Source organism: Aulonocara sp. 'chitande type north' Nkhata Bay, linkage group LG4 (assembly GCF_057382095.1).
Source record: "Aulonocara sp. 'chitande type north' Nkhata Bay isolate Kocher_YH1m ecotype deep benthic linkage group LG4, A_spYH_male_GT1.1, whole genome shotgun sequence".
In the NCBI taxonomy this organism is placed as follows: Eukaryota; Metazoa; Chordata; class Actinopteri; order Cichliformes; family Cichlidae; genus Aulonocara; species Aulonocara sp. 'chitande type north' Nkhata Bay.
The window spans coordinates 20,813,035-20,954,797 of NC_141347.1; the positions used below are offsets into that span (position 1 = coordinate 20,813,035).

General features: G+C 41.4%; 9 protein-coding genes across 19 annotated transcripts; 3 read left to right on the forward strand and 6 right to left on the reverse strand.

Moving 5' to 3' along the window:
• Positions 1-4,801: 4,801 nt before the first annotated feature.
• LOC147332473 (uncharacterized) lies at positions 4,802-7,183 on the reverse strand. 3 transcript variants are annotated; one of them, XM_086290605.1, is made up of 4 exons: positions 7,053-7,183; positions 6,096-6,416; positions 5,667-5,803; positions 4,802-5,296 (listed from the first exon to the last, which is right to left on the reverse strand). In XM_086290605.1, the coding sequence occupies exons 1-4, from the start codon at positions 7,117-7,119 to the stop codon at positions 5,246-5,248; spliced, it is 576 nt and encodes a 191-aa protein (XP_086146731.1). In that variant the 5' UTR covers positions 7,120-7,183; the 3' UTR covers positions 4,802-5,245. The 3 variants fall into 3 exon arrangements, with proteins under 3 accessions (XP_086146731.1, XP_086146732.1, XP_086146730.1); XM_086290606.1 differs by lacking the exon at positions 7,053-7,183 and adding an exon at positions 6,529-6,669; XM_086290604.1 differs by lacking the exon at positions 7,053-7,183 and adding an exon at positions 6,514-6,627.
• A 5,577-nt stretch (positions 7,184-12,760) lies between these two features.
• On the reverse strand, positions 12,761-22,139 carry LOC147332474 (jupiter microtubule associated homolog 1-like). The gene is made up of 5 exons (XM_086289052.1): positions 21,929-22,139; positions 19,324-19,466; positions 16,086-16,234; positions 15,164-15,194; positions 12,761-13,347 (listed from the first exon to the last, which is right to left on the reverse strand). The coding sequence occupies exons 1-5, from the start codon at positions 21,982-21,984 to the stop codon at positions 13,196-13,198; spliced, it is 531 nt and encodes a 176-aa protein (XP_086145178.1). The 5' UTR covers positions 21,985-22,139; the 3' UTR covers positions 12,761-13,195.
• Positions 22,140-23,237: 1,098 nt separating this feature from the next.
• Positions 23,238-30,222, reverse strand: LOC147332475 (small ubiquitin-related modifier 2). The gene is made up of 4 exons (XM_086289067.1): positions 29,897-30,222; positions 27,550-27,681; positions 24,975-25,046; positions 23,238-23,952 (listed from the first exon to the last, which is right to left on the reverse strand). The coding sequence occupies exons 1-4, from the start codon at positions 29,915-29,917 to the stop codon at positions 23,890-23,892; spliced, it is 288 nt and encodes a 95-aa protein (XP_086145193.1). The 5' UTR covers positions 29,918-30,222; the 3' UTR covers positions 23,238-23,889.
• Positions 30,223-30,695: 473 nt separating this feature from the next.
• nup85 (nucleoporin 85) lies at positions 30,696-39,256 on the forward strand. Its single transcript, XM_086289058.1, has 19 exons — positions 30,696-30,861; positions 31,246-31,336; positions 32,625-32,781; positions 32,924-32,994; positions 33,158-33,201; positions 33,451-33,520; positions 33,610-33,731; positions 33,880-34,014; positions 34,534-34,656; positions 34,760-34,891; positions 35,167-35,273; positions 35,398-35,481; positions 35,614-35,679; positions 35,889-36,040; positions 36,147-36,264; positions 36,524-36,624; positions 37,003-37,154; positions 38,760-38,861; positions 39,063-39,256. Exons 1-19 carry the CDS (start codon positions 30,829-30,831, stop codon positions 39,159-39,161), a joined length of 1,959 nt encoding a protein of 652 aa, XP_086145184.1. The 5' UTR covers positions 30,696-30,828; the 3' UTR covers positions 39,162-39,256.
• Positions 39,257-39,321: 65 nt separating this feature from the next.
• gga3b (golgi associated, gamma adaptin ear containing, ARF binding protein 3b) lies at positions 39,322-50,385 on the reverse strand. 4 transcript variants are annotated; one of them, XM_086289053.1, is made up of 17 exons: positions 50,147-50,352; positions 48,200-48,284; positions 48,029-48,104; positions 47,845-47,943; positions 47,643-47,766; positions 47,454-47,557; positions 47,270-47,350; positions 47,011-47,148; positions 45,773-45,854; positions 45,557-45,682; positions 45,206-45,448; positions 44,934-45,016; positions 44,715-44,851; positions 44,241-44,527; positions 43,988-44,157; positions 42,127-42,237; positions 39,322-41,572 (listed from the first exon to the last, which is right to left on the reverse strand). In XM_086289053.1, the coding sequence occupies exons 1-17, from the start codon at positions 50,184-50,186 to the stop codon at positions 41,462-41,464; spliced, it is 2,097 nt and encodes a 698-aa protein (XP_086145179.1). In that variant the 5' UTR covers positions 50,187-50,352; the 3' UTR covers positions 39,322-41,461. The 4 variants fall into 4 exon arrangements, with proteins under 4 accessions (XP_086145179.1, XP_086145180.1, XP_086145182.1 ...); XM_086289054.1 differs by having other exon boundaries at positions 45,206-45,445; positions 50,147-50,347; XM_086289056.1 differs by lacking the exon at positions 50,147-50,352 and adding an exon at positions 49,700-50,108.
• On the forward strand, positions 50,345-53,607 carry mrps7 (mitochondrial ribosomal protein S7). The gene is made up of 5 exons (XM_086289062.1): positions 50,345-50,465; positions 52,099-52,290; positions 52,380-52,443; positions 52,534-52,701; positions 53,128-53,607. Exons 1-5 carry the CDS (start codon positions 50,422-50,424, stop codon positions 53,347-53,349), a joined length of 690 nt encoding a protein of 229 aa, XP_086145188.1. The 5' UTR covers positions 50,345-50,421; the 3' UTR covers positions 53,350-53,607.
• mif4gdb (MIF4G domain containing b) lies at positions 53,594-58,133 on the reverse strand. 4 transcript variants are annotated; one of them, XM_086289066.1, is made up of 6 exons: positions 58,110-58,133; positions 57,013-57,131; positions 56,815-56,924; positions 56,562-56,717; positions 55,768-55,860; positions 53,594-55,154 (listed from the first exon to the last, which is right to left on the reverse strand). In XM_086289066.1, exons 2-6 carry the CDS (start codon positions 57,089-57,091, stop codon positions 54,927-54,929), a joined length of 666 nt encoding a protein of 221 aa, XP_086145192.1. In that variant the 5' UTR covers positions 57,092-57,131; positions 58,110-58,133; the 3' UTR covers positions 53,594-54,926. The 4 variants fall into 4 exon arrangements, with proteins under 4 accessions (XP_086145192.1, XP_086145191.1, XP_086145189.1 ...); XM_086289065.1 differs by lacking the exon at positions 58,110-58,133 and adding an exon at positions 57,961-58,072; XM_086289063.1 differs by lacking the exon at positions 58,110-58,133 and adding an exon at positions 57,700-57,932.
• On the forward strand, positions 57,326-63,392 carry slc25a19 (solute carrier family 25 member 19). 3 transcript variants are annotated; one of them, XM_086289061.1, is made up of 7 exons: positions 57,326-57,426; positions 59,426-59,586; positions 59,863-60,018; positions 60,118-60,288; positions 62,107-62,287; positions 62,368-62,498; positions 62,583-63,392. In XM_086289061.1, exons 2-7 carry the CDS (start codon positions 59,455-59,457, stop codon positions 62,796-62,798), a joined length of 987 nt encoding a protein of 328 aa, XP_086145187.1. In that variant the 5' UTR covers positions 57,326-57,426; positions 59,426-59,454; the 3' UTR covers positions 62,799-63,392. The 3 variants fall into 3 exon arrangements, with proteins under 3 accessions (XP_086145187.1, XP_086145186.1, XP_086145185.1); XM_086289060.1 differs by lacking the exon at positions 57,326-57,426 and adding an exon at positions 57,490-57,618; XM_086289059.1 differs by lacking the exon at positions 57,326-57,426 and adding an exon at positions 57,640-58,151.
• Positions 63,393-64,647: 1,255 nt separating this feature from the next.
• pitpnc1a (phosphatidylinositol transfer protein cytoplasmic 1a) lies at positions 64,648-117,974 on the reverse strand. Its single transcript, XM_086289069.1, has 9 exons — positions 117,385-117,974; positions 82,236-82,384; positions 77,373-77,461; positions 75,987-75,994; positions 72,038-72,109; positions 70,182-70,277; positions 68,111-68,266; positions 67,452-67,515; positions 64,648-65,911 (listed from the first exon to the last, which is right to left on the reverse strand). The coding sequence occupies exons 1-9, from the start codon at positions 117,430-117,432 to the stop codon at positions 65,601-65,603; spliced, it is 993 nt and encodes a 330-aa protein (XP_086145195.1). The 5' UTR covers positions 117,433-117,974; the 3' UTR covers positions 64,648-65,600.
• Positions 117,975-141,763: the final 23,789 nt, after the last annotated feature.

The following is a 141,763-nucleotide window of genomic DNA, read 5'->3' on the forward strand; positions in this document are numbered from 1 at the left end:
AGTAAAATAAAGAAAATACATTGAATGAGAAAGTGTATCTAAAGTTGGTTTGGTTTCTGGATTATTTAAGATCTCAGACGTTTTCAGCGCATCATGACACGAGTGGTGCACACGGGGACTGACACAACCAAGTGGTTTCTTGAGTAATGATTTCAACATGTGGCAAACCCCTGACTTTCTCTGTCTATGTGTGGTTTGGATCACATAATCATTATCACTGGTTTTCGTTTCTACTAGACATGGACCAGCGAACTTGGCTTGCAAGCTGGATCCTACCATAGATAACAACACCAACACTTTCTCTCCAGGCTGGACACTTCTGTTACAGTTTTTTTTGTTTTCATCATAATGAGCCTTTATCTTAGTCTGTGCATGCGTCATATTTTCCTGTGCTAACTGACATGCAAAGTGGAGTCTCTCGCGAAGACTGCTAACCTAATCGAGAGGAAGTTAAGGAAAGTTATTCCTTGGTCAGAATTTTGGGAGCCCAAAGGTAGAAAACAACTTAATCAGGTCCTTTATAACAGTTTTGGCTTGTAGTGTACATAATGGGACAGCTTTTGGGAATCTTTTCACTGAGCACCTAGCCATAAATGTTTGAACAATATCAACAACATCATCAAATTTACACGATCGCTCAAGAGTAACCACACAAATAGGGAACACACTTGACACAGGGAAAACTCTCCCACCAGCCGAGTCATTTCCCAGAATAAATGAGACTCCTTTAATCAGTAACTGGTAGGTCACGATGACCTTCACGCTATTGCTATGGGTGAATCTCATACCAATACGTCTGAGTTACAAGCAGTTTTATCCAACAATGGCAGGACAGTGTGCAACATAAATGACTGATGCACACCTGTCAGACCTGTTGAATAGAGAAATCACCTAAACAAAAGCTGTCTGACAAAGTGAGATAGGCTCAAAGATTGAAAAAATCAACACATCATGCCACAATCTAAAGAAACAAATGAGACACAAAGAGACTAATGTCTATCAACATGGAACGGGTTCCAAAGCCATTTCTAAGGTTCTGGACTCCAGAGAACTACGGTGAGAGCCATTATGCACAAATGGGAAAGACCTGGAACAGCAGTGCATCGTCCCAGGAGTGGTCAACCTACTAAGATTATTCCTCACTGGGCTCAGTTAGGTCAGAGTTCACAATTCAACAATAAGAAAGAGACTGGGCAAAAATGGCATCTACTGGAGGATTCCAAAGAGAGAACCACCGCTGAGCAAAAACATCAAAGGTTCGTCTCATATTTGCCAAAAAACCATCTTGTTGATCCCCAAGACTTTTGGATATTCTGTGGACTGACGCTATTTGAACGTTTTGCATCTTGTTACATCCGGTGTCAAATTAACAGCATTTCATAAAAGGAACATCTTGCCACCAGTCAAACATGGTGGTGGTAGTGTGATGGTCTGACGCTGCTTTGCTGCTTCAGGATCTCAGTAAGTTGCTGTAATTGATGAAACCATAAATTCTGCTCTCTGCCTGAAAAGATTATTTCTGGCTATCAGTTTTAAAAAGAACAAAACAAAAAGGTTTTGGAATGGCTTAATCAAAATCTGGACTTAAATTAGATTGAGATGTTTTGGCATGATCAGCCAGGACCTTCATAACCAAAAATCATTTCAACGTGGCTGAATTAAAACAATTCCTGCACAATACGGTTACTGTCACATATTTCAGGTTGGTTTGGATGGATTTTTTCCTTTAATTAAATAGATCATCATTGAAAAACTGCATTAAGTGTTTGTCTTTGTCTATTACTAAAATTTATTTGAGGATCTTAAATAACATACGTGTGAGAAATATGCATAAACCTAAGAAACCAGGAAGTGGGCATACATTTTCACAGTATTGCAGACCACAAAAAACCAAAAAAAACCCAGAGGTCCTCATTCTTTTTAACGCTGGTCTGTTTAATGCTTGCAGACTTGCTGAAATGAAACTCATTAGATGAAACACAGTGACATCCTCTACAATACTTATATTTTCTTGTAAGCCCCTGTGTTGAAATCCTACTTGGTTTTTGGACAAAGAAAAGGTCTGGGGGAATATGTTCAGCTCAAAAGGTCTCTCTAGAAGAATAAATGAACGAATGAGGCTCCCCTGTCACCACGAGGAGCACAGACCCTGAGCTTCTTGTGGTTTTAACTGCATAGTTCCTCTCAGTTATTTTGTACACGCACCTGCACAGTCCTGTATCTTTTAGGGTCATCTTTTTTTATATTCTATTCCTTCCTAGTTAAATTTACCCTTTTTAATTTTTCATATTTATTTCCTATCTTATTCATAGCCTTTTCCTTTTTTGTTTTCTTTAGGTCACGAGCAGTTGTCCAAGCATTTCACTACATATCGTACTGTGTATGACTGTGTACGTGACAAATAAAATTTGAATTTGAATTTGAATTTGAACTTCCAGGTCAGACACTTCAAATTACAAATGTATGTGATGCACATGGACACAGATTATGTCTCATTACACCTCTAAAATATTATCATTGGGTTATTCAGACCATGTTTAGAAAGTCTACAAATCATGCTGGTAGGATGACAGTAGTTCAGTGTCTGAGTCTCCATTTGGGTCAGGTTTGATTTCTTGGTTTAAAAAAAAGCAACCAAATTACATTTTATTCAATTAAATATTTATTTTCCATAAACCACAATTATTCAACTTACATAGTTTCCCCTCATTATTTCCCCCCACTCACAGTTGCTCTGAGCCCAACAGAGGGACCCAGGCCACAATCTGAAAACCGCTGATTTACAAAATTAATTATCCACAATCATTTATATGTAAAAAAAAAACATGAAATTCAAACCGTGAAAGTGACATGAATTTAAACATGTTCATGTCAGTTCAATAATTAAAAAAAGAAAACAATATTTGAGCTTAACTGTGATGGAGTTATATATCATCTATTTTCATACAAAGCATTTCTAAATATTCTGCAGCGTCAGTGCCAGTGGTTCTTTTGTTGTACTTTTACGTTCTAATTCACTGTTACCCATCTTTCTCTGAGACACATACAAGCACCGAGGAGTGAAAATAGACTGAGTTACCACAAAGCTTGATCTTCAGCACTCTGGTGCAGAGTTTACATGGTCTCATCTCGTCTTCTTCTTGCTTTGTTGTGCAAGCGGTTGTTCTGGAAGAAAAACATGTAGTGAATTGTGGGGCTGTTGTACATTATTTTGATGGGGAATTTCCCATGAAGCTGGAGTCTTTCAGTAAATTTTTGGTTAATTGCAGATTTTTGTGTAAATCAGTGAAAAAATGTCCTCTTCCTCATTGAAGCCTCTCTGTGAAGGCTCTGCGCTGGCAGACCTTCACAGAGAGGAGGAGGGACCAAACGCAGACACTTAGAACAAATTATAATTTAACAAGAGGTGAGCCTTTATTTGTGGCTGGGGAAAAGGTACAAAACAAAAGGCAGATGGAAAAATGTGGATTCATTGTAACTTTCTGTCAAGTAGTCACACTGTTCTGATGGCAAAGGCAATAATGGAGGAGCTACTCATTACTGAGTTCAGATCTCAGATATGTAAAGTCCACAGAAAATCGAATTCCTCAAAGAAAAACCACTTTTGGTTTCACTGCTTTTTTCACAAAGCACATCACGTTGCAAAACCAGACACTGAACTTTTAGCTGTAGTCAAAATATACGCAAGTGACAATAAATATCTTTAACTCCAAGGTGCTCAGGAACTTTTACTCGTGCACCATAGAGAGCATCCTGGCGGGAAACATCTTAACCTGGTTCGGGAACAGCACCATGCAGGACAGACGAGCTCTACAGAGGGTTGTGCGGTCAGCTGAGCGCACCATCCACTCCGAGCTCCCTGACCTGCACTCAATCTACAGCAGGCGGTGCTGGACCAAGGCCAGGAAGATCGTGAAGGACCTCAGCCATCCCAACAACAGACTGTTCTCTCTGTTGAGGTCAGGAAAGCGATTCCGCTCCCTGAAGACCAACACAGAGAGACTGAGGAGGAGCTTCTTCCCGCAGGCGATACGGTCTCTCAATCACACCACCACACAGTACTGACCCACACATACAGTTCTTACACACACACTGGACTTTCTGGACTTTGGTTTTGCACAACACTGGTCACTATATTCTTCATTTCCGGTTAATACTTGTACAGCTGCTGTTATTGTGTATATATTTATTTATATTTAGATTTCTTCATACATTCTTATATAGTTCTATATTGTGTATTGTGTATTTTGTTGTACAGTTATTTTATTTTCGACTTTAATTTATATATTTATCTTTATCTTATTCTTCCCAGTTAAATTTACCCTTCATTCTAATTTGTGTTGTACAGTTATTTCATTTTTAACCTTAATTTATATTCTATTCCTTCCTAGTTAAATTTACCCTTTTTAATTTTTCATATTTATTTCCTATCTTATTCATAGCCTTTTCCTTTTTTGTTTTCTTTAGGTCACGAGCAGTTGTCCAAGCATTTCACTACATATCGTACTGTGTATGACTGTGTACGTGACAAATAAAATTTGAATTTGAATTTGAATTTGAACTTCCAGGTCAGACACTTCAAATTACAAATGTATGTGATGCACATGGACACAGATTATGTCTCATTACACCTCTAAAATATTATCATTGGGTTATTCAGACCATGTTTAGAAAGTCTACAAATCATGCTGGTAGGATGACAGTAGTTCAGTGTCTGAGTCTCCATTTGGGTCAGGTTTGATTTCTTGGTTTAAAAAAAAGCAACCAAATTACATTTTATTCAATTAAATATTTATTTTCCATAAACCACAATTATTCAACTTACATAGTTTCCCCTCATTATTTCCCCCCACTCACAGTTGCTCTGAGCCCAACAGAGGGACCCAGGCCACAATCTGAAAACCGCTGATTTACAAAATTAATTATCCACAATCATTTATATGTAAAAAAAAAAACATGAAATTCAAACCGTGAAAGTGACATGAATTTAAACATGTTCATGTCAGTTCAATAATTAAAAAAAGAAAACAATATTTGAGCTTAACTGTGATGGAGTTATATATCATCTATTTTCATACAAAGCATTTCTAAATATTCTGCAGCGTCAGTGCCAGTGGTTCTTTTGTTGTACTTTTACGTTCTAATTCACTGTTACCCATCTTTCTCTGAGACACATACAAGCACCGAGGAGTGAAAATAGACTGAGTTACCACAAAGCTTGATCTTCAGCACTCTGGTGCAGAGTTTACATGGTCTCATCTCGTCTTCTTCTTGCTTTGTTGTGCAAGCGGTTGTTCTGGAAGAAAAACATGTAGTGAATTGTGGGGCTGTTGTACATTATTATACTATGATTATTAATATAGCCACCAATGGTCTGTGCAAGCTCTGTTTGCTGAGGTTCTCTCTTTTCCTCTTTTTTTGTCATTAGTCTATCTTCCTAAAAGATAATGTCTGGCCAGCAAATTTTTATACATTTGGTGGTCAGACATGTTGTAAAATTGGGCAATGCAAAAAAAGAAAAGAAAAGAAAGAAAAAAATCAGCTTTAATATGAAATTTGTTTCTGGCATGTTGCTGGTCCAGCTGTACAGTCATTTATTGTAATACGTTATTATTCTATTACAGTGATGTGTGGTTCTACTTCTGTGGTTTTAGACATGCTTATACCTTGATGACGATCCAGATGAGAGAGGCGATGAGGATGACAATCAGCACACCAGCACAGATCACCACATAGACCAGGACCATGGGCGTGTCACCCTGTGATTGGTCACACTTAGGCACTGTAGGTGAAGGTCTGTTTTCTAGAAAATATATTTAGATATTACTTCAGTGTTTTTATTGTGAAGTTGCAATTAAGTCTGTCTGTAAAATATCTGTCCACTTCTATTTTTATGTTCCTACGAATACAGCAAATACATTTTGACAGCACTGCCGGCCACACAAAAGAAGAAGTGCTCAGTTTCTGTAAAACAATTTAAGAACATGTGTGAACTTACTGACTCACTCACTTGGTGGATTGTTGCACATATTGTACTCCTGCACAGCTTTTGAATAAAACAAACAAACAAACAAACAAAAAACACTCAGACTCACCTGTCACCACCAGCAGCACAGACCCATTGCCTCTTGAGGTTTTGAGCTCATAGTTGCCGCTCACTATGTACACGCACCAGTACGGTCCTGTATCATCCAGGGTCAAGTTTTTGAGGAGAATATCCACATTGGGGAGTTGCCCATGAAACTGAAGTCTGTCAGTAAATTTTTGGTTAATAGTAGATTTTGAATCTGTCAAATAAAAAATGTCCTCCTCCTCATTGAGGCCTCTCTTCAAATACAGCATCTCCTGATTGGAAGCACTTCTGCACTGGATGGTGACTTGCTTTCCAACTTTTATCCGTATCACCTCATAACCATCTGCATAAAAAAAGACAACACTTACAATCATATCTCACAATACAGTTTGGTCAACATGAATGAACTCTTCCTCCTTACATCATTAACTGTAACACACCTGTCTCAGCCTTACCTGCAGCAGTCCTAGCTGTGCCATAGAGGCAAAGGATGAGAATGAAGAGGCAGACAGCAGACATGCTGACAGTCAGTGTCACTGAAGGCTCAGTCAAAGTCTAACTATTCAACAGGAAATGTGTGCATGTTTTACCCACACCACCTGACATCATTTCTAAAAATACTTTTCATACACAATAGTGTTTGTGGGTAGATTTGTTACATATGTTGTCAGTGGCAGGTCATTAAAATAAGACTGAAGATCCGATTGGTTACACTAGAAGTGAAAGTGGATGTTAGGCTGTCTGTGCTTTTCTTTTGTGCTTTTTACTTGTTAATTTTTTAGAGATTTGGGACATTTTTTAGAGTTTGGAGTAAAGCAAAAGGCCAAAAAAGGAGAAACAGTGTCATGTAGTGATAGAAGCACAAAACAGGTTTCATGCCATTCTTTCAGTTTTCACACAAGGAAAGCAGTTCACTGGCTCAACACAGCTCTACCCAAAGAAAGGCATTAGGCAACTCTTGAGTAAAAGTCAGTCTTACCTGCTCTGCTTGGGGCTCCAAAAGAGAGACAGAGGAGGGTTATCAGCTGTAACCAAACGACAGACATGTTGACACTGATAGTTATGTTTCACACAAAATCTAATTCCTTAAAGAAAAACTGCTTTTGGTTTCACTGCACGTGACATTGTGAATCAGATATTAACTGGTTTCGCAAGTAAGCAAGAAAAAACAGACCAACTGATGGTTTTTTTCAATGTGTTAAATTGTGTTATACTGAATTGCTCATACCTCATATTTGACATACATGAACACAGACCATGTTTCATTAAAGCTCTGAAAAATATCATCATTGAGTTATTTATGGGGGTTTTATTTCTATAAATCATGCTGGAAGGAGTTTAGTGCCCACAGAGGAGCTTGTGCATCGCCCTCTAGTGGCACAAAAACTAACTTTGTTAACTTTGGCACAAGCAGTAATGCTGAATTAGAAGTCTTGCTTTCAAAATCTGAAAGTATTGTGCTAGCAAAGACCTGTTGATTCATCTGCTGTTCACTGAAATGGTCTCAGAGGATGGGTCGTTGTTAAGAAGTCATTTTTAAGAAAGTGAAACAGGGAGAAAAGGGTGACGTATGCCAAATTGCACAACAACTGGGCTGAAAATCTGCTTGAACAGGTCTTATGGATTAATGACTCCAAATTTGAGTGTACTGAGGTCAGGAGAGAAGTGCAACAGTGAGTGTTTTACAGTTATCTGTAAAAAAACGTCGAGGTTCTGTCTGGGCTGCATTTCAGCCAATGATGTTAGGGATTGATTGATCCAATCATGAACACATGAGATTTGTTTCATCATGCAGTACCACCTGGAAAGCATCTGATTGGCCTTCATTTTTCAGTATTCAAACTTGTTAGAATTATACAGTCTTGCCTGTTTGCCTTATTCATTCTATTTCAGTGTATGTTTGCACAGGTTTCAATGAATCACCGATTTCCCATTGTCCAAGCAAAATATAAAGAAATTAGTTTTCTATTAGCATTTTAGGTGAAATGTTGATAAGATCCTTTATTCTGGATTTATACGCACCAAATGTATGTTTTACAAATCATTCATTTAAAGAAAAAACAGACAAACATTACTCAGTCATAATTTGAAGACATGCTTGTAGTAGGTTTAATATTTTTGAAGTTGGTTAAATGTTTATTGTCACACGCAACAACAAAAATGATTTAAAAAGAATGTTTTGAACATCCTGACTGTCTTTGAAGTAACCGTGTCACGCTCACACTGTCAAACCTTTTTCAAAGGAACAGCAGATTATGTTCACTTTAATTCAGAAAATCGACAATGGCAAATTAATTATTTAAAAAGTGCTTTAAAGCCGACGTTTTTAACAAGCAACAAACAAGATCCTGCCGTTAAAATCCCCACAGGGGCCTCAGTGCAAACCACAACCACACTGGGAAAAAAATGGTTGTGCGTATGGGAGCTCGCCCATAGACCGTTAAATCACAGGGACCGGAGTATGAAGCAGCAAAAAGCGTTAAAAGAAAAAAATCTAACATAGATATTAAAACAGACATATCCAGCCACGTTTTTCAAGGACAGATGGAGAATCATCATTAAGTCCTGCTGCCAAGCCTGTCAGCCATCCCAGGGAGAGTGTAAGATATAAAAAGATGACCTCAAAAAGCACTGACCTGAGAGAACTGTAGGCTCAACCAGTCAATCAATAACTACAGAAAACAGTCCCTCCCCTTTTTGCTCTGTCTGTTTCTCCTCAGGGACGGGATAAAAAAAAAAGGTTCCTGTCCACCCCATCACTCTTTTCTCCATCAGTTCCCTTCCTCCAGTCTCATCCAGTTAAGCAGGTTCAATCTGATTGGAAGCAGATGCTGCGAGCAGGGCTTTTATGTGGCCTTTGTGCCTGCGGAAACAGCCCTGCCCCATTTGCCTACCAGTGCTTCCTGTTTGTGCTCCTGGTGAGTGGGAGGTTTTTTGAATTTGCAAGATAATCAGGATGATTTATTTCTGTTCACAGCGACTGCACAAAGGCAGCTCAGCACCTTTAATCGGCTCTTCCATGTATAGTTTTGTGATAATCGCACAATCTTCCTTTAAGCAGCCTAGAAAGGTTGCTGAGTCAGGCCAGTATGACTGCACGGAGGTATTGATTGCCTGATTGTCACTCAGAGATGACTCACCTCATTTTCCCAATCTGCTTCCGTGCTCACGCAGCCTTTCGGATCCTCCCGAGACACAGGAAGGCCTCATCTGGACTGCACATGCTTTAATGGTCCTGTCAATACACTTAAGTTGCAAATGAGCAAGGATGCTGAAACATTCATCGCAGGCATCAGTTAAATAAGTTGGCATATGGCTGTGGGGGAGGAAAATGTAATCTCTCGTCTTTCTATAAAGATTAGTAGGATGATCGGGGGGGATAGAAAGGGGAGTCTGTTTCCAAAGCAGTTTTACTGATTAGCCGCTGACCAGGAGAAAAAAAGGGTGAACCACAACGCTGCAGTTTTTCTTTGCTATGACTCAAATAACGCAAACTCCAAATGAGTGTATTTCTAAAGGGTCTATGAAGTATGAGCACCTCTTGTTTGTAGAAGCAGGAATGTACAGGTAAGAAAATGCAGGAATCCTACATGAGAAAATCTGATAGAAGTATTAGTAAATATTATAATCTCAAAGCACCTGAAGAATTATTATTACATGTGTTGTTTTATCATTAGTATTTATGCACTAACACACTGCATTGTCACAATCTAACCCTCTGCAGCATGACTCAGTTTTATAAACTGTTAAACGTCACTGTCTATGCTTCAAAAGTCATTAGAAATATGTGGTGGAAGAAATATCTAAATGAGTGCACAGCACATTGAAAGACAGTGCTTGAATTGTGTCTTGTTACTTCCCACCGGTGGTCATATGTGCATCAGAAGTAAACTGTGGAAAACACCAAGGATCTGGGCTGATTCTGTGTGATAGGCTGTAATAAAAAGCACAGGACTTTCCCTGTGGATGTAGCACTTAGAGAAAACAAGCCTTCATTGAGTGCACTCCGGCATCCTGGCATTTCTCCAGGGCAGGAAGTTCTTTTCCTGATCTTGAGTGACCCGTGCATGCCTTTCTTGGCAGATGAGGGCTGAAACATACCTCTGTGCCACAGAACTCTACGAACAGCTCACAGTTTGGCTCTGAAGGAGCCAGCATTGTCAGAAATGCTCGAAATAATCTTGATAACTTGTATTCGGGTCGTAGACCTGCGTAGATACGAGCGATTCACTAAAATGTTGTAGTCTGGTTAATCAGGTGGGCCCAGCAAACACACTAGCCTCAAATACTCTGGTGTGGTCGCCATAAACTTTAAAATGACCCATTTTTGTTGTCTGTTATGGCTGAAGCGTGCTCTGAAAGCCAGAAACTTCAAGTCAGTGAGTAAAGATCAGATTAATCGTGTCTGATCTGTACAGAAGGATCTGCCTTCTAGACCCCCACGGATTCATAGTAAGAGGCTTAGAAAGAGTCATCGAGTCCACAACAGACCACCATTCAATCAAGGCGGGCTGCTGTAATGTATCCTCCCGTATGTTTAGAAGGGATCATTACAGGTAGTGATGTTTCTAGCACCTCATGGCTCAGAATCATGGGTTCTATGTATGTGTGATTATAAATTCCCCTCTTGCACTGAGTGCTCCGATTACCACTGGGCTCACTGTTGCCTTCACCATCCACATCTCCTTGAGCTCTTCTCTCAGCTCTTGGTACTTTTCGAGCTTCTAATCGTCCTTTTTCTCTGATGTTGCTATCACTTGGTATCACCACATATACCATGACAGCTGTCTTCCTCGGCTTGTCTTCCACTTCTATGTCCAGGTGGTTAGCCATCACCACTTTGTCCATCTGGCTCTGTCATTCTTAACCACCCTAGGGCGCGTCTCCCATTTTGACCTCGGGACTTCCAGGCCATACGCAGTACAGATGTTTCTGTATACTATGCCGGCCTTTGCCTGCTAGCATCTTGCACCCTGCTGTGTTGTGCTGAATTGTCTCAGGGGCATCTTTACACAGCCTGCACCTGGGGTCTTGCTTGGTGTGATAGACCCCAGCCTCTATGGATCTTGTGCTCAGAGCTTGTTTCTGTGCTGCCGTGATTATTGCCTCTGTGCTGTCTTTCAGTCCAGCTTTGTCCAGCCATTGGAACGATTTCTGGATCTCAGTCACTGATGTATTTGACAGCACATACCGTGCATGGACGTGTCCTTACATGATGGTCCTTCTCCTTGCTCCGCTTCGGTCTCAGGTTTCTGCTGCCTTATCTATTCACTGAAAAAGTGGTCATCTTCCTCATGTCCTCATGGATGTTCGTTGTCTCGTCCTGGATGGTAGTTCTGACACTCACCAGTCCTCTGCCTCCTTTCCGCTTATCGTACAGTCACGGGCTGCTAGACTTTCATTAGTAGGCTGTGGTGTCTACAGCAGCCTGAACCGTTGATCAAAGGCAGGATGTATCCATGGATTCAACCTCTTAATGCCGATTTCTGCCCCTACCATTCAAATGCAGCAGACTCATCAGACCAGGCAACATTTTTGTGATCTTGTCCAAATATTATTGATATCATGCGAATTGTATCCTCAGTGGCACATAGAGTGATCTTCTGCTGCTGTAGCCTGCCTGCTTCAAGGTTGAGCTGCGTACTTTGGTCGTAATGAGTTGGGACCTTTTTTGGAGTTATTTCTTCCTTCTGGTCATCCTGAAACAGTCTGACATCTGGTACAAACAGTATTTTCACCCAGTGAACGGCTTTTAGATATTTGCATTAAAGCGCAGCTAAACAGGTTTTCCTGTATTCCAGGAGAGGACTTCTAATCACTGAAAAAGCAACTGTACTTGCATAGTTGCTGTTAATAACACTTTGAAGCCAGTTCTATTACATTGCATGTATATTTTTACTGTATACCACAAACATCTTCTCAAATACAACAGAACTATAAATTTCAAACCACTTAATGCGTAAAGCTACCTCTAATTGAGTTGAAGGCAACTTTATTTTCCAAAAAAAGCATTCCAGCAAATCTAAATCCCTGTGGGTGCAATTCACCAGAACACAATAGGCGAGGTATTTAATTCAGGAGTAAAAGAGCGGAGCTGATATTTTACAAGTCTGATGTGTTTAACAAAACCCCCAAGTGCTTTTTAAGAGAATTACTTCTGTGCTTTGTGTATTACTAATGATGCTTAAGTTAAAGTGCTCAGGTTAAGACCAAATAAAGCCATCTCTGAGCAGTGCTGGTAATGGCCGGGTTCTAAAAGTAACATTACGTCTTGTATGAATCACTTTTCACCTTTCGGGAAAAAAGACTTTTGCTTTAAAAAGTCGGAGTCAGAGCAAAAACACCTCTCCTAAATCAAGCACACTGTAACCACAGCCAAATATCCAGTGTATGATGTCATGAAGAGATAGTGCAGTTTCTCTTTTGACATAACTGGCAGCAGCCATAGTCATTTTTTTCCCTTTTTTCGGCTGGGCAGATTTCCAGACCCAGAGCCTTTCTTTGCTCTCTGTGGCTGCTGCCTTCAGGCTCCATTACAATGAGTATAAATAATACTCAGCGCCTTGCTTTCAGACATCTATGCACTGAAATGGAGACTTAGCAGATCCTTTCATGTCTACATTTTCTATATCTTATCCTAGACTACTATTACAAGATAACAATAAAGAAAAAACAAAACAAGCCACAGCAAATTAATATGAATCTTTATTGTATTTAGAAATCCACGCATCAAATCTTTTTTTTTTTAATCTTTTTTTTACCATTTACACCAGGGGAGAGAATGAGGGACAAGCTAAACGTCATGCCTTTCCCAGCAGGCGAAATGCGCTACAGGATGGGCTGAAATGGAAAGGGGAGATACATAAAGTGCTTTTGTCAACAGTTTTCTTTTTTAATAGAAAAAAGGATCAAAACAAAAGGTTTGCAGGTGGAGGGAGAGGACACGGGGGTCCATGGACGTGACGGCATGAGTGCATGTGAAGGAGGTGGAGAAGGTGGTGGTGTTGGAGGAGGGGGGGAGAAGCAGAGATGTTGATGAGGAGGAAGAGAATGGTGGTTGGGGGTATTTGTCATCAAAAAAACCAAAACAAAAAAACCCAAAGAAAAACAAACTGACTGGTCTCAACCCAGGATGAGGCTGGACTTGCCACCAGGGGGGTTTCTTCGGCCGCCTGAAGCAGCGCTGGCACCTCCCGACGGGTCGGAGGGCTGTGGCACCTCCTTCTGCTGCTGATCTTGCTCCTCTTGCTGATCTTGCACATCTTCAGGATACTCTACAGCAAAAAAAAGAGGGGGGATAATGTGTTATTGTGCAGACCACAACAATGGGTGATGTGGCTCTTATTTTGTTCTGCAGTTTTTCCAGATGTTGCAGTTTGGAGTGGACCTCAAGCTCACAGCGGCTCTCCAGAGCAAAATATGGACTACTGTCAGCAATCTTAGACAGACTATGGAGCAATAACTGGCTCAAGGTGACCCCACTAATATACGAGTGAGGGGACTCTCCAGTAGTAAATGATTATTTTGGATGACTGAAAAACAAACAAACAAACAAACAAACAAAAAAAAACCAAACCCAACAAAAGCAAACAAACAAAACCCATCCTTCTATCACTGGAAAAACTGGGCCCTATGACAGGAAATCGACATCTATCAAAATTTGACAAAGCAGGCAAAATGGTAACAATAAAAATAATAAGGATAATAATGAATTCATACATCTGTGTTAAATCTACACTGCAGACATGAAATGTGCAAAGAAACATAACTACACACTGGTGATGACACAGGCACAGGTATAACTGCTGCCAATGGCTTGAACTAGATTCACTGCAGAAACATAATTCTTCTGTCCTTTTACTTTTAATGTTGGCTAAGATTTCAAACTGTGTCGCTTCTTTTAAGTATTGCACTTAAGCAATTATGCAAACACATAAATATGATCCTCCTGGTTGGAGCCAGAGCAAGCTTATCAGCTAGCTGGATCTATCAGCACTGAACACTGCTGAGATGGAAAGGGTTAAAGCTGGTTTTATGCAAATTCTGGCTAAAAACAGTCTCCACACTTCAGCTCTGTGGGCTCAGCGGAGTAGTTGAGGGCAGCCCTCTTTAAATGAGTAAAATCACAGCATTAAAGCATCGCCGTCTTTTTATCCATTACCGCCTGAATTGGTGCAAAAACATTAGCACATTGCATGGAGACCTTTCATTTAAATCTTAGAAATGAGGGCAACATGTTCCTTTTTGGAACATTTTGAAATCTTTTTTTTTTTTAGAGGTATAATACACACTCAACTGCTGAATGTGCTCTGTTTGAACCCTCAGTGTGGAGGGCCTGTAGCGTTAACTCGGGACAACATCAAAGACATTAGGTGTGCTGAATGTCGATCAGAAGCTGATATATTTAATCTCTGTTCGCCCTTGTCTTATCAAAAATGTGCACTACTGGCTCGTCTGCTGGGAGAAGAAACTAACTTAGAGGGCAGTAATGAACTGGCTTAAGTGCTTGAAAAGTTTTTGATGGCATGTAATTGCGAATATTTATACACAACACACTTCAAAGTGCGCACACACAAACGCACGTGCATTCCAGTCATTCAAAGGCCGTGCAGAAAGTGAGCTTTGATTTAATTTTCATTATGGTATGCGGTCGAACCTTCCCATTAGCTGTGGAGCCAGGAATTCTGCTGCAAACATGCACCTGGAGGTTAATAAAAAGCTTTTCATACTCAGTGGAGCTTGCTATCAAACAACAGCTGCTCGACTACACACCGACATACCATCATGACAAGGAAAAACCACATCAAAGAGCCCACGTTGTGTTGACTCAGAAAGGGAGAACATGTGTACTCCATGCTTAAAAAAAACAAAAACAAAACAAAACTGTATGCCAGCAGCAGCATACCAGACCAGATCAGTCGCCATAATCTGATCTTTGCAGAGGGGAGAGTGAAATTAACGGATCTGTTCTAGAGCTATACCGAGGAGCTTCTCACGACCAAGTCATGCAGTTCTGTTTAGACATAGTCAGACTGTGACAGAAACCTGAAAGCCTTTTTATAAAAACACCCAAGTGCTCAAGACACTTACCATCATTTCCTTGTTCTTGGCCGTTCTCAACCTGCAATGAAAACACAAGACAGGAATGTCACATCTCTCCCCGACCTGGCTCCTCTGCTAACGTTTCTTCGTTTGAGAAGAAGCGTTTTATATACAACCACAAACCCAAAAAAGAAAAGGAATGCTGCCAGGAAAATAATACTGAACATCCACAAGGCAGTTGCATATACAGGAACTTTTGTGCAAGCACTTGTAATTGCGAATGATTAATGACAGCACTGCTGTGATTTTTGACCCTAGTGATATGTTTCTAGGTTGGCAGGTGGAGTCGGCCGTTGTGTTTTCTCTGCCTGTCTTTATTTGGATTCTACCCATGTCGACAAAACGAGGGCCGCCTCATTCACACATTAAAAGGGATTACAAATGTCAGTGGAGGATATCTACCCAACAACATATCCTGGGTCTGTTTCAAACAGACGATAAACACCAGGGTTTCCACCAATGTATGAACAGCTCGGCAGCGCGCTGGGGACAAGCTGGCTCAATGCCAGTCCTAACCACTGGAAACTGGTTTTTTGGACCCAAGTTACACTGATCGAGTTAATGCAATCTTACCATTTCTGTTAATTACACATAAAAACAGCTTGAAAGAAATAAAGTTACAAAAATGAATAAAGAATGAGAGCAGATCTTGTGACTTTTTAGATAAAGTGAAGCGAATGATTCGCGGCTCTCATCTCTCGCTCTCTGGGATGCCGTGCTTCGTTGTTCTCTGTCACAGACTTAACAAAACTCTCTTGGCAGCAGTTGTGAACTCATCTTTCCCCCCAATGACTTTTTCCACTGAACTGTTTAGAATTAAAGTTAATCTATGACAGTGTTTTTTTCAGCCTGGTACTTGGCTGCGGCTCTGTTTTGGAAACAAAGTCTTGAAAGGGTGAACGGCTGGTACCTCTCGTCTCTGATTCCAGACCAAGGCGGCCCCAGAGTTGTGGATGGTGGTCAGCTCCGGCTCAGGGTTCTTGGGGAAGAGGAGAGGCTGCTGTACTCGCCTCAGCGGGGCCGACGGCTCGCCGCACAGGGTTCCTGTAGGCGCCCCGCCTAGGCAGATAAGGGACAGACAAGAAAAATATGCTTTCAAACTATTTAGAAAATAAGCTAACACTCTAACACTCATGGCCCTTTAATTGTTTGGGGTTTTTTCGCTCCTCTTTTTTGGTCAGAAGATTACACTGAAGCTTAACAGGAAACCCAAATGGCAAAACATGAGTAAGGCTCCAGAGCAGCACAGTCATACCATATGGACACTAATCCAATTAGTGACAAAGCCACCCCAGACCCAAATCTCTCTAGCCCCACCAATCTACCATGCTCATCACAATACTCATTTTCTCAGATTCACTGATAAAACATCAGCTTGATTAGAGGCTCAAATAACACAAGACAAGAAAAAAAAATCATTGGGAACTAAACAGGAAACATCACTAAATCCGTTTGAGCGTCTGCAACAGACCCAGAAACGAAGTGGAACGCTTCCAGGCAGACAACCTGAATGCCAAAACTCACAAAACCCTGCAGCGCCTGCACTCTCCTTTAGCAGAAAGAGCTTTAAAAATCCTGTGTTGGCCCACTGTGGGGAGGCAGGCTGTGCTAGCTCAAGCCACATAAGGTAACAGCTATAAACCCCGAGGGCCAGGGAGGGGACAGACCGTCTTTGTCATGAGGAGAACAACGGAAAGCAAAGAAGAAGAGGAGTGGCCATTGTTGTTAATAGAGTGAAGTGATTCAGCACTCAACAAGCGCGTCTTCATTACCGGCTCCACATTAAGGAGTCTGATAAATTCTCTGGACAATCAAGAAATATGAAACGGAAGAGGATTTAAGTAGATTGATGGACCAGAGAGATGCATTATGTTGTCATTGCTATAGGCTTCTACTTAACCTTATAGATCTCCTGGGTCTATGGCATAAATATATTATAACGCTGAGCCTACTGAGCTTTGAGACAGCAACAGCAATCATGCGGCTGATGGTAGTTTCGTTTTCCCCCTCTTATTTCATGTAAGCACTCATGTGGTCAGAAGCTGAGGTTACTTGCACATACCCACAGCTTTGGTATCTTTAAACCTTAAATTAAATTTTACTTGCCATACATTTTCTTATTTTCTCACATAAACATGACCATAATGAGGTCAGTAGTTTTTTGTTTTTTTTTCTTCAACTCTTGGCTCTTTATGACTTCAAAGAAAGCCAACATACCTAATATGGTCATCTCAGACACATGGCTCTGGCTGTGGGCCAAGAAGCCTCACCTGCCATTTGTAAGTTCCAACCAATCAGAACAAAGGCAGCTTAAAGGAAACGAGGAAGGAACTAACAGAACTTTCAGACAGTGGATGACCCCAGAGGCTTCAACGAACCCCAATACAAGTTAAATAATGATCATTTCTCTTGTATAACCCCAATAATAATAAGAATTAGAATAATGAATATTGCTGAATGTTAGAAAAATAGGTCCCCTTTAAAATCCTAGGGAACATCCTGGCTGAACAACAACCTGCTTCTATGTCAGTAAAACAGAATACAAGACAAATCTTTAAAAGAAAACCATCAAAGTATAGTTAAAACAAAAATAAGTTACATTTAAAAAAAAAAAAAAAACAAGTTTAATTTTTTTTCTTACATTTGCCACTTAGTAAAAAGACACACCATGAAAGTGAGGAATCAGATTCAGGCATTAAAGGACTACCTTGGGAAAACCCCCACCGCCCTCCCACCTCCTAGTTTTAGCCATGAGGACAGCGCTCCATTTATTTTGTTTTCTGAAAACTGTGGCGCCACCATCTCTTGTTTAAAGTAACGCTTATAGCAGCTAATCCATGCTTGTTTTCTGTGCTCTTATTTTGTCAAATGTTTCTAAGGTCGTTTGAGACTGTGCTATCATAGCTAAACTTATAAATTGCCCAAAGGCAAAAAATACTTTACAAAGTGGCTCTTGATGGTTGAGACATGAAAAGGTGTATTTGATCTTAACAAAACAAAAAAAACAAAAAAAATGTACACAGGGCTGCACGCCAAAGCAAACAATGAAACCCGTTCATCTGCAGCATGGGTTCAAACACAGGCCACATAATAGATCGCACAATGCTTATAAGGCTTTAGATTGTTATTAACCTTGGTCATTCAAGCAGAACTTTATATCCTCCTCATCCAGTTGCATCCGTTAAAGTGGGACAGCTGTGGTAGGCTCTCCTCAACTTGACCCAGAGTGAAACAATGCAAGCAGGAAAAGGCTTTGCTGTAAGCAGCTGCTGGCTGCAGAGGTCAGAGGCTGATGTAACGATTTTAGGCCAAATTCTTCATCGTCCACACTCACCCAGAAAATCTGATACGCCATGTAAACAGTTTTCCACAAAGTGCCCAGTGTGAAAACATGTGATCTCAGGCTTGTGAGGCCCTGAGCTAAAAAGCAAATCTGCAGAAATGCCACAGAGCTCGAATTTTTTCCCCCTTTATGCAATGTATTAAATCACTGACTAACTGGACCATCTTTAATTACAATCAGTGAAGCCAATCCATAATAAAAGATCCAAACCTTGCCTGGCACTGTCAGGCCACATTAATATTTCACCTACTTCCTCTACTACTCACAGTGCCACTCACAGGTCTCGTGGCCCCGGCTGCATTTTTCTGCGTCTTCTTGCACACTCAAAATAAGATGTCCTCTGTGGCTGCAGAGGGCCGCTAATTTCACCCACTGACACATTTTTAACTGACGCATTTCTTTCCATAGAGGACTGATCCTCAGCCCCATTTAACAAACCCTCACTTTGAATTACCCTTACGTAGTACTCTGGGGATTTTTCTCTTTTTCTGTGCTATTACTCTTGTGGGATGCTCTTTCTGACAACCCAAACGGAAAAATTTGGGATCTCTATCTGTTCCTAGCTTAAGTTAGAACAATTACTTCCATGGTGTGTGGGGTTTTTTGGTTTTTTTTGCTTACTTAAGGCTTCTGGTAGATCTGTCTGCTTTTGCAAGATAGAACTTGCTCTTCGTGTGTGTTTATACAAGCTCCCTGATGTAAAACCACAGTTTCGTGTAAATCAAACCTGTAAACCTTGATTTCAGCTCTGATACAGTCACATGGAAATTCCATCAATCAAGAAATAAATGTTAGAGTGAATTACTAGGTGGATTGTTCCTCCGATGAGCGTGAGGGTCATCAGGTTCTGCAAAGATGCTGGAGGCCATCTTGTTCTTGCGCTGGGGCGTTGTGTTGTCATCTGTGCCAAAGGAGAAGCTGGAGTCCCCACCCGGCGGTCGTAGTACCCTTAGAAGCAACAAAATGACAATTTTGACGTCAGCTGGAATGACACCCCGTCTACCATGCTCCTATCTCCCTCCCCCCGCCGCTCCATAACCTCTCGCTTCAAACTGCAACACAAGGCCTTCACGTCACACACCACTGATCAGATGCACAGCGCAAAAATAGGAAAAAAAAAGAAAAAAGAAGATAAAATCAATAGTGAAATAAAACATGAGGTAGCCCCAAGCTACATGCAACCTTCTCTCTACTCCACCCTAAATCTTTTATAAACATACCACACAAGAAAGAAAGGAAAAAAAAAACAAAAAAACATGAGATACCAGCAAGGTCCCCCCCACTCTCTAAGCCCCGGCTGTCAGCCTGTCAGACAGACAGTCCCAATCTCTGCCCTGCAGCTGACTCCAGTCGCATATAATCACAGAGTTAGCTGGCTAGCTGCTGCCTCTCTTCAGCGCAGATTCCTTTGCAGTGACATATGAGGGCTTGTGTCTGCTTCTAGGGGGAATAATTACACAATTATCGCATTTATTCATCAAATCTGACGTTTATTTTGGTCACAATCGCACAATGGAAGTGAAAGGTCTGAGGTTTACGCTAAATATAGGTCATGTAATATTGGGACTGTTCTAGAACAGCACAGAAAGCCAGGATCCAGATACACAGATGACAAACAAAGCCTACTTTCCACAGACTTTCTTCCACCATGAACCAAACAAAAGGAATTCAACAGCGAGTAGGGAAACCCTTTTTCTCCTCGCTGTGCTCAAGGGCAGCTGGGGTGGACGACAGACACCGAGGTGCTTGCAGAGCCACTGCTGGACCCCTCCCTCTTTTTTTTCTTCTTTTCTTTCCACCATCAAACTCTCCTCTCCTGGAGCCCCCTAAAGTCACCAGCTGACACACCGAGCAGCTGTCCGAGGGCCAGGCAGGCAGATGGGAGTAAAAAAAAACAAAACAACTCTGCTCTTGAAGCACAGCTACAAAGAAAGCAACCAAGACGAGGGGGAAAAAAAAAAAACATCTCACACAGCCCAATATGCAACAACGTGAATTTGCACATTTAATTCTTGGCTGTGACAACATATAATGCCTAAACCAGACTTCACCTCCCGGCCAGAGAGGATGAGCTCATGCTTTCCACATACACACACAGATTGCGACGGTGGGGGAAAGCTTTGAGCTGGCTGGCAGCAGACCCCACCCTAGAATGAACCTGCAAATAACATGAGTGAAATGGCAGTCATGTTTGGAAGCCTTAGGCCACTTTAAGACAGGTGAAGCTGGGTAGGATACTGCTAAGGTCCAGAGCCAAAGATGGCATGTCTGATAAGGCAGGATAGGAGGCCTTTGATTTTAGCCTAATTCAAGCTGCTGCTCTACTGATCTACTTGGTCGTCCAGAAGCAGAAATGACCAGCAGCTCGCTAAAGGGGGCTTTAAGGGGGAAAAGGCAGAAGAGCTAAGGAAAGATTTACAGGCTTAGCTAGCTCAGAGCCCCCACCCAAGCCCCCTGCATCATCCGAAAGCAGCATGCGGACTGACCGACATTTGACATGCTCACTCAGACTCAGCAAGGGCTAACAGTGGCAGTATAAAAATCTCTAGCACGCCCTGAAATCATGCCTCGTTATAAAGGCGGCCATAATTTTAAGGTTTGCACTCTTCCCTGTAAGAAAAAAGAGAAAAAGGAAAAAAGGGAGGAATGCACGAAGCCGACATATCATCACTTACAGGAAAAGACTCAGCGCATGCTTGGAGGATGACTCTTAAACTGAGTGTAAAACCGGGCATCAGGCTCGCGACCCCGCTTAATGAGTTTCCCTAAAACTTCCTTGAACCAAAATTCAAGAGATGATGACATAAGCAGACCGCGGTCTAGTCTGGGACCTTTCCTGTAAGCAATCAAATGGACTCTATCGTTTCTTTTCTTTCTTTCTTTTTGTTTTGTTAGATAAAATGCAACAAAATAGAACAAGTTAACAAGACGTTAACTCCAAGAGCAGCACACTCACAGATCTTTCCTTCCATAGAAGGAAAGAAAGAAAAAAAGTGGTGACTTGAACTATTAAAAAAAGTTATTTCGCAGTCTAGAGCAGCCAGCGGGGAGCTGACGTTAGGCTTAGGCAGCTTTGTCCACTTCTCCTTAAACAGAAATGTGGAAAAGATCCTGTCGAGCAGTTTGTTTCCGAAACCCAGGCATGCTAACCTCACTAACTTCGTGTAGCTAAAGGGTATGGTGCATCAGACACCCAATAAGATTATCTTAATTAGCTAGATTATGTGACAGTTTAGCTAAATCCAGAAAAATCCCTCGCCAACCACCACCGGGCTAACACAGCCTGTGATATTCTGTAGCAAGCTGTCTTTGAGCAAAAACGAATAAAAGAGGCGTTTGCTAGCTGAGAGGCTTTGCCCGCATCCTACTTCTTTTGTTCCTCCGTGAAAAGGCTTTCGGCTCCTTTTTACCTGGAACTACTTTTAGCACCAGGCTCCACTCCTTGAAAGGTGGTTGTCGTCGTCATCTTTTTTGGAGTATTTCGATGTCTGGCAGTAAGAAACAGTCAATTAAAAAAGTAATGGTGGGGGGGATAAATCCTCCTCCTTGCCCGCAGGGATGCGACGGGATGTAGACTCCACCCGACACTGAAAAACATAACGAAGAACAGATCCGCTGGTTCTGCGGTGCCAGCCCACCAGACCCAACCCACCAGTATTAGACACGTTGTGATTGGACAGAACGGTACAGAACTCGCCTCTCATTGGACAGAACTTTAGCAGTCGGATATCTTGTTGGTGGCAGGTCTCGGGTTCCTGTGAGGGATCGGACAGAAAAGACCACAACCCCGAGGGCTCTTTCCCCCCCGTTTTCATTTAATAGCGCTGATTGCGGCAATCTGCAAAATTATTTTAAAGAATAAAGTTAGAAAATTGGTATACTTTAAAACTTCTTTCTTAACTTCCAAGCCACAAAGGCTCCTCTCACATTTGCCAAAAACATCTCAAGATTTGAGAACATATCCTCTGGACTGATGGAGGTTTTTGAAGATAAAACTAACACGTTTTTGTTTTTTGTTTTTTAAAATAACATCTACCAACAATGGTGGCTGCTTTGCTGCTTTAACCCTTTCACGCATAGTGGTCACCACAGTGAACAGGTATTCAAAGGCTGTTTTCTTGTATTTTTGTCAGTGTTGATGGTATGTTTGCACATAAACCACCTCATTGCGCACTGATGTGTCACTCCATACCAAACTCATAAGTCAAAACCTGTTGTCCACCTAAGTGGACGTGTAACAAACTCTTTGAAAAGTACATGTTTAAAAAATGAAGTTCAAAAAACTTTTTTTTTCATGCCTAAAGATGAATAAAAATCCTTATGAAAAAAAATCTGCTCTACCAGAAAATCCTGCAAAACCATCAGTTTGTGCCATGAAACTCGTTTTGTTTTGGACAATGTAAACGCACCAGCAAGTCCTCCTCTGAATAGCTTAAAAACACAAAATGAAGGTTTTGGTGTGGGCTAGTCAAAGTCGATCGCTACTTTATGCAAACATTTGATTGCAGTTCTTGTCGTCACTGGTGGCTCAACCGTTTATTAGGTGTAGGGGTCAATTACTTCTTCACACAGGGCAGTAAAGGTTTGGATAACTTTGTTCTCATAATGAAAGAAATAATTTTTAAAAAATCTGAATGATTTGAAACATTTAAGTGCAACAAACATGCAGAACACACACACACAATTATATTGTTAAATAATAGAAAAATATGATGAAAGTTTGGAAAAAGACAATAGCTTTATTTCAACAAGCATCTTAATAGACAATACAGATGTTTATTTTGCTGGAACATCTCTTAGGGCTTCCCAAAATTTGAAGTGGCCTAGCAAAAACGATTTCTCAGAACATTCCTCTACACATCCAGTACTATTTTTAAAAAATGTAAAAAATCAAATATGTTTTGTGAATATGACAGAACCCAAATGTCAGCATATCCCGTGATCCCCATACTTGGCATATGGTTCACTAAGTGACAGCCAGTTCCAAAAATTGTACACTTTAAGAACAGATTTGCTGGCCACCGACCAAGATCAGCTGAGCAGATTTTGATCAATAAAGTCAGTTTTACTTAATGCTCACTCTATCACCAGTCCTAACAGTCTGGAAGGGAAGTCCTTAACACTTATCACAATACAGCATGGAAAAACAAAATCTGAACTCAGGGTGACGTGGATGTGGCTTATGTACAAAGACAGAAAAGTAAAAGGGGCGCGAATGAAAATATACAGCAGTTATGTGTAGCAGAGAAACGGGAAACTTCTTCTGCGTGGAATTCTGTTGAGACGAGCTGCGAAGAAGCAGGCGCTGTGTGCCTCAGAGGCCAGGAAAGTTGGTGGTGTCCAGGAAGAAAGTGGTGATGCACGTGGCCGATTAAATCCGTCCGCCCGTCTGTTGTTGAAACACATCGATCGTATCTTCATCTTCCATTTCCAACTGTTAAGGGGGAAAAAAACAAAAAAAAAACAAAAACATATAAGCCCATGAATTTCATAACGTTTGAGTAATTTATGCAAAAAGTGATATGAGGGAAAATATCTGTACTGCAAAGAGGAAAAGGAGGATGCTAATTTGTTGACCTAGAGGGTGACAGTATGCCCTGTACAAATGAAAAACTTCCCATTTGCATACACAAAATAGCACCACTGTGACAATAAAATGACACACTGTATTTGGCTTTGAAGGCTGCACTGTGGACAAGGTTGGATGGCACTGCAATAACATGCAAGTTGTGGTTACTCCAGCCACAAACTGCAGTGAATACAACTGGCATCTGCACAGCGACATATTCAAAAACAACTTAAAATTAGCTTGTTGTGACAACCCGAGGCTCCTCACGGCAGCACTGTGACTTTGAACGAACATCTTTCAGCCTGGAGAACCCCTTAATGCCCAGTTATTAAGAAATACTGTTATCACAAGCACTAATCATTCAAATTTCAAATTCAAATTTTTATTTGTCACGTACACAGTCATACACAGTACGATATGCAGTGAAATGCTTAGACAACTGCTCGTGACCTAAAGAAAAAAAAAAGGAAAGGGCTATGAATAAGATAGGAAATAAATATGAAAAATTAAAAAGTGTAAATTTAACTAGGAAGGAATAAAATATAAGAATATAAAATATAAAAAATGAAATAACTGTACAACACAAATTAGAATGAAGGGTAAATTTAACTGGGAAAGAATAAGATAAAATATATAAATTAAAGTTGAAAATAAAATAACTACAACAAAATACACAATACACAGTATAGAACTATATAAGAATGTATGAAGAAATATAAATAAATAAATATAAATAAATAAATATATATAAATAAATATATATATATACACATACATATATATATATATATATATATATATATACATACATACATACATACATACACACACACAATATCATCATGGGAAGTGCATGAAGTATGTTTAACTTATTGACACGGCCTCACCTGTGCTGGTGTGTCTGTCTCGTTTATTGGCTGCCCGTCAAATCTGAACCTGATTTGCCTCATTGACAGTCCCTGAAAAGAGAAACGTGTAAAATCTTGTTGTTAATCTCATGTGAAGCTCTGTATAGGCTAACGTGTACAAAATAAAAATGCAGACAATAATATACTCATGCTACAGATAAGGCAGCTGAGGTTTGAGAGACATAGAAAAAAAAACATGTCTTGCTGTGAAGCAGAAATGAAGAAATAATGATAACCATCTGGTTCTGGCTGTACTTTAGAAAAAAAGAGCTGTATGACAAACATCTCTTTTACCCCGATGGGAGTCCAAGGAACAGATAACACCGTGATTGGGTTTCCATTCTTCCACAGAGTTGAACCCTTATTTGACTTTCAAATAAAAAGGATCTCAGACCTCGTGTTCTATTACATATTTCTTTTACTTTTGTGCACAGCTCTTTTAGAAAACCTTGGGAATTGCTTTTGTAGCAATGCAAACACAGCTGCAATTAATAGAGAACCAGAGTGATGCTCAGTGCAGTGCTAATTCATACAAAAGTCAAAATTCCTGCATTCCATTACAGCAAGTAGCTTGGCAGAGAACAGCTTAAAATCTGAGCTAATCCATAACAGCAGGAGGAAAAGATTAGATGTCTTCTGCGATTACTGTGAAATCACAGATGACGATAAGGGAGGTTCATTTAAAGGATGCAAGAACCACGTAAAACGTTAAAGCTATGCTATCAAGTAGGTATTTGCATTAAAGCTGTAGACCCTAACTGCATTTGAGGAGGAAGAGAAGAACTGCAACGGAAACTTTTTCAAGGAAAAGTGAAACAACAGCCGTGATGAGTTACTGTCTGATGGATGGATGGACGGATCGTTTAGCACGTGATGTGTCTGTTAAATGTGATTAAAGTATTTGAGACTCGAGGACAGCTAAGTATGTTCTCTGTCCAACACACATACATTTGGCCTAACAGTAAATTTCTACAAACAAGTGGAATATTCGATTTAACTAATAAGAACACCCCATGATTCAAGCTTGTAGAACCAACTAAATCATATTCTGTATAACTTTTATCAGTATTTACCAGGTGACTGAGGCTTGCAAGCATTTGTTTATCCTGCCACAGCATTTAAACCAGGCTGAGGTCTGGACTTTGAGTGGGTCATTGCAACACCTTGAGTCTTTTCTTTTTCAGTCATTCTGTTGTACAGTTGCTGACGTGCTTGGGATCACTGTCCTGTTGCGGGATTTAATTTTGGCCAAGCTTTAGCTGTCAGACAAACGGCCTGTGGCTCTGTGGCTTAAAAACAAACCCAAATCATGACCCCTCCACCTCCGTGCTTAATAGTTGGTATGAGGTGTTTGTACCGATATGCTGTGTTCGGTTCTCACCAAACGTCTCTGTTCATTACGGCCAAAAACCTCTTCTTTGCTCTCCTCTGTCCAAAGGACATTGTTCTACATGTGTTGTTGTTTGTGCAGAAGCAACTTTGCAAATTGAAGCTGTGCTGCGTTGTTCTTTTTAGAACCTGGTAACCCTTCCAAACAAGTCACACTTGTTCAGTCTTTTTCTAACATTTAACATCCTAACTGAGGCTCTTGGGTCATTTTGCTATTTCTCTCAGGACTGCAAGGTTTGACCTTGACCTGAACTTGCCTGTAGATCCACTTCTGGGATTGTGGCATTGTGTTACCACACAGCTGAATACTCCAGATCTACAACCTACAAATTTCTGCTTGTATAGAGGTGCTCACACGCGCTGATAATCAGTTAATCAAATACAAGTTGATTAGTAACACCTGGCTGCTACTTGTCCCCTTGATCCCTATTGAAGTAGTAAAGGTGTACTTAGTTTTCCAGAGGATCGCACAGAGTCCTATGAAAACCTTTTTAAAATGCCTGCATATATTTTATGGTAAATGGGATTTTTAAGATGCCCTGGCATAACTGCTTGTTTTGGCATCTAGAATACAAACATATAATCTGCAGTCATTACATGCATGTGTGAAAAGTGTCAAAGAATTGAAAGTAAATGGTTTAATTGTATCCTATTCGGTTGTAAAACACGATCAACTGTGTGCAAACTTCAAAGTCTGGCCTCTAAAACATTAAGTAACTCCAGTAATGATTTCCTTATGATGTTAAAACAGCATAACCTGTAAGCACTTGCAAGCCTTGCTCCACAGAGGGTAGGCAACTCTCCCAGTAGATGTAATTTTATACACCCGTGTCTTTTTGTAAATGGTGTGCAGCGATGCAGGGAAAAGGTCAATTAAAAGAAAGCAGGATTATTGTTAATAACATCTAAACATGTTATTTAGAATACAATCCAACAGCTAACTATCAATTACATCAAGTGTATATATGATTAGCAGCAGAGGTGTACAGAGGAACACTCGACAGATATTTCTGGGGAAATAATACTTAAAGTCGAGTTCCCCTCATGTGGTGAGAACAGAAAATAACAAGAAGTCTATTTAACTGTAGCTACACTCTGCTTATAAAGATCTATGCCCACTCAGGAAATGATCAGTGTTAGTGTAATGCCTCAGGGCCATAATCACCTGTCTCTCGCAGTAGGCCTTCATGAGTTTGATGAGCGGTGTGTGTCTTTTGATCTTGAACTGCACTACAGATCCATCCTGACCCGCTACCTTCAGGTTTATGTGTTCATTGTTTTCTGTCTTCACTGATTCCTGAGGGATAGAAGCACAGATAGAAACACAGTGAAGGAACAAAAGAAATGACTTTGACTAACCAGAACAACACAGTAGTTACAGGTTTGCAGGGGGAAAGCTCTGCACGGTATTTTCTGTTATTATTACATGCGTAATTTCAGTCCCTTTAGTGCCTCCGGTGGCCTTTTAATTTTGCAGTAGCGTGATGAAATAATGAATTCAGACTTAAACAGCTCACCAGGTGGCTAGGGAAGGATATTGGCAAGAGCTTATTAATATCCATGACATTATCAGTTGTGCTAATTCTTTATTGATTCTTGATCAATTTTCTTTGGGAGGAAAAAAGCAGGCAAATGTCAGTATCAACCCAGCCGTGTCATTATCGCCAAAACAGAGTAGGAAAAGACTGAGCAGCACAAAAGCAGCACTGCTATGAGTTTGACTTCACTTTCGCAATGTGTAACTGCCAGAAAGATATGTCAGCATCCATAAAAGGAAGGTTGATGAGCCCAAAGGTGTAAAATTCCCAGGACTTTTGCGAATTTGCATATTTTGAAATTGTTTAGATATACAGTGCTGTGCAAAAGTGTTGAACCACCACTCATTTCTTAGATTTTGTTAGGATAATGGCAAATAGTTGCAGCAATTTATTGAAACATGCAAACATACTTGAGAATACAGTATGAGCTTGAAAATTAATGTTTGATATGACCAGACTTTATTGTTCCAACACAGCCTGAACTCTCCAAGGAGAGCCTTCTTGTAATTTCTTTAAGTAGTCTGAGCAGTTCTCCAAGGTTCTTGAAGGACATTCAAAGCTCGTCTTTGGATGTTGACTGCTTTTTGGTCTTATCTCCTTCAACATGATGCAACACTATTTCAATAATGGTGAGGTCCAGGTTCTGGGGAGACCAATCCATCACTGACATTGTGTCCCACTGTTTTTTTTTGGTTTTTTTTAATCCAAGGTGTGCTTTTACTGCACTGGCAGTGTAGTAAAAGCACTTACTGTGCTCGAAAATGAGCCTTTTGCCAATCAGATGCTTGCCAGATGATATTACACGATGGATCAAAATCGGTACTTTTCTGTGTTTCCATCAGCTGTGACAAGATCCCCAACACCATTGGCTGAAATGCAGACCGAAACCATGACAGAGCCTCCACTGTGTTTGACAGATGGATGTAGACACTCACTGCTGTATCGCTCTCTTGACTTCCTCTGTACATATAGATAATTTAAACCCAAAAAATTATAAATCTCAACTCATCACTCCAGTTCTTGTCTAATTTTGATACCTCAGCTTTTTCTCCTCATGTTCCTCTTCCTTGAAAATGGCTTCTTGACAGCCATTTCTGATGAGGCTTCAGAGGACAGTACATGGATCATCTGAACGTCCAGGTGCATGCCTCAGGTCCTGTGTCAGGTCTTTGCCGAATTTTTCCCATTTCTTATGGGCATGAATTTCAGATGCTGATCATCTGTTCATCTTAAAGTCTATAATCTTTTTTGTCCTCCACTTGTCCAATTTCCTAAAATTTAAGGACACACTGCACACAGTCCTGAGATATGCTAGGTCTCTCTTTGGGAATCACTTTGTTGGTGCAAAAATACAATTTAAGCCTTTTGTGGCATAAAAAAGTCAGTTAAAGAAATGTGTTTTCTAAATAGACAAAAACACGAAAGACCTGGAAAACTTGCTTATAACCACTGAGTAGGCAAAACAGAGAGTACTGAGGGATGGCTCAAGACTTTTGCACAATACTGTATACAAACTATTTCTCAGATTTAAACAAAATTTAAATCTTAAGTCCCCCCTTTTCGCTTCGCCTGCAGACCGAGATCACCACAGTGATGATTCATAGAGTTTCAGTGGCACCAACAGATTTTCACCGGTACACTCTCCCACAGTGGCACAAGCCATTCACACATGGAAGCACGCAAAAAAACACACACACACACACACACACAGGCGAAATGAGGCATGCAGTGGGGATGACACCAGCTGGTTGGCTGTGTGTTATCAAGCAGAAAGAGGTCCGCGCGCCATTGGATGCGCGTTCACAAACCTTCCGGTCTATCAAAGTAGGTACAGCTAGTAGTTGAATTTCAGCTTGTAACTTTGCAAAAAGGCACAGCGGAACATGCGGAAATGACCGTATTTTTACACACGCATGTGTCAAAAAAAATCAAGCGGAGTAAACTGGCATTTCAATCCACTGTGAAGACACTCACCTTTGGTTTTTCATCAGCCATGGTCACTCTTTTGGCGCTTCTCTACACTGCCACACAAAGAACACGAGTACGCGCACGTACACGTGCCCGTTTAGTCTATTGCAACTGAACGTGCGCGGCCACGCGCCCGTGCGCGTCCACCTGAACGAGCGTTGAGTGGACAGCGAGTAGTCACGAGGTTGAAAGCGCAGTCTGGGCAAGGGCGGGAGAGTCACAATGCGCGTTAAAGAGGCAGGCAGATGCACGTGCACGCGCACAGCGATGTTTTCCCTTTTGTTTTTAGGTTTAGAAAAGCGGTTATCTCATTAAATGCTCCTTATCGCCCTGCTGACCTCGCATGGGTGCAGCATAGTTCAGTCAGCATCACCACACATGATCCTCACTGCATGGGGAGAGCGATATGTGCACTTTTCCATTTCCTTTTTCGTTTTAACCCTTTAAATACCAGTGGCCATCTTGTTTTTTTGTTTTGCCTGATGGTGATGTGTAGGTGTACTGAACCAATGGTGGCCTTTACGAACTCAAACTGTAAGAGTACAGGGCAAAGCTGCACTGATTCTTCACAGATTCAAGTGGAGACATTAGTGGGGGTAGCATGTTCGTGGATAGCAAAAGACAAACCCAGCTTCTTAATGCTGGTAATGACCTTTCGTAGGTGAGTCCGGGCAGGCAGTTATAAGGTTAGTGATAAGCTGTGTTATCTGCATTTGTCGCGATAAATCCAAAATCCCGAGTCAAGCTCAGCCGACGGAAAAACAGGCAGGTAGACGGGCACCCCTTTCGGTGACATCTTAACGCATGCGCAGCAGGTACTTTCGACTGAAAGAGCGAGGCGCGTAAGCAGTACCGGTCCACATTTGCAGTTCATGGCGTGTTTATAGCCAAAAAAGTTCCCATTGTTGTCTTTTCTGTGTCGATGATATTGTTCACATATGGAGGAGGTAGACGTTGAGCCCACTATTACTGTAAGTAGCCATTGTAGCTTAGTGTTTTTAATTCCTTATTGCCACTAAATGGCTTTGCTAACAGGCTAACTTTCGCAAACACCTATTTCAACGACCCGTTTGAATATTTATATTGTACGTTGTCAAGAAATGTTAAGGGGCACACACTCAGCCATGTCACAAGTGTAAAAGTGGCAAGATTATAAGAAGATGAGTTAGAATTACTAGCAGCATTAATTACAGTTTGAGTTAGTAATATAGCTAGACCATGTCCCACTCAACCTTCTCACATAATATTAGAATTAAATATGAAACGGAATCATTTAATTTTAACCCTCGTCATGTTATTCACATTATTTTCAGTGTAGTAACAGTGTTTGTATTTTTTATTTTTTTTAATCGCAGAATATCCCTGCAATCAGTGATGGAAAGCACATGGGATTTGCATGGGGTCCTGGTGATATTCTTGTATATGAGACACGATACAAAGCATCAGGTATGCTTCAAAATTAGTACAAGGCACCATGTATACTTTCCCAGTTTTCCTCTATCTCTTTTTCTTTTTAAGAGAATGAATGGTTTAGTGAATGCCTGTAAAATGCTGTCTTAATTTTTGTGTGTTTGTCACACTTTAATGTTTCATATTATCAAAAACATTTGGATTTTTGATGAACAAAGATGACCAGATTAAATATAAAAGGCAATTTTTAAATGACGGTTGCATTTATTAACAGAAAAAATGTATTCAGCGCTATCTGGCCCTGTGCTTTTGTTTGTTTGTTTTTTAAAAAAGATAATTGCCCCCCAAACTTAATAACTGGCTGTGCCACCGTTGGCAGCAAGTAATGCAATCAAGCGTTTGTGATAACTGGCAGCAAGTCTTTTACATCGCTGTGACCCACTCATCTTGGCAGACTTTATTTAATTCAGCCACATTGTAGGGTTTTCAAGTGTGAACGACTTGTTTAAGGTTTTTCCAATTCATCACAATTGGATTTAAGTCTAGAATTGCACTCCAAAACCTTACATTTGGGTTTTTGTGAGACATTCAGAGGTGGACCTCCTTGTTCAAATTCAAATTCAAATTTTATTTGTCACGTACACAGTCATACACAGTACGATATGTAGTGAAATGCTTGGACAACTGCTCGTGACCTAAAGAAAACAAAAAAAGGAAAGGCTATGAATAAGATAGGAAATAAATATGAAAAATTAAAAAGGGTAAATTTAACTAGGAAGGAATAAAATATAAATTAAGGTTGTGTGTTTCGAATCATCATAGAGTGATTAGAATTCATGGTTTCACCTAGCAGCTCCACACCATCACATTACCACCACCATGTATGACTGCTTATATGATGTTCTTTTATGAAATGCTATGTTAGATTTACACAAGAGGTAACGGGATTAAAAACATGCTTAGCCCTGGGACAATTAGGTTTGGATAACCTTTTTTTTCCTTCCTAATAAATGAAATCATTTAAAAACAGCATTGTCTTTGTCTAGTATTAAAATTTATCTATTTATCTGATCATGTAAGTGTGACATGATCAGATAAATAGACAAAAATAAGCAATCAGGAAGGGGGGGGGATTATTTTCCATAGCACTGTATGATGTGTTTTACTATATTTTTTTATGGTTACTTTTAGAGATGTGCAAATATATGTTTTCAGTAAACATATTTTGAGCCGTCTTTTTCAGACATTTAAATTTTGTTGCATATGTGCAATGACAATAACTATAATATTGCTGTTGTTCTTTCACCTCCTGCCTTTGTTTCAGGTGCTTCAGGATCAGGTTGCTCGTTCATCCATGAGATCAGGAAAGATGAGGACATATATTCCCCCATTTTACGCAAGCTTTTTAACGAGTCTCACCACATCTTCGTTGGCCTGCAGACAATTAGAGAGGACCTCCCTAGCAAGAGTAAAAAACCCCAGTAAGGGCGCGTGATGCAATCCCACCTCTGTTTGTTCAAATTGTTGGATTGCATATCAGTGGCATAACAATAGTTGCAAAAGTCACACAAAGCAGCACCCACATTGTATGTTTTACAATTTTACCTCTGCCTTACTCCTTAGATTTGTTAGTATCAGCAAAAATTATCGATCCGTGATCCGTGCTTGTATGGAGGAACTTCAGCAAGTTGCAGGTAATACTTTTGAAAATATGCTTCTTTTGGCAAAAATTTTGAGTTGATGTAACCATAAAAGTTTTGGCAGTTTTTTCAGATTTCTATTTTATAGTCTTGTTTATACAATAAAAACACAGGAAAGGTGTGTGATTACTCAGAAAAGAACTTTTCTTTTTTGCAGTTTCTACCAAAAATACAGAGTTGGCCACGCAGTGTGGAAATCAGGTAAGTACTAATGTTTGTGTGGCAATAACTTTCCCTGGACTAGTTCACATACAGAGCATGTATGATTTAATTGAGTAGCATGTCACATCTCTGTGGGTTTTATGACCACAATCAAACAGCCTGTATTTAAAAGGGGACGTTAATGCTCAGTTAGTGAGGAAGAATCCACATTCAGTTTTTTACTCGGATATACATTTCATTACATTGTTTAGTGGCACTATCCTGACCCTGATCTGCTTTTTGTTAAAGGTGTCCATTCTTTTGGCCATAGAACTGATCTGGAATCTGTGTGAAGTGCTGTTCATCGATGCTGCTCCAGGTTAGAATCTGCATCTTATGACTGGATTTTGGGGTTGGAGAAACACCCAAACAAATGTATGTGCAACATGGGTGTGTCTGTATTTTCAGCGGGCTCCCTGTTGCTCCACCTGCTGGACTGGGTAAGGTTACATAAGGCTGACGTGGACGAGAAGGCCAGGGAGGTGCTCCAAAGTGAGAGCCCTGCCGAGCACCGCGACTATTGGGACGTGGTAGGTGCAGCATGTGCGCACAGTTACATCTTTAAAGTGACATGTGCACTGTTGGTGTTCTGCATTTGCTTCTTCATCTGTGTTTTGTCTGATATGAATTCTCTGGAGAGATGTGAGTGATCACATGGCCGTGTGTGTGTGTGCTCAGGTGGTGAGTTATGTGCTGCAGGGCAGGTTGGAAGAAGTCAGACAGATGCTGGTGAAACAGGCCAACCTACAGCCTGCTGCCAGGAGCATGTACAAGCAGATGGATACCTTGCTCAGCAAGATGCCCTTCTACAATGTAAGATAAAAATGCAGTGGTTTATTTCCTTTGAACGATAGCTGAAATTATTTTAATCATGCTTCTAAATGGGATTATTGTGAAAGTGTGCACTGTTAATTTTACAATCAGAAATTAATCACACAGGTTCTTGATGTTTTCTTAATGGGCTGTGGATGTGACATTAGAGGAAATTATCTCTAGGCTGCAAATACACAGTATGATGATATAAAATGATAATAAATGGTCTCCTATAAGTTAAAGTGTATCAAACATCAAATGTGCTGCTGTGGACTAAAATGAATTTAAGCCTCTTTATTTTGCTGGTGGTGAAATGAAAATCTACAAATCTGTTCAAAACTTCTTTGCTAAAGTTTCTGTTGCTTTCACATACATCATTCAGACAGTAAAGGGATTAAGTACAACATGTTTGTGTTCATTCAGTGCAGCGATTTCTCTAACGCAGCCTAAACACAAGATGAGCGCATGAGCCGACCCGTGCTGACTCACACCTCTGAATTTTCTGTAATGTTCCCTCAGCCTGGTGGCACTCAGACGCTCACAGAGTTTGATGTAAAGTGGAGGCACTGGCACGAGGAGGTGGACCGCTGCCTGCAGGACAACTCGTTCGCCAGCAACCGACATCTGGAGCTCATCTGCAAGGTGAGTGAGGAAGTTCATTATTGAAGGGTCAGTGCAAACATCCAGCAACAGTTAGGCTATTTTTTTTTTTTTTTTTAAATGTCCCCACCCCATTTCACCTTAGATCCTTCTGGGAGATGAAGACACTTTGCTGGATCACAAGGAGCTGCTGGGTACCTGGTATCACTTTCTGGTCACGAGACTTCTCTTCTGCCACCCCACAGTGAAACTCACAGAGTTGCATTATTATGCTCAGGTATACCATATTCTCACATCATTCAGCATTTTAGAATCACTGCTGGTTTAGTCTTAAAAAGTATTGCATTTTTTTTAAAAACCTTGTCAGATATCCTGTAAATACTGTGGTAGAATAATTTTTTTTTAAAATATTTGCGTGTTACATCGTCTGTCGCAAATTTCAACCAGTTCATGTGGCTCTATGATTTACAGTTTGAAATTTGATTGTAAAAAATGTACAGCAGCCCCTGATTTATTGTTTGTGTATCTTGTTTGTATGTGTGCGCACTGCAGTCGTGCATGACGATGTTTCTGGACTCGAGGAGCGTCCCAGAGCCCCTGGACAACATCTTACTTGCTGCCTTTGAGTTTGACATCCATCAAGTCATCAAGGAGTGCAGGTAAGACAACTTTTTTTTTTTTTTTTTTTTTTTTTTTTGCATCCTGCCATATGTGTGTGTGTGTGTTACATGCAGCATACGAATGTGGGGTGGTTCATAAACTACCTTAATTGTTTCCTTTTAGCATTGCTCTCAACAACTGGTGGTTCGTGGCCCATTTGACAGATTTGTTGGATCATTGCAAACTCCTGCAGTCTCATAATCTCCAGTAAGGATGCCGATTGTCTGTTTTTGAACTTGTTTACCTTTTAATTTGGTTGTACACTTCATTAGCCAATATTTACCAAACCGTGTGTGTGTGTGTGTGTGTGTGTGTGTGTGTGTGTGTGTGTGTGTTTAGCTTTGGCTCCAACTTGAGAGAGTTTCTCCTTCTAGAATATGCTTCTGGTCTCTTCACTCATCACAGGTACGCTCATCCCAAGGTTCAGTGTAATGATGTATAATATATTTGCTTTTGTTTAGATTTACACAGGGTGTGACTAACGTGGCTCCCAGAACAGTTATTTTTATCCTGTTAATCTAGTTAAACAATCATTTCCTCTAATTGACCTAGTACAGGGTAAGCTGAAGTGTAGGTTATCACTGTCATGATTGAGCATGTTTTTCTGTGTTTAGCCTTTGGCAGTTGGCTGTGGATTACTTTGATCACTGTCCAGAGTTTGGTCGTGTCTACCTGGAGCTTCAGATAGAGCGCGTCCCTTTAGAGACGGAGCGTAAAGCTCTCAAGGTGCTGAGGGTTTGTGAGCAGAGGCAAATGTCAGAACAAGGTAACATGTTGCTTCTTAACTCTTAGAAACAAAGATGGGGCTGTTTTTGTTTTTCCAGTGCAGGAGAGACCTAAAACATTTTTTTTTTGTGTGTGTGTTTATGCAGTACGGAGTATTTGTAAGATCATGGCTATGCGGGCTCTGAGGAACAATAGGCTGGGCTCTGCTCTCTCATGGAGTATAAGAGCCAAAGATGCTGCATTTGCCACCCTGATTTCAGAGAGGTTAGTTTCTTTCATTATAATTGTAAAGATCCCAGATACTGTTACTTCACACCCCCCCCCCCCCCCCCCCCCTCTCTCTCTCTCTCCCTCTCTCCCTCTCTCCCTATTGGCCTTAGCAGGAAGTGTGGTCTCTTCCTGTTTAGTACTGCTTCCACTGTGAACATGTTCCTATACCATCAAACAGCAACCAACCCTTCTGCCCTCTGAATGTTTGTGTTATGGGTTCTGTGGTGTGTTTATGTGTATACTTGTGTTTTAGGTTCCTACAGGATTACTGTGCCAAAGGGACCTTCTCTGATCTGGACCTGATTGATAACTTGGGCCCGGCGATGCTCCTCAGCGACAGGCTGACTTTTCTCGGTATGCTCGGGGAATACACAGTTACTGGAGGACTAGTAGCACCGCCCCACTTGTGACTCAGCCACTGCGTCATTCTCACAAGTTCAGTCAACACATGAAGTGACGGGACATTCAGTCAGACCAGCTTCAGTTCACATGAGTCTCAGACACATAAATGTGCACACAGATGTCTAAATAAAGCTAGCCTGTTGTTTAGTGCAACAGCATGCCATGGTGCGTTTTACTACTGAAAAATCAGTAAAAATATGAGATAAACACAGATAAAATACGTTCCTATAGATTATTGCTGTTTGTGAACTGAGGAGGAACATGCACAAAACCTCCTGGATAATTTGAGCACATCTGAGTGTGAAAACTCTGCTTTATGTTCTTTCTCAGGAAAGTACCGCGAGTTCCACAAGCTGTACGGAGAGAAGCGTTTCAGGGAGGCGGCAAAGCTGCTCCTCTCCCTGATGACTGCAAAGATTGCTCCACAAAGCTTCTGGATGACTCTGCTGACCGATGCTCTGCCACTGCTTGAGCAGAAAGAGGTTAGTCACCAGCAACAAGTCCAGTTTTGGACAAAATTAGTGTGATAATTACAAGAAATCTAGGGCTGCTCAATTAATCGAATTTTAATCACGATTACGATCTGGGCTTTCAACGATCATTAAAAATGACTGAGCCGATTATTAGCCCCTCCCTCATTTATCCGCGACACCTTAAAGGCCGGTCCGTGAAAATATTGTCGGGCATAAACCGTCCGTGGCGCAAAAAAGGTTGGAGACCGCTGATTAAGAGGACCCGAGGGAAGCTCGGAAAGCTAAGCAGAAGTTATTTGGAGAGGAGAGTGACTGCCGTTGGTTGAAAAGAGAAGTAAAAAAAACTTCAGTGGTGTTGCACACTATTTTATATTATTTTTAAAAGTCATTATTCAATACATTGTTATTGTTAACCCTTTAAAGCCGGTCAGAGCAGCACGCTCCGTTTTGTGTAACTATTTTTAAATCCCTGTAGAACCTGAACCGTGTAAGCTAGCGCAATAATTTGTTTTGCATATGAAACCGGAGGAGTTGTACTTACATCTTATGCCATCAGCTTGTCCTCGGTCACGGTTTCCTTCCACATATAGCTTTGCAAAAATTGCATAAAAAGCGCTTGCAGGAACAAAAACATAATATTCCAGAAACACCCTTTGCTGATCCGATCAGCTGTTCGTAACACTTCCCACAGTGAAACAGACGTCAGCGCGAACTATCGCATGTCTGCCATTTCCTGCCCGAAACCGGAAGTGACGTCATTTTCGCGGAAAATGTAGTTTTTTACTTGTAGGCCTTAAAAGCTTATACTGGTGTTTTTATAAGTCATGTTTGACTCTATACTTTTCTGAATAGTTTCTGGGATGCTTAGAACTCGAATTGCACTGCTGGAAATAGTTTATTTTGATGCACATGCTGTTTTCTTTGCAAATTTGCATCATAGGATTGCTTTTTCGTTTTTCCTCTAGTATATAAAAATTGGTGTATCTCCAAAATAAAACTATGAAGACACTCAAAATAAATTTCCTGTGGTGGGAAACTATTTTTTGCAACTTTTTTGTATTTAAAGTTTTGAGGGATAAGCCTCTTAAATTTCTCCAAGTAGAAATATATGTAAAAAACAAAAACGATTTTCAATTTTTTTGTAGTTTATTGCACTTTTTTGCAATTAATGTAGTTACTATGGACTTAATGCATACATATTATTAAAATATGGGCTATAACAGTTGTATAGCAACTTGAAATGCTCCCACAAATGGCACTACAACATGTAAAAAAATAATATAAGCTCTGGCGGACTTGGTTCTATAGTAGGTCTTAAAGGGTTAAATAAATATCGTCAAATAATCGAGATCTCAATTTCAGCGAAAATAATCGTGATTATCATTTTTGCCATAATCGAGCAGCCCTAAAGAAATCTGATACTGAAATGTACGACCGAGATATTTTCTACTGCAGTCTGCATGATACCACCACAATAAACTGCAGTGTCCCCCAAACTGGTGCGGATTTAAACTGAACAACATAAACTTTGATGTCCTAATTATGGTGTAACCAGAGTTGTACGTCTGAATCAGTTGTTGCTGCCCTACAACAACAGTGATTTCTTCTTCTCAGGTGATCTTCACAGCAGATCAAACCTATGAGCTGATGTTCTGTTTAGAGGAGCTCACCTCCTCCCTGAACATTACTGCATCCAGCACAGACAGGCCTATGCAGGTATGCATGTCCTCACATGGCCTTATTCCCTTCCACACAATCAGACTAAAAGCTCTCTAATAGCTGCTTCTAACCGCATGTTTAATATTTGGTGCTGCTATCACCACTGTTTTAATTTTAAGATGACATGTAGGCAGATGTCACTCTGGAAGTCTTACTAGATTGCTTCATCTTTTTATTTGAGTGTTTTTGTCGTTGCAGGAGGAAGACGTAGAGGTGACCAAAGTGGAGCTCCTGAGACTCGCTCTGGCCAGGAATCTGGCTCAAGCGATAGTCAAAGAGGGAACGGTGGAAATATAAAAGTTTGACTTTGCATTTTTGTACTGTATATATTAAAGAATCATTAATCACAATGTGCTCTTTGATAATAAAACACTTCATGATACTCATTGAAATCTGACCTTTTTAGAGATGGTTTGTCAAGCAAAATGACTTCAGAACATCAAACATCCATGAAGACTCTTTATTTTTTTCATGCAGCAAAGAAATGACACATCATCCCTTTGTATATACAGTCCTAACACTCTCCCCAAATCTACAAGTCACATTTTCACAGAAGTTGTCATACACCAAACAGCAGGTACATTACATTAGATGCTATGTACAGTAAACACACTTCTGTACATCCAGTATGATGAATAGAGGACTATCAGAGATGGGGCGCAGTGAAGTCAAAGCGTTCAGACCCCTGAATGTTCTGAGTTCATTTTAAATGAATAAAATCATGAACTCAAGTATTCAGCGCCTTCAGTGTAGCGCTTTAAATTGTAGGTTGGTTGGTCCTTTTTATGTTGAGATGTGGGAATATGAATGGATCAAACATTGTCTAAATGTGTTTTAGAGCGCATGTAAGGTCCGAAAAAAAAGCTGAAGTCTTTGATAAAACATAATTCTTAGTCTGGGTATAAAAATATTTAAAGCTTTGAGATGTCCCTGGATAATACTGGCCTGGGTTACTGTAAAACAAGAAAAACTGAAACAACCTGGATTCTGTTTTTAAATAGCTCCGCCCACGTGACAATTTGGGAAGGAAGATGGCCGTGAACCCAAAGACCACTAACAGAACCTGGTAATACCTCAGCCCAGATTAGTGAACCTGTCATATGGACGACCATCTATCAAACATGTTACAGCAGCAACACGAATGTCACTCTTCACTATCAACACTTGACAGACTGTTTGTAGTTGCCAAATTGCATTTGGTAAATCACTCTATGCACAGGTTATAGTCCACAGAGCAAGATTATCTGCTCTACCCTCTGTGAAGCAGGCCTGAAAGAAAAGTGACTTCATCCAAATATTACAGAAGTTTGTTTAAATTTCAGCAGTTTGAGTTATTACGTTGAAATTTTGAGATAACTTAAAAAATGTAAACTTATCGATTGCAAAACAGGCTGAGGTGGCTGCAGGACCTTTTTTGTAGCAAAGTCCAAGTTTTAAAGCCGGCAGATCTGCCAAGAGGTCTGTAGATGACAGTTCACAGATTCTTCCTATTGAATCTGATGACGGCTTAACGGGATCTCAGCGTGGATCACTAAACAAATATAAATGTATCCACATCTTCGGTGTGCAGAAAGTGAAAGGGGTCGGAGAGGACCGAGTACAGTTTCCCTCCATCCCACTGCTGCATACTGGATAATAATCTGCTTCGTTCTGGATTCAGATTCAGGTTGGTTCAGTTCACATTTGTTGGGTTTAGCGATCCACTGTCGTACCAGGAACAGAAAATAACTACGACAGAAATACTCCCAATACTGAGCCTGGTAGGAGGAGCGTAAACATGTTTAATAATACAAAACCAAACTATGGACAACCACTAACTGAGAATCATTTATCTTAAAAATGAAAACATGAAATAAAACCAGTGTTGGACTCCTAACTGCATTTCTGCAATTACACATTACCATCTAAGTCCTGCTGCACAACGTTTCCTTCATAACCTAGCAGAGGGCTACATTAGCAACACAATTTACTCACACATATCCAAAATCCATCCATAGAATAATCCAAAACACACGCCCCTCTTCTCTTTCTGCAGCAATGATATCTGACTGAATCCTTCATGTCAGCCTAATCTTCAACTCTCAGGATATATTCAAGTATAAATGTTCAGCAACACGAATAAATAGAAGCACATCTGCAGCGCAGGCTCTGCTAACTTCAAGGTTATTTTCTTTTAAAATATTTTTGTGATCAACCCAACATTTTAAGTCTCTAATGCATTATTCATTGCAGTTTCAAACCATTTCCCCTAGGGGAAAATGCATTAAAATATCTGTCAATAGCCTATAAGCACCAAGGCCTTACATACCAGTGTCTATCTTTGCTATGTTAGCTATCTGCAAGCGCTGCATCAATCATCAATAAAACTTTTAGTGATTGCTGTTGTTATTGCTGAGATGGACGTTGTCATCTCAGCAATAACAACGTCCAAAACATGAACTATTGTAAGGAATGTAAAGCTGAAGTGAAGAATATAACAAACGTTCCCCCTCCGGTCTCTCTGGGATGGATATGAACACACACACATGCGCACACTCACACCCCTTCATGGAGTATGAACCAGCCTGTCCCTGCTGAGCAGCCGGTCTCCACCGCTGCTATAGATGACCCCACATCTCTGGAGGGGGAAACTGGTCAACCTCTCCGACCTCGTTGCATGGGCGGTCTCCGAGAGTAAAAGCCAGCTTGTAGCGCAGACGCACCTTATCCTGCGAGGACAAGCAAAGAACATGCAAATTATACACACTCCCGCAGAAGGATTGGCAGCTCTGAAAATGCACTATTTGGACAAAAGTGTTGGGCTACCTATACGTTAGAGGTACAGGAGCTTTTATGGCATCCCATTCCAAATCCATAGGCATAGATTTGCAGTTATAACAGCTTCCACTCTTAGGGGAAGACTTTGTACAGGATTTTGGAGTATCTGTGATGTGAGACAATGATGTTGTCTGGCAATCTTTGCTCTAGTTCATCCCAAAGGTGTTCAGGGGGCAGGATTCTCCGCTGGCCAATCACCAAACAGATCCTGTATGCACTTTGTTTTGTACACTGGGGCATAGTCATGCTGGAACAGAAACTGACTTGTTGCAGTGGTCACACCCATCACAGCACCACACTGAAATTTAGAATAACCAACTTGTAAAAAAAACTGCTTAAAACACCTAAATTCAAAGATAAAACGGCGTAGTCCAACACTTTTGTCCACATAGTTTATGTATTGTTTGTATATTGTTGCCGCTGGAAGTGTTATTATGTAATCTACCTTTGCTGGATTGGCCAGCAGCATGATCTGAGTAATGGAGGCTGGAGGTAGAATGGGGTTAAAGGGTGCCAGCTCTGTTCCCGACGGGGGCTGCAGCTTCAGCTTCATCGACTGGTGGAAGACAAAAGGAAGAGTCAACGCTGTTCGTTTACGCCTTTATTAAAGGATTCACAGTTCTTCTTTTTGTTGCTGTAAGTGGCAAAGGGACATTTTACACTATGAAGACTGTTGAAGCCTCATATCAGCTTTGCATGAACTTAGATAAAGAGGAATGGAACTGATTATCCATCGTGAAAGATGACTTAAGGAAAGAGACTGAGCAACAGATATCACAAGTGAAAGATGAACTTAAGACATTGTGGATTAGTGAACAATTAAAGTTTCTTTCAGTTAAAATAGTCCATCCATCCATCACTTTTGCAGGGAAGCAGCAGCCTAAGCAGTGCTCATCCAGCGGAACACCAAGGCATTCCCAGGACACCAGAGAGGTGTAATCTCTTCATCATGTGCATCAAGGTCTCCAGTGCTTCCCAGTCAGACATGCCCAGAACACCTCAGCCAGGAGGTGCCCAGGAGCATCCTCGTCAAATGCTCAAACCGCCTCAATTGTCTCCTTTTGAAGCAGAAGACTAGCAGCTCTACTTTCAGTCCCTTCAGAATCATTGTACTCCTCACTCTGTCTCCAAGGGAGAGGCCAGTCACCCTTCACCCAGTCACAGAAATGAGAGAAAGCTCATTTCTGCTGCTTGTATCTGCATAATTTATTCTTTCTGTCAACATCCAAAGCTTGTGACTACAGGTGAGGGTAGAGACTAATCTGTAAATCAGCTCAGTGTCCCCAAACAGTCTATTTGGGCGACCGTGGCTCAGGGGGTTGGGAAGCGTATCTGTAACTGGAAGGTCGCCGGTTCGATCCCCGGGCTCTCTGTCCTGGTCGTTGTGTCCTTGGGCAAGACACTTTACCCTACCGCCTACTGGTGTTGGCCAGAGGGGCCGATGGCGCGATATGGCAGCCTCGCTTCTGTCAGTCTGCCCCAGGGCAGCTGTGGCTACAACTGTAGCTGCCTCCACCAGTGTGTGAATGCGAGAGTGAATGAATAGTGGCATTGTAAAGTGCTTTGGGTGCCTTGAAAAGCGCTATATAAATCCAATCCATTATTATTATCAATCTGCAATAATGCAATACTCTGCAGTGAAGCTTGAGAAACAGACCGAGAACGCCCCTCTATGGCAAAGACATTCCCTCCATCAGCGTTCCCCCCCAGCTGGACAATGCACCCTGACACAGTGCAAAAACTGCCACGAACAAAGAGCTAAAGGCACTGACCTGTTGCTAGTTGAGGAACTGTCTATGCACCAGTGGGTCAGAGCTATTTTAACGGCAGAAGGAAGACATTCACAACATTAGGTAGTTAGTTTTAAGATTATTGGCTGACTGGGGTGTGTTCTTGGAAAGGTTTTAAAGCTGTGTTAAACATTTTTAGAAGGTGTTATTGGACAAGAAACATCCAATCATCCAATAACATTTCAGCATATGAAAAATGAAGTAATCTGATAGAGCTAAACTGCCACTTTGGATTTCAATCAAACCTCTACTCATCACAAATATCTTGAATAGTACAAAAATAATAGAAGGAATGAAAACATCCATAAAAAGTACTTTAAAGCCAAAATCAGCACTGACTTACATATGAATCCTGTGGTTGGAGGATAAGACAAAACATTTCAAGAGATCTAAAGAGAGACTTTTCCAGTCATCGCTCAGGAAATGAGTAGGTGATAGGTCACAATGTAGGAGCCAATCAAAAGCAAACACTAGGTGATGCCCACAATGAAAGAACAGATGTGTTAATGTCTTTACCTTGGGCACAGCAGCTTGTAGGACCACATTGTGAACAGGCAGAGGTGCTGTATTAAGCATCGACACCACCATTACCAACACGTCAGGCCGCCCAGGGGGACAGTCAGAAGCAAAGTTGAGCAGCATGCGAACGCCATCCTTGTCATATGCAGTCACAGGTAAGACTTTACCTGAAGACACAGAGAATAGCCAGTCAAGCAGAGGCAGCCATTAACTACCCTCTCAGGTGCTGAGCCCTGTCTTTGTCTCTTACTCGGTCTGATGGCCTCCAGAGGGACGTGTACGTTGCTCAGGGAGATTTCATTGGCTCTAGCCGGGCTGCCCTGGAGTGGAGGGTGGCAAGGGGACAGAGAGCGAAACAGCGGACTTCCTGGGGCTGAGTCAAAGCTGTGAGCCTTCACATGGGACAAGGCTGGGGAGCCAGGCAAGGGTCCTTGGAGAAGAGCCGCTGAAGAGGGCGAGCCCTGCACAGGTACGAGGGGCGGTGCTGCTGCAGGCACTCCAAAGCTGGTTCCTCTGGCCGTCGTCTGGTTGGATAAACTGAAAATCCCATTTAATAAATGCCAATAAGACCTCACAATGCTGTTCTTGGAAAGTATCGGATATTTATGCCAAAATATCCTCAGATTAGTGCTTTACGAGACAGAATTGCAGAAACCTTGCTACTTTGAGAATTTAAAATACAGGTTTCAAATAAACAGTGGACGGAAAAACATGAATAGATCACCTCTTGTGATCTGAAAAGCCCATCATGGCCAGATCCTGCAGGTTCTGTAGACTGTGGGTGACAGCTGGCTCAGCTGGTGGCACCACTGGACCTGAACAAGCTATGCTGCCAAACATACCAACACTTGTTGCTGGGGCCTGTGGAGGACAGGAGGAGGAAAGATAATTTACACACTGTTACACACTGACTACATATCTGCAGTTAGTTATCCTAGAGTACCTGCAAGGAACTCCACTGGTTGGAGATTTCATCCAGCTTTGGTTTTGATTGGCTGCTCTGAGAGGTAGGCGGGTCATTCAGTCCTGGGAGATGATGCAGGCATTTGTCATCATACAAGACTTTTTTTTCTTTATCTCTCATAAGATACAACAAAAACATGACTCGTTAGATGGTTTTCTCATTTAGCGCTTCACTAAAACACAATAAAAGCACATTTCCAAAACTGTCAAACTGCTCCTTTAATTCAATGAGACACGTTGGGGATGCTCTACCAAGAGACAGTAGCTCATCATCCAGGAGAGAGAGTGCAGTGGAGGCCTTGCTGGCAGGGGGATGACTCGGGCTGCTGCCCTGACTGCCAGCGAGGTGTTTGGGGGGAGGAGGCAGGACGGGGATGGGGATCACTGTGAGATCAGCAGCGACAGGATGTGAGGGCTGGGGTGGTGGAGCAGCAGGCTGTGGAGGGCTCGGAACATCAAGGCCGGCGAGGTCGATCAGTGTATCTGTGGTTTCTGCTGAGCGACACAGACATGAAAAGAGAATGCAGCAGATGTATTAGATACAAAAGGGCAATCAAGTTTTTAGCAAAAAACCCCCCAAAAAACCCCCCCAAAAAAACTGACCGCTCTCGCTGTGACCAGCTGTCGATAGAGGTTCTTCACTGTCGCCGTTGATTGGTTGCCCCTCAACAATCTTCTTATAGGCGTTGATGACTCTGGAGAGGTCATCGCTGGCCTGGAGGATGTCACCTGAGGAGTCGAAGGTCAGTGGTTATAGATTTTACGCACAAAAAGTGAAGACAGGGCTCGCTCAGTCAAACCAAGACCAATGTGACAAACCTAAACTGGTGTCATTGTCCTCCGTCTCAGTGGCCATTTTGAAAGCAGCTCGTCTCAGCTTGTCACAGCGCTCGTAGAGCTCCTGAGAGGTGACACAAAGGACGTGCTGTACGGTTAGCGTGCAGATGTGACACCAGCTGCTGTGTACTGCTGCTGTTAGAAACTTGGCAGACATTAAAGAATTTGAAAATATCAAATGAAAACATCAGGTTCAAACTATATTTGTTAAAAAACGCGGTGCATTCAACCCACAATGAAATGATAAAACAAATTACTGGAGTGCAAAATATGAATTACTTTATCTGTGCCTTTAAATACTGAATTGAAAATATCTGTTCCAACTTTTTCCATTTTCTGATTGTTGAGTAAAGAATAAAGAAGATGATCCTGTTGAATTGTATGTGTGCTTTTTTCCCCTGCAGGGACCAACCAGCAATTTCCACACAAAGTGCCAAAAACTGCAGTTCCTTAAATGGCCACTTGAGGCTGGTTCCAAATATGAGGTTAAAATTTCAAATTTTTCAGTAGAAAAAAAACGTGCATGGGTCCTGTAGGTCATTTTCCCCCTTCACAACAACTTTAGACATTGTTGTTGTACATGTGCTGCTGTGCTTGGGGTCATTGTTCTACTGCATGACCCAATTTAAGCCAAGCTTCAGCTGTCAGACGGATGGCCTCCCAACTGTGTCCAGAATACTTCGGTAAACAGAAAGGTTCATGGGCAAAATGACTGCAAGGTGCCTTGTGGCTGCAAAACAAGCCCGAATCATCACCCATCCACCATCATTTGAATGACAGGTGGGTCATCAACACAGCAGGCTTTAGTTGTTAGCTCCTTGCTGAGCTAAATCACATGACTGAACTGGAAGTGTCTGCTGTGTTTATGGTGTTTGTGCGTTTTTGAGCATTTTAATTCAGTATAGCATTGCATAGCTATCCATTCGGTTAAATGTACTCATACAGTCCAACAAGAATGTGCTTCCATTTTTTAAATGAAGATATTATTTCATTTGCAATAATTAGCACGTGACTGTGTCTGTGCGATTCATCTCGCAGTCTATCGATGTAGTTTCCGAACAAACCTAGCTAGCTGATAACTCAAAGCTGCACCATCTTGTCCAGTTATGGCCACTTTTGGTGACTAAAATCAATCTCAAAAAGGCAGCTCACAAGCCAGTGGGTTACATCGCAGTGGTCACCTCCATCTGTTATATACAGTCTATGGCATGGACGCACACCTTAATAATCTCCTTGTCTGAGTCAGTGGAACTGTCTTTATTGTAGTGGGACAGCATCTCGGTCAGTAGCTTGACGTTGATGTTCACCTCCTCCAGTGTGTGAATTCGCTTTGTAACCTTCTGCACCCGTGCCTCATCCTGGCAAAATATAAAACCCAATAAAGGGTTTTACATCAGAAAAATAGTGCAAAGTGCATTTGAAAAAGAACTCAATGGCTGCGGTAAATAGTCTCATTCACAAGGGTCTGACATGTCTCACCTCTTTCACCATGTTTTTGATTAATCTGTTGGCTTCCTGAAGATCTTCTGGGTTTTTACTCCGGAGAAGCTCAGCAAGCAGCTACACAGACACAGACATCAGTCTGCTTGTTGTAATAATATAAGTATACGGAGTATATTTACACTAAAACAAATGATTTCAATAGGATGAGGCAATCTCTCACCTTGCCCATGTCCTCGTTGTCAAACACAGGATGTTTAGGTCGCGTTGGAGGAGAAGGGATCAGAGTCCTATCCAGCGGTAACTCTGGGTCATGTGCCACAAGGCCTGTCAAAGAGAGCAAGGACAGGACTGAGGAAGATGTGTCTTTATATCCTTTATGCTAATCTGACTGATCCACATCCACACATACCCTGTCTCTTCAGCGTCTGGTAGGCTTCACCGATCTTGGTTTCACTGGGAAAAGCGACGGTCCAGCTGTACAGCATTTCAACAATCTTCAATTTCACCTTCTCAGGTGCACTGTCGCCCATGTACTGGAAATACAAAGCAATGACTCATTAGCCACTCAGCACGTGTTTTATCAGCACGAAACCTACCTGAAGACGACCCACCTTTGGAGAAACAACTTTAATCAGCTCATTCAAAAATCTATATTTTCCGACTTCATTGTGAAACCGTCTGCCGCAGTTCTTCATACACGCCTCCAGCACCTGCCCACACGACATTTATGTGAATGGTTGGTTTAGCAGTTCGTAAAAAATGTGCTTGCTGACGGTTCTGTGCAGCATTTCTTACTGTCAGAGCTTGAAGTGCTTCCCATTCTTGTGGAGAGTGGATTTTGTGTACGAGCAGCGTTACGGCTATCTGGGGACTGCAAAAAAAAAAAAGAGAGACCGGAAAGAAAAAATAAATCCATAAATATATTCCTGTGCTAGTTGAAAAAAATAAAAATGCATTAGACGTTACCCTTCCAGTTCCTTGTTGATCTGATCACAGAAGCCAATGATGTACTCCCAATCCTCTTGCCGGTTTGTTGGATGGGTGGCTTTATCTGTAAGAGAAAGACCATTGCACCAACTAAACATATGCCTTTAAGTAGCATCTTCTTCAGTGAATCTGATGGGTTCCTTCCTGTGAAAAGGGAGTTTTTCCTTCCCACTGTCACCATGTGCCTGCTCAAAGGGGATTGCCTGATTGTTGGGGTTTTCTTTGTATTATTGTACGCCTGGAGGCCACTGTAGTTGTGATTTTGCGTTATATTAATAAAACAGAAATTGGATCAGAAAACTGCATATAACATAAAGCTTGACATTTACTCACTCCAAGTAAAAAAATCCTGCTTACAAAGTCAGAACAAGCAGGCTAAAAAGGAGTTCTGCATTAATTATCCTCTCTGACCAATATTTCTAAAGAATCTGATATTATCGGACTGTTGATAGTGGGCATCAGTGATGTATTATTATTAAGACTAATCAGCTGAATAATTTGTATACACAGAGTTTAGTCTGACCCATTGTGATGATGAGGGAAAAAAGAAAAGCTCTGAACCAAAAAAAACAAAACAAATAATAACATAAAACAAAAAAAAATCAACATAAATATCAGGATTTGTTATTGGCCAAAATGTTCATTTAAACATCAGTATCAACACAGAATTCACAACCACTGCGTCCCTAGTTTTATATTTGATGTATTTAATATTAATCTGTTTTTATTTGGTAATATGCGAGACACATAAACACAACACTTGAAGTCAACAGACTCACAGACATCCCACAAGCATCTACACCATCGCCTCCTTATTCTTTCTCTACAACCAAGTTTTTAAAGACTGAAACTAAAAACACAGACCTGTACATAAACAGCCCCAAACACTCCCCTCCTGGTCATGCGTCTATAAATAACTACTTGCGCCACACACCTGTTTGCCCTTGTTATCCTGCCCCACCCCACCCTTAACCAGTCTAAAGGTATCTGGCATCAATCCACAGTGAAAGCCTCCCCCAGTCCAAGCCTGAGGCCTTGCTCACTGCTTCATTATCAATAAATATTTATCATTCACATTTGGGGTTGGGGGTCCTTAAGTTTCTGTGGCTAATTACTAAGAGAAATCTGAAATGTGATAAGCTTTGAGGGCTCAAACCCCTTGCTTCCTTCTCTGCAATGTTTACTCTGCAGATTGTCAAAAGACGTGGCTGATCCTTTTAGTTTTTTAGTTTATTCAGTCCTTTATCCACCACCTCAGATTTCCAGTCATCCACATACAGCACACACTGACTCAACCCTGTCTTGGGTAAACAAACTTATTGAGTAACCTGGGTTACCTGGTTTAATCTTCACAATACATTCTATTTAAATGTTTGCAGAATCCAAATCTCAAAAGCCAAAAAACCCCAAAACAAAACAATATTTCTTACATATATATATACACACACATGTATGTATATACATTAACTATATACACACATGTGAGTCCCGTGTGCTGACCCCGACAATGCAGTGACTGTTACAACTCCTCCCCTGTGTAATAACAGATGCATTGTCCACAGTTTCCAGTGTTGTGCATTCATCTCCCACACCCATCTGTTTCTGCCATGAAAGCTGCGCTCAAGCTGTACAGCGAGGGGTAACTATCCGCGGAGCTCCGCGCCTCTGCACAATCACTGCACGCACTGATCTGTCACTGGCAAAGACTTGTGTTTATTACAGCTCTCCACCCATTCAGCTAAACATGCAGACAGTGATTGGACTGGGCTGGCAGCCTGGATCTCTGCTCAAACTGCAGGAAAGACGCTTTCGGCAAGGCGCTGACAGCTTCTGCACACGCTGATTTTCTCCTCCATCACAGCGGAGCAACACGTCTAGCTAATCAGCCATGCTATTTAATTAATAAAAATAGGATTAATAACTCACTGAGCCAAGATTCAAGCGACTCCCCTTCCTGGTACGCCATAGCACTACAAACATCGCGTGATGTCACCGGCGTGTGCGCGAGAGTCCGAAGAAAAAAAATATTGTCGGAATTAATTTCACAAAAAGACAAAATCTAATTTTAAAATATATAGTTCTTCAATTTTGGCACTAAAAATGTAAAATGAGAATTTTCAGAAAGGAGCTTTTTTTTTTTATTCCAAAGGCACCTGCGAGACTACTAACCCGGGGTCCTAACAGACGCTCACACTTTCAAGATGGCTGCTTCCATCTCAGGATTATTAAAACCTTGGACGCCGAGGTAAAAGAAAAACAACCCTTTTACTAACACGCACACATTAGCAGGCGGTTTCGAGTTGTACGTTATTTATACATTAATATAATTTGAGTGACTACAAATTAAACTAACTAGCTGTGGTATTACATTTAAACCAGTCCCCCAAAGAGGTGAAGGGTGTAATGTTTAGCACATTTTATTTTTATTAAGACAGAATTGACAGTTTTCTTCTTTATCAACAGATTATCTTATCGTTTTGAAAATAATGATAAATGGATCCCACATGTAATTAATATCTGCATGTTTTCACTTATTATTTTATATTATTTATAAAACAAATCAGCAAATATACGTCGGCCGGTTGTTTTTAGGTACACCTGTTCAGCTGCTCGTTAACAAAATATCTATTCAGCCAATTACATGGCACCAACTGAGTTCATTTAGACATGGTCAAGACGACCGGCTCAAGTTCAAACTGACCATCAGAATGAGGAAGAGAGGTGAAGCAGATGAGCTCCAGCTGCAGAAGTCCACACCGGCTGCCATCTCTGTCAGCTAAGAACAGGAAAATTAGGCTACAATTTACACAGACTCAACAAAATTCGATAAAAAGATTGGAAATACGTTACCTGGTGTAATGAGTCTTGATTTCTGCTGCGACGTTTGGATGGTGGGGTCAGCATTGGTGTAGTGGATATTTTTCCTTGAGTACCTTAGCACCAACTTTCATTTAAACACCACAGCCTACCTGAGTGTTTTTGCTGATCACGTCTCTTTATGACCAGAGTTAATCATCTTCGGTTTGCTGCTTCCTGAATGCTCCAAGTCACAAAGCTCACATGATCTCAAACTTGCCACAGTCACCAGATCTCATCTCCAATAAACCATCGTTAGTTTGTGATAGAACAAGAGATTCACATAATGGATGTGTGACAAATCTGCAGCAACTGTGTGTGCTGTCATGCCAATATGGACCCAAATCTCTGAGGAATGTTTCCAGCACCTTTTTGACTTTATGCTAAAATAATTGAAAATTAATGCAAAAGGCAACCCAGTACTAGCAAGGTGTGTCAAATGAAGTGGGTGGTGACTGTGGACATCTTTTAGAGTATCTTGCTTTGTTTGACCAGCAGCCTGTAATCCAGATATTTAGTTCACAGCTATATAATTCTGGGAAGAAGCTGAGAGTGCCTAAATTTAAAAAAAAAGAAAAAGAAAGAAGAAGAAATACTAGAATATCTGGTGATTGACTGACAAATAATGAAGAAATTCCTGATTCACAGAGACATTTCTGATGTGTATTGACAGTCTGTTATTGGATTTATTTAGTGGTGCTGTTTACTGTGTACTTGGGTTTTAGCCTTGTGCTTTACAGTAGGGTTTTCAAGGATACGTGACCATAGGAAAGTGAAAAATATTTGAACAGTTTTAATGTGATAGATTACTTGTAAATGGTCCAATTGATTAACTCTGAGTTATAATTGGTGATGACTTCAATCATAACCATTTGCTTTAGCGAAACGAAAAAAGTTTTTTTTTTTTTTTGATAGATTAGGATTAGTTTAATTTTTTTTTCTTCAGCTGACAGTGAGACACTGTCAGCAGACAAAAACTACCCAGTAACTTTGTGAAACTCAGTTCTGTCATTTGTTTGCAGAGTGTTCCTGGTGAGATGGAGCAGATACAACCCTTATTATCTGGAACCTGAAGTCAGCAAGGAGGCCTACAGCCGACCAGCGACGGAGCTGAGTGCAGAGGAGAAGGAACAGCGCGAGCTCAAGACCCTCAGTCCCATCAAGGCAGCCACCAGCGGAGTCTCAAGCTCTGTTTTTGATGACCCAGTCATCAGGTAGACTCACATCTCAGCTCACAACAACAGGAAAGATGTGTGCATAGGAATGTTCATGTCAGGTGATGATTTTTGTCTTTGTTTTTCAGTAAATTCATCAACATGATGATGGAACATGGAAACAAGGTTTTGGCTAGAGAGATAATGACACAGGTAAAAAAAAACATGTTAATAATAAATAGAGGTGTCAACAGCAGTCTAAATAAACGGTAAATAGATAACTACTGCTTGTCTTGTGTTTAGACGCTGGAGAACATAAAGAAGAAGCAGGTGGAGAAGTATCACAAAGCTTCTGAGGGGGAGAGGGAAGCGATCGAGTGTAACCCCTACACCATCTTTCACCAGGCTCTGGAGAACTGCAAGCCTGTGGTTGGGCTAGCCAGCATACAGAAAGGTGGAAAATACTACCAGGTCAGTAATGAGACACACCACTGCCTGCACAGAAAACACAGAAAAATAAGATTCAATTCAGTTTTATTTATATAGAGCCAAGTCACAAGTTGCCTCAAGGCAACATAAAGACTCTACAATAATATAGAGAGAAGCCCAACAGTCACATGACCCTTCTGAGAAAGTATTTGGTGACAGTGGGAAGGGAAAACTCCCCTTTAACGGGAAGAAATCTCCAGCTGAATTGGCACCGGGGAGGGGCATCTATCTGCCATAACTGATGAGAGGGAGACAGGACAAATGATGCTTTTCGACAGCTTCCACACTTTAAAAATGGGACACACAGTTTGTCTTTGTGGTTTGGTTTTTAGACACATCTGCTGATCTTATATCTGCGAAGCATAAAGGCAAGTAATTGCATTCCTCTTGGCCTCTGACCCCACCCAGGTGCCCATTCCACTCACGGACAACAGGCGGCGCTTCCTCGCCATGAAGTGGATGATCACAGAGTGCCGGGACAACAAACACAGACGCACGCACATGTATGAAAAACTCTCCCAGGAGCTGCTGGCGGCCTTTGGCAAAGAGGGCAACGTGATGAAGAAGAAGTACGAGCTGCACAAGATGGCTGAAGCCAACAGAGCCTATGCTCACTACCGCTGGTGGTAGAAAGCAGCGAAACGGCGTCGACTGAAATCTGATGACTAACAGACTGGAATGAAGTCAGGTCAGCCGCACAGAGCCGCAGCAGCTCAAAGTGCTGAGACATAAAAATCATTTGGACTGTAAAATGCTGTCAGAGGGATGAAGCGTGTATAAAGAAGAACTGAACATGGCTTACTGTCACTGTTGTATTAAGGAAGCTGTACTGTGTACAAGTGTGTTGTATTTGCAATAATAAATGCAAATAATACAAACTTACAAAGATTTATTAGAACAAACTTTCATTTAATGCACAACCCAATCATAAAAAAGAAAAAATGGAACGTGTAGTAAAAAATAGATTCATGTTACAGTCAGGTCTGTGGAGTCATTTAGGGATTTGGTTAAGTCCTTCTTTGACTCATTGCAGTTTAACACACAAATGCATTTTTTTCTTGGTTTTGTTCATTTGACCCAAGAATCTGCAAGAAAAAAACCCTGCAACGGCTGAAATTTAAATCTCCCTACACTAACAAAGAAAATGATTTCAGGAGACAAAATACTTCAGTGCATCTATGAGCGGCTTTTAAGTAACTTCTTTGTTTTTATCATTGTCAGACTGCCTTAAAGTCAAATTTCAACATACATTCTACAGATCGTGGTTACGAAAACAACCACATTTGAAAGATGTAATATTTTAACAGCACGGCACCTGTGCCTGAGCAAACTCCTGAAAGCCATGGTGGACTATCAAACGTAGTGTTGCTGGTGTAAAGAGAAGTTAAATCGTTTTGAAAAAACACTTTTTATGAGCTTTGCAATCATAACTGACCTGCAAAAGGAGCTCCGATAAAGGAGAAGAAAACAGATCCCTCTGCCTCTTAAGGTAAAAATAAACATGTCAGTCTTTATGGAGTTGTTGGTACCATGTGATGGTATTCAAGTTATATCGGCACAGCTTGTTTAACAAATATTTTATATCAAGGAATCTGATGTTTCTGCAGAAAAGTGGTTTAACCAATCACTGCTGTTAGAAACAAAAAAATAAAATAAATCCCTGAATTGAGACTCTGCCAAACTGATCGCTAACAGGATTTTACAGGACAAAGTAAGCAGAAACTCTTCCCATCGCAATTTAAAACCTTTTCAAAATTTTAAGTTTACACTAAAATATCAAAATAATTAAATCAGGTTTTATCTGACTGGAATGTTATTTGGATTTGGTAAACTAAGGTTGCCATATTCTCTCAAAACAGGAATGCTAGAATGATTAAAAATGTAAAAAACAAAACAAAAAGTTGCCTCAGCTCCTCTGGCTGCATCAAACCTGAACACAAACGTCTTTGAAACAAAGTGAACCTGAATGTGGTCAAACCTCGTTAACTCAACTTCAGCTCCGCGTGACCTATTGCACATTCCACAGCACGCGTCAGGAACATTGTATTAGTCTTTTTAGAGAAATCACCATCTTCTCAAACTCCTCCTCAGATTGCTTGGAGGATATTGCTATCTATCCTCAAAAAGCTGGTTTTGTAATCAGTGGCGCTTGAGTAGTGTCCAAGGTGCTTGAAGGCTCTAGTGCTCAGCGCCCTGCTCCTTGAGTCCTAGTCAGCTATTTCACTGTAGTAGTACTTGTGAGCGGTGCTGCTGAGCATCCAACCTCCGGCCCTGAATTCCAGGATCTCCAGCAGCAGCAGGCGGGCCATGGACGAGAGGCCCTCCTGGAGCAGAAAGCCGTCCCGCAGCAGGAAGAACAGGTCATTCATCCGTTGGTTGTCCGCCTTCTCCAGCTGCTCTCCGATGCGATGCAGCTGCACCACCAGACAGTCCACCTGTGGAGAAAGGTGGAGACGCCTCAGTAAAAACGAACGTCACACTAAAAGGGAGATTATGGTTTCGCTGTGGTTAGGGTAAACTGTCGGCAGCCATGGACTGCCCAAATGTGGGCAGTATAAATGTTACGTGCTACAACACATCTGTGGACTACACTTACATGTGCTGTTATTGGTTCACCACCCAGCCACAGAGAAGAGTGAAGTTGAAGCAAAACTAAAAGAGGCCATGCTTCTCATACTGCATTTTTTTTTTTTAAATCTTTGATGGGGTTTTTTGTGCTTTTCTGGCCCACTTTTCAACTAATCAACACAGTGTCATCCATGTCAAACAATGTGCAGGTAACTGTTCCACTATGCAGAAAAAAGTGGAGGTTCATTGGCCAAAATGCAATTATGAAAGCTTTAACAATCAATTTTTCAGTTTTTTATTAGCCTTTATAGATTTATATGCATTTGTAGTCAGACAAAAACCACCCAGTGGAACAGGAGGTATATCGACTGACTATACAAAACAACCCCACTCCCCCAGTCAGTCCTGGAAAACCACTATAGGACTTTTACACTTATATGCAAATGACTGATAAACACTTTCTCCAGATATCTTCCTCACCTCATCCTCATTCATTAGAGCGTCTGGTTTGGCCAACCTCATCAGGCAGTCATACACAGGATGAACCAGGGCCACCATCGGCATGTTGTTCACCTAAAAAACACAGTGTGGAGAGTCCTTATATATATTTATTAGTTTCAGATGTAGCCATTCTTGTATTTTGCTTGTTTACATTATTGTATTTTGCACAACTCTGTTGCTTGTGAAGCTCGCACACAAGAATTTCACTCACATGTGCTGTACCAATGTACCTGCACATGTGATGTGACAATAAAAGTGATTTGATTTGATTACAGCAGCTCAGTATTATCAACATAAAACAAAAGGAAACTGTGTTAAGTCCTTGACTCTGATTTCTCTTACACAAAAGCCAGGATTGAGTAGTCTTACAATAAGGATCACTCTGTTTAAAATGCCAGTGGCTCCAAGCATGGATGGAACCTGAGTGTGTTAGCACCACACCTTTCAGGCTCATCTTTACACTGCCAATGAATAAACACCTTACTAAATGAGACATGACCTAGATTTTAGAAGCAGCATAATTAGGATCTGTTCAAATTTTAGTGGCTGTTCCTGGACACTTAAATGTGCTGCAGTTAACATATTAGGACCCCCAAGATGCAGCTAGAGGAGGTGTTTGTCTGCAGTGTGGACATACAAGAAAAAAAAAAAGCAGCATGTCCTCTTAATAAGGACAATGAAAAGGTTCCATTTTTAATCAGAGTGATTTAACAAAGCTGCTTTGTGTTTCCCTTTCCTAAATTTTAATACTCAAAACTCTCTCTGCCTCTTACTTTGAGGTAGTCGAAGATGTTGCAGATGAACGTGACATAGCACACCCACTCCTGCAGAGAGCGTGCCCTCATCTCCTCGCGTTCTTTGAACTCCTGCTGGAGTCGGTTCAACAAGTGTCTCCTGAACACGTTTCCATTGCTCTGCTTGGCTTCAGCCTGCAGAAAGTGTCAAGCAAAGTGTCAGGCAGATAACAGTGAGAGGGTGGACAAAAAGTGGGAGCTTGAATGTAATATATAGGTGGGACTTACTGACCTGCACTATAGTGTAGCAAATACGCCCAGCCTCTTTGCTGAACACGGGGTCCTTCAAAGACTGATCCACAATGATGTTGGATACTTTCTCCAGGTTCACCAGAAATGGATCTGAAAAGAGAGAATATGTTTAAGTGCTTTTTTTTTTTTTTTTTTACAGCACCCAAAAATGACACACATGAAGAAGTTAAGGGTTGACCTTTCAAGGCTGTTTTTAGTAACCTCTGCGTGTCCAGGTCAAATGACTGGATCCGGTAGTCTTCAGCAGAGTTTTCCATTACAGATGCAAGTAAACAAATTACACGGGAGGGCTGTCACCTGTGGAAATCAGACAGTTACTGCAAGCGTTTTCATGCAGAATATAAGCTTTTCAGAGACAGATCAAAAGGCCACAGTCGGAGACATCCGGGCACTTTTGGTGACCACAATACATGCAAAATCCTGTACAGTCATCAAATTGGCTGGCCCCCGGCCGCGGCTCATTCACTGAGGGATGGAGGGGATTATACAACCCAGGTCAACTAAAAAGTTCACCGAACACCCAACCAAGCATGAGCCAAGTTATCTTCAACTTGTGATGTGACACACCAATGTTACTTCCATATTCAACTAGGTAACGTTAGTTTAGTGTAAGAACACGTAAAACTTCGTCTAACGGTAGCTTTGTTTTCAACAACATTAACATCCATTACAGCTGTAGTGGAAACCAAACGTTAACGGCTAGCATTGACGCTAACGAATCAGAGTGGAGTTTAATACCCAACCTACACTTGCGTTATAACCGCCCGCTGAAAGATACAAACGGGTAAATATTTTCCCGAACTGAAAGAAAACGGTAGTTAAATAATTGACCAAAAAATGGAGGATAATTATGTGACAATTATACCTATTTAATGCCAATGTGTCACATCTACGCTCAGGTAGAGGTATGCTCTGGTAGGCAGCCTTTCCTCGACGCAACCCTAACCTTTCGAAGATGAAGTATCAACAGAAAGATGAGTCCCTCCTCTCTTTTCTTCGCCGCAGACCCTATGGTCTTCGCCTAACCCAAAGTTAACGTAAACGAAGGCCTTAGTCTTGTACTTTCGAGGCCTGTCTACGCCATAGATGTCCTAAATAAAAGAGGATGTGAGTTTTAAGTAGTTACTTGCTGAATTTGACACGGTGTAGTGAGGTAGGGACTTATCTTGACGTGATATTTCGTCTTGGAGAGACTCTTCCGACCCGGCAGTAATATTAGGAGCGTGCTAGCAAGAAGTAGAAATCTGTTCCTGTTCTACTAATTTTGAACTGTACCAGTTGAGGTTCACTGTTGGAGCTGATGTGGTATTCATGAAGGTACGGTGATATTTGTCTGCTTCTGTTACCATTATAGCCAAGTTAATGCCTGCTCTGTTCTTAGTTTACCTTAGCTTAGTTTAGCTAGTTCCAAGGTCTTATTATATGTCCTCCACATGTCTTGTTTTTTTTCTTTTTAATTTTTCTGGTCTTTATGGCATTTTATGGTTGTGTTATAATTTTATAAATGGTGAACATGGAAGAAAACCAGCCATTAACAGACACCTAACAAAACACGAATGACGTGGGTGAAGCTGTAAATGTAATGTCGTGGAAACAGCTGCTAGGAAAAAGTCTTGAGCCACCCGTCGTTTCGTTTTTTTAATACTTTACTTCGGAGGAGCCAGACATAGTTGACATTTTTTCAGTGGTGTGAGCAATAGTTCTCCAGGCTTATAAAATTTTGTTTTTTAGTTTGTTTGTTGAACCACTGAACACTGGCATATGAAGTCATTCAGGCATAAAATGGCACACTAATTAAGTTATCAACCACTGTTGTGTATCCTTAAAACATTTGAGGAAACTGGACTGGTGGGTGGCAAATGAAAGCCATGTCCTTAAGAAATAGTAAAGACCGACACAGGGCGCGAGAGATCCAACTGGCCCTGCAGGTGATCCATCAACTTTTCACTGAAGTCTCCTTGTAAATAGTCTCAGTGTAAGGGTCGATGTCAAGAAGCCATGCTTAAGGAAGGGAGACAAGGAGAAAAGCCATCTGTAAAACATGGTGGAGGCTTTCAGAATGACAGTGATCCCAAACATGCATGGGGAACTTCTCCGGAAGACTACTTAAAGAAATTACAAGAAAGCTTTTCTAAGAGACTTCAGGCTGTGATGTACAATAAAGGTGGTCATATAAAATATTGACTTTCAAGCTTGTTAGAACAGTATAAAAAATCTACAGAATATATACTGCATTCCCATGTATGTTAGCACATTTCAGTAAACGAAATGTGCTAAATGGGGAAACACCCATTTCTCATTTTCATGAAACGTATATAGGAGTTATATATTACTGTGTATTGTTCTAAAGTCCATCCCCCAAAACCAAACTGGAGGTTTTATAACATCTAGCATGTAACTGTTGTTATAAATATCAAAATACTCACTTTAATACAGTTTGGAAACACCTGTGCTTAAGATTATACATACAAAACAAGCTCATCTCACCAAACGTGATGCAGTTAAGATTATCTTTATCTATTTAAACTCGAATTAAAGTTTGTTTTTAACTGTGTTAAACTGAACAAAGGGTTCGTCATTTGTCTCATTAGAGTTTCTAGAAACCTGAGGCTGTAGAGACATGGTGGGCTATGACCCTGGTGTCCAGGGTGCACCTCTGTCCCCAAAGGAGGCGGCCTTCGCTGGTTCAGCTGCTGGGATGGTCACCAGAGCCCTCATCAGTCCTTTTGATGTCATTAAAATCAGATTTCAGGTAAGGATGTGTACTTGTTTTGGAACATGTGAGACTTGCGTCCAAATGGTGAGAGAAGAGAGCCCAGAAGTGAGAATTCGTGCTCACTTTGAAGATTACCGTGAAGTAGCAGCTGTGACCTTCCAATTGGTGACTGTACTAAAAGCATGTGCAAACATTTGCATTCAGTTTAAAAAAAACAAAACCCAAAAAACAACAACTTTAATCAAGAGATTTTTGAAGCCTGATAAATGCAGGTCATGTGTTGTGTTCTTATCTGTATTTTCCCCCCTGTAGCTGCAGATAGAGCGTGTGTCTTCAAAAACACCACAGGGGAAGTACTATGGGATATTTCAGGCAACACGCTGCATTCATTTAGAGGAGGGACTGTCTGCTTTCTGGAAGGGCCACATCCCAGCACAGCTCCTCTCTATCTGCTACGGAGCTGTCCAGGTACAACCTGCAAACTGTGAACTGCAGGCTAAGTGGAACAATTGTATTACTCTAAACAATCTCAACAACACAGTTGCTTTTATTGTGTCCAATTTGCAGTTTGCGAGTTTTGAGTTTCTGACAGAGTTGGTCCATCAGAAAACGCTGTATGACAGCCAGACAGCAGGCGTTCATTTCATCTGTGGCGGCTTGGCAGCCTGCTCTGCCACAGTGGTTTGCCAGCCTCTGGACACACTGCGGACACGCTTTGCAGCTCAGGGAGAACCCAAGGTGGGACTAATCATTTCTTATCCTGATCGCTGTCAATGTTTGACAGAATTTCATACATCAGCTCGTTATACAGGTTTTTATTTTACAGTCCTACTTTCAAAAAACTTGGTGCATTGTGAAAAATGTAAATAAAAACAGAATGCAATGACTTGCACATCTTATAAAGTCACATTTTTTCACTAAAGAGTACAGAAAATATAGTAAGTGTTTAAACTGAGAAATTTTTAAGAAAAATGTTAAATCATTTTAAATTTGATAACAGAAACGTATCTTATAACATATTGTTTACCACTTTGGAACAGGCTGTTCAGGCTGTAGTTGTCTGAGAACTGAAGAGACCAGCTGCCGGATTTTGTATGGATGGGAGCATATGTTGTCCCTTTTTTCTTTTTCTTTTTTTTTTTTTCTTTTGCCATCAGAATTATTGTCTAAAGGCGAAGAAAGATGCCCAACGGATTTACTTTACCAAATGGATCATCCCGGCCTTGCCGTATTGGTCTATTTGATTCAACTTTGTTTTTATTCTTTATTTTATTGTCAGATGTTACACATGGGACAGACATGACTGGGGGAACGAAAGGGGAGAAAGAAAGAGAGGTAGGGAAAGAAAAACAGCAGGGAAGAGGAACGGTGATAAAGGGGGAAAAAAAACAAAAACAAACAGGAAAAAAAAATACATATCAATCTTCTGGATCACCTGTTGAGAAAGGGGGGAAAAAGAGAGCAATATAATAAACAACATCATTGCAATGATCGATGTGAATATAACAGTAAATACTAAATATTGAATATTATTGTGCAGCACGTAGGATCGACAGCACACCGTGTGCTTTGAGGTAGGAGCCAAAAAGGGTGTAGTTTGTGTCTGTGAGCACCTGTGTGTACACCTGTGAGCATGAGTGCGCTTGTATTTAAAAGGTTCCTTCATGTAATGATCTGCTAGAGGGTGTGGGGGGGGCCATAGCCCCGTCCTCCAGGGCAAGAAGCAGGTATGGAGGAGATCCAGGCTCCAGACATCCAGAGGCCCTCAGAGCACAAGAGCACATGTTGTTCTAAAACCTTTACATACAAATAGATGCAGTATTTAGTTTAGCATATGTCTTGCTGAAGTATGCAGGACCTTCTCTGAAAAAGACGTTGCCTAAGTGGAAACGCATATTGCTCTACAACCTGTGTATATTTTTTTTCAGCATCAGTGGTGTCAATTCCAGAGACACTAACGCACCGTCATACCAGAGGTGCAGACTTGTGAACTGAGCTCTGATAACAATGCAGATGGTGCCTCTGCTCTTTAGTCTGCAGAATGCAGCATCAATATTTTCCAAAAGAAGTAAAAAGTTTTGATTAGTCTGTCCACAGAACAGGTTTTTCACTTTGCCAAAGTCCATTTTAAATGAGCTTTGGTTCAGAGAACGTGAAGGTGGCATTTACATATGACTTTATCTTTGCACGAGGGAGCTTTAACCTACATTTGTGGATCATGTAATGATTTCTGGAAGTGTTCCTGAGCCCATGCACTGATTTCCATGACAGAATCATGCCACCCGAGGACCCAAAATGATCACGGGCATCCAGTATTAATTTTTTCTCACTTGTCTGTTGAGGACAGAGATATGCAAATACGTTTAATTAGGCGAATGTAGAAATATTTGAGGATTTGGAAACAAGTTTTTGTTTCCCACACTACCAACAGCATTGAAGACCATTTCAAGTCTTACAACGATGAAATATTCATAAAGCATGTTAAATATTCTCGAATTCCTGCCTTAGGCAGAATCGCTCGCTGTATACTGCTGAAACCCAGTTTTCTATTTCCAGGTGTACAGGAACCTGCGACATGCTGTGTCTACAATGTGGCGATCAGAAGGAACTCTAACATTTTACCGCGGCCTGTCACCAACACTCATGGCTGTGTTTCCTTACGCTGGCCTGCAGTTCTTCTTCTACAATATCTTTAAAAAGTTGTTGGCTCCACAACCCGAAGCTGGGAACTCAGGAGGTGAGTGGAAACTCTTAATTGTGCAGCGTTTACACCTGCACAGGGTTCAGTTTAAAATCCTGTCACTTTTTATGTTCAAGGAAACTTAAAAAGCCTGGTCTGTGGGAGTGGAGCTGGAATGATCAGCAAAACAATCACGTACCCATTCGATCTGTTCAAGAAGAGACTGCAGGTGGGGGGCTTTGAAGCAGCCAGAGCTCACTTTGGACAGGTAAGCTCCTCAACAGCATGTTTCATCATATTTGATTAAGCGCTCTGGGTTTGATGCTGAAGCATTGCCTTCTGTCCTGTGCAGGTGCGGAGCTACAGAGGTCTGCTCGACTGCATGGTTCAAATAGCCAAAGAGGAGGGCTTCCGAGGATTCTTCAAAGGCCTGTCCCCCAGTCTCGTAAAAGCTGCGCTGTCAACAGGCTTCACCTTTTTTTGGTATGAATTTTTTGTCAACGCCATGCATAACTTCAAGGAGAAACGGGGAACAAATGTCATCGCCAAAGACTTTAACAGAAGATGATGAAGGTGGAGGGGAGCAACACACACAATCACGCACATTGGAAACTAACTTATGCCTTGTTATTTTCTTGCACTGAAAAAAATGTGTCAACTGGGTCAATATCATCATTTGTTTCTGTTGTGTTTACATATCACGACAGAAAAATTACTACATTATGTTTTTTGTGATGTCATTTGAGTGTGTGTCGCAAAAGAGCTGGATTTTTTTTTTTTTAAAAACATGAATTTAATGTGGGATTTCAAGGTTTGTGGATACTTGCTTTAAAAAGATAAGTGTTAGCATTGAATATTCAAACTGAACTTTGCACACTTTGAGCATTTTGTGTCATTTTACACAAACTGTTCGACTTCATTAAGTTGCAAGAAAAGAATACAACAAAATTAAGCTTTTGTGTTGGTTTTGTGCACAGACAAAAAAAAAAGCACTTAATATTTATTGCATTATATACTATGGAGGACTGGGTATGTGAGGGACTGCTAACTGAGAGTTCAGTTAGTTTGTTGTGTTACATTACACTGTTAAAGCAGTTGTGTCGATGTGTCTGCTGAACACTATGACGTTATTATTTTTTCAATAAAGTTTGGATTAAGGAATTGTGTTTGCATGTGTGGTGTGTAGACCAGGATGAACATAGTGTTCACTAGAGGTGTGCATATGAATCGTATGCCTTTTGACACCTTTTATTAAAAAAACCGTTTACATATTGAAGTTTGGCACATGTGCATGGGTCATCACATGCCCCCTAAATGATGAAAAATGAATAAGTGAGGACAAAGAGCTCACAACAGGGTTTACATATTTAAAATAAATAAAATAACTGAATGTGAGCATGTTGGATGCATGCTCTGTTTGCATAAATGCCCACATACTGCTTACTCTCTTACAATTCCTCCATCTAAAGCATAAGTACACTGCACAGCAGTTGCATCTCTTTAATATCTGCAGGGAAAATACCAAAGAGTCCATTAGCTGTGACAACATCCTCATTTAGGTTTGACAGTGTTTCTTGCAGATATTGGCAGATGTCGTGGGAAAGGCCTCAGAGGCGATCGCCTGTACTAATGAGAAGTGTATGAATTGAAAAAGGTAGCAAAAGTTGAGCATGTAGACAGAACAGAAAGTGGCATGTAGGGGGGTGTGGCCTTGCTCCTGAAATTCAGATAAATTATCTGCAGTATGATGAGAGGGGGAACTCAGTTTCAGCTTCATCTATATACAATTTCACGTAATATGTTGAGATATTTATATATTAGAGCTATTTTGCAATATATTGTCTCATTTAATACTGCTGATTTAACTTGTTAGTTACTGTTCTTACTGTCTTGGAGCATATCTGGCCACAAAATTTTCTCTGAGATCAATAAAGTATTCTGATTCTCATTCTAATTTATACAGCATATGTTGTAACTTTATTGCAGTTTATTGTTTGATAACAGCATTTTGGTTATTTTGTAAGTGATTTAAGTGTTAGCCACATGTTTAGTGAGTGCTGTTAATTATAGATTAAATTTTCTGCTAAAAGGGAGCATTTAACAGGTATTTTCATTAGAAAACTGTGTTTCCCAGAATCCTTTGTGGTAGACAAAAGTTACTCTGGGTTTAGCTAGCAAAGAAAGTTTCGGGAAGCCATTATATGTTGCTCTGATGTCGAGCAGTTTATTTGTTGTACATCCCGTTTTGAAGCCCTATATAAAGACTATCGTTTCTGCAATTGATGTCTGATCCGCTTTTTGTTTTGGCTAAGTGGATTCTCCACAATAACATGACTTGATTTCCAAAGTTGCATTTGAATGAGCCACAAGCCTGTCTTTCCATTCAGATAGATCACATTAACAAACTCTCCACACAGTAACGGATGCAGCAGTATTTACTTTCATTTACTGAATACAAAACCCATCAATAGTATGACAGTAAATGAACACAATAAAACCACAATGAAGTCAATACAGCAGCAAAACAACACCACATGACCAAGTCTGTAAAAACTCCTGTAAAACACGACATCACATATAAGGCTCAGATAAGGAAAACATTCAGTTCACAAATATTTAAGGGCAGCCTCGGTAGTCAAGAATCATGCTGTTTCATGAAGACATCATGGCTGCTGAGACACATTACAGAAATGTCAAAGCAGCTTCATCACTTGATATGATATTCTTTTTGAGTCACATTTATATTTTTCATACAGTATATACAAGAATACACAATCACCTTACATCAGACTGTGAAAACCATAATACTCGACTGTTACAGTGGCCAACAAGAGTCCCAACTACATAATTCAGTTACCAAATAAATGAACAAAGCCAGAGATGTTTAAAGATAAAGCAGAAAACAAATGTTAAGTTTATGTGCACTGAGTCTCTCGATATCTTTTCACCAACACACCCTGAGCTTGGATGAAAACAAGGTGACACTGTGGGATAAAACGATTTCAGGAATGTATGCTACACTCAGTCAGGCTAATTGGACTCCATACTGATTAATGAAAGGTGCAGACTGGCTGTTTTCTAAGGAGAAGTGAAGGATGAGGAGCCTGCAGGTGCTTTTGTTGGACTCTCACTGGGATTTACTACACCTTTACACTTGGCGGGCCTTGCTGTGGATGCCTAGCTGTACCTGTAAAGGCAGTCTGAGAGCTGTTGGCTTTGCTGGAACGCCGGCGAGTCGGCTGAGGGGCTGGGATCACCAGGACAGTCACTTCTTCTTCAGATGGCTGAGGGAACATTGCAGGATGTGCTGGGTAGGCATCCTCCACTAATACGCAGGTCAGGGGTGTTTAACAGCGGCTTAGCCCCGCTCTCATTCTGGTTGCGGACTGGAATTCCAGGAGAAAAAGCTTGGAAGCTTGAAGAGTGAATCCCTGCGGCCTGGATCAGGTAGGGTCAAAGTCTCTGGAGCTGACTTCTTCCGGGGTCGCTCTTTGGGCACTGACAGGAAATCAGGGGCTTCGGTGGAGAGGGGAGTGGACGGGGCGCTGTTGGGTCCGCTGCGGGTGCTAGATGGCAGGCGGTTCTCTGAGATGGAAATGGTAGGGGGGAAAGTGCCAATCTTCAGGTTGGTGGCTTCCTGCGTGGCACGCTCGTACTCTCTTACTTCATCCATGGTCATGTCTGTTGGGTTGGAGCAGTGACATAATATTAATAATAATACCTACTGAGCTATCCATGTCCCCATATATGAGAGACAAGGAATCTTTAGAATTGTTTTTATTAGATTTTAATGCAGTTTTTATGTGATATAAGCACAGAGATGTGCAATTCTAATAAACACATAATTTATTAACAATAAAACATAGAAAACACATCAAGTATTTAAACAGATGTGTTTCAGAACAGAGCTTAGTAGTAGTAGAAGTGGGGTGCTGAACTGGCCTGCCTGCGGTTCAGGCCTTTCACCTCTTAAAACCATTTGACCCATCATGAAATATGAAATGGAGCTATGAAGACCCAGGACTGTTAAAAAGCTAGAAAATCAAGCAGCTCATATCCTTAAGTTAACAGATGTTCATGGTTAAAAAAGAGAGGATGCTACACAGCAGTAAACAGGGCCGTGTCCCAACTGTTTTGAGACGTGTAGCTGCCATCAAATTCAAAATGAGCTAATGTTTTTCTTACTTTGGTACATTCGATATGGTTTCTGTGTTCTACAGTGAATAAAATATGACTTTAAGATTTACAACTTCTTTGTATTTTCAATGTCCACAGCATCTCGAGCTTTTTGGAAATGGGACTTTGCAGATTTATTTAATGTGGTGAGGCTGCAAATGTGGAAATATTGCACACAGGTTTCTCAAGGTCTTACAACGAACTGCTTCAAGGGAAATACGTGTCAGGAGAAAACTGTACTCTCAGTTTCCCGTTCTTAGCTGACAGTAGTCACACCTGCGGTCTTTTGCTGTTGTCCATCTGCTCTACAGTTTGACATGTTGCACAATCAGAGATGTTGTTCTTCATACCTTGATTATAATGAGAATTTGAGTTAATGTTCTCTTCCTATAAAAGCAGTCTGGGCATTCTCTTCTAACCTCTGACATCAACAAGATGAAAAATCAAAGTTTCTAAGACAGTTTCAAAAATACACAAACCAGCCACACTTCTGTAGGAGGAGGTAGGATGTGGCAAAACCAATTAGCAGAGGTGACACTACAGCTAACTGGAGTCACCCATCTAGTGTGGAACATTTTATATGTTATCATTCGTGGTTAATTGTCCTAACAGGCCATTCAGGGAGTCTTTTCTCTGTTTTTGGTGGTGGAGGTTCTAGCATTTACCCTATTTAGAATTATTAACAGGTATCTGTTCCTGTGCATGGTACCCATACACTGCATGCATACACCCTGCTAAAAAGAGCTTGCTAACATTTAGTTGATAACTTAGCACACTATGCTCATGTCCAAATATGACAAATATATCCAAATATTTCCAACTCCAAAAACACCAGATGGAGATGGTCACAAAGCTAAAAGTTGATGAAATTAATAAACAAATTGATAATGTCATGCTAGCTATGTCCATCCTTTGCATACAGTCTATGATCTCCATCTTAAAATGGAAAAATGTATGTGAAGTGGGTGCAATCGTGAGATGAGTCAATGCCTGCACATGAAACTAACCCAAGTTTTCTAAAGACTGTCATCTTCTGCGCACTTACCAATCCACTCATCCACCCAGGCAAAGGCCTGCCTGTGTCCTAAAAGCAGCACATCTCGGATCACCTGAGGAAGATTACAAAAAATAAAAAGAGAGAAAAGGGAAGCAAAGGAGGCAAGCTCACAGGAAAATGAATTCAGGCAGGGACAGAGGCAGGGAGGAAGTTCAAGGAGAGAAACTGCAAATCAGACGGCATTCGCTCTAAAGGATACAGAGAGTTTCACTTCATTTCTCACTTCAAACATTTTCTGTTCACCCCTAGAGGATTATGATTTATGTGGGACACTCCTGGTGTTAGCCTGTGAGTAATGAACCTGCCTCCAATGTGTGTGTGTGTGTGTGGGTGCCTTGGGCAAGGATAGTGCAGGGACAGCTGACCCGAGGGACAGATGCTGTAGCAAAATGGATTTGGGAAATGAGAGATACAAAGTTTAAATTCTGCAGCCAAGAAAAAGGGAGGTGGTGCTGCAAGGCAAGCTGTGGGATGCGAACAGGGCAGATATTGTTGAAGGTGATAATAGAACTGCTGATCTAGCTCACGGCCGTGTATCACATGTTTTCAGAGCAAAAGATAGGACGCCTCTGGCTCAGACGATGATATAAGCAGGCTGAAACTCATCTACAACGTGTCTCTTGCCCCCAAAAATGGTTTGTCCTGACCTTGTGTACAAACTGCTCCACACGGGTTTGCAGGCCCCAGACTTCAAATTTGACAGTGACCAGTTTGTAGGAGCACATGATGGGGTCCTGGGTGTCGAGCCATCCTTCCTGCAGAAGCCCTCGGTTCGTCTTCTTTGACTTAAAATACCGAAGGTCCTGCAAGGCCACAAGAAACCAGGTTCAGAAAAACAACTCATTTTTCCCCAGGAGTTAAATAAACACAAACAATCTTATGTCGATAATCCTCATAAAATTTACATAAGACCATAAGGAAAATTTGTTGAACTGTTTTCAAACCAATACTTCAAATTAAAACTATACTTCCTGCCATCTAATCTCTCTCACACACATCAATTTCCTCCTCTCTGCCCACAGGACAGGATCATCTGCTTTTATTTACGAGGCTAATGCAGGGTATAGCTAAGAAGCACAGTGGGAGTCTCAGAAACTTTACACGCATTAATCACTGCTCCCAGTGGACTAATTATGCTGTGATGCTCATTTGTCTTAGAGTCATGCATCTGAGTGTGACAGAGTGTCTCTATCCCTGCTGGGAAAGTACTTGTAGAGGAGGTGGAAGACGTCTGTTATATTCTTCTCCGCATAAAATGTTTCATCAAGTGTATTGAGAGACGGAAAGATGAGAAATGCTAATGACAGATTAATCGCTTTTAAGCACATTTTTTAATAAGCAAATATCTCTCCAAAAGATGTTTTACTTCACTTACTTTTCCTCCTGGTTTTGCTGAACAAGTTTCATTAACTGTAGATTGTATTTCAAGAAGGTCTAAAAAGTGAAGCCAAAGTCAAAGTGCTTTAAATATGATTTCTTTCTGGTGACCAGCAGGGAGCAAATCCTCTGGCTGCAAATAGTTTGGTTCTATATACTGCATCATATATGCTGCATCCAGTCAAATCACCAGCAAGTGTGAGGATCTCTATAAAAACAGAAGGTTTTGGTAGTTTGCAGGTCTGGAGCATTGCCACAGTCTTGCCAGGAGTGGACGATGCAGCAAACTCACCCACGGCCAGACTGTGCCATGATCATACAAACGGCAAAAAACTCAAAAGCATTTGTCACTTTATGGTCTCAAATGTTATTTTAATACCTTCTTTCATACATCATGAGGTTTATTTTGTAAATTATGTTCATAAAATAGATTATAACACAGACGTGACTAAGTTGTGACTAAGTTGTGACTGTGAACAGCATCTCCAGGCTTTAATAACAGCAGAACACAAACACAAAATAGGTGACATCCACCTTTTCTATACGAGCTATGGCTTGAACTAATATCAGTGGGGCAGAGAGGCTTTTTGTTGATTAAGATTACATCAAATTCCATTAAAATCAAGCATCTGACACTCATGCATGTGTTGAGCCGTATTGAGCCAAACGTGGTTTTAAAGATCCTTCATTTTTTTTGTATTAATTGATTTCTCAGTGTGATGCATGCTGGTTTTATTTAGTTAAAATACGTTTAGACACTACAATAACGTCTTTTTATCTTCAGCACTGGAATTTCTTCCTTGTCTTGTGGACGCTGGTTGCATGTGTTTGCATCATGAGCACCTGCTGTCAGACCTTTGACTTTTTTCTCCTTTGTTTTTAACCCCCGACATTTGACACAGTTCATCTGTTTTTAAAATAATATTTACATTAGACATCTGACTTCTGTGTTTAGCTCTGGACAGCATGTCTGTGCTATTCTTAGCTCTCAGTGGTTAAAAGCAGAGGATGACAGAGATCGGTGGGAGGTGCGTGTGTGAAAGTGAGGGTGTCAATAACAAAACTGCAGCGCTGTCATGACCCCTCTTGGTTATTAATAGCTCAGCTTTTTATGACCATCACGTCCTGATAGATGAGCGAACGCACGCGCATACAAATGTCAAATCTCTGGAGAAAAGATAACACCCTATTCTGTTCCCTTCTCCTCACATCTCAGTTGTTGACTTCTCTCCTCCTCCCTCCTATTCACCCTTCTTTCCACTTCCTTCCACAGTATCTGTGCCGTGGCTGCAAGTATTCATTCACTCCTCATCCTGAGGTCAGTGACGTCGCTCTCCTCACCTCCGACTCCTTGTAGTGGCGCTCGGGGATCTCATCGTAAGCGATGTCCAACAAACACACATCCATCTCCTCTTCTCTGGGCTCACTGCCAAAGATCTGAGGAACAGGGAACAGTTCAGTATGTGAGGACAGCTCAATCAGTGGCGTTGACAAATGCTGTGGGATGAAGTGCCGTCACTTGGTGGATTTATAAAGGCAGCTTCACGCATCACGTAAATGCTGGGAGTCATTTTAGTCACACATCATATTGCTGTACAGGAAAGCAGTGGTTGAAAGGGTTTACGTTTGACAAAAAGATAATTTCCTGAGCACGTCCCGTCCTTCTAGCTTTACCCTCAAACAATAGGCCAAACAAACTGTGAGTAGGAATGTGAGTCACACCAAGTGGTCAATGATTTCCTCCTGTGTGACTCACGGGACGCAGCAAAGCAATGTTGACTAGTTATCCGCTCCTTTCAGAGCAGTGAAAGCGCTCTTGAGTCATGGACATTAATTTAACTTCCTGCATTCTTTGAATCTTTTCCATGGGTATAGGGCCAGGAGCAAAGGGCAGGGAGTCAACTGCCAAGGTTATTACAAGAAATGAGGGAGGCTGGAATAAAGAGAGAATAGCGGTGACTGCACAAATGGTGGGACCAGTGGGGTGTTAACATGAGAGCGGAAAGACCCTTCTATTGAGTTTGCCTGCACCCACATTTGTTACAATCAGTTTCAAATGTGAGATTTTGACCATCTGTGAAACCATCGTGATGTTCCTGCAACTCTCATAATCCACCACTAGGTGGGGCCGCAGCCTTTTCCTTCTACTACATTGTGCATTCGAGTAATATTGTGCAACAGTCAGACTTGCCTCCACTGCCAATACCAAGTGTTGCTCTGAAGGTGAGGTGGAGATCAATTGAAGTGCTTTTACCTGGTTTGAAATACTCAACACAACCAGCAGGACCTTGTCAGGTTGATTTAATAAAAGACAATTACAGTCAATCTATTTTATAGCTATAGTTCTGTGCAAAAGGTTTTAACCAGCTCTTATTTCTTCATATTTTACTTTAAAGGAGCCAGACTTTCTTGTAATTTTTAAAAGTGGTCTTAAACATTAGTTCTGCAGATTGTCTGAAGGTTTTTTAATGTTGGTCTTAAGACAACAGGCTGCTTTTTCACTTGCTTTCAGTCTAGTCCGTCTACGTGACCATTTTCAGTGGATCATTTGAACCATTGTTGTTTCTACACATAACAAACAACTTAGCAAAGAACCAATTTTAAATTTTGTCTTTAGGGACTTTCTTACTAGTCTGTCTTGAAAAACACATTTTTCTGTGAATTAATTGTATGAAAAATGCCAAAGACACTGAGGTTTGACAGGCATAAAATTGTATCTTTGCACCAACAAAGTGATTCCCAAAGAGCTGTTAACCAAAAACTTTGCTCGTTATAGAGATTCAGACTGTCCACCTATTGTTCAGATGTGTCTGGCAAAGTATCTATGAGAAATTATCATAATGACAGATTGAAAAAGATTGTGATTGTCCAAGATACAAATGAACGAAGACAAAAACATTCATGTTAACAGTCGCAATCACTGCCTGAAGAAATCAGAACAGCAGAATGACTGATAATTCTCCTGATTTCCTTGGCACACAATGATGCAATAACCCTCTGACAAAGAGAATTCATTATTTTTGATTTTGGGGAAAAGACAAGAAGCAACAAGATGAGGCAACAAAGCAGACAGCAAAGAGCACAAAAGGGCAAAGGTACATGAAAAGAGAGAACCTAAATTCTATCCTCTTTCTTTTAGATGCAGCTTTGTTCCTACGATTCACTTCCAACGGCACGGCACTCGGAGCTTTACTCACATTATCATTGTTCCCTTTGTTATCCTCATATTTGGTCTCAATATGGATGGAAAACTTGGGCAGGAAGGAGCACTGAAGGGAGGGAAAAGTGAGAAATAAACAACGTGTGAGTTTCTCTGTTAATAACTGCATTGCTTAATGTTGTTTGTTCCAGCCCCTTTTTCAGAGATTTTTAACATTTTAAGCTTCATCGGTCTGCTAAAGTGACAACATCCTGTTGTTTAGGTCAATATGTGTGCATGTAGTCTTACAGTAGCTTACTCTTTAGCTTCGCTGCATTTTAGCTGCTGTGCTGAAAGCACAAGAAGCCGACACGCTCAGATGCCAGATCAGATTAATGGAGAGGACCGTATGTCTGACAGGGGCTTATATCTTGGGTTTTATTACACAAAACCAAAGCAGTAATGGTTATTCTCTCACTCCGGAGATTTAAAACCACATCACACTTTAGTGTTTTCGTCCATTTTTACTGTCTTTAACCAAATTAAAGCTCAACACAATCATTATACAGTGTAGAAGGATGAATACTGGATACATGAAATGCAAAAGCCAGTGTTTGTGTTTATGCATGCCATCAATAAGTGATGCTACACATGGTATATTCACAGTGATGTGGAGCGAGAGGCCTTATTGTAATTACTCAGCACAATTCAGTGGCCTTGTGAGTCTTAAAGAGAAACAAGAAAACTGTCTCTGTGTTTCTGATACTGATTATGGTGACAGAGGATAAATGTCTACACACGTAAAGCAGCTCTAACATGGATTAGTAGGTTAACAAGACTAATTTGAACCTACATCAGTAACAACTGACCTGCTGTTTCAAGTCAAACTGGTCAATATTAAAAAGGTGTTTGTCATTTACAGATGAACAATGAAGATATTTCTTTAAAACCTAATTTGGTGCCAGAAATAAAGGTCCTGTAATAAGATGCCACCACTGCAACAAGTCAGCTGGTGAAATGTCTTCCATCTTAGATCGCAATCAGCTGTAAGTGATACAAAAACCATGGCAACTCAGCCACGAATGACTGCAGAGCTCCGAACCTCCTGTCGCATTAACATCAGCACCAAAACTGTGCACTGCTGGCTTCGTGGTATGGGTTTCCACATGGGAGAGGAGCTCCTGTAGGAGTAATGTGTTGTACTCTGCAGTCAGAGTAAGAGGTAACGATGTGACATGCATCCAAAAATCACAGTAGCTGCTGCCACAACGCTCATATTCTTAAGGCTGTTAACTCAAGAAAAGTTTCACAGTTTCACATGAGCTGGCGTGACCTCCCTGAAACATCCAGATGCTGCAGAGGCAGTTGCATAATCTCAGCGAGGCTAAAGAAACGGCCTGCTGCTGATTTTATATGTGGTTCACTGATGCATTCCTGCTGCTTCGCACACAGAGAAGCCGTGTGTGTGCGTGCATATGTGCATGTGTGTGTCTGGGCGGGCATGTCTTAGGGCATGTCTTCTTAATGTCCCGGTGCAAATCATTAGTGCTTTTTGTTGGCAACAGTCAATTAAACATTCAAACAGCTGAGAGCTGTGGGGTTTCTGTTAATGTCTTTAATGAAAAGTTCCCCTGATTAGCTCATATTGACAAACAGGCTGGAGCAGCAGGGGTGCGGCTGTTGTTGAAGCAGGGATCTGGACGCGAATCTGAAACTCTAACAAGTTTGATACTCTCATGTGCTTGGAAGTATTGAATAAAACAAATCAATTCAGATATGCGTGTCTGGGCTCAATCTTAGGGACAGACTGAGGAGCTAATTTATCCAAAAGCAACTTGGATGATTTTTTTTTTCAGGATTTGTCCTGAGCTTCTCCCTGTGGAGATATTCCACATCTACCTAACTGGAAGCTAACTTCAGAAGAGATCTCTGCACGCTGGAGGGATTACACTCCTTCCACAGGGATGCCTCGACATCTGTGTTACCCTTCCCTGCTTTGTGCCATCAGCTGCCAGCAGCGAATGATGACTATTGCTGTCTCGCAGGTTCACTTTTAAAGCGACAGTTGAGACGATATTCATAATCTTAATTTCCATTTTTATCCCATTACTTGGGTGTAAATTAACCGTGATGTTTTTGTGTTATTCTCATTTTCCGAAATTATCCGCAGCAAAAAAAACCCCAACGTCAAAAAGAGAAAGAGAGGTGAAAAAAACAGATGGTAATAATAAAAGAGAATAAACTTTGTTTGGATTTAATCGAGGTATCAGATCACACTGGGGATCGGACGTGAAATTACATTTGTTTCAGATATGCATGGTGGTTTTGTTAAAGACTTCACTTGCTGTGAGCACAATCTGATGAAAAAAAGGACAGAATGATAAGATGGGCACATTTCCCTTTCTCTTTTATTCTTGCATATATTCTTATATTCGTATATACCTGCAATCACAACATGTTATTCATGGCAGTCATGATAACTAAAAACTAGATTTGTGTGACTGAAGAGGTTAAACTACTTAAACAAACATAATGCTTCAAATTGCACTGAGCTGTATGGTGTAGTGCCACTTGTTCTGGGTCCTGGGTCTTTAAATCTGAGGTTTTTTGGTTCTTAAGTTTAATGTTTGTTGTCATATTTGATTTTCATGTTCCTTTTTAGCTTCAGCTTTGGCTCTTTGTTCCTATTTTGATTTCATAGCAGACTTACTCTTCATGTTGAGTTTAAGTGCATTATGGTGTTGTTGTTGTGCAAAGTTAGTCACTACACGTTTTTATTTTGGTAATCTTTTCTCTTTCTGTCTTGTTTCTAATTTTACTTCCTCCTGTCTCATTATCCTTGATTAGTTTCACCTGTCTGTGCCCTATCCCCCTGATTAACATTAGTGTATAATCAACTTTTACAAATAATGCTGTCTCCCCCTCAGTCTGTGTCTCAGTGTCTGTCCTGTTCCAAGCTTAAGCTGGATTCATTTCACTTTGTTTTCTTTGTACGCTATAAAGTAGTCCAAAAGTATTTACTCACCCATCCAAATTATTAAATTCAATCCCTTTCATCAGCACAGTTGCATAAAATTAAACACCTAGGCATGCAGACTGCCTCTACAAACATTTGTGAAAGAATGGGTCGCTCTCTGTGAGTTCCAGCATGGTACAGTGATAGGATGCCACCTGTACAATAAGCCCGGTCATGAAATTTTCTCACTACTAAATATTCCACAGTCAACTGTTAGTGGTATTATAAGACAGTGAAAGTGATTAGGTAGCAACAGCAAATTAGCCTCAAAGTAGTAGCCCATGTGAAATCACAGAACAGGGTCAGCGGCTGCTGAGGCACGCAGTACACAGAGGTCGCCAACTTTCTGCAGAGTCAATCACGACAGACCTACAAACTTCATGTAGCTTTTTGATTAGCTAAAGAACAGCGCACAGAGAGCTTTATGGAATGGTTTTCCATGGATGAGCAGCAGCATCCAAGCTTTACATCACCAAGTGCACTGCAAAGCGACGGATGCTGTGGCGTAAAGCCCATCGCCACTGGACTCTAGAGCAGTGGAGACGTGTTCTCTGTTTCTCTTGTTCCAGGAAGTAAAGCTAAGACAGTTCCAGCTCAGCACCCACATTTCTGATATTTTCTAATATTAAAGTGAATATTTGCGCCCATGTATTTTGAGAACTCACAGGCAGGACTTGGGTTAATATGGACATTGCTTCATGCTGTAAATGCCCTGATGATTGTTACAACCAGTAAATATCAAATATCACAATAAAGTAAAGTATTACAACTGTCTTCTAGCAGTACATGCTGCTCAGCATGCACTGATGTCCTTGATACTGATAGTGTTGGGTGTTGTCAGAGATGTGCTCAACAAACATAACCCGCTCCTCTTCTAACACTCACCCTTAAACTCTACAACACGAGATCTTCCAGGCAGCTGGTCGATCAAAGTGGTTTTGTGTGTGTATGAGTGTGTGTGTCTGCGTGCAGGTACACCAAAACTACTCACCGTGTACTCTGACCATATCATCAGCAGAGGCCATCAGTATAATGGATGGGAATGGGAGTTTGAGGGGGGTGGGGAGGTGGGTGGGGGGACAAAGGCATGAAAGAGAATGAGAGAGATAAGACGAGAGGAGAGAAGAAAAAATACTTCAGCTCACAATGAAAAAAAAAGAACCATTAAGCCTCAGCTCAGTAGCACTTCATTTCCAGTAAAAGCACATGAGAGGAGCCCATTTCACTATGATATTGCCCCATTTTTAAAAATCTGTGTGACACTGATTGTTTTTGACATGCACGGTCCTGCTGAGCGCATATTTAGTCTGTCATATAAACACACTGTACATACAAAAATCCCAAATGCAATATGATGTTTACTGGTTGCCATCTATCGGTATTTTTGTGACATTTAGAGCTGTTCTAGCTCTGCTATAAGCTTTTTGAAAACCTTAATGCTATCGCTTTAATTTACACATTTGATAGAAAGCACATTGCAGCTAATATTTTTAAATAAATCAAAGAAAAACAATCTGACAGATAAATAGCGACACCTTGTTGGTGCCAAATTTATTGTGGAAATGTAAAAACGGAACGATGTTGTAGAAATGACCAGATGGTGAAAAACAACACTTGACAATGAAATAATTATTTTCCTAATGAAACAAACAGATTAACCCATCATTTCATTCTATATGTAGGTATTATATGTTTACATACTAAGAAACATGACAACCAAGTTTAAAATGAATCTTGTTTCGATGTGATCAAAGCGGTAAAGAAAAACGACACAGTTGTACACTCGTGTCTTTGACGCAGCTACGGCGGCACAAGGCAGCACAAGGCAGCAGGTTACAAAAATCAAGATGTGCTTGACCTGCAAAAATGGCAACTAGTCAATCTGTTGTCAACTTTCTCATTTGCAAAGCTCTGCATAGCAGGTGTAAAATGGCCCTGACACTTTACTCAGCTCAGCTGGACGTTGTGTTGGTGCCATTTCGAACAGGCCAACAGGAACGTTGCAGAGTGCCCTCTGGTGTGCAAACTATCTAATGTCATCACTCACAACATGGTTGAACGGTATTTCTCCCACGTCTTGTTTACTTTTCAATTTTTCATTTATCAGCCCTACAAATAACAATACTGATATTGGTTTTAGCAAATATCAGCCAACATATCAGCCTAGCTCTAATGTTGTGGTGGAATTAAAGTGTGATTTTTATCATCCACACAACAGTGATGCTAATTATTGAGAACAAAAACAGGCAGATTACCACCTTTACGGCAGTGTTCATTCTAAATCTATTTGCTCTGGACAGAGTTGTGATCCTATATCATTGCACCAATTCTTCTAAATTCTTTTAGAGCACACTAAGGCGTATAATTAAAGCATTACCTGTGATAGTGTATGGGTAATAGTTCCAAGCCTTCTCTGTGACATAGAAGATCTTGGGGACCACTGCTCTGGCCCAACTGGGGAGCTTGCTGTCAAAGATAGACGAGTGGATAGGTTAGTAAAGTGAAGAAGAAGAAGAAGAAGAAAGAGAACAGCTTAAATAAATAGTTTGTGTGCAGCCTTGGTAGTTTCCTCTTAAAGTTTCTCCACTCTTCTTCTTTAGGCTATTATCTGGAACAGGCAACAAGAAGCATCCAGCTGTGTGGAGTCATAATGGAGGCTATACAGGGCAGCCATGATAGTCCCTTGGGGAAGTTGATTACACCCTGTACCCTGCAGGGGAGTTTCACCAGCGTTCATTGTGATAGATATAGAAAAGGGCATGGAAGGCAAATAGAGGAAATACAGGGGGAGGGCTATTACTCAGCACAAATGGATTCTAAATGCTGACAGCTAAGTAGTTGAGCACCTCATTGGATGTCTAATCAAAAAAAAAGAAGAAGAAGAAGAAAAAAAAGATTGCTGCGGAAAGGGAACATCAGGGCTTTGGTGAGCTGGAAGGAAATTGCCATGTCAGAAATCTGAGAAATACACAAATTTACCAGTGAATACCAGCGAATGGAGAAGATTGACTTTTGAGACTTTGACATTTGGAACAGTAAGTCCTGATTGCCAATAGACGCCGAGAGAAAAGAAGGGTTGCAGACAGTCATTACTGAGTGCCATCAGACAAAAATTCACTACAGCCCAAATCACATTTAGTCCAGATTTCTGCTCCCTGAAAAGCAGACAATCAAAGCGCAGCAAATAGCAGCATAATTGGACTCAAAGTCATCATTAAGTTGTACCTTTCAGAAAAATTCTCTCTTAACCACTGATTATTTAACTCTCACATCTCCAACTTCTTCTCTTTTTCTTTTTCTATGTCTGCTAGATGTAAGTGAATATGGAAATTGAGCTGGTTTGTCACTAAAGCCATTTTACACAAGAACTTTGGATCATTTCAGAAGAATAAGATCAGGATATTTTAAAAGTTGTCGTTTTTCACACTGGGCATGCAGCAGGAAACGCTCTGCTACTGGAGATACTCTGTTTTAGGAGAGGAGAGACAGCAGGAGGCAGGACACATGACGCCCACTCACCTGCAGGCAGGCAGAGCACTAAATTATTAGTGTTTGCAGAATGCAACATTATGCATACATTTTACAAAAGGTGCAGGCAGGTTAAAGCAACTGACTAATGTCCCGTGTGACTGTGCTGGACATTTGAGTTCTCACGTGCACCTCTATTAGATAAGTCCAATCAATGCTCAGGGCTGCAGTGTGTATCTGCAAATGGCTTAAGACTCTGTATAAACTATGGGAACATGAGGCAGACAGTTTCCTTCAGTCCCCTTCTAATAACCTGTCAAACAGCCAAGGGAATGTCCAGACACAGCAGACTAGCCACATGTCCTCACACTGCCTTATTTGCAAGCCACGCATACACATACACACAGACACACAGACACACACGCACAGAATGCAGCTATAACATACTAACAGGTGGTTTGTGGGTGGAGGGATGCAGGCTCCGCTCGGTGTCCGACAGCGACTGCTCAAATTATCCATCATTTACACTGACCTCATCTCTCTGTGCACACACACACACACACTATCACACTCGGCTAAACGCACACCACACTCTGCCCTCCTCTTCACTGAGTTTGTCAGTGACACTTTATATTTCCCAAAGACCCACTTACTTGTCACTTCAGAGCACAAAAACTTCCACCTCAGCCTTCTTTGGTATTCTTCGCATGGATCGCTTTTTATCTCACAGTCTGACTTTTGGCAGTGAGCGGCTCAATCTTGTCTCACAGAATCTATCTTACCAGAATAAGACTATATGAAATAATAATAATAGAAAGTAACATCATTGCTTTACCTGCACAACAATTCAGTAAATTTTAATGGATTAATGGATAGACTCATTTAGACATCGAGTTTATGTAATAGATTGTTCCAGTTTAATCTCTTCAAATACTGCATTGTTGGTGCCTTTTGGAGCTTTTTCATGATTATAATCAGGGCTTAAGCAGACCGGAAGGATCTGTAACAGTGAAAAACTGTTTCACAGAATCACATCCAGTCTTGTAGAAAAGTAAGTACAATTGCCCCAAGGTCACGTATTTTCCCTGGTCATACTATCCTCTATACATTGTATTGTAGTGTGTTTATATTCTAGTTCATTGCTGTTTTTACTGCCTCTGTGTGTTTCCATGTGTAGTCTGTCTTATTGCTGTGTTTGTATTCCTTTCTGTCTCGCCAGTCATGCCCCTGTGTCTGTCTGGTCTCAGTATTCTGTTCTCTGGTTTGCTGGTTTGTCCTGTCAAGTTACCTACATGGTTTCTGTTTTATTTTGACAGTGTCTCTTCTTCTGTGCATGATGTTCGGTTTATCTTCCCCTGTCTTGTCAGCCAGATTACAATTACTGTTTTTGGTTTTTGTTTAATTTGCCTTTTTGTCAGCAATAAAATAAATCTGTGATTTTGAGTTATGTCAGTCTACTGAGTCCTGCATCTGGGTCCACGTTCTTTTTGTCACACACCTGTTCACATGACGCAGTCAGCTAAACCTGTCTTACAGCAGGAAAATATTCCCAAGCAAAGCAGAAAATCTACAACAGAATAGTTGAAAAAAGAAAAATTCCCAAGGTACTGCAATGGCCCAGTCACATTACAGCCACAAACATGAATCAATTTTATTGGAATTCCACGTGAAAGACCAACACAAAGTGGTGTACACGTGAGAAGTGGAACGAAAATCATACATGATTCCAAACATTTTTTTACAAGTAAATAACTGAAAAGTGGGGTGTGCTTAATAATTCAGCCCCCCTGAGTCGACTTTGTCGAACCACCGTTTGCTGCAATTCCAGCTGCCAGTCTTTTAGGGTTTGTCTCTACCAGCTTTGCACAGAGACTGAAATCCTTGCCCATTCTTCTTTGCAAAACAGCTCCAGCTCAGTCAGATTAGATGGACAGCGTCTGTGAACAGCAGTTTTCAGATCTTGTCACAGATTCTCGATTGGATTTAGATCTGGACTTTGACTGGGCCATTCTAACACATGGATATGTTTTGTTTTAAACCATTCCACTGTTGCCCTGGCTTTATGTTTAGGGTCGTTGTCCTGCTGGAAGGTGAACCTCGGCCCCAGTCTCAAGTCTTTTGCAGACTCCAAGAAGTTTTCTTCCAAGATTGCCCTGTATTTAGCTCCATCCATCTTCTCATGAACTCTGACCAGCTCCCTTTCCCTGCTGAAGAGAAGCACCCCCAGAGCATGATGCTGCCACCACCATGTTTGACAGTGGGGATGGTGTGTTCAGAGTGATGTGCAGTGTTAGTTTTCCGCCACACATAGCGTTTTGCATTTTGGCCAAAAAGTTCCATTTTGGTCTCATCTGACCAGAGCACCTTCTTCCACATGTTTGCTGTGTCCCCCACATGGCTTGTGGCAAACTGCAAACAGGACTTCTTATGGTTTTCTGTTAACAATGGCTTTCTTCTTGCCACTCTTCCATAAAGGCCAACTTTGTGCAGTGCCCGACTAATAGTTGTCCTATGGACAGATTCCCCCACCTGAGCTGTAGATCTCTGCAGCTCGTCCAGAGTCACCATGGGCCTCTTGGCTGCATGTCTGATCAGCGCTCTCCTTGTTCGGCCTGTGAGTTTAGGTGGACGGCCTTGTCTTGGTAGGTTTACAGTTGTGCCATACTCCTTCCATTTCTGAATGATCGCTTGAACAGTGCTCCGTGGGATGTTCAAGGCTTGGGAAATCTTTTTGTAGCCTAAGCCTGCTTTAAATTTCTCAATAACTTTATCCCTGACCTGTCTGGTGTGTTCTTTGGACTTCATGGTGCTGTTGCTCCCAGTATTCTCTTAGACAACCTCTGAGACCGTCACAGAGCAGCTGTATTTGTACTGACATTAGATTACACACAGGTGCACTCTATTTAGTCAGTTAGTCGTTCCACTTCTCACGTGTACACCACTTTGTGTTGGTCTTTCACGTGGAATTCCAATAAAATTGATTCATGTTTGTGGCTGTAATGTGACAAAATGTGGAAAAGTTCAAGGGGGTGAATACTTTTGCAAGCCACTGTAGCTGGCATTGCTTTTAGTTGAAAAAGCATTGAGAGGGCTTCTTTACAACCTCAACACACCCTTTGTCAGGCATTCATTTTAGATTTTAATTTCAGCAGAGCAGATCATTAGACATGTCACCAGTGGCTAATCGTGTGTTAACACGCTGAAAGAATGAGTTCAGTGACAGCTATGCAGAGGCACATAAGTGAGCTTGTCTTTAACTTGTCAAATCACGTAACAACTAAGCAGCAGAAGCTCAATACATGGAAACTGCTTCAATGCTGAGAATTATTATTGTCAGAGAAAGTGCTAGACAGTCAGAGTAGCCTTTTATTATCCAAGAATGGGTACACATACAAGGAACTGGGCTTTATCTTTTTCTTCGCTCTACGCATTAACAGAATAGACAACACGGACAATAGCAATATGACACAGACAATAACTACATATATAGTGTATTTATATTTATTTGTAAAATGATGCTGAGTGCAAAGCCTTTGGAAAAATCTATGGAATAAATACAGGATAGATCATTGGTTACTATATATACAGTATATAAGCTATATTCTTTACATATATACATGGAATTTGACAGTATATATGTTAGTATATAGGTTTGTGCAAGTTAGAAGCCCTTATGAAAGTGATTTAGACGTTTGCTCAGTGGTTTATAGTCCAAATACTTTTTTATTTATTCGTTTTTTCAAGCCCACTGTAGGTGGGAAATTACACTCACTTGTTAAGGTAGATCCGTTTCTCTGTGAACTGGCCCGATCCGTGCTCTGGGTCCTCATAAGGCTCATTCTGCACCACCTCAACACCTTCTCCACGTTCACTCTGTTCATGACTGTGTTTGCTGATCATATACAGCTGGCCGATCCGGTACTGAAAAACAAAGGAGGACCAAAAAGAAAAAGGAGACTTTATCAAATATAGGGAGGCAATTAACATTTTACACATCTGAATCAGCATGCTGCTGCGGCCGAAGTTAACGGAAACAAAATCTTCTTGGTGAAAGTCCAGGAACTGACCCAATCGTCTGATTTTATGGAAGCCATAAAAATAAATGCGGGAGAGAAAATACCAGGATTACAGCACCTGCACGCTCCTGACACCTGGGGGCAGTCACCATAGCAAAAGAAAACTGCTGGATTAGGAGCCGTCTGCAGCACAGTGATAAAGGCCTCGTGTCAGGTCAGGACCAAGTGGCACAACAATAGTAACAGTGGCAACAGACAGTTACACGAACCCATCCCATGGTCCCTTGTGACACATCAGTCAACACGCACAATCCTTCACTCATCACTCACTGATCCACTTGGGCCTGTGACAGTGTCACTTTCGGCCACCTTGACAGACTGGGTGGGGGTGGGGGATTGTCACACGGCAACTATTTTCCATACATTTCGAAAACGACGAGCACAGGAGCGAGAATTTCTAACTGCTCATGGGACTATTTACGCGCTGGGGAAACTGATACTGCCCTGATGGTGACTTATGTCGCGCTGATGGAATGCCAAGGGCTCATGCAGGACTCTATACACACCCACACACACACACACACACACACACACACACACACACTGCTCCAACCAAGGATAGCTGTGTTAAGCTAATGGAAAATAGGATCGTCTGGGCTGTTGACTTGTGACTCTACATCCAGCCACATAAAGCAAGGAGTGGAGTGAAATGTGATAGTGTAGTGGAAAAAAAAACAGAGCTCATGTATATCAGTAAACTTCTTATATCACAATGCCAAATTTTTCCATCTGCTGACCATCAGAGGAGAGCAATGAGCCGTGACAGAGAATTCCCAGCTGAAATGTGGATGGCTGTGAGTTTCTGACAGCACAGCTGTTGGAGTCTGGCATAGTTTTTCCACTGCAATGACACAGTAACAGACCAGGCATAATAGATGTGGAACCTGTATTTAGTCGCACACAAACACACGAGCCTGCCCACATTTTGAGCTCTTCTTGCAGCTGATATGGTAATCAGCACATCAAAAGAGGCAAAGAATGAGCTGGTTCCAGTTTAAGAGATGTGAATATTTGTTGCTTCTTTTCATCATACGTGCGAGCTTATACTGCGGGATTTTGAATTGTTGCTTAGAGAAAAAAAACAGTTGAGCTACTTGGACTTTGGATTTCATCAGACATTTGAGTTTCGGTGTCATGTTTTGCAGGACAAAGGGCATCAAGAGCAGGCAGAGTAACTGAAAATAAACCTTTTGCTCAAATGGATGTCAAAGTCCAAAAAACAGCCAAAAGTCCAGAGCACTAAACGGGGAGCGCACACAAGCGTGCTATTGTAGACAAGGAGTTGACAGGCGTATACAGTGAGATTTTACAGATATGTGAACATTTACCATGTGACATTAACTTGACAGCCACTTTGTACGGGACAATCATGGTGACAATTTAAGATCAAGTGAAAAAGGTCCTGTTTACACAGGTTTAGACACAGATCCTTGACCATCTGGCAACCGCTGGTCGTAAGGGAAAAATAAAAGCTCACCAACATGTTGTAAGTGGTTGCTGGAGATGGATGAAGATTACCAGGAAAACTAATGCTAAAGCTCCAGTTACACAGGCCTAGAGACCAGTTAATGACCCCCATTTCCCCCTAGAAACCCACAGAGATAGATAGACTTTTATTATCATATAGTGGATATGCAAAAATTTCAAGGATAACCTGTCCCTAGTGAAAAATGTGTATTCCACATGAATTCCCATGCGTATTTCACTCGCAGATTGCTGCAGTTGCCTGTAGTTTTCATGGAAGCGCCAGGCTTGTCCACAGAAACTGTCCAGCTATGCTGTCCAAGCTGTAGTGAAACTGTGAGAAAGTGCAACACAAACCATTTTACCTCCACAATTAAAATTGTGCATTTTAAAACATGGCTGCAGCGCCGACGCACAACTTCTACTATGAATCCAAAGCTTCTCCTTTTCTGGAGAAATTTTTGTGTTGCATTTTTTTCCAGGAATTCAATATGTCCAGTTTCTCATAATGCCTCCTTTGTTTCCTCATCTGTGTTTGTCAATGTGTAATTTCCGGGTCCTAGTTACGGTCTGTTTATCCTCTTGTCTTCACCCGCTGTGCACAGATTTATTATCTTGACTCCTGCATCCTGTTTTGCGGTCCTCACGTTTAAGTAAGTCTGTCAAAATTTGCGCATAAAACAACAAGGAATAATGTGATTCATAAAAAAAAGTATCACTGGTCAAAGCTGGCTGCTTCGAGTAATGAACACACAGAGAGTTAAGTTCTTCATGGAGCTTTTTCCTTGTCTGTTATCTAATTGTTTCATCTGTACAGCCTGCTAGTGCTGAGCTCAGTGGCGCAGTCAGCAGCTGAAAGGACACATATTTTCCCCATGATTTTCCCTTCTGAAAAGGTTTTTCTTTGGACACTGGCTGCTTTTGCACTCATTTTAATTTAAAAACATGCCATCATATGCCGAACATATTTCATGACCAAATCAACCCATGATAACCAGTTTACAAAAGTGTGTTATTCATTTAAAATACAAAGAAAACCTGAGAGATTCTTTTGTCCAGTCTATGACATGAAATCCAGAATTCCGACACTGAGGCAGCTAAAGAAGGATAAAGGAGATTGTTGTACATATCAAAATATTCCTGTTGTAGCTGAAACATGAGAGATGGTTGAAGAGCTGACATAAATCTCCACGCTGGATGAAAAACATCAAGGCAGAGTGCCCACTCAAGAGGACCTCTGAACATCCCTCCCATCATACTGATGACTAGCAACAGTGTATTACCATTAAGCACCATGTTTTCTGTTTCCCTCTTTGACTAATTTGGGTTTGGAAATGTTGTGTAAACAGCCCGGCCATTGTGCTCCCTGCCAGGCATTGTATCCGGCTCGCCGTCTGCTGGCTACCTGAAAGCTGCAGCTGATGAATGAGGGGCTGCTTTTCATTGTTGTCTTTGGAAATCTCGCTCTAATGACTAGAAGGGAGAAGTGGCCCTTGCCTTGGTTAGAGTGGCCATGAATAATTTCTTTTTATCTCTCTCTTTCTCCCTCTAGAGCCTCTGGGCAGGATCAAGGACAGCAAGGAAAAATATGAGCTCTCATCAGCCGAGGTATACTTTCTTTTCTCTCCTATTTACACCTCCTCCTGTCTCATTCCTCTTTACCTGGTCTCCACCTATACACTAAAATCCAACCTTTTACTTTCTGAACTCCTATTCTTGCTCACCTCCAAACTTTGCTCTTAGCTCATTACCTGGTAAAAGCCACGTAGAGTTCAGTCACCTTTGGCACTCAAGTAATGGAAACCTTGAAATTAAAGTAGTGGACCGTGATTGCTCATGGAGCTGCTCCTGGTGCTGGTGGCAAAATTTCTATTTTTTTGGCCAGCGTGACCCAAGAAAATGGAACAAAATTACCGGTACAGTAAAAGTGTAGGATGAATCGTGCCTTATTGTACATATCAAAAGAATAGAGCTGAGGAAGAAGAGGGCTGCAGTAGGCGGGAGAAATTAAAGAACTCTAAAGCAAAAATTTTTGAGCTTCTTTTTCCTTAAGCTTTAGAAATGCTGATAGGTGGATTTTGCTACCTTCGGACAGAGCGAGGCTAACTGTTTCATCTTGTTTCCAGTCTTTGGTTGGCTGTCTGTGGTCATGCATTTAAAAGACAGAGTATATTCATTTTAAGATGAAAGCATTAAGCCTTTTACTGTGATCACACTCTGTGTGTGTCTCTCTCTGGTTTTTTGGCTCCCTGCTCTAACGCAACAGCAGGTGTTGGGGAACTGTGGTCATTGTGCTACAGTGTGCTACTGTAAGATAAGGACACACGCAGACACAATTACACTTACACACATGAGACAATACCGGGCACAGTGTTAAAATGTAATTAAAATTCAACCACTGACAGAGTAATTGCTGCTCACAGCGCTCAGTATTCTTGGATAACTGACTGCGCTCCTGTCGAGATAAATAGCTTTAATTTTTATGTCCGTTTCTGGGTGTGCATGTGTGCATCTGGACACATGCCAAAGAAGTGGATTTGCTTTTTGTAAACTAATCTAAGCTGATCAATAAAGCCAGATTTGATATATTTACAGAAAATTATCCTTTCATTTCTTACAGCAATGGTATGAAAAGCTTTAAACTCTTTACTTGTGAAATCCATCCATGTTGTTCTATCTCATCTGCACATATGGTGGATGAATTATTATAGCATCAGAGGGCACATGCAGATATAAACACCCTCTGTCAGCACACAAACACCGGCCAAGAAAAGCATTTTCAAATGTACATGGAGATGTATTTAATGATTCTGGCAAACGCTGCTGCTAATTTATCAAACCCCGCCTAACAAATATATTCAGGCTTGGACCACAAATGCTTTCAGCGCTATGAATAAATAACAAGGGATTTTTAAAACACACCAGCTCTTCCCTGAGGTCACATCCTCGCCTCTTAATGGTCAGAAATGGTCACAAATCTGTGGCTGTCGGACGACTGCAGCACTTTTCGCTGTTAGTGACTCATTGCAACTGGTTACCCAGCGGCGGAGCGTGCAACAGCCTGCGTTCTCTGGAGCCATTTTTCATGGCAAAGTAATTGCCTTGCAGCCTGGCATGTTGCAGTCAGTCAGTCTACATTGTTGAGTAAAACTTGTCTGTGATGAGTATCTTTGAATTAGGAGAGTGACTCACTTGATGACCACCTGGTTGTATTCTGGTTACATAAAAGCAAAATTGCCATGTGCCTATGTCATTGTGCAGTTAAATTGCTTTTTGTCCTATTTGTGGGGGAATTTCTGTTTCAGATCTGGAGGTTCTGGCTGTGCTTGAAATCAGTAGTCATGTCTTTACCGTCATGGTACCTGGGTCTTGCATCCAGGGTTTTAAGTTTTGGGGAAGTTTAAGGGTTTTTCTGGTTTTGTATCTTTGTTTTATGGTTATATTTATCTCTCTGTTCTTTCTTCGTGTTTACGTGCCTTGTTTCTTATTTCTTTATGCCCGGTACAAGCTCCTTTAGTGTTCTGGTTTCATTCCTTTCGCTGTGTTTGTAAATCCTTAGGGTTAACATTCTGTCCCCTCAGTCTTGTCTCAGTATTTTGTCTGTCTCTCTGTCAAGCTCATGTGTCTTAGTCCTTGTCTCGCTGTTAGGTAGTTCCTGTTTTATTTTGATGACCTATTTTCTCTTGTGCTTTGCATATATACTTCTCCTGTCTCATAGTTTCAGCTGCTTTCCCACTTGTTATCCTGTACGTGTTGTTGCATTCTCCATCACGGTTGTGATGGTTTTTCTCCTGGAAGATCTGGTTTTCTTGTTTATTTGCAGTGAAGATGGCAGCTGACTGTAAGTGTTCGTTGACCATATCCTTATCATTAAAAGGCAACAAGTTCATTGCACACGGTTTCAATAATTTTGATCATGCTGCGGCCACCAAACACTGTTTTTCCAAGTCTGACTATCACGTGCAACACTAGTACATTAATATATAAGCTACTGTACAAACTTGGAGAATTTATCTAAAACTATATGACAAAAGGACATTAGGTGACATTACATAATAATCAAGTCAAGTCAAGTCAAGTCAAGTCAACTTTATTTGTCAATTCTGCCACATGTACAGGACATACACAGAATAGAAATTGCGTTACTCTCAAACCCTAGTGATTAGAAAAATGCAAATAAAATAATTAAAAAGTAAAAATTTAAATAAATACAATACAATTTTACGTATAACAAAAAAAAGCTATGCAATATACAATATACAATATTCAAGTAAGAAGGCATAGTGGTGCAAAATAGGCAAATAGTGCAAATGGAGATTAAGTAGTGTACGGTAAGAGATAGTGTAACAGCAAAGTCTTATGAGGTAATGGCAGTCCAATGCTCCACAAAGTGACTGGAGCAGGCCAGTGAGTGCGTCAGAGAGTGAGTGTGTGTGTGTGTGTGTCAGAGTTCAGTGAGACCATGGTGGAGAAGAGGGGAGAGGGGGGCAGAATCGGGAGGGAGTTTAGCTTCCTGACAGCCTGATGGATGAAGCTGTCCTTCAGTCTGCTGGTCCTGGCCTGGAGACTCCGCAGTCTCCTCCCTGACGGCAGCAGCTTGAAGAAGCTTTGCATTGGGTGCGTGGGATCAGCCGCTATGCAAAGGGCTTTTTTAGTGAGACGGGTGCTGTAAATGTCCTGGAGGGAGGGGAGAGAGACACCAATGATCCTCTCTGCAGCTCTCACTATGCGTTGGAGGGTTCTATGGCAGGACGCATTGCAGGCTCCAAACCACACAGTGATGCAGCTCGACAGGATGCTCTCGATGGTGCCTCTGTAGAAAGTGTGCATGATGGGGGCTGGAGCTCCTGCTCTTCTTAGTTTGCGGAGAAAGAAGAGACACTGCTGTGATTTCTTGGCCAGTGCTGTGGTGTTGTACGTCCAGGAGAGATCCTCTGTGATGTGCACACCCAAGAACTTGGTGCTGCTCACTCTCTCCACAGACGCTCCGTCAATGGTCAGAGGAGCATGTTGGGTGTGCATTCTCCTGAAGTCCACAACAATCTCCTTCGTCTTCTCCACATTCAGAGAGAGATTGTTGTCAGCACACCACGTGGCCAGGCGTCTCACCTCACTTCTGTAGTCGGTCTCATCCCTGTTGCTAATGAGACCCACCACCGTTGTGTCGTCCGCAAACTTGATGAAGAGGTTGGAGCTGTGTGATGGAGTGCAGTCATGGGTCAGCAGAGTGAAGAGGAGGGGGCTCAGCACACATCCCTGCGGGGCCCCCGTGTTTAAAATGATGGTGCTGGATGTATTACTGCCGACCCGTACTGCTTGAGGTCTTCCGGTGAGGAAATCCAACAGCCAGTTGCACAGTGAGGTGTTGAGCCCCAGCTGGACCAGTTTTTGAGTGAGCTGTTGGGGGATTATAGTGTTGAATGCTGAACTGAAGTCTATGAACAGCATTCGAACATATGAATCTTTTTTGTCCAGGTGTGTGAGTGCTGAGTGGAGTGCAGTGGAGATGGCATCATCGGTTGAGCGATTGGGCCGATACGCAAACTGGAAGGGGTCCAGGGAGGGGGGTAGGACAGTCTTGATGTGCTGCATGACTAGTCGTTCGAAGCACTTCATCAGGATGGGAGTAAGTGCAACAGGACGGTAGTCATTAAAGCAGGAGGGAGATGACTTTTTTGGGACCGGAATGATTGTGGTGGCTTTAAAACATGTGGGGACGACAGCCTGGATGAGTGATATGTTGAAGATGTCTGTGAAGACATCAGTGAGTTCCACTGCACAGTCTCTCAGTGCACGACCAGGAATGTTGTCAGGACCCGGAGCTTTACGTGCATTGATCCTGCTGAGGGATCTCCTCACGCTGTCCGGGGACAGAGTCATCACCTGGTCACCAGGAGGGGGTGGGGTCTTCTGTGCAGTGGTGCTGTTTCGGACTTCAAAACGAGCAAAGAAAGTGTTCAGCTCGTTCAGCAGGGGGATAGTGCTAACACAGGTCTGTGGTGGGGGCTTGTAATCTGTGATGGTCTGAATGCCCCGCCACAGGCTCCGTGAGTCTCTGCTGTCTTTGAAGTGATGGGATATTTTCCTGGAGTACTGTCTCTTAGCCTCTCTGATGCCACGGGAAAGGTTGGCCCTAGCTGTCCTCAGGCTTGCCTCGTCTCCATCTCTGAAGGCAACATTCCGAGCTTTCAGCAGCCTGTAGACCTCTCCTGTCATCCATGGTTTTTGATTGGCCCGGACAGTTATGGTTTTCGTGACTGTTACATCCTCAATACACTTGTTGATGTAGGCTGTAACAGTCTCTGCGTACTCCTGGAGGTCAGTGGTGTTGTTGTAGGTGGCAGCCTGCTTAAACATGTTCCAGTCTGTGGTGTTAAAGCAGTCCTGTAAAGCCTCTGAAGACCCTTCTGGCCACACTTGTATCTGCTTACGAACCGGTTTGGTGGTTTTAACGAGCGGTCTGTAAGCAGGCATTAGCATGACAGTGATGTGGTCTGAGGCGCCGAGGTGGGGGAGGGGAAAAGCTTTGTAAGCTCCTCTCTGGGTGGTGTAAACAAAGTCCAGTGTGTTATTTCCCCTTGTTGGAAAGTCTATGTGTTGTTGTATTTTTGGAAACACGCACTTTAAGTCTGCATGATTGAAATCCCCAGCCAGGATGAGAAAAGCATCAGGATGGGCTGTCTGCTGCTCACTGATGTGCTGGTACAGTTCATTCAGTGCCTCGCTCCTGTTGTTGACATTGGAGGAGGGAGGGATGTACACAGCGCACAATAGTATGGCTGTATATTCCCTCGGTAGATAGAATGGCCGGCACTTAATAACCATAAACTCCAGCACTGGTGAGCAGTGTTTCCAGACCGCAACAGCATCGCGACACCAGGCGTCATTGATGTAAACACAAAGTCCTCCCCCGCGGGTCTTACCTCCCGCGACGATGACTCTGTCAGCACGGTAGCATGTTAGCTGGTCGAGCTGAATGGCGCGGTCCGGGACACTGTCGCTAAGCCATGTTTCCGTGAACACAAAAGCACAGTCCTTTAATCGCATCATAGTCACATTTTTAAATTCAGCTGCAAAACACACACTCAAAATCCTCCAGCAGAAGAGGCACAGAAACACATACTGCATTGTGCCTCCAGGCTACGTGAGACAGCAGCTTCCATTTTCTTGCTCATCTCACAGAAACGAGCTAGCATCAGAGCAAATGCACAACTCCTAAATATCATACATCAGATCAAAGAACTCCATTAAAAATACTATCAGGAGGACTGCTGTGGAGCTGCCTGCGCTCATATTCTGTCATAAAGGACATTTGGCTCCAGTGCAGAGCTGTTTCAGAGGTGTGGGAGTTCCATATAAGACCTGTGCCTTAAAGAGTCATACAAACACGATAAATGCATGGTGAATCTGCAGTAGATGTTACTAAGACGGTCTCGCTCACGTCCAATCAGTATAGGGATAGAAGCATGCTGAAAACAGAAGGAGAAAGAGCGCCACATGTGATGCTGCTGTAGACTTAAAAAGCAAACGAACAGTCTTTCTGCTAGCATAGTTAGAAACAAAGCAGTGGAAAATATTTAAAATGGACAATTTCACAGCAATAAAACAAAATCACAAAAACTCTATTACTATTAAAGAGAATGACAGTTTACTAGCTTACATGTAATGCACAACTGATGAAAAGATGGCCTAAAAAATCCTGTTTAGAGCTCACAGAAAATATTCCTGACATCAGGTTTCTCCTCAATTTGAAATTAGGCGAGAGAGAAATAACGGAGGCAGGTTAGGGCATAAAACAGGTTCAGCTTCTTATTAAGCAGCAAATCCTACAAGTCTAAAAAAAATTAATTGCAGTTCCTCGAATGACCACTTGAGGCAGATCCCCAAAAAGAGAACCGATAGATGAAATGTGCAAAGGCAGTGGGAGGTTTTCAACCCTACTCAGTTTTATCGACGCTGGGACCCAATATGCATTTTGACTCAACCTGACACATTAGACTCAACTAAACTTCAACTAAACTACACTAAATTAGAAAACTAATAATCCAAACCTGTCCTGAACTGGCTTTCAGTAATTGCTTTAACTTTAAATCAACTTATTCTGCCTTATTTAAATCACTGGGCAAATCATACCTGTGTTATAAAACACTAATCCTATACATCTCAGATGAATACTTTCTAACAGCCTAAACAGCGTCTCTCTACTCCAACATTTCCTCGGTTTGTAAAATTTCTTACAGCTCTAAAGCTGTAACTGCTGATGTACACACACACGCACAGACACTGGCACACATTCTGCCGTTTCAGCACAAACGTGGGCATGCTGTCGAGAGTAAGTGCATATGAGTGACTGTATTTTCTCCTCTGGTGCTGATTCAGCAAAATGTGAAGGTGAGCTCAAACTCCCTGCAAAGGTTTGATGAATTCACTCTCCACAGAGGTGACACAGGCAGTGTGGGAGGATGCAAAGGGTGGCAGCTGGCTCACTGAAGCAAACTGTTACAGTAGCTTAACACTAATGAATTCTGTGCCGCACACGGGGACAGCTGCCTTTCGCAGTGTGATAGCCTCACTCGAGCACTCGGGCAGTGCAGCCGCTGAGAGAAAAGTAGAGTGACAGAGGAAGAGAAGCTGGTGTTAGGGCCTTTTCTGCAGGGAATACAGGAGGTTTCATGCATGGGTTATTGTTTATGCCCTTTAAATGTATTAATAAATTAATGGAACTAAACATGGTATGTTACTATCATGGATCAGTTAATAAAAGGAAGGCTGAGAGAAGATGTCTAAGCACTTTAAAGACATTTTTCTCACTTTTGGCTGTGAATCAAACTGATTTCCCCCTCCCCTCCCCCCGCATATTATAGTATATTGTATAAGTATACTGTTAGTATGTATACTTTTTGCACTTTTCTACAAAAATACAGAGTGAGCAGAAGTTTGAAGTAATTAAGAAGCCCATACTAATCCCAATAAACACTCCAGGTGTGGTCCAGATGTGATTATCTGTCTAAAATACAGGCTCAGAATGGAAAATGGAAAATTACCACCACAAACTCTTTTCTAGCCCGAAGGCTAAGGGCTATTGTAAATCTATATTTGTTTTTATAACCTGCTGACATCAGCATCATTTTTGGAAATCCCCAATAACAACATCTGCATTGTTTTCATAGATAATTTGTGCTGTTGTCAGCATTTTTAATACTGCTAATCTAGTGTAGTATATTAAGCTTTTTGTGCCATTGCGAAGTCATAATGTTTCATTAAAAATGTTTTAAAGAGCTAACAAAAAAAGTGTTCACGTCTCCCCGTTGACTAATATATTGACTAATATAATCCAGTGGAAACTAAAGCATTTTCATGTAACCCTGACCGTTGGCCTTGAAGCATACGTACCAAAACGGTGTATTTTTTTTATTTATCTTAACCTGTATGATTGGAGAAGAATTGGCTGAAATCTTGGCTCCATAAGCTGTAAAAATGTGAGATTTTAAGATATATTCATGCAGTGTGTGAGTATAAACATTTTGTGGCATCACTGTGAGGTTCTAGGGCATCATGTTGAAAAAATAAAAAGTGCGTTGTACAGCTCTCTCCATTTCGTTTCATATGACATATTACTCGATATGGTTTCTTGAAAATATTTTCAAGGTCAACTTTGACCTCAGGCACTCACAATGAAGGTCAAAATCAAATGCTTAGCCAACCAGGGTCACATTCCCTGAGGCGTAGTATGCTGTAAGTTTGAAGATGATCCATAAAAGATTGGACATTTTTACAGATTTTCACATTTGTGGCCTAAAGCTTGACCTTGACAAAATTAAATCAGCTCGGGCCGTTATTGGTTTCTGTCATCGCACAAAATTTGAAAACGACATCTTGAAAACTCTGGAGGCTAAATCGCTAACAAACAAACAAACCGGGGGGGGGGGGGGGGGGGGGGGGGGGGAATAAACAAGCAATAATAGAAATTTTAAACAGAGCAGGTTTTATATAACCAGCTTTTATTTTTTCACAGTCTATAGATTTCAGCAGATTGCAGATATTTAATTTTTAATTTGTAGTTTATAAAACAAGCTCCACTGGGTGAATTTAGCCGTGGAAACAGCACACCTGAAAAACAAGCTTTCTTACAGCTCCTGCTGAGAACAAGAGTGTGTTGCATAAACTATGTCAAAGGTGTGTGGTGAGGTGAAATTTATTAATACTGATTGCTGCAGGTGGGAGAGAGCACTCTCCCGTCGTGCTTCCCCTCTATAACATCTTTCCCCCCACCTCTCTAACTCGTTAGCTTCTCCTCTTTCTCCAACTCTGCAGCGTCTGAGGTCAATGAACCAAAGATTACATAACATCAAGATCACTCACTATGGATCACTCCGCTATGCATCATCTTTACCCCCTGCCTGGCAGCACATTGAGTGGCTGATGAGAATAATGTAATGATATCCAGGCATGAAACAGGAGAAAGGACTGTAAGAGTGTCCTTAAAAAGTAGAGATGATGATCAGGGATGGGAGATTAAAAAAAAAAAAAAGTAAGAGCCGCTGAAGAAAGATGTTTGGGAAGCTGACAGATTGTGAGACATTACATAACCGGCCTTGATTGAGTGCAGCTGTTTCTTGCCCTCCCTTTTACTCCTGTTCCTTTCTGCATTCATACCCTCCTCGATGCATATCAGTTTCTCCTTCAACTTTTCCTCTACTGACACTCCTTTATGTTGCTTTGCCATTTCCATCCTCTGATGCTATTTTTCCTCCCCCTCTGTCTCACAGCATAAGCATGGTTGAACACAGCGCCTCACTTCAAACCCTGTAATAACACTTTTGATAATCTGAATCGGTAACACGTTTGACCTCAGCAGTACTGCAGTCACTGTGCTGGCAGAGGCAGCAGTGAAGTCGCAATGCTTTCAAAAGGATGACCAATACATGGATAAAACAGCAATGACAAATGGTTGATGTTTATGTGTAGCTTTCTAAGTGGTTTAAGTCATCTCCAGTAATATGCCTTCACCCCTATGTTAGTCCTTTAATGCATGTATGTGTGGGATATCATCTAACATACAACTGTGTTTGCAAGTGTTACTACAGTCCAGCGATTATTAAGGCTGTAAAAACACAATTGTGAAGTGATAGTGAATGACTTGGTGTCACAATTACAAATTTGGCTTTATAGTTTATGAATAACACAAAGACATCAATCACAGCAATACTTTTGGAGCAATTCAAATAAGCCAATCCTCCCATTTAGCCTGGAAATGCCATCACTGTTTGCTGTGCTGAGCACTTTATTTTAATTTCATATTGGAAATGCTGATTTGCTAATGTAACAGAGTGCTAATAATAGAGTCAGAGATTTCACAGTCAGTTTAAATCCATCACTCTGTTCACTTCCAACTAAGCTTTGAGGCAAGAACCAGGTGGTTTTCTTAGAGAAGTCATTTCTTGTTTTGGCAAGCACCTTATTGTTACATAAGCCTTTTGTCCCTTCTGTTCCAGTCTGGAGTGTTTTGGTACAACTTGAATTTCAGATTGTTTGGGGAAAACTCATCTCATTCATTATGCATGGAGAGAGCTTGGTAAACTCACAGCAGTGGTGAGGTAGAGAACAATTGGACACAAAAAAACAGCCTTTGTTAGCGTGTCATACTGGGAAAATCAGAAACTTTACTTGAATAACATTTGACTAATTGTTATAATTTTTAATTAGTCAAGGAGTTTCCTGTGCGACCACTACTGAATACAGTGAAGATTTACATGTCGTTTCAATAAATATTGTAGCAAAAACACATACACACAGTAACAGTAATAATGTAAAGGACTCTACAGTGAGCACTACAAAACCTGTGTCATGTTTCAATTACTAAAAAGTCTAAAATGTCACGGGACAAAAATATTAACATGCCGAGAGCCAAGCTGCACTAACAAAACCCTAAATTTAAGTTTCCTTATATTTTTGTTTGTTTTCTTTACCAGGAAAAGTATCGGGAACCTGTACTATGATGCATGTTCAGCATACCGAGGCAATTTTTTTGTTATTTGAGTTCACCTTCCCAATCTGTACCTAAAAAATGTTTCCTGTTCTTGGTACAAGCATAAAGGGAACAATGTTGGTTGCTTCCTTTTAGGCAGAGGACGTTGTAAAGCCCCACCCGACACCCCAAACAGTAACCTAAAAGTGACCACACCAAAACTTGAGATACATTCATCACACTGGCAAATGTTTATCATTAATAAATACACTTGATAATACATTGAACTTCCTTTATAGCTGACACTATAGGGTGGCTGTAGCTCAGGTGGCAGAGCAGGTCAGCCACAAATCAGAAGGTCGGTGGTTCGATCCCAGGCTGCCTCCTGGCTGCATGCCAAATATCCTTGGGCAAGATACTAACCCTGTGTTTGCCTACTGGTGGTGGTCAGAGGGCCCGGTGGCGCCAGTGTCCGGCTGCCTTGCCTCTGTCAGTGCGCCCCAGGGTGGCTGTGGCTACAACGTAGCTTGCCATTGCCAGTGTGTGAATGGGTGAATGACTGAATGTAGTGTAAAGCGCTTTGGGGTCCTTAGGGACTGAGTAAAGCGCTATACAAATGCAGACCATTTATAGGGCTTTTGAGCGTGATGTTACGGGAGGGGGTGTGACCGCCGAGGTGCCATTTTAGCAGGCCAAACAAAGGGCTAAAGGAGCGAAAGCAAACGGATATTCAACTTTTGAACAGTGGTACTTAGTAAGTACATATTCAGTAAATGCAAATTATTTACATGGCAATGCACTTCAGGCACAAATGTAGACCCCCTAAATACAACATTATGGGTTATTCAGAACAGAACTATGCTTGGAGAAATATTTTCCCATCAGTTGAGACAACTCCTCCACAGTAGCAGGTGGAACTTTTCTTTTCTGTGGACGGCTTCTTTTACCTGTCACTACGGATGGTCTGTTTATGTTTTATTGAGAGCCTTTTTTGGGGCAGCTGAAGAGGAGAAGTCTATCTTATGGCCAACCACTGACTGTATCTTGGTCAATATGCAGGTTCATCTGTAACAGTCCCTATGCCACAGAAGAGCAGCAACATGGCTGCAGGTATCTGCGACTCCGGCCATACATCTGGGCGGCTTCAACCTTCCATGTGATTCTCACAATGACCCAATGCTGGTTCATTCAGAGTGCAGTACCTGAAACATACACAGACAGGATGACACAAATGTGTTTATCTACTTTCAAATCCATTCATCACAAATGTATCAATGAACGTGTTTAGAAAGTACATACATGTATAATTAAGATGCAAGATGTATAATTAGGATTTTTATAATAAATATGAATTAATTAGTGCAATTTCTTTAACCATAGAGAATAAGTAAATTCTTCAGGACAATGTTATCCCTCTAACAGCCTCCACATGTTCTCACTGTAATTTCCCCCTCATGAATGAATTTATGCTGCACTAATCTGAATGTTCAGAGGGAAATCAAACGCATTTTACTTGCAGTACTCAAGCTGACTTACCTTTGTTTGAATGACGGCGTACTCACAACGTGGAGGCTTAAAAATAGCCAAATCTTGTACCCAATCCTTGGTGAATTGGATGTGCGCCTCCAGAGATTTATAATTGCGAAATTGGTTCGCCGTGTATGCGCTGACTCCACATACAAGGTACAAAAATATATCATGCTAAGTCAATAGCGGTTGGTCTTCAGGGTTTCTATTCCACTGCCGTATTTCATAGAGGTCCACATTTCCAATGCACTCTATTTTTTGCAAGTACCGTCTCTTTGCATCCGGACGCAATCTGTCTTTATACTGTCCTTTTTCTTTTGAGCTGCTATTCTGTAATGGCCTTTCCGTTGTTTTTCTTGATCAAATGAAGTAAATTATGTGCAATACATACAGAAGAGTACATTTTTTACTCCTTCCCTTTTTATATACAAATTACTGCAGTTTTTTCTCTTCTTATAAGACTAAAGGTAAAGCCCTTTTTTTTTGCTACAATGTAAAGTTATCACAGTAATTTGCAGGTGTTCCTCAGCTTGGTTATGCATGTTTTCCTTTGACAATAAAGAATATCCCTGTGACAACTCCAACAACCCACAAGTCGAGGCAAATCCAAAATAGATGGTTGAATCCATAGTGGGCTCCACTGTGTTTGCATCAACCTCTGTTGAAGAAAACAAACAACATGACAATATGAAACTTAAAAGCAGCCTCAGCAACAACTTTCAACACTCCTTTATATTCATCTGAAAACATCTCATCACATATTCTTCATTTTGAATAGCTCTCTGATCTCTTCAGTCTCACTTACTTGGATTTAGTAGGATTTATTATCACTTTCATCATAAGATTTATACTGCACATGTTTCTACAGCATAGCAAATTCATTAGCACAAATTAACAGGTATCTTTGTCCAGTTCCATTTATGGATTTCGTTGCTAACGCTATCATTAACTGTTAAAAAAATAAAGTACGGTGAAAAAAAGTCTGTGTAGATATGTAATGGGATTCGCCTGTAAAAAAGCGGATTGTAAAAATAAGCTTAAATTAGTTTTTCTAGCTATTTGTAGAAGTCTTTCTCCGTAGTTTATTATATAAATATAGCATCAGACAAGATAGTTACATTCCTTTGTGCACAAAGCACAGTTGTACTATTATTAACTTATTATCCCTGGCATGGAGATGGGATAGATTAGCAGTTAACAGCAAATTAATTCCCTAACTACATGTAGGACATGATCTCTGTAATTAAACAAAATAACGAACCTTTTTTCATGCTGGCTGATGGAAAGCGAATCTTTGTAGAACAATGCTGCAAGAGCTTTGTAGCTTAAACTCTAAATCAATCAATCAATCAATCAAGGCTTTATTCGCCACGTGCAGGTTACCCTACAGTGAAATAGGACCCCCCCTCCCCCCCCGACCTTACACACACAACACAGACATCACATGGGGATACAGGTCGGAGAGCGGTAGCGTTACAGAAAAAAAACACTGAAATATACACTACAATGGGAAAGTACAATAGGAAAAGAAGAGACCTCTACTCATGCTGGGCTCCTGGGAGGACAGCATGAGAACAGGAAACAAAAAAACTCCTCTGCACAAAAAAGCACATAAATGTCCACAGCACAACAGTATGGAACACGTGACAAGCCACAGGGTCGGGTGGGGGGTGAGGAGTAATCCGAAGCAAACACAGCAGCCATCCTGCCCAGCGCTACCTTTCCAGCGCGGGCTCAGACCCACCGTGTTCCCAGGAGGGAACAAGCATCGAAGGCGTTTGGAAAGGGAGGGGGGATGAGTGTGTGCATGTCAGTGTATATGTATGTGTGTGTGTGTCCAGAGTTCAGCTGAGACAGTGTCCTTTGCCCTGCTAGGCTAAGTAAACAGTCTTCCAGCCAACCCAGGTGGCCTTGCATGGAACGGGAAGGAACCAGTGTTGGGTAAGTTACTTTAAAATAGTAACTTAGTTACATTACTAGTTACTTCTCTCCAAACTAACTCAGTTACTTCAAGTTACTCGTTACTTTCAAAGTAACTAGTTACTAGGGAAAGTAACTTTGGTTTTACTCAGAATTCTCTTGTTAATGTGTTTCTTCCATAACTTTGCCAGTCTTCTAGCTTGCTTACTTGCCACAAGTGCACTGTGCCACCTACCAATAGAAAGGAAAAGATAATGTGCATATTTCCACGAGAGAAATCCCACGCCTGGACCGTCATTGACTGCTGCCATGATTCTAGCCTACGTCACAGCGTCATGTGCGCCTTTTACATCCAACACAAAAACTGCAGCCGTGGTGCTTTCGATTGTACTCAGACCTCGGAAATTCTGCCTTCTGAATAGGAAGATGTAGGTAACACCAGACTGAAGATGAGCTGCATACAGGGCTGGACTGGGACAAAAAAATCGTCCCGGGCATTTTGACTAGAGACTGGCCCACCATTATAGGAAAAATCTTAAAGCCTTTGAATGAAAATAAACACTGTTGTGACAGTGATGTACACTGTTTTGATGGTACTGTATATATGCATCAATCTATCAATCGTTTGTTGTAAGATTCAGATAATTATTTTTTAAAAGCTAGGCATTTTAAATGAGAATAAGAAAGAAAAGTAATGCCCTACATGCCCCCCTGGCAACACTTTGCTAGACCCGCCCCTGCACAGTTACCTGGGGTTATTTGTCTCTCAGAAACAGTTCATAACTTCCCTTCAACTCATTCATGTCACCTAAAAGGTAAACCTGTTTCTCCATTACCTGTTCAGCTCTGATGATTCAGTAAGGACATCTCCTGGTTTCATCTTCATGTTTCCCTCTCACCAGATAACCAAACCGATATCATGACCAGCAGCTTTTTTGCAGCTGTGGCTCCAGCAAACATCAGCTGATACTAGAAATTAATATTAAATAAATTCTAACAACAGCTGATCAAGCTTAAACGTGCTGCTGTTGTTTAGCGCGACATCCGCTGGTTTCCTCTTTCGGCGCAAAGTGAGCGATAAACAAACAAGAGAGCCGATCAGCTGATCATTGATCAGTTTTCATGACTGAAGTAGAAACGGGAGAGGGAGGGGAGAGAATGAGAGAAGAAGAGGCAGCTATGCAGCGTAAACACAGAATAAATCCAGCTTTGTGCCTTTTTCATTGTAGCTGAAGTCCGGGACAAACTGTTCCTTTTCACCTCAATAAGAAACGCGTAATATTTTCTCTGAATACCAGACGGGACGGTTGGCAACTCTAATAACTTATGAACAAAATAAAGTTCAATATCATTAACATCATAGCACCCACCCAGCTGTATAGAAACTCCGTCACGCTAGCTAGCACGCAGTACGGAAAAAGTCAGAATAACGAAAATAAACTCCACCTAAACTTGGTTTATATCTGACCCAGATAGACTGCAGGTCATAACTTCTTACCTGAAGTTCAGTTCACACTTGGACCGGCGGCCGCCTCGGGTCTCTTTTCCTTCTGCGTCCCTTTTCCTTCCTCCACCACTTGCTAATGTTACTGAATCTGTGGAAGTTCCGCGATAGCCACCACACGAAGTAACGAGTAACGACCCTATCTAAATCCCAGTAACGACTAACGCGTTCCTGATTTTGGCATAATAACTAGTTACTGTGCTCGTTACCACAATAATAACGTAGTTACTGTAACGCGTTACTTAATAACGCGTTAGTCCCAACACTGGAAGGAACAGACTAAACACAGTCGTTATCAGGGTGTTTTTGTTCGGCTCCAGCCTTGCGACCGCAACTGGCGCCGAAAGGGTATCCGCATGAAATGATGGTGCTTTTTACTTTAGTGCGAACAGCTCTAAATATTATGACTGTGTGTCACAAAGATATTGGCAACATTTACATCTATGTCTGATTGACAAACTGTCGTCACCTTAACAGACTAATGAATCTGAAAAGGGCTAATCTTAAAAAGTATTAATATAGAAATTAGTTTCACCCCAAAATCTGGTCAAGGGCTCCTCAAGGGCTTCATGTTCCACTGTGCAGCCATAAATGTCTCCCTTCTGTGGGATAAAGTTGAGAGTGGACAAAATGTGAAATGTCCCATCAGGATTAGATAAGCACTTCTTGAAATGAAGGGAGGGGCATCTTGGGTTCTTCGCACACCCCTGTTCTCTGCTGGCCATCGGGGCGGGGGGGCTGGGAGGAGGTGTTGGCCGTCCGAATGGGATCTGGGATGCGGGGCCTCCGTGCTGCTGCGGAGCCTGGGGCGGTCTGCTTGCCTCCACCCCGGGGGAAAGGGTAACATCTCCTGGGTCTAGGTGCCGTTTCCCCCTCCAGCGTCAAGGGTACCTGGACCTGGGGTATAGAGTTTGTTTGGGGAGTGTGATTGTGTGTACAGTGTCCATGTATGTCTATCCCTACGTTGGGTGAGTGCTGAGTATTTGTATATGTGTGCATGAGGGTGGGATGCATGTTTGTGTCTGTGTGTGCCTGTTTGTCTGTGTCTATATGTCAGGTCGGGTCTTACACTCCACCTCTCTGGGAACTCTCAGGCCCTCACCACACTCCCTGTCGGTAACTGATGCCCTCAGGGGTTGGTGCGTTGGTGGGTCTTGGTGTCTGGGGCTGAGTGCTCAGGTATGTACCAGCTCACTCCCAGTGACTACTTGGCGGGGCCTGGTGCCTGTTGCTCGGTCAGGCCTCTTCCGGGGCAAAGGGGGCCCTCGGGCCTCCGGCCTCTGGCACAGCTGGCTGCCGGCAGAGCCGGCGGGCACGCCACTGCAGCCCCCTCTGGCTTCTGCTCCGTGGCTACTGGGTGACCCCTCATCTGGGGCTCTCCTCAGCCCTTCCCAGGAGGGTGGCACGGATGCCCCTCCGGTGGTCCTCCTTGGGCTCTCGCACTCTGGGGCCTCTGGATGTCTGGAGCCTGGATCTCCTCCATGCCTGCTTCATGCCCTGGGGGACAGGGCTATGGCTCTCTACATCCTCTAGCAGACCATTACATGGGGAAACCTTTTGAATACAAGCGCGCTGATCCACACAGGTGTGCACACGGGTGTTCACTGTTCATAGACATAAACTACACCTTTATTGGCTGCTATTTCCAAGCACATTGTGCGCTGTCTGTCCTGCTTGCTACACAACAACATTCAATATTTAGTATTTACTGCTGTTTACGCTAGATTAATGTGATGGTGTTGTGCTTAGTATGTTGCTCTGTTTTTTTTTGCTTGTTTTCTATTCTTTTTCTCTCAACAGGTGATCCAGGAGATTTTTTTCCTCTTCTTTCTCTTGTTAAGTGCCCTTTCTCACTGTCCCTCTCCCCTTCTGTTTTTCTTTTCCTTCATCTTTCTTTCTCCCTTTCCTATCCCTCAGTCATGTCTGTCCCGTCTGTAACAACTGAAAATAAAATAAAATAAATAATAACAACAAAGGTCGATCAAATGGACCAATACGGCAAGGCCGTGATGATCCATTTGGCAAAGTAAATCCATTGGGTATCCTTGTTGGTCTTCAGACAACAATTCTGACAACTAAAGAACCAAATGGGACAGGCAAAAAAAAAATAATTAGTCGTCTGCGATTTTGATAGTCGACGTAATCGTGACTAGTCGACTAATCATGGCAGCCCTAAATCCAAGCCCAACACCCTCTCAAAACCCTTCAAAAAGTGCAAAGAATCAATACAACAAAAGTGCACTTACTTTGTGCACAGGTACAAATTATCCCTGAGATAATGAGCATGATTTTACATGGTTCTGTTTGTTAGTAAATCTGTTTGTTAGTGTATCGTTCTAGGTCTCTTATGCTTTACTACCTTACTTTCCTACAAAGCAACACTTGTACAGAAATGTTGTACAGGAAAAAAAGACAAACATTAAAGACACACAACTAGGGCTGGGCTATATCATACCGTTCACGTTAATAAACCTTCCCAGAAGAGTGGGCTGACATCATATTATACCTATTATACATATTATACCTCATATTATATTATGGATAAAGAATTGGAGGTCACTCAAGTTCACAGACAGACAGACAGATAGATAGATAGATATCGCATGGACACAAACAAACCTATACCAGGAATAACAAAGTCATGGCAGACAGGCATAAATACACACTGAGACCATCTGGTGTGTTGGATGAGGTTTCGCTGCCAGTGCTGAACTTTCCAGGTACACGGTCGCTGTCTCATTTGAAACAGCTGTTCACCAGATTTTCAAGTCTTTTAAAGAACCCCAATAAAATCATTAAATATTAAAATTAAAACACCTTTATGTGAAATAAGTATTATTGTTACTGTTAATGTTAATGCAGACTCCTGAGCAAGAACTTGTACTTCATGTATGCTGGTCAGTTGGACTCACATCTACACACACAAACACACATACAGACCTTGGCGTTTGTCTGCTCACAGAACACAAACACAAAGCCACTTCATCATCAAAGACATTTCTAATCAGTTGCGAGCTGCTGATGTTCCCATAGTAACCAGGGACACTTGTACCTGTTATTTCGGTATGCACATCATGTAGCTGTGCACACAACCACATATGGTAGATGACTTTAGATATACATTTGCATGTGTGTGCACGTGCATGTGTGTGTTATGGTGATTATATTAAACAACCTGTCTCTAGTCTTCAGGTTTCAGCTAAAGTAGCCCTTTGACATGCTGTGGTTCCGATACGGTATACACAGAGACCCTGTAGTGAAGGTTAATAGTATATGCAGCAAGAGCTGTGAATGAGACATTTTTAACAGTGTCGGGTGATGACCAGGTTAGGGGAGCTGATTGGATTTATGCGTGTGGGATCAAGTAATAATTATGCAGCTCATTGACTGAATCAGTCACATCTCTTGCGCTGACTTTCCAAGGAAAACATTTTTATTGGCGCCACAGACATTGATACCCGAAAAGAATTAATTAGCATCGGCAAATTCAGTGGACAAGAGAGAGTAATGAGGTCTGCAGGTCTGAGAGTCCAAACTTAAATCTGAGACTTTTTATTGTGTTCACAAGCTCCAAAGCTGTAATTGTGCTCCTAAAAAAACGAGGGTTTGCATATATTTTGCATATTTCTACAGACACATAAACAATAATAGTTGACAGTAACAACTGAAATAAGTTTGGCTTTATCTACAGGAATGGACAGGATGATGAAAAACAACAGCCATAGTGTCAAGTAGCAATATGAGGAAGAGCGTGGATAAATGGTGATTAAAAGTAATAAAATCTTCTGAACAGGTTTCTGTATCACTGTACTGTGCTTTTCCGTGCTCTGCAACCTACATATACTGTGTAGTTCTGTTTCTAGTTTAAACTAGGGTCTGGATACAATTATTAGTGTGGAAAAGAAAATCTTCATATATACACAAACAGAACAGCCTAGCATGAAACAAAAATTAGTACTCTTTTTGCAAAGCAATGCTCTGCTGGAATATCTTGGATCTTGGGATTCATCTACATGCTGACAAAATACCCATTACTGTAGAAAGAGTAATCCTTCATCATCACTTCTTTCCCATCCCCAGCCGGACAACTTGCCAGCGCCACATGGTCAAAAACTGTCGGAACAGCTTGAGGAACACGAGAGCCAAGGGCGCGGCGTTCACCTACCTTCACGAACAACCACGGGAGAGGCAATCGTTATCCCGTGAGACACCACCCAGAAAATCACTACACCCATGGGACAAGCTAAAGCATTCCCATTTTGCAAAAACCAGAAGTCAAGCTAGTATCTTAGTGTATTTTTATTTTTATTTTCATCACTGTCCTTCCCAAACTAATATGACCTTCAGGGGAGCACATGGCTTTACTCTACAGCACTGCCCCAGCTGTGAAGTGAGCTCTGCTAAATGTGCTCTAGAAATTTCAAAAAACAAACAATTGAGGAGAAACTGCAGTGCTGGAAAAAAACAACAACTATGTCGCGACTAGGATTGTTACAAAAATTGATTCTCATATACTAATCCATAGTAAAGCTATCAGATTAGATACTCCTTTTCAACAGTAATTACACCAATAGTACCATCTTTGCCTCCTCCAGTTGGCAAACAACTTCGCACATCAGCTGCTGATGTGGTTGACACAGGGTAATGTTAGCTGCTTAATTATTAGTAATTGCCAGATAGCTACAAACCCAGGCACCGGGAGTCCCACGTGGATCCTGAGCCTGGGAAATCGGGTGGGTTGTGTCACAATATCTAATTTGCAAAAAATCTTTGCAAAGTTATTATTAAATTAAGTTATCATTAAGGCTGCAATTAGGGGCTATGACTAAAACATTTCATACAAGAACAAGGCAGCAAACATCATCTGTCCTGAAAATCTGTAAAGTTAAGAAAAACAGTGTTAATTTAACAGGATAAAAAAGTTACTTGTCTCTAAAAACGTTTGTTTCTCTCAAAGTCCCAGACTGAAATTGAGAAGTCAGAAACAGCGGCGGTCTACGTTAAAAACTGAAAATATGGTGCCAAGTCACTGAAGCCCAGCACTGTCTCATACAATCTAAAATATTGTCGTCTCTTTTGTTTTTTGGAAAGACCTAAAAGAATATCACTGAGTGGTGGGTGGGCCTAAGGGGGCCACCCGCAACAACGGGCAGACCATTCTGACTGCTCACGAGAAGCAGATCTTAAGTATTTACATAAACAAAAGACTGAATGTGTTTTCCTTTAAAAAAAAATAAAAATAAAAAATGTGGCAAATTCTGACCAATCACAACAGCCCATGAAGAAACCTTCCTTAATTTTTATTTTTATTTTTTTACACGCCTTTTCTTGAACTAATTACTCATAACTTGTATTTTTTATTTCTGTAATTTCAACTGCCTTTAGGTGTAATTTAATTTTGAAAACACCAGTGACAGATCGCGTCACATTATCATATTTATCACATATAGAGCCCGATCACATGTACAATCTGTCCCATAATGGATTATGATAACATTAGAGGACAGCAAGCCCAGCTGATCCCCTCTTTCACCACATCTCTTCTTACACCTGTCCCATAACTCTACTGACGCATTAACAATGTGCCAGTCTAGCTTCTATTCTCGGGAGTCATTGTTTGTTCTTGTTTAGATAGCATGTTGACGGTAAGTGAGGTTAAATGGGACAGGAAGAGCAGAAGTGGGCTGATGGCAGAAAATGGAGGGACAGGTGGTTAAGATTTTCCGGATCTGATAAGATGAATGTAGTTTTTTATGCAAAGGTCTGAGATACTGTCAGCTGAATCCAGTACATTATAACAAATTAAAAAGGATAGAAACTATATCATCAATATAATGTGCAGGAATGTCACCATGTTCATGCAAAGTGAGCAGAGATAATCTAGTCAAACTGAGCTTTTGAGCTTTCTACATCATTAGTGTCATAATTTTTCCAACCAAAAAAAACATATGAATATATATAAATAAATTGCACAATACGTTTCAAAGTAATAAATCCCCCAAAATGTCTGATGTAGCAAAATTAACCGTTTTTTTGGGGACACATTTCCACAGTGTCTGTCGTGGGCGTGCAGAGGTTCTACTTAAAAATGTCTCGCCACATTCTCTAACCTCACGGGACCTCTGTTTGAAGCTCGGTGTCGCCACATGTGAGTTTCAAACGCATAGCCGGAGGCAGATGCAATAAGGCAGAACTGTTACAGATGTCAAGTCCCGGGCTGACAAAAGCCGTTGGCAGAGTTACTGGCGTCAAATAAATCAGCCACATATTCACTGATGCTGGATAAGAAAGTCTTCTTCTGGCTGCATCTCGGCAACCAAAGAAAACTGTTGTGCTTTTGATATTTTGTGCAGTTCTCGATGGCAAAGTAAAAAGCATATTCCCTATATTTATGGTCACACTGCAGGTTTGTGTTTCCATCACCAATCACACAACAGTATTGTTTTTTTTAACCTATTTTTCCTCCTTGCTAATTCCCCTGTCCCTTACATGCTTTAAATAAAACCTTTTTATTTATCAGGCCTACCTTTGTTGGTTTACTGACCCTTCATGTTGTCCTCTATTTTCACCTGTAAAGCATCAGCTCCAGGGTTGCTTAGTGATGCGGCTGAACACCAACTTAATTGATAGCTCACAAGGTGGAAATCGACAGTCTGCGTTATCGACCGTGCTTGTGGAAGTCAGTCTCTCAATATAGCATCATCATCAGGTCATCAGTTCCTTGTGAAAGGATAAGCAGGTTTGGAGGATAGGATGATAATAAGAAAAATGTGGGTATTAAAATAATTAGAAGCTAATATGACTTAGTAGAAACATTTTTCCTTTAGCTTAGGATAAATTGTCAAATGTTCAAAGATCTTTAAAGTGTGTTTTTGCACAGTATACTCTCCTTATTGAGTCCTTTTATGACATGTTGCTCTCTGCACGTCACTGTGAGCTGCCTGCGTCTTTGTTTGTGTTTTCGTTTTCTCTTTGCCTGTGTCATATCATCTTATTAATCACTGTGTTCGTCTGTTATTCTTCCCGTCTCACCTCCATCTTTGCGTTGCCCTTTATCGACCATGTGCCTTTAAATGAATAAATATGCACTCAGTGGTCTGAGATTCAGTCAATATTAAAGGTTACTTCAGGCCTACACTAAATCACATGTCTAAATGCTTTCCTTGTGCCATCGCTGGCACAGGCAATGACTCTTTGTCCCCCCCTCAGGACTTATTTTATTTCTCACCTGTCCATTAGTCACCCAAGTTCCCACAACCTCTGGACTCCTGACTGAGAGTGTTACTGCTCTTAATTTAGTCCACTGCTCCAAACTATAAATAGAAAACCGCTGACCCTCCACGTTTAACAGATCATTAATGTTGCTATGTAGCTGCTGTGGTGGGGTCATTTTTTCCTGCCCGCCTTTTCCACTCAGTAACCTTCTCAGTATTTTGCCCTGAAAGCGTGCCTAGTTCAACTTGCACCTCTATCCCTGGATATTTCAAAGACCTCGACTATATATTGTGTCTGGTTTATTTTGATAAGATTACCCGAAGAACTCATCTGCATGAAGGCTGTGATTAGAGTCTCAGTGGCCAGGCAGGTGCAGGCAGCTGAAAACACCATTTATGTGTAATAAACATCTTATTATAATACACCAAATCTCTTTCTATCTGTCCACAATCAGGAGCTGAACAACCTAACTTGGCACACAGGTACATCTTAGGCCCCTGAAGGTTCCCATCCATGTCAGATATTCTGAAAACATCATGTTGCCCAGCAACCACCTACCAACAGGATAAAAGAACCAATTTTTAACATGTAGTCGCCTATAAGACCCTAAGAGAGCAGCATATCTTTTTCACCTCATGACAATAAAGTTTAATTTATATCCCAAAACATGAAAATGAAAATATTATGATATATATGATATGTTATGATGCTATCCCATCGCCTGGCAGGAGATTAACAGGAGATTAAAATGTATATATACTACAGCAGGAACTCTGCACCGAAGAGGACTCGCAAAAATTGTTTAATGTATTTAGAGATTATATGAGTAAATGTATAACTGTACCTTAGGGAAATCTATATTAAGCATTATTATAAACAAGCTCTAAGTCATCATTTATATAGCAATAATCCTCTTTAGTATGCCATTTATAAATACAGATATAGGATTATGACTTTGATTATGATCATTACCAGCAATGTTGTACTTGCAATGACAACTGTACATGGTGTAACAGGAACAGATGGACATACATATCAGTATTTATAAATTCTGATGCTTCATAGTGTGACATTATTATGAAGTGCTACCGAAAGTTATTAAATCTTTTTTTACTATATGGGTGTAGAGTTGGTAGAACAATATCATGCATAAGAAACATTTTCACTATACAGTTATGCATTAACTCAGTATCTGACTGATGAGTGTAACAGTACACTATTTTCTAAAACAATGGATGGTTAATATGTAAATACATTTTGCTGTATATCAACATGCAGTCAGTCCCATATTTCTATTCACAACAGAGCACACATAGACCAACACCAGGCACCTTCAGGTTTGACTCAGGGTCAGGGAAAGCACAACATTTGAGAATATTGGTTTCAGCCTTGGAAAAATGTGATACAAATGGATTCATTGAGAAAATAATCAGGAGTTGAAACTCTAATGTTTGCCGCCTGCCATCTTTAGTCAATTTCTCCTTTACCTTCGAAAATGCATGACTCTCACAGAAGAGATTCTTCAGTGGAGTATGGAGTCCACCGTGCACCTGTTTATCTTATCAGACAGTTACATGGCAGTAGCTGAATACATTTAGGTATGAAAAAGTGACGACTGTACTCAAATGGTCAGCAGATGGTATGTGGTGGAAGAGGAGATTCACATCATGGATGTGTGGTCAACAAATCTACACCAACTGTTGATATAGACCAAAAGCTCTGAGCAATGTTTCCATCTCCAAGCTGAATCGATGACACAAAGAATTAAGGCAGCTCTGAAGGTAAACGAGGGTCCAAACCAGCACTAGTGAGGTATACCTAATGAAGTGGCCAGTGAGCGCATAATCACAGCACTTTATACATCACTTTTTTTTTTGTTGCATATACTATTATATATTGTACATATATTTATTAGTTTCAGATTTACCCATTCGTATATTTTGCCTGTTTATGTTATTGTATTTTGCACAACTCTGTTGCTTGTGAAGCTCGCACACAAGAATTTCACTCGCATGTGCTGTACCAATGTACCTGCACATGTGATGTGACAATAAAAAGTGATTTGATTTGATTTGACTTGATCACTTCCAGCGCACACTCTGCTGTACACCATCTCTGCGGGGACTCGTCTTTGGTGCACTAATCAAGTGCATACAAATCTGAATCCTCCAAATACCCAGATCACAAAATACACAAACGCAGTGCAGCAACATTATTATTTAGCCAGAAGACATTTAGGGTATTTAGCCTTAATTTTTCTCCTCACCCAGAAGATTAGCCCTGGCAGCATGGGGGAATTAACTGAAATCCCTATAATGCTAATGTTGCAAGACCTCCAAATAATGCACTACGGAGCAACAAACAAGTAAACCAAAAAAAAAGCAGACTTTGGAAGAAATGCTTTAACGGAGTAGCAGCAATTTGAGCCAAAGTGAAAGAGCACAAATTCAAACATGCCACGAGGATTTTAATGAGACAGCGGGACCATTAGATGAAATGGTGTGCAGATAAATAAACAGCCATAAAGCAGGTAAAGAGCTGACTGATCACAGCAGCAATCAACTTACAAAGAATCGACGGTTTTTGGAAGCAAACAACTAGGGCTGGGCCATATTATACCGTTCACGGTAATACCGGTATAATGTTAGGCAACGATAGGAAAATGAAATATCGCGATAGAATGGGAGTAAAACGCGCATGCGCAGTGCCTTTGTTTTCATACGCACATGGCCGATTGTTGAGTGAAACAGATGAACCAGAATTGGTTTGTAAAAATGGTGCAACTTCCGTGATGTGGAACTGGTTTGGTGTTTGTCCGTCAGATACACAACAAAGCACATTTTTTTGCAGAACATGCAAGCGGCCGTTGTTATTGTCGTATTTGTCGGACTAAGATGCTCTTAAATCTGGGAGTAATCTGGGTCCTAAACTCCGTATGCTTCAGGTCAAACAACACTGCAGCATCACTTAAGAGTTAAAAACTTTCTAAATTCTTTCATCTTTAATAAAACGATCAGCATTGCTGCTTTACCAGGTGTAACTATAAAGTTTAACTTCCAGGCATCCATGAAAACAAAAGTTATTACATTTAACGGAGTTAGAAGTTAGCAGGAAGCTAGCGGAAGTTAGCTCGCTAGTTTCGCTAGTTACCTAAGCATGATATTGTATGTTCTGACTGAGAGATTTCTGAAAAAAATCAAACGTACAGCTCTGCTATCACTTCCAACATAAATGAAGACAGGAAACTAAACAGCAGTGACGTTTGTAGGGTTACTGAAGTTGGGCTAGCTGGTATATAATGATGTGCTACGTGATCGCTAGTGACACAGCTATGTTAGCATAACATAAACAGTGAAGCTGGAGGACGAACACTAACACTTTTCCACTTATAAAAGTTAACGTGAAGGTTCTTCATGGTTAGAGACAAATGCAATCTCATGGCAGGATGCTGTAAACGGACCAAACTTCAGTCAGGAGAACAACTGAGATAATCCATCCACAATACGAGGTTAGTCATTAATATACTGCAACAACATGGGAATAGAGCAGCTGCAGAGAATTCAACATTAATGAATCAAGGGTACAGAAGTGGAGGAAGCAAGAAGAATGAGTTTAATAAAGTTTGATTTATCTGACTGCTTTGTTTCACTTAATGTGCCTTATAATCCCGTGCACCTTATGGTCCGAAAAATGCGTACTGCACACTGCAGTTTAATGTTGCAAAGCACCTCTTTTTAACCATATAACCATATTATACGTGGTTATGCTCAGGATATGCCAGCCCATTTCTACTGGAAATGCCTTTTGGTTAAACTTTCAGCAAGGAATTTGCATTTGCACTGTTACATTTTTATAAAGCTTTAATGTACATAAAAACCAGCTTCTTGTTTAAGTGAAAATAAATGGAAGGTTGTCTTTTTGCGCTAGTAATGTTGTGGAGTTGTATTTTGTCTCGCATCAATTATATCGTCGGTTATATCGTTATCGCAAATTTTCAAATATATATCGTGATAAATATTTTTGGCCATATCACCCTGCTCTACAAACAACCATAAAAAAGTCAAACAAACTAGAAACTAGAAACAGAGTACATGAGACATTTTTTTCACTCATACAAAAAAAGCATTAGTGAGTTAAAAGATGGACTCATTGACCAGATGGTGCATTAAAAGAATATCTGGAGATAAACATTTGAGTCAAACTGGTGACTTCACCAATTATCCTGCTTATTCAACCCTCTCACAGAGATGCGTCAGGACAAAAGAGAAAACTGACAAGCCACTTGAACTTTATCTGACTGAAAGCTGGGACGGTTATCTGACTGCACAAGAGACTGCTTGATAATCAGAGGGGATGTTCTGTGGAATTTTGAAAGCACGCGGTATTTGAATCGATATGTGCTGCATGTTGAAATTAGGCTGAAGCTTTCGGCCATACTGAGTGTAAAAATCTTCGAAGGTGAAGCAGCTGCACAGAAGAGCCTCCAAGACTGAAAGCCTGGAGGCATTTTGTTCTTTTCACTCTTGCAGTGGCTGATGTATGCGGTGCACACTGATTCAGTATTAAGCATGGGCCCCTTTATACAACACCAAAGGTGAGAAACTACATGTAGAAGTAAGCAAATATGGCTGCTGCTGTTGTTCTTGTATTGGTATCTTAAAATTGTTTATGCTGATTGCATTTGTCCTTTGTGTGATGGTGTAAAATGTGATTCAGAATGGAGCGTCAACCTTTGATTATCATTTTCCTCAAATCTGATGCTCTACACCACTAAAGCTGTTTAACCTGTTTGATCCACAGCAACAAAAACAAATAAAATAACAAACAAAGCACTTAGATAATACTTAGACGTACACTTAGATAATTACCAAAAGCAATCAATCTCCTTCTCAACACACACACTCTCTCTTGGCAGACTGTCCGAGTGAACATGTTTCTCTCCATCTGGCGTTTGTGTACCAGGTCACTTTCTGGCTAAGCGGCGAGTCCCTCAGGGAACAAGGGGTGAAACGGGCGTCTCGTTTATCAGAACGCAGAGCTTCCACTCTGAGGACGTAAACAAGATCTTGGGCCTGGGCCTAGATGCGGCGTGGGGCAGCTCCGTATGAAGGTACACAAACAAACACACTTAAACTCCCACAGAGCCTGATCTTGCACTGACAGCTGCAAGACGATGGAGCGATGTTTGGTGTATGCACTCACAAAAGTTATTTATTTGGCTTAATAAACACGAAGCAATACTTTTCAAGTAAAATGCAACTAAAATATGGAAAATCAAAAGTTTATTTATTCAAATAATTAATCATTAATACTTTATCACCCATATACATAAAGGCCATGTGGACCTTGAAATTTTGACTTGTCCCCAAAATGGTCGAAGAGTTGGGTCAATGTGAAGCACACATGGTAAAATCTAGGTGGAGCTGATTTTCAAATTCAAATTCAAATTCAAATTCAAATTTTATTTGTCACGTACACAGTCATACACAGTACGATATGTAGTGAAATGCTTGGACAACTGCTCGTGACCTAAAGAAAACAAAAAAGGAAAAGGCTATGAATAAGATAGGAAATAAATATGAAAAATTAAAAAGGGTAAATTTAACTAGGAAGGAATAGAATATAAATTAAGGTTAAAAATGAAATAACTGTACAACACAAATTAGAATGAAGGGTAAATTTAACTGGGAAGAATAAGATAAAGATAAATATATAAATTAAAGTTGAAAATAAAATAACTGTACAACAAAATACACAATATAGAACTATATAAGAATGTATGAAGAAATCTAAATCTAAATAAATATATACACAATAACAGCAGCTGTACAAGTATTAACCGGAAATGAAGAATATAGTGACCAGTGTTGTGCAAAACCAAAGTCCAGAAAGTCCAGTGTGTGTGTAAGAACCATATGTGTGGGTCAGTACTGTGTGGTGGTGTGATTGAGAGACCGTATCGCCTGCGGGAAGAAGCTCCTCCTCAGTCTCTCTGTGTTGGTCTTCAGGGAGCGGAATCGCTTTCCTGACCTCAACAGAGAGAACAGTCTGTTGTTGGGATGGCTGAGGTCCTTCACGATCTTCCTGGCCTTGGTCCAGCACCGCCTGCTGTAGATTGAGTGCAGGTCAGGGAGCTCGGAGCGGATGGTGCGCTCAGCTGACCGTACAACCCTCTGTAGAGCTCGTCTGTCCTGCATGGTGCTGTTCCCGAACCAGGTTAAGATGTTTCCCGCCAGGATGCTCTCTATGGTGCACGAGTAAAAGTTCCTGAGCACCTTGGAGGGCAGTTGGAAGTCTCTCAAGCGTCTGAGGTGGTAGAGACGCTGTCGGGCCTTTTTCACCACAGTGTTGATGTGACAGGACCATGACAGGTCCTGCGTGATGTGAACTCCGAGGTATTTGAAGCTGTCCACTCTCTCCACTGGGCACTCGTTGATGACGGGGGTCTGGTAGTTCCTCTCCTGCTTAGTGCTGAAGTCCACTATCAGCTCCTTTGTCTTACTGACGTTTAGAAGGAGGTTGTTCCTCTGGCACCAGTTCTCCAGATTCCTAATCTCCTTCAGGTAGGCCGTCTCGTTGTTATCAGAGATCAGGCCCACCACGACGGTGTCGTCAGCAAACTTGATGATGGTGGTGGAGCTGGTAGTGGCCACACAGTCATATGTGTACAAAGAGTACAGCAGGGGGCTCAGAACACACCCCTGGGGGGCTCCAGTGCTGAGAGTGGTGGAGGCTGAGACATGTCCGCCCATCCTTACTGCCTGTGGTCTGCCAGTTAGGAAGTTGGAGATCCACTGACACATAGATGAGCTGAGTCCCAGATGCTCCAGCTTGGTGGTGAGTGTGGAGGGAATTATGGTGTTAAATGCAGAGCTGTAGTCTATGAAGAGCATTTTAACATAATTCCCCCTTCTAGTGTCCAAGTGAGTGAGTGATGTGTGGAGGAGATGAGAGATGGCATCGTCTGTGGAATGATTTGGACGGTAAGCGAACTGTAGTGGGTCCAGTGTGTCTGTGTTTCTGTCTGTGTTGAGACACCAGTACTTTGTGATTGCCTTGTGCACATACACCGAATATCCCCGTAAAGCTTGTCTTAAATATATAAATAAAAATTTAAAGTTAAAGGGAGAAACACTCTTCAACCAAATCGTGAGGGCGTAAAATGTTAGCTTTTATGGCAGTGCTCAAACTTGGTGATGATGAATGGCTGCTATTTGTCCTCTTAATTTCTACAGAGGCAGTAAATGTGTACCTTCCTTTTTTGACATGACTTCATATCCTGTAACTGAAGATTATACTCTCATAATATGACTGTATAAACATTATGTATAACTCTTACAATTGCAAGAGAAACCCAAAACACCATTTGAACTGAAACTCATCTAATCTGACTGTTGATAGCACATTTCAAAATAAGATTCCACAACAAGTGTAAGTGGGTTTTCTTCCTTTCAAGGTTTAAACACTCAAAGATCTGTGAAGAACCTTAAACAATATGTATGTGGTGGCACAATTATGTTTTCACTGCAGTGGTTCAACTTCATTGCTATTTGGAGGTGAGACTCCCCAGAAGAAGCCTGTTGATGTCTGTTGGTGATAAAACATTCTTTAGCTCTTCAAGTCCTTGTCATATTGATGTGAAGAGAAACCTGTTGCCCTCACGCTGCAGTGCCATTTGAGGAGACTGTGAATCGTGAGTGAGAAATGCATTCAATATATCAGCACAGCACGGCCCTACATGAACCGCTCCTCATCACGAATCTATGAGAAAAAAAGGCAGTGTACTGACTCTGGGAGGTGAAGATGTGTTTTTATTATACATCCAGTTTTTACAGGAACAGCTAACAGTATGTTAGGCAGTTTGCACCACTCCGGGTGACTCCACTGAAAGACAATGCTTCAAATCTGACTGCTGCTGCACTGAGTACTCGAAGAACAATAACCTTATTGCCTTTCATTTTATGTTTGCCTTTAAAAAAAAACAACGACTGTGAAACAGAACTGATTTAAAATGATTGTCCGGGCTGTGTAGAGCTCATATAAAAAGTTGTGTGTGTGTGAAGATGAGTGCGTGATTTATGTATCTTAGGTGTTCAAAAGAATAGATTTCACGTGCTCATTTACCAAGTCACTCTCAGATCGATGGATTAGGCCGGGCCACGTTATTATCATTACAACAAAAGATGTGATAGCCTTTAGTCTGCCACTGAGGACAACTGTGGCTCTTTTATCACCACTGGAGCGATGCAAAGCAGAAGAACCAATCAGCCTCAGGACACGATGTGATAAAGCAGCGCTTTGGCAAGAAACATAAATAGACCTCAGGAGGGGCTGTTAAAGCTGGCTTTCTGATTAAAGGCATGTACAGATGACTCCAATTTCATCCTCACAACAATGGGCTTCGCCTGACTGATGCGATGAATCAAGTCTTCACAAACAGCAAGGCTGACTAAACTACAATTTAATGTGGCCAACTCTACATTGTGAACCTGTGTGGCAACCCAGGTATTTAGAACTACGCAACACCACATGATTAACTGCACACTGTCAAACTCAATAAAAGTCTTCAGGTGGAACATCTATTGTGCCGTTTCAGGTGTGTATGGATTGAATCATTTGAAGACAATCAGCCCAAACAGCAGGAAAGTAAGGGAACGAGGATTTCACAAAACCACTCTGCTGTGTGATCGATTATAAGCATGAAGACTGGGGGACCTGGTTAGCAAAGGTATCTAACGTGATCACTGTGTGCAATACATCATTTCTGTTTGACCACACATGCAGCAGCTGCACGGGTGTGAACTTGCGCATTAGGGAGATTGCATGCAAACAAAGAAGAAAAAAAAAAGAAGAAGCACATTCTAGTTTCATTATAATATAATACAATCACCCTGCCCGGTGGCTCCAGGAGGGGAAGACGCAGAAAGCAATCTGTAGCTACACATACTCACAGAGCACAAGCAAAACAGAGACATGATTCACTACCAAGATTAATCACACGACTCCCTCTGCTGCTGCTGGACGCAAACAAGCTGAGTGGAAGGAGAGACAAACAGCAGCTCCACCCCGCGGTGGCTGCCCGACTCCAGCTCTTGCTTGTATGAGGCTTTGGTGCAAAATATTGTGAACTTCCCTAAAATACTGCGGCGATCGCTTTTGCAATAGAACAAGTGCAGCAAAGCAAAGCAGGCAAAACTTGCTGATCTGCAAGTCTGCGGCTCGCAAAAATCAATAAAACTTCCCCTACCTCCTCCACTGTGAGAGGCATGCAGATGCGGTACTCCTTCATCAACATAGTCCAAGCACAGTGACGATGATGATGATCGAACTTTCCTCTGTGGGGTTCTCTCCTGATGAAAGTATTCTCTGACTGCAGCTGAGGTTCAGAAAAAACACTCAATGCTTTTCTCACTTGTGCATCAAGAAGACCTCCTGGAACGCTCCGCTGTGCCTACGTGAGTCTCCACAGACACGAGGTGTACTAGAGGTCCTTCCAGTACACGAGACGATCCCACTGTGATCAGCAGCTGTCACTTTCCTAAACTACTCCGACGACTAGTTTGTGCGACTGGGTAACAGTGTCAAAAGTCTGAAATTCAAAACAAACTTCAAAACAAGTCGCCCCTTTCAACCACAGCTTCAAGGGGGCTGTGTGTCCGCTCGAGTCCCGAAGAAGAACCGAGACTTTTTGGTCTCTCCGTGACTCTTCACGTGTAAATAACGTCCACTGAGCCGCTCTCTACCAGTGTGTCTCCACGCCCTTTGAGTTTTCTCCTTACTGTTCCGTCCAGGGATGCGCGGCCGTGCACAGAAAAGCTGTGTCAAGCACTAGAGAGCCAGCCAACAGGAAATGCAACCGGACCTGACCTTCAGCGTAAAAGCATCGCTGCAAAACAACCGCACAGCGGCCGCTTCACTGCGCAATAATACACACCGCAGTGGAAATCTGTCATAGTTAGGAGCAGCTTGAACCACTTCTCGAGTCCGACTCAAACAATGTTGGAGATTTGTTTATTATTTTTTCTAATGAGCGGAAGTTCTGCGTGATTTCTGTTTTATTTTTTTTTACACATTTGTACCCCGCAGAATCTGCGCGTGCTAAGCGCTCGATCTCAAAGATTTCCAATCACAGTAAATACAATGATAGCCTACACGGAAACAGAAAATCGAAGCGCATTAAAAACCATTCAAAGAGACACACACACAGTTCAGATAGGACGTTACAGAAAACCATGTAAACTGCATTGCATAACTACGTTTCATAATTGTGCAGATTACTGATTCTGACCCCCCTTTATTTTTATTTTTTTTTTATTATCAGTAAAAATATATTTGGCTCAAGTGGCACATGGGAGGTCATGCAAGCCCATATACAGCATCCAGGCCATTCCACCCTGTTCTGTTTCTCAGCCCGTTGTGGAGCTGACCTTGGTCTGAGTTGGAGCTGACCAAGGTTCTGAAATTTAGCCAGGTTACAAATCTTTATTTTTTCCCACAAAGTCATCAGACTTTGAAATTATGACTTTAAAAACAGATTTAAATTATTTCCACTGTCCTTAAGCGTCTCTCAGCAGGGCATTTTTGACTGAACGGTTTCAGTATTTACTTTGTTGATGGTAATTAATCAATTACTATATTTTTTTATTAATTAGTTAGAGGTCATCAGTGACACACAACTTGCTAAGAGATTGTGGAAACTTTATATTCTTTCACAAGTCTTTCTCATAAGCCAAACAAGTCCAGGGGCTAACCTGAAACATATTTCCCTAAGACATTAAGAGTAAGACACTTCTCGTTTTCTAATATTGCCACAGCAGTAAGAACTTTAAATGTCAGTGAAGAATTCACATCTGCACTTCTGTACTTCCCCAAGCTGATTTAGATGAAGTCTGGTCTGTGTGATTTGCAGGTTCTTTCCAGGAGGTCAAAGGTCACATTCTTTATGGGAGAAAACTTTTATCTAATTGGTATCTGTCACTCTTATCCTCTACATCCTTGCATACTTAGAAATGTGTGACAAAGCACAGTAAATTTACCTGATAACATGTGAATCGCAGATCCATTAATCGTGGCTGTTTCATGCAGAGCACACCCACCGTGCTGAACAAACTCAGAGTTTCCTGTACTGTTTTCTGGCCAACGTGTCTGTGGTTTAAGGTCATCATGCTCACAACAGAGCACCTGCATATCCAAGTTACTCATTCTCTAATTTTTATTAACCAAAATAATTTATTTAAAGTTATATTTGACGTTTCAAAATGTAAAAAGAGAAGCAGAGGTCTACATGCAGTACCATTCTTTTCACGATAGATGTCAGTAGAGATCTTCATTTCAGTTGTGATACAATATTTACAGTTTTTCTCAGTCGCTTTGGTGCGTTTCTCAGATCAGAATTGAAATTCTCATAACTATTAGTTCAACCTCCACAACACTCAGTCATTTGTGCACATCATAGTAGCAATTTCTCCTCTCTCTGAACAAACTGCAAATGATTTTGGACATGAATCAGTTGCTTCCATACATTTCCCTGCTGCTTTCTGACATTTCCATTTGCTTATGTCATGTCAGTCAAAAGTAATCATACCTATGGATGCTGAATAGTCGTTCCCAATAAAACTATTAGTCATACATCCATTGCTTGAGTCATCACACACAAAATTGTTGAACTAGTTATCACATGCCAAATATTGGCCATCTGTCAAGCAAATCCTATACCTTTCTGTATCATTGTTCCTGGAAATGTCTCCGAAATTGAACAATTGATCTCGGGTGAATTACAGCTGTCACTCATGAGGAGGCGTGTGAAAGTTTAGTTGTAACCAATGACAAACAACTTGTTCACTGTCAATTATGGATGAATCCTGTGAATCCCCAATTGGCAAGCATATATAAACTGCGCAGGGGCTAGTGTGTACTATTTCTACACTTCTGTGACACAAAATGGAAGGTCAGCACCGTGAAAGAGGGGTGAGGATGCAGGGAGGAAGGGGAAGGGGAAGAGGGAGAAGAGGCAGATATAGGCGGATTCCTAATGAAATAAGGGCTACAATTGTGGACCATGTTGTCAATCACGGCCTCACCATGGAGGAGGCTGGTTGAAGGGTGCAACCCAATATTGGAAGAACTACTGTCAGTTCAATCATTCAAACATTCCGTAGGGAAAACAGGTATGCAAACAGTAATACACTGTACTGTACTGTGCCATCTCAGACACATCACATGTTACTGTACTGTATTTGCAATTTCACAAAAAGTTTACTCTGCACCACATAGGATTGTAAGACAACCTCGCGGAGGCGGAAGAGGGCCCCTTTTTACCCCACAGCAAGAAGAAGCCATTTGTGCAATGGTCATTGCAAACAATGCAATAAAGCTGAGAGACATACAAAGCGCTGTCATAGAGAATTACACGGTATTTGGCAATATTGAATCTGTTCCAATTTCAACAATTGACAGAGTACTCAAGAAAAATGAAATCCACATGAGCAAATGGCCCTGCTAGCAGCCATGGATGCAGCATGTGACGACATCACAGCAGGGTCCTGCAGAGGATGGATTCGCCACTCCAGGAGATACTTTCCTCGCTGCATTGCGAGGGATAACATCTGTTGTGATGTAGATGAAAATATGTGGCCAGACAGACAGGAACGTCTGGATGTGCCAGAATGATTTACTGTACTGTTACATGTGCTGTTTATTGTTCACATTAGTGCACAGCTCTACCAAATGGGTGATTTTATGTTTACATGTATTCTACAGTGAACAAGTGACTGTAGCATTTTTTTTTTTTTGCACAATTCTGTAGGATTACAAACACTTCTACACAATGGAAATGTGAAACGTACGTATTCAGTGTCTCAGTTACTCCCAAGACTCCCATAACATCTACAGTGACTTTACTGCACATTTCAGATGGCTGTACAGGTAGGCCATAGTGCTGTCGTCAGCATTTTCAGGTGTCACCAATTGTTTTTGCAATGGGAAACACTGAAATTATAAACTGTCATAGTGGAAACATGACAATGCCATTTGACTATCTTGTTCATAAAGATGGTGTCAAGACTTTTCATTTTGATGGCACTGACAGTTTCATTGACATGGATACTTGCTTTTGAGGTATGGATAATCAATTCTGTGCATGTGACGTGCTTTTGCAGGCTATCCACTAGGTTTTGCAGTTTGCACTAATTGTTTTGGGAAACGCACTAACTGCTGTGCAAATGTTAATGGTGTTCTGAGAAACGCACCAAAGCGACTGAGAAAAACTGTAACTACTACAAATGATAAAACCTACCGGTAACATGTTATAATGTCATTAAAAAGAACTATTCCTGACTCTTGGAGTATTTTGCATATTAAACAGTACATAACAATTATGATTTGGTTCAGATAGAGGGGGAGGAGGTGGAGGTGGTCAACAAGTACAAGTACCTCGGGCTGTGGGTGGACAACAAACTGGACTGGTCATGCAACACAGAGCACCTGTATAAAAAAGCCCAAAGCCGACTGTACTTCCTCAGGAGGCTGAGGTCTTTTAACATCTGCAGGAAGCTCCTGAGGATGTTTTATCAGTCAGTGGTTGCTGGAGTACTTTTCTATGCTGTGGTGTGCTGGGGGAGCAGCACAGCAAAGAAGGACTCATCCAGGCTGGAAGAACTGATCAGGAAGGCTGGCTCTCTGGTCGGCATGAAGCTGGACACTCTGGTGACAGTGGCAGAGAAAAGGACACTAAAAAAAATGATGGACATTATGAACAATGCTGGGCATCCTCTGCACACGGCCATAAACAACCAGAGGAGTCTGTTCAGTGACAGGTTGCTTCTCCCAAAGACAAGAACAGACTTAAAAATTCCTTTGTCCCACACGCCATCAGACTGTTTAACTCCTCTCTGGAGGGGAGAGGAAACAGGAGGACAAAGGAGGGAGGAACAAGCAAGCTGTAGTGCCTCTTCACTTCACTGTGCAATTACGTTTTGTGCAATACTTTTGTTAATAGTCAACGGTGCAATAGACTTCCATACTCAAAATGTGCAATTTCACATGTATTTTTATTTTTTTTATTTTTATTCCTATTTATTCTATTTATCCCCTTTGTATATTTTATTTATATATGTCTCTGTATTTATATATGTGTATATATATATAATATTCTGTAACTCTGTAACTTGTGTCGCTGCTGTGCTTTTTTGGAAACCGAATTTCCCAGAGGAACCCACCCGAGGGATTAATAAAGTTTTATCTTATCTTATCTTATCTGATTTTATTTTAAACTGTAGAACAGATCAGATACAGCATGCTGGAAAGAAGTATGCAGATCCTTTAAGTGAAAGTACCAGTGAAAATATTGATTAGTAAAATATTTAAGTAAAAGTACATAAGGAAAATCACTGAAACTTTAATTAAAGCATTAAAAGAAATTGTACCCAATGCAGGAGAATGTTCCTAGAGATATTTTCTCCTACTTACGTATTAATATGCATTATGTTTATATTTTCATCCAGATTTCGGATACATATTTTATAAGCTCCTTATATGCTTTGTGTGCAAACAGATTAATAGCAAACGTTGTAATTAAACACATCAAATGAATCTGTTAAGTAAAACTTTCAGCTGATCCCTTTAGGGGTCGCTACAGTGACTCATCAGTATCTTCAGTTATCAGTATCAGTTCTTCCTTGTTTTCTCCTGCCTGCCAGCTCCTCACACAGCATCCCTTCACTCCACTGTCCCTCCTCTGCACATGTTCAAACCATCTCAGTCATGTCTTTCTCATTTTGTATCCAAACTGCTCAGCCTTACCTGCCCCTCAGATGTACTCGTATCCTGGTCATTCCCAACAAAAATCTTAACACCTTCAGCTCTGCTTCCTGTCTCTTTGTCAGAGTGGCTGTCTCCAAACCATCACAGCAGATTTCCCTACAATCTCGTAAACCTTCCCTTTCACTCTTGCTGCTATCCTTCTGTCACAAATTACCCCTGACCCTCATCTCTACCCACTCCACCCTGCCAGCACTCTATTCTTCACCTCTTGTGCACTGTCTGTTGCTTTGGATGGTTTGGACTTGTCCACCTTCACTAACTCTGCATCTTACAACTTTATGATTCCACCGGTCTCCCTCTCATTAATACATAGTGTATTCTACCTTGCTGCGGACTTTTATACCTCCACCTCTCTAGACTCTTTTTCACCCGCTCCCTACTCTCACTACAGATCAGAATGTCTGCAAACTTCCTCACACACTGCCACAGTTCCTCTCTTGGCACCCTATCACATGTTTTCTCTGGACTCACAAACAGACATTGCATCTATAGTTCTCTCTTTTGACATGAAGCCATATTGCTTTTTGTCACCTCTCTTCCTGTCCTAACTTAGCTTTAGCAGCTCTTTCCCATACCTTCATGGTATGCCTCATCAAACGTATCCCTCTGTAGTTACTACAGCTCTCCACATTACATTTGTGCCTGAAAATTGGCACAAGTACACTTCTTCTCCAATCCTCAGGCATCCTCTCACTCTGTAGGATTGTGTTAAACAATCTGGTCAAAAAAGCCCACTGCCCTCTCTCTAAGCACAGTACACATTCTCAATTACACTCCACCCCCGTTTGTTATACACACACAGGGAGAGCTCCGAAGTCTCCGTGCTTATTGTGAATTTTTAATGCCTAAATGCTTCAAGATAGTCACTGTGGGTTACCTCTAAGAGAATATGAAAACCACCGAAGCTGGGGAATAAAAATGAACATATACTAACTGCTTTGTAAAATTAATTACTTTGGGTGATCTCTTTGAAATTTATTATCATTGTGCAATGGCATAAGTATGTTGTGGAATAGCTTAAATGATATCTGGTAGCTATACTCCCTTTTTGGTAGCGATTTGTGGGAAGAAGAAGACACACCCACAGAAAACGCCAGTAGCCACAGGGAGAACACAAACACTGAATGTACCTCAGCAGAACAAGAAGTTCAGAACTGGAGGATTACTCTACCTCCCTTTAGGACTCATATTAAATGATGAAATCATTAAACCTAATTATTAGCTTTTTCCCAAGACAGTAAACAAACAATAACCAAACAGCCTGAATTAAGGATACTTGAAGCTACTTTAAGCTCAATAAAACAGATAGTGCTGAGGCAAACAGGAATCATTAAACACAAAAACTTTGCAACCTCTGTGTAGGTTGCAAAGAAGCAAAACTGAAGTTGTCATGCCTGAACACAAGAGGGTGCAACGCGCTTGCACGTGCTCTTTCGCATGTTGGCGTCAATGAGTGCAAACGCATTGGTACACACTCAGACAGTACCAAAACATGCCAGCATACACAGTGCAGCTCTCACACCCCTCCTGAAAGCACATATAGAGAAAATGAAACCTCGCACATGTGCAACTGAGGCAACAATTGCTTGGTGAAAAGACAAAATGGTGAACTGAGCTCTTGTTGCCTTTCAGGAATCACCAACAAATGTCAACAAAGGTAAAAGTAGCTACAGAACAACTAAAATCACAATTTAACTGAATGAGATTGCAATATAACAAATTTGCATACATATTTGCAAAGTATTGGTTAGCTTGGTGATGATCGTTTACTTGTTACTGTTGTTACTTGCTACCACACTTCATGGTGTGGAATACAGTGGAATTTTACGAAGGTGCCTGTTTTCACTGGTGCTGGTGAATATGGTCAAAGTGCTTCTAGAAGCAAGTCTCACAACCCAGCCGACATGTTCAAATGTTTCTCGATATTTTTTCACTGTTAATCTGCATGAAAATAAGTATGAAAACTCTTTTTTTCTCTTGATAGTCATATGCCTACAACCATGTAGGCTCTCTGGAATAGTCTGCTAGATTTCAGTTCAGGAGTGTTCGATCGCTCTCTTACAATGTCTCTGACATGATTGTTGTTTTCCTGCATTGATTTAATTTGTAATTAAATAACCTTAATAAAAATATTAAAATTAACTACGGTGAGCCAAAACATCAGGCTTCATTCAATTCTTGTTTTCTGCTTTTGGATCTGTATGATGTCAGCAGGAGCAGACATCTCAACGACACAGGTGTGAATGTTAGCACAGAGTCCCCACCCACCCGCTGTCACATCCTTGTGTTTGTGAGGGAAAGCCAATCAGAACCAAGTTAGTTTAATTCAATGGTTGTCTTAAAGGGAGGGAGGGTAAAACTGATTATTTTGATTGAACTAAGCTGCGACATAAGACAAGCACAGGCTAAGTAGGCTATGGATTATTTTGAACATCGACTCAAACAAAGCTATTTTACTAGAGTGCTCAGAATGAGCATAATACTTCTCATTTAACAGTTGGCTGACGATTCATACAGTATTAAAGTTGCAAAGTTTTACTCGCATCTTCAACAGATCCCTGGAGCTGTGTGAAGTTCCCTCCTGCTTCAAACGCTCCACCATCATCCCTGTTCCCAAGAAACCCACCATCACAGGACTGAATGACTACAGACCTGTTGCCTTGACGTCTGTGGTCATGAAATCCTTCGAACGACTGGTGTTAGCCCATCTGAAAGACATTACAGGCCACCAGCTGGACCCTCTGCAGTTTGCCTACCGGGCAAACAGGTCGGTGGATGATGCAGTGAACATGGGGCTGCATTACATCCTGCAACACCTTGACCGCCCGGGAACTTATGCCAGGGTCCTGTTTGTGGACTTTAGTTCGGCTTTTAACACCATTGTGCCTGAACTTCTTTCCTCCAAACTCTCCCAGCTCAGCATGTCACCAGCTACCTGTCAGTGGATCACCAGCTTCCTGTCAGACAGAAAGCAACAAGTGAGGCTGGGGGAGATCACCTCTGAAACCCGGTCCCTCAGTATTGGTGCCCCTCAAGGATGTGTCCTCTCACCACTACTGTTCTCCCTCTACATTAACGACTGCACCTCCAAGAACTCGGCTGTCAAACTCCTAAAGTTTGCAGATGACACCACTGTCATTGGCCTCATTCAAGATGGTGATGAGTCTGCATACCGGCAGGAAGTTGAGCGGCTGGTACTCTGGTGCAGTCAGCACAATCTGGAGCTGAACACTCTTAAGACTGTAGAGATGACAGTGGACTTCAGGAGACATCCCTCAACTCTGCTCCCCCTCACCATATCAGACAGCCCTGTGTCAACTGTGAAGACCTTCAAGTTCCTGGGTACAACCAACTCCCAGGACCTGAAGTGGGAGACCAACATCAACTCCATCCTCAAAAAGACCCAGCAGAGGATGTACTTCCTGAGACAACTGGGGAAGTACAGTCTTCCACAGGAGCTGCTGATCCAGTTCTACACTGCGGTCATTGAGTCTGTCCTGTGCTCCTCCATCACAGTCTGGTATGGAGCAGCCACTAAACAGGACAGGAGCAGACTGCAGCGGACTGTACGGGCAGCAGAAGGGATCATCGGCACCCCCCTGCCCTCCATCCAGGATCTGTACCTCTCAAGAACCAGGAAACGGGCAGGGAAAATCATCACAGACCCCTCACACCCTGCACACAGACTTTTTGATCTGCTGCCTTCTGGCAGACGGTACAGAAGCCTGCAGACCAGGACCACCTGACACAGGAACAGTTTCTGTCACGGCTGGCGGAGAGCCATGTGGAGTGGAGGAAAAGGAGGACCCAAAATGCAGCAAACTGATGATACGAGTGACGTTTATTTACAGGGTGGTAGTGGCAAAAACAGGCAATGAAGCATGAGTAATTACAAACGGAAACCTAAACTGGGAGAAACTAAGTGACAAACCTGGGACCATACAAAAGGGGTGCGGGGCAGAGAGACGCAGAGACAGGAACACCATAGAACGCAGACGAGCCGACAAAGAACACAGACCGACACCCACTAAATATACACGCACACAAGGTAATCAGGTAATCACACACAAGAGGGAAGAACAGCTGAACCTAATACACATGAGGACCGGAGGAGACAAGCTGAACACAATGACAACAGACACAGACTTTCAGAACAAGACAGGAAATCTAGACCCGAACCGGACACAAGGGGGGAGGACACAGAATAGCTAGAACAGAGGAAAATAATCACAAAACACAAAACGCTGGGTCAAAATGACCCAGGACCATGACAGTTTCTTTCCCCTCGCCATCTCCCTTCTTAACAGTTGACCTGTCACACTGCTCCCACTGCCAGACTGCAGCTGCACCTTATGTACATTTTGTAGTATTCATTCCACCTCATTCATTTCTGTATTTTATGTATATAAGTTTATATTCGTTATTTATAGTTGGTTTACACAGCTTTGTGTATGTATGTGTAATGTGTATATATAGACACACGTGTGTGTGTGTGTGTGTGTGTGTGTGTGTGTGTGTGTGTGTGTGTGTGTGTGTATGTGATTTACATTGCTGTGCTTGAGAGCCACCATCTACCGGAACCAAATTCCCTGTATGTGTCTGCACATATACTTGGCCGATAAACACAATTCTGATTCTGATGTGAAGTCTCTTTATGTCTTCTCCAGATTAATTCTTTATATACGCCCCCCACACACTTTGAAGAAAGTTAAAACACAAACACACAGAGAGCACATGATGTTTTGGGCTCTGCTGCCATAGGACAGCTACAAAACTATCTATCACCTCTAATTGGATTTTAAAGGAAAATAATATGACATTATGCTAAGCTGTTTGTAGTGTCAAACTGATGACACCTGCTACAATTAAGCAGACACACACACACACACACACACACCAAACTGTTTATTCCCGATGATATCAGAGCGTCGGCAGAGAGGAGAAACAGTTGCTAAGAGACCTGGCTTCCTTGCCTCTTGCCGCTTAACATCATTATCTGGCCTTTACTGTCACTTTCCTATCCACTCAGCCCCGCCAGTCCGCTGTTACTGTGGAAAAAGGAGCTTGTTTCTCAGCTTGTTCGGTGGTGTAGGCTGTGCCGAAGCCAAAATTAATAAGGGGTTTATTGGAGCCATCCGTCTTGGAAGGAAAACACCGGTGCTAGATGGGCGAGCCAGGCAGCTTAATGACTGCATTACATCCAGGTGAAGACACAGGGGAGGGGTCGGGGAATGGAGGTGGGGTGGCGGTGGTGGGTGGTATCTATGGTTTCATTTGTCTTAATAGTGGGGTTTTTTTTGTCTTTCTTGCAGGGCACTATTTAATCCGTGTGAAGTCCAAAACGGAGCTGCTTTTCAGAACAGTCAGTATGAACATGAAAGATTTTGGTTCAGCCTAAAACTGTGACATCTTTGATCCTCCTACTGCTCGGTGGGAAATTTCTCTGTGGGCTGTTCGGCTTTTCATCTTTTCTTCTCTTGCTGAGAACACATTACAGGTCATCAAAAATGAAAAGAGATGGTATCACACATTCAGAGGTCCTAAACCTTACATTTTGTCATGATTTGTCACCGTAAGTGAATAATAGTGCTGTCACACTTCCACACAGAAACAAAGACATTTACTAAGGTTGCAAGAGTTTGGCTAGTTTTACATGACGTGTTTCTTTATTTCTGATAGTCTCGGTGCTTTCTTTAGTTGGATGCAGTGTGCTTGGCTTAGTTTGGGTGAAAAATCAGTGTCACATAGACAAGTTTCAGCATCTTCACAGAGGCAACCAGGAGGCAGAAAGCACCATTCTTCATGGCATAAAACAGAGCCAAGCTCCAAAGCAGAGATGACTCAGAGCTGTGCAGTTAACTGCTCAAAAAAGATGGATGGAAAATGTTCCATGTTCAGAGGTAAACACATGCTCCCTTTAGTTAACACAGAAGATTATGAATACACTATTAAAACTGCAGATTAAGGTCCCAGTAGTCCTGAAAGCAGTGAGATTCTGTGTAGCCCCCTAACCTGCAGGTCACCTGCTCTCAAAATGCAAAACTCAGATCTTTTAATTAGTGCACATGACCAAAAACACACACTTAAAAGCATCAAAAAAATTTAAACTGAGTTCCCTGTAATCAATAATTTTAGGCTAAAATATTGGGATGCACTGTATAACTACTGGTTATGTCTGGCTTACAATAATGTAAAAATCAGGTAACTTTACACCATTACTGAGAAATATGTATTGATGTAGTTGGTGACAGATATTTCCGCGCTGCTTACGTGTTTGTAGTATCTGTCAAATGTCTTTCAAGTACCATGAATCCGTTTTACCATAAACATTTTTACAGTAACACAGTCAGGGACACAAATGGTACTGCTGTGCTCCCGATACCTGAGAAAGAATACTCCATCCTGCTGTAGTTGCAGTGTTTTACCAGGAGGAAGCCCCAGGGATACCCAGGACAAGCTTCAGAGATTATATCTCCAAACTGGCATGGGAATACCTCGGTGTTCTACCTCGGAAGAGTTGGGAGAGGGAGGCCTGGACTTTTCTGCTTAGACTGGTGCTCCCAAGATGAATGGTTGGATACTTTATTAACAACACCTACTGATGGGCCATAGTTCTTAGGACTCTAATAGCGCAATGCAGACATAGACAGCTTGATTTGTTTTAAATTAGTTTAAATTATGATTGTTTCTGAGTGGCAAGGCTGAGCGCCCTGAGACGAGAGATTGACTCAAATGGAGATTCAACCCGAGAGCCAAGAAAGTGATGAATAAAGAACTTTATTTAACAATGGAGTGATGGACAAGGTGAACAGAGCTAAGGCTATGAACTGAGCAAAAACTCTAAATGTTAACTGAGAGACTCAGTTAAGGGAAGATTGCAAATAACATCAACTGTGAGGGGACACTATGATGGCTGGGTGCTGGAACATGACGGGGGATGCAGAGATGGGTCAAGGGCACTGTAATAGAAGGACAGGAGAGCCAAGTGGGTCCAGAAACACAGTGGACAGTTTGTCCAGTTAATTAGCTTTGATGCCTCAGGTTAAAGCCAATCTATAGAGAAATATTTCTGATACTGTTTCAGGTATTATGGTACATGTTTGATTTTGTATACTATGTTGTTAGAGAATATATGCTGTGTGTTTAATTTGTGTCGAGTAAGAAAACATTACAGCGCATGGGTGGTAACATGTTAGAAGGAGCCAGCACAGCAATGGAAATGTGAGCTGTAGCAGCAAATAGTTTTTTTTGACCGTGACATCGGTTGTTTGTATGTACGAGTCAGAAATAAATCTGGACAGCTCACATTAAGAAGGGGAAGAATTCTTTTTTCAAAGCTTGGGACAGAAATTCACCACTACACCTTACTTGTTCACAGGAGAAAATCAGGAGGGGAAAGTGAGCGACTGAGGTCTGGGTGAGTCCAGGATTCCAAGCTGAAGCGCGGGAGGCAGGTGATAGTGGCAGAAACTGAGAGGATTTTACTGGCAGCAGCAGTATGAAGAAGACCAGCGTCCAGGTAAGCAAGGCTATAGCGAGGTTTGAAAAATGACTTCTGTGAAACGACTAGGAGACAGGAGAACAAGGTGAGTACAAACACTATGAATAGCAAGGCTGATGTAAGACCACACACTAACATGGGCTAGCTGATGTTCTGTCAAAAGGTGGTTGAGAGCGCCAGTCTTGAATACTGCTGCCTTGATTGCCATCAGATGGGAGCCCCAGGAGGAGCCACGAGGGCGCCACCCAGAGGAGGAGGGCAGAGGCTGTGGAAATTTACTGTGACTCACCCAGACTGACACTAAGGGCTGATGGTCCAGCGAGGACTCAGTGAAGGGGCTTCTTCCAGGGAGTGAACACATTTGGGAATACTCAAAGAAAAACACAAGTAAGAAAGTATGAAGCACCTAGAAGATTGCAAAGGTAGAGACGTCTGGAGAGGAGAGTTGTGGCTGGAGCTGGTTCTTTTCTTAACTGCCAAGATGATGAGACTCACTGACCTCAACTTTAAGGTCAATGTCAGAGGTCAAGTTTTCTGAAAACCTTGTGAATGTGATAAGGAGTTACATTGGATTTTCAAATTTATACCATATGTGTCATGATTCGGCCGTGTGGCAGGCAGGATGAGGACCCAAATTGCAAACTCACAGACACGGGGGATAAACTCAAAATGCAGCTTTATTGCTGACAGGTGATAAACAATAACGATGATACAAAAGCAATGCAAAACTACACTAAACTGGGAAAAGCTAAAGTAACATATACCGGAAGACATGGGGAGAACCACACACGGCATGAGGGAGAACGCGACGCCGAACAGAGGGAGATGCAGACAGAAATACACAGAGGGTAAACGAGGAAAGTTTGAACACATGGGGAACACAGGTGACGCTGATAATCATAACGAGACAGGGCGGGGTGAACTGAACATGACATGTACAGGCGTGAGAGTCACAAAGTAAACAGGAAGTGCACAGAGGTTCAGACAGGAGGAGAGAGAGCACGGGGAAAACAGACATAACGGGCTGGGGAAACATGGAATAAAACATAAGGAGAGACGAGGGCTCAGATACACAGAGGGGCACACAGGGGGTGAGAGTCACAACGGGAAAACACATAAGGAACAACGTAACAGATCAACCCAGGAAGCATGGCCTAAATAAAGAACAAAATACAAAAATACATGAAAACTAAGAATACTGGGCCCACATGGCCCAGGACCATGACAATATGTGCATCTACCAGGAGGCTGAAGGGTGCCGCTGACATCCAGCAGTATCTTTAAGAAATGCAGTTGTTCACTTCATTCAAAGAGCCTAATATTTTTTCCTTCATGTACAGTCAGACAGCGAACCAATGTCTTTAGAGTTAGCAGTTGCATGCAGTTATCAAGCAGTTGCATGATTATCGTGCATGCTCACCTGTTCAGTGTTTACTGGTGAAAAGTGTTCAGAATCTTTAAAATTAACAAAAAGACAAACATGGTTATTTGTTTAAATGTAACAGCCTGCTGGGGTTTAATAATAGTCTCCTGAGAAGATTTATTAGGATGTTTATTAAAAGTGTGAACTTAGGTGCTGTAATACTACATTATCACAATCTCATTTTCTTATTAGGTGTAAACCTATAGGAAGTCAATCTGATTAGCTCAGTCTGAGGATGCTGACTGAACAACTCTATGCTTTGTGTAAATCAGACATTAAACACAATGAATACCCAAACCGGTCCTCTGCAGAGCACTGAAACCAGTTCATTAGTCCGAGGAGACTGATGATGAAGTAGCTGAAGGGTGCAAAGTAATTATGTCATAAATTTTGGAAATTGTGGAGAATCCTTGTGTGCTGCTCCATATGATATCCACATGTGTATGTAGCACACACATGTATGTATCCCATGCTGTATGCAGTCAGATACTCGCTTACACATACACATGCACACACATACACACTATAGCACACTTCAATGCACCTTTTCAACATGGCCTCTCAAGGTTTGCTGTCAAGGTGGCAGTTGAGAGATGCCACTACGGGTGACACTGACAGCAACTCAAGACAAAACACCTTTGAGGGGTTTTATGAGATGAGGTGACAAAGTTTGTCTGTAGATAAATTGCAGTCAGTCTTCACAGGAATGTCAGACTTCACCGCTTTCTGCAGCGGCACCTGTTCGTTACTGCATAAAGCCCAGTGTCACCTGATGCAGCTTTAGTCTTGAACGGTTTGTGTGAATAACACGCATGCCAGCTGTAGAGAGATATAAACTCTTTCATAACTCACTGTAGGCGTCTAAGTCCATGTCATTCATTTATAATCTTTGCATAAAGGAACATATAGAAGATGCAGTAGTTTGTGATACATGTGGGGATTTACTTAAAACGATCGATACACAAAAAAAGCCGAGAACACATTAAACAAAGATGTTAACAGATGTTACCGGTTGTTCCATCCAGATGGAAACTTGAGCTTTGATTAGCACAATAAAGTAATAATGTGTCAGGTTACCACTGAATTAAGACTGAAGCTAATACAAAAATGTAGGATTAAATCAGTGTTAATTAATTCAGGGTAATTCATTCCAATTAAGATGATCTTCAGATCAGCGAAATTAACATGGGTGTAGCCACAGGCTGGCTTGTGACAGTCAGAAGTGCTTCTGTGTTGCAGGTGGGTAATGTGCAGTTATCTTGGGGACCTCAGGAGTCCTGCAGGCTTTTCAGCTGATTTGTCTGTCCTGCCACAGTGTATGAAGATGGTTCAGATGGGACACAATGTTAGACTGTATGGCAAACAGAAGAAGTAGCCTGGAAAACAGGTGATGCTGGTCCTTGATTCTGTTGAACTGTTGCTTTCTTAACTTCACTGGGCTGGCTATTTGATTATTAATGTTTTAAAAAGTAATACAAATCATTACAATTTTAGGAAACTTAAATTTAACTTTAAAAACTTCGCAAAAGGTTATAGTAAATCTAATTAGACATTAGCAGTTCTGCTTGGATCCAATGATAAAAATGGAGACGAGAGAGATGTCACAGTGAGTGGGAAAGAGAGCAGGGCCTGATGTGGACAGTACTAGATGGTGTTGCTTGGATATCCTCTGAGGTGTTGTTGAAGTTATTTGCACCATTTTTAAATCCACTTCCAAACCCTGGATGAGTAAATCTTATCTGCATCCTGACATTTCAGGAAAATAACGAAACTTTTTTAAAACAACACTTTTTTTGTTCGATACCGATATTATAAATTTGGATATCTGTCGATACCAATACGAACCCAATATAGTGTATTTTATAATCAATAAAACTGTTTTTTTAAATATCTTGCTGCATTTTGTAAAATTTCATACTCAAGTTTTAAAAAACAAAACACTAAAGCTATTCTGTTATACCTTTATGCTCAAAATACACAGCACACAAAATATTTCATAGTTCAGCAATACTGATTAATCTAATGAACTTAAACCTGCACCATCCTCCCTATTCTGGTATTTTAAAGAGTACTTAGCAGAAATATTAAACAACCTAACTTATCTATCTATCTATCTATCTATCTATCTATCTATCTATCTATCTATCTATCTATCTATCTATCTATCTATCTATCTATCTATCTATCTATCTATCTATCTATCTATCTATCTATCTATCTATCTATCTATCTATCTATCTATCTATCTATCTATCTAAATTGTAACATATGTTTAGAAAAAAAGGAGATGGTGGGGTGCCCATGGAACTGTTCTACCAAGGAAGTTAGGAGTGGCAGAGACGTTTGAGAGGGTGGTGCAGGACATGCATGATGACAGCGAGACAGTGGTAGGAGTGACAGATTGGTTCAAGGGAGAGTAGGGAACAGGTGGAAGAGAGCCTGGATGTATGCTCTGGAGAGAAAAGGAATGAAATTAAGTTCAATAAGGAGAGATCATTGGAAAGAATAAACATGATTTATTGATGAACATAATACAGATAGGTGTTTGGCGGTTAGACTCCAATGGCCCGTCTTAGCGGACCGGAACCCCAGCTCTGAAAGGGATTAGAGTAGGACACCCCGGAGCTTAGAGGCTGATGGTGGAGATGATGACGGTGGCTTAAATGGAGCTTTAGTGATGAGAGCTGGAGATGGGGAGGAAGTGGGTTGCACAATGGCATCTGCAAAGGAGAATGACAGATGCACAGTGACATTTAAAGTACGCGGCATGCATGCTGATTGGCCTGTAAAAGGCTGGGAGAAGGTGATTGGACTAGACCATTGATGACACAAACAGCTTGACAGCGTGGGAAAGTGGGAGTGATAAGGCTTAGATTTAGTTGGCAGCACCTGGGAAGAGACAAATGTGAGGCCAAAGGTCTTCCTTATTGAACGTGCGCATAAGCTTCATTAGAAGCAAGACAGAATACATGTGTATGAATGAGAGGGAGGCATGTGTAGCAGTGAAGATGCAAGGAGCAGAGGCAGGAGCAGGCTGATAAGTTTAAATACTTGCAGTCAACCATCTAAAGCAATGGACAGTGTACAAGAGCAAAGTGCAAGCAGGGTGGAGTGGTTGGAGATGAGTATCGGAGTGATTTGACAGAAGAATTGCAGCGGGAGTAAGAGGGAAGGTTTACAAGATGTTAGTGAGACCTGCTATGATGTTTGGATTGGAGACAGTGGCACTGATGAAAAGACAGGAGGTTGAGCTGTTTGGATTTTCACCGGTCAGAATGAACAGCATTAGAAATGAGTTCATCAGAGGGAGAGCTCAGGCTGAGGTGGCCTGGAAACAAAGTTGGAGAGGCAAGGCTGAGATAGAGGTGGGACAGTGGATATGTTGGACAAAGGATGTTGAATATGGAGCTGCTAGGCAGGTGGAAAAGATGAAGACCACAAGTGAAGGTGACATGCAGTGGTGTGAGGAGGTAAGAGAGAAGGATGCTAGGCATATAGTGATATGGAGACAGATCGTTACAGACACCATCTCCGTCAATAAGGAAAGTGTAGTTTAGTTTTCTGGTATACTTACATACAGATTTCTGGTAAGAGTCAAGGTATCAGACGTGTTTTTGAGCATGTAAAAAAGAACTACAAATTCCATGAACCAAAACTAACAATAAGGAGAGAAACACGAGTCCAAAGATGGTACAGAGTATAACAGGACCTCCTGGAATCTAGATGCTGGTGGTGGCAGTGGTGAAGCAGGTGGAGACTTGGATGACTATCACTGTCTGGCCAGGATAAAGTGGAAATGGCAAACGACGAATGACAGTCTTAAAGACAAAATGACAGAAGAGCAGTGAGATTTAAAGCACACAGAACAGAGGCTAATTTGCTCACAGAGGGCAGGCAGGAAAAAGACACCAGAGTGATGAGGACAAAATTAAGTTTGGCAGCATGGGGACGCAGAAGTGATGAGTGAATACAGATCTTCCTTATTGAACTTACACATTAGCTTCACTAAAGTGGCACTCATGTCCGTGAATTGCCTTTTCCTGCACACGATGATACTTCTGAAAGACTTTTTCTCATCTTTTTTTCAGGTCTCACTAGTGAAACATGCTTTTATCGTGCAATTTCCGCAGCTTTCTCACATTTTATTTCATTTTTGCCAGAATTCAAACTGGAGTTTAGATTCTTTTTTTTTAAGAAGAGGAAATATTCTTCTTATGATTGTGAAGGACTGCTAATGTTAATTCTTGCAATGTATAGATCTGTAAGACAAGAATGATTAATTAAAGTGCAGCAAGCATTTTTTTGGTGAATGCTGTGGCGCGATTGTTGTTTTTGTCCAACGATGCTGATGTTAAGAAAATCATCAGAAAATCAACATCGCTTGAGAAGCGGAAATGTCTTTTTTAGGGGTGGTTGTGTTGATTTGCCATGAATGCAAGATTACTGTGAGAAGAATCACCTGAGCACTTATCAGCAAACAGAACGAAGAAGCACGGACAGCAGAGAAATATCGGGGACTATGAGAATGCTGCTTCAAGTGGCATTACCTTTCATCACTTTCAAATGATAATTTGCAAATTATCCATGTTGTCATGGTCCTGGGTCGGTGACTCAGCGCTTTTAGTTTGTTATCATTTTCCAGATGATGATGATGATGATGATGATGATGATTGTTTTAGTTCTGTGTTATATTCGGTCTGCCTCTGAGTCTGCGTCTGTATCTGTCTGTCTATGGTGTCACCCCATCTGTTTGTGAAGCTGTCTGTTTAGATCTGTGTCTTGTTTGGTTCCCCGTGTCTGAGTTTCCTGTTTTATTGTGAAGGTCTCTGTCTGATGTGAGTGTGTTCAGTTTACATTTCCCCTGTCCCGTCAGTTCTGATTTCTCCCAGCTGTGTTGCCCTCCTGTCCCTCATCCCCTGATTACTGGTGTGTATTTAAGCCCTGTGTGTTCTCCTGCCTGTGGTCGGCTCGTCTGCATTCATCTGTCTACCTCTGCGTTCTATGGTGTTCCTGTCTCTGCCCCGCACCCCTTTTGTATGGTCTCAGGTTTGTCACTTAGTTTCTCCCAGTTTAGGTTTCCGTTTGTAAAGTACTCATACCTCGTTGCCTGTTTTTGTCACCACCACCTTTGTAAATAAAACATCACTCGTATCATCAGTTTGCTGCATCTTGGGTCCTCCTTTTCCTCCACACCACACGGCTCCCTCCGCCAGCCGTGACACATGTAGAAGAATGCACTTCTGTCACCACATGTGCTCTCATCCTTATCAATCATGCAGATGCAACCTTTTAGAGCCGTGGTTGATGCTTCAATGTCAAGGCTGTTTCCATGGATACACTGAAATCCAATCTCAGCTTTTGCTATTGCTGGTCAGAAACTCAAACATGCAGGGCGTGGTGGTGATGATGGTGGTTGTGGGGCTTCAGGACCAGCATTACAACGAAGAAAATGCCCCATCCTATCAAAGAGGCAGCCATAATGTGTCTTTTTATTCAGGCAATTTCAGACTTCCCATTTACCAATCTACTGGGTCAGGCAGCCATCGAGGTGTCATGCACATTTCATTTAGAGGAGAAGATTTTCTCTTGCATAATGTATAATGAAATCTGTACTTATTGCCAGCAGAGAGATATTGCTGTGAGAGATGTGGCATCTTTTTTTCATCTTGGGGCTCAGCTTGCGTTTCTCCTCCAAGATTAAACAGCAACTGCTCAATATCACAGCTATTAGTGTGTGATGTTCGACGGGGGGTTGCAGGCATCGTGGTGTGCACTTTTGTGCATATGTGTTTATTTCTTGTGCGGTTCCGTGTGTGCTCACACCACTGTGTGTGGTTGTGTGCCTGCTGTGTGTCAGACCTGCAGGTTTTTACAGACAAAATGCTTTTTTCCCCTACCCCCCCACTTTTTGTTGTTGTTGTTGTCACTATGGCCCCAGCATATTTTGGGCCTGCTGATCATCTCCTGCGCATAGCCAAACTGCTGCCTCCATGTCACTATGGAGACACTGGTTGCTATACATCAGCCAATCAGTGCGGAGTAGAGGATGTTAAAAAGTTGCCAGGTTTTTGTTTATCACTTGGAAAGTTAATCCCTGTTTTTGTGTTTCCTCGTTCATCTCTGTTGTTTGTGTTTCTTGTAATATTACAGTGGGCAAAAACAGAAGGCTGGAATGGAAAGACAAACCCCAACAAACTATTCTCAGTATTGTAAAAAACAAAACATGCCATATGCCACACACTAGCCCTACAGTATATGAGAAGAAAGTCCCATGAGTTTTCCCTAAAGATCAAAAACCATGGATGACTCCCTGGAAGACCACCTGCATGTCTGTAAAGTGTACTGGATCTCATAGTGGAAAAGCAGGTGCGTGGCCTGGAGGTTATATGAGTCAGGGACACAAATTATTGGCGCGCAACCTGAAGAATGTTAAAAATGAAATAAAATAAAAGAAATAAAGACATTTGCTCCTAGCCAGCAAACCCTTTTAGTGAGGAATTGCTGTGGTGGTTTTTGAGTATCCAGAAAATCCAGCTCTCTGTGATGAGCTTCAACTTGATGTCAGTTTGGGTTGTAGAAGTCAATGTTTGATGAATCCACGGTGGAATCAGAGAGGCACAGTTCATCGTAAGAAGGTGACTTTGCAAAGTAGCATAAGGAGACGGCCTTGAAGGGGAGGGCAGTTAAAACATTTTTTTCATGGTTTTGATCCCACTTCAAGCAAATAAATAATGACTGACTTTCCACAATTAGTTCTGTTAGAGGTCAAATTGAGCTGAAAGCTGTATGGAAACTTGAATTTCTGTTTTTAACTTTCTCAAGTCTTTTTCGTACTGTTTCTTTACTCGAGGAGATCAAACTACCTGAAAGACATCCTGGCATGAGATAAAAAGCTTATGGTACTCGAACAATTTCACACCTGTGTTGAATTTTTAATTACACTCCTGTGGATACATTTTTTTGCACGTCTGCATTAAATGCAACAAAGTGCTGTGAAGTCAGTTTTTCAAGGTATGTTCCTCATTTTTACTGCAGGTCTCCTTTGGACTTATTCTTTTTCACTGTCTTTAGTTTGTTCATGATATACCAGACTGACACTATGATGCTGACATTAGGGACCCGTGATATTGCAAGGCTCTGAATTTGTTGTGGGTGCTTTCATCTGGGTGAATGTTCGGGGTTATTGTCATGATTCTGTTCTCCATGACTGATTGTCATCCGCTGTGTTTTTTTCTAACCAGGTATGCTTTGAGTGCATTGACATTGTGTTTGGGATCATTATCATGCGGAAAGAAATCCAAAACACCACTGCCTGAAATGCAGCTCCAAACCAATGACTCAGCCTCCACCATGCTTTACAGATGCATGTAGACACTCACTGCTGGACCTCTGTGCTGACCTCCATAAAGCCTGGAGAACTATTGCTTGGGACCGATTACAATGAAGTCTTACAAATCCATACAAAAATATTCAGATGACAGAAAAAAAACTTACAAAGACTTTAATATGTGGGATCGTCAACAGGTACATGTATGAATAATACCAGATGTACATTTGTTTCTATTGCCCTGTTTTTAACCATGATTTAACATTCTTACTATAATTCCTGGCACAAGCATATGTTATTTCGGTCATATCGAAGATTTTGCCTTTGATAATACAGTTGAATTGTATTTTCTAATGGCTTAACCAACTTCCTTGTAGTACTGATTTCCACACTAGCTGTGCTGCACCAGATCTTGGCAGGTAACTCGGTAAATTGTTACCATAATGTTAGAGAAGCACAGCCAAAACACTAACAAGGCTTCTTTCTATAACCTGACCATTAAGAAGATTATGGTTGCTTTTAGAACAAGGCCAGCATTAGCAACAAGAACATCTGTAACAAGAACAGCATTAATGGCTGAAAGCAGAATGAAAGAATAGAAGAGGAAGGTGAGCGGGCAGAGTTCAGAGAGAATGAGAACGGTGAGTTAATGATCTTTCAGATGGAGGCTAATGAGTTCATTTGAGGAGCTCTAAGGTGGTGTCTAGACTGTGATGAAAGTTAGACACACGTGCAGACACACGCACGCACGCACGCACGCACGCACGCACGCACGCACGCACACACACACGCACGCACACACACACACACACACACACACACACACAGCCTTCACCTCTCCTCTTTCTTCTCACCTGTATAGTGAGAACAAAGATTCACTATGAATTGATGAGTTTCTTCCGACAGTATTACGGATGTTAACAGCCTGCCTCTAGCTTTTCCTCTCAGGCACTAACGTCAGCTTCTCGTTAACAGAGTTCTGGTAAGCTTTAAAGTTGAAACTAAAGCTAGGTGAAAAACTTTATTATCCTGCTTTTTTCAATTCACTGATAGTGCCAATAAAAATAAATAAATAAATAAATAATAAGCAGTCTTATAATCTATTGCTTCCTGCTTTCATTTGCTCTTTGCATCTTTGCTCTGTGACTCACCTCAGATTGCTTTGCATTTTACCTGAATATTGGCTGCATTATCTTGGGTTAATTTTGACTCTGTAATCGCCGCGAGAATAATATATAATAAAAAACTGAGGAAATGTTATGACATGCACCGCTAGTTTTTCCCCACATTGCTGTAGGGCTGGCCTCTGAAATTGCATTTGCATGTATGGAGGTATTGGTGGTGTGCACTGAATCCATCTCCTCATTGTAAACCCTCGTGGTCTTTGATAGCCGGGCTTACTCACCTGCATCAGCCTGAATTGCGGCAGATTAATAATGTAGAGGCCCTGCTCCCAGGAGGAACACCACTGATTGAATGGAAATCAGCCCCTTAACCAATGCGCACCATATACACATACATACAGAGAGTCACACATGCCCGTCATACTCTAACTGTACATGAAAGACATACATAACCACAGTGTCACCTGTTGCTTTTTGAAATCCTGTTTTAAAACCTTAGGTTGAGGATTTTTGCAACCACTCTTAGTTTATTGAAACAAGACACCCTGAATCAGCGGTGTTTCTTACTCAGTCTTATTGTATACTTCTACAGTAGCAACTTCTAAATGTATGGTATGAGATCCTAATTAACAAAATGAGCATCAAATTGTATTCACTAAGACCACAAAGCAGCGATTAAGAACACAAACTTCATCTGAAAAAAGTTTCAGAGGCTACGTCCATCTTTTATATACACTGAATGGTTACCACACACACACATTTTGTTATACTTTGTTTGTTTTCTCACAAAAAATAATCTGTTTCCAGACATCGGCTTTCAACTTTTTCACTACTCTAATTTTTCCCTCCATCCATCTTTTTCCATTTATCCAGTTCAGCCCATTTATCCAGTTCAGGATAGATGTTCAGGGTGAGAGGTGGGGTACACCATGGACATGCTGCCAGTCAATCACAGGGCTAATGCAGAGATACAGACCTATGGCATATTTAGAGCCACCAGTTAACCCCACAAACTAAACGTCTTTGGACTGTGGGAGGAAGCCTGTGTACTCGGAGAGCATGGGGAGTATATGCAGACTCCACACAGAAAGAGACCAGTTGGCCAGTAAATGTGACGCCAAGACCTTCATGCTGTGAGGCCAAAGTGACAACCACCAAACTGGCATGCCACTCTAAAATTATATATAATTTTTTTTTTAAATTTAGAATGTCAGCTTGACCCTTTCAATTTTGTATGAAGTGCTAACAATGAAAAATTGTTGGGCAGACGAAAGAAACCAGCAGATGTCTGTATTAATATTCCTTTATAATCCCCCCCCTCCCCCAATCCAGTCTGTAGTCTCGGGTTGTGATTCCGTTTTATCTCATTTGCTGACATACAGCAGTCGTTTCTGATCATGTGTGTAGATGTTTGGCCAGCAATGCAAACAT

What these genes read in the sequence shown, in the direction of transcription:
- LOC147332473 (XM_086290604.1), bottom strand. Translation starts at nt 6,592, where the DNA reads ATGTCTGCTGTCTGCCTCTTCATTCTCATCCTTTGCCTCTATGGCACA. An exon ending in TGTGCTGCTGGTGGTGACAG is followed by an intron (nt 5,804 to 6,095) that starts GTGAGTCTGAGT and finishes TATATTTTCTAG; the next exon opens with AAAACAGACCTTCACCTACA. An exon ending in TCATCTGGATCGTCATCAAG is followed by an intron (nt 5,297 to 5,666) that starts GTATAAGCATGT and finishes TTTTTCTTCCAG; the next exon opens with AACAACCGCTTGCACAACAA.
- LOC147332474 (XM_086289052.1), bottom strand. Translation starts at nt 21,984, where the DNA reads ATGACGACGACAACCACCTTTCAAGGAGTGGAGCCTGGTGCTAAAAGT. An exon ending in TCGGAGGAACAATCCACCTA is followed by an intron (nt 16,235 to 19,323) that starts GTAATTCACTCT and finishes TTATCTGCCTAG; the next exon opens with GCGGGGCGCCTACAGGAACC. An exon ending in TCTGGAATCAGAGACGAGAG is followed by an intron (nt 15,195 to 16,085) that starts GTACCAGCCGTT and finishes TTTTCATTGCAG; the next exon opens with GTTGAGAACGGCCAAGAACA.
- mif4gdb (XM_086289066.1), bottom strand. Translation starts at nt 57,091, where the DNA reads ATGGAAAACTCTGCTGAAGACTACCGGATCCAGTCATTTGACCTGGAC. An exon ending in TTTGCTACACTATAGTGCAG is followed by an intron (nt 56,718 to 56,814) that starts GTCAGTAAGTCC and finishes CACTTTCTGCAG; the next exon opens with GCTGAAGCCAAGCAGAGCAA. An exon ending in ACATCTTCGACTACCTCAAA is followed by an intron (nt 55,861 to 56,561) that starts GTAAGAGGCAGA and finishes TGTGTTTTTTAG; the next exon opens with GTGAACAACATGCCGATGGT.
- nup85 (XM_086289058.1), top strand. Translation starts at nt 30,829, where the DNA reads ATGGAGGAGGTAGACGTTGAGCCCACTATTACT. An exon ending in ACGTTGAGCCCACTATTACT is followed by an intron (nt 30,862 to 31,245) that starts GTAAGTAGCCAT and finishes TTTTAATCGCAG; the next exon opens with AATATCCCTGCAATCAGTGA. An exon ending in CAAGTCATCAAGGAGTGCAG is followed by an intron (nt 35,274 to 35,397) that starts GTAAGACAACTT and finishes GTTTCCTTTTAG; the next exon opens with CATTGCTCTCAACAACTGGT.
- LOC147332475 (XM_086289067.1), bottom strand. Translation starts at nt 29,917, where the DNA reads ATGGCTGATGAAAAACCAAAG. An exon ending in TGGCTGATGAAAAACCAAAG is followed by an intron (nt 27,682 to 29,896) that starts GTGAGTGTCTTC and finishes TCTATCCCTCAG; the next exon opens with GAATCAGTGAAGACAGAAAA. An exon ending in AGGCCTACTGCGAGAGACAG is followed by an intron (nt 25,047 to 27,549) that starts GTGATTATGGCC and finishes TTCTCTTTTCAG; the next exon opens with GGACTGTCAATGAGGCAAAT.
- mrps7 (XM_086289062.1), top strand. Translation starts at nt 50,422, where the DNA reads ATGGCTGCTTCCATCTCAGGATTATTAAAACCTTGGACGCCGAG. An exon ending in TTAAAACCTTGGACGCCGAG is followed by an intron (nt 50,466 to 52,098) that starts GTAAAAGAAAAA and finishes ATTTGTTTGCAG; the next exon opens with AGTGTTCCTGGTGAGATGGA. An exon ending in AAGGTGGAAAATACTACCAG is followed by an intron (nt 52,702 to 53,127) that starts GTCAGTAATGAG and finishes GACCCCACCCAG; the next exon opens with GTGCCCATTCCACTCACGGA.
- pitpnc1a (XM_086289069.1), bottom strand. Translation starts at nt 117,432, where the DNA reads ATGTTGATGAAGGAGTACCGCATCTGCATGCCTCTCACAGTGGAGGAG. An exon ending in TGCCTCTCACAGTGGAGGAG is followed by an intron (nt 82,385 to 117,384) that starts GTAGGGGAAGTT and finishes TTTGTTTTTCAG; the next exon opens with TACCGGATCGGCCAGCTGTA. An exon ending in ACAAAGGGAACAATGATAAT is followed by an intron (nt 70,278 to 72,037) that starts GTGAGTAAAGCT and finishes CCTGTTCCTCAG; the next exon opens with ATCTTTGGCAGTGAGCCCAG.
- slc25a19 (XM_086289061.1), top strand. Translation starts at nt 59,455, where the DNA reads ATGGTGGGCTATGACCCTGGTGTCCAGGGTGCACCTCTGTCCCCAAAG. An exon ending in TCATTAAAATCAGATTTCAG is followed by an intron (nt 59,587 to 59,862) that starts GTAAGGATGTGT and finishes TCCCCCCTGTAG; the next exon opens with CTGCAGATAGAGCGTGTGTC. An exon ending in CAGCTCAGGGAGAACCCAAG is followed by an intron (nt 60,289 to 62,106) that starts GTGGGACTAATC and finishes TTCTATTTCCAG; the next exon opens with GTGTACAGGAACCTGCGACA.
- gga3b (XM_086289057.1), bottom strand. Translation starts at nt 50,186, where the DNA reads ATGGCGTACCAGGAAGGGGAGTCGCTTGAATCTTGGCTCA. An exon ending in GTCGCTTGAATCTTGGCTCA is followed by an intron (nt 48,285 to 50,146) that starts GTGAGTTATTAA and finishes TTTCTCTTACAG; the next exon opens with ATAAAGCCACCCATCCAACA. An exon ending in TTAAAGTTGTTTCTCCAAAG is followed by an intron (nt 47,767 to 47,844) that starts GTGGGTCGTCTT and finishes TTGTATTTCCAG; the next exon opens with TACATGGGCGACAGTGCACC.